General features: G+C 31.3%; 2 protein-coding genes across 11 annotated transcripts; both read left to right on the top strand.

The window, feature by feature from the left end:
• Window positions 1-1,370: 1,370 nt before the first annotated feature.
• LOC134716053 (tetratricopeptide repeat protein 37-like) lies at window positions 1,371-47,663 on the top strand. Of its 4 annotated transcripts, none has more exons than XM_063578760.1 (37): window positions 1,371-1,521; window positions 6,715-6,808; window positions 7,035-7,163; window positions 7,477-7,491; window positions 8,410-8,495; window positions 9,468-9,540; window positions 9,930-10,055; window positions 11,528-11,623; window positions 12,078-12,192; window positions 12,834-12,986; window positions 21,189-21,290; window positions 21,657-21,799; window positions 27,789-27,863; window positions 28,300-28,388; window positions 28,880-29,012; window positions 29,544-29,776; window positions 29,984-30,091; window positions 30,399-30,483; window positions 30,958-30,989; window positions 31,721-31,821; window positions 33,844-33,946; window positions 34,433-34,525; window positions 35,537-35,623; window positions 35,967-36,178; window positions 36,739-36,800; window positions 37,485-37,541; window positions 38,332-38,400; window positions 39,538-39,612; window positions 40,124-40,265; window positions 40,443-40,536; window positions 41,188-41,253; window positions 42,085-42,212; window positions 44,406-44,529; window positions 44,930-45,098; window positions 46,346-46,519; window positions 47,012-47,111; window positions 47,464-47,663. In XM_063578760.1, exons 2-37 carry the CDS (start codon window positions 6,719-6,721, stop codon window positions 47,586-47,588), a joined length of 3,864 nt encoding a protein of 1,287 aa, XP_063434830.1. In that variant the 5' UTR covers window positions 1,371-1,521; window positions 6,715-6,718; the 3' UTR covers window positions 47,589-47,663. The 4 variants fall into 4 exon arrangements, with proteins under 4 accessions (XP_063434830.1, XP_063434831.1, XP_063434829.1 ...); XM_063578761.1 differs by lacking the exon at window positions 7,477-7,491 and adding an exon at window positions 7,664-7,678; XM_063578759.1 differs by lacking the exon at window positions 7,477-7,491 and having other exon boundaries at window positions 7,035-7,178; window positions 47,464-47,662.
• Window positions 47,664-53,594: 5,931 nt separating this feature from the next.
• Window positions 53,595-105,888, top strand: LOC134716054 (advillin-like). 7 transcript variants are annotated; one of them, XM_063578763.1, is made up of 28 exons: window positions 53,595-53,751; window positions 77,890-78,257; window positions 79,261-79,338; window positions 79,701-79,757; window positions 81,001-81,078; window positions 81,588-81,640; window positions 82,121-82,220; window positions 82,403-82,513; window positions 82,898-82,964; window positions 83,323-83,452; window positions 84,332-84,410; window positions 85,844-85,945; window positions 87,291-87,447; window positions 88,764-88,861; window positions 89,265-89,402; window positions 90,005-90,091; window positions 90,591-90,656; window positions 92,597-92,686; window positions 96,166-96,249; window positions 97,081-97,142; window positions 97,613-97,712; window positions 98,297-98,383; window positions 98,869-98,913; window positions 99,411-99,476; window positions 101,095-101,220; window positions 102,300-102,371; window positions 102,967-103,062; window positions 103,915-105,888. In XM_063578763.1, the coding sequence occupies exons 1-28, from the start codon at window positions 53,616-53,618 to the stop codon at window positions 104,077-104,079; spliced, it is 2,898 nt and encodes a 965-aa protein (XP_063434833.1). In that variant the 5' UTR covers window positions 53,595-53,615; the 3' UTR covers window positions 104,080-105,888. The 7 variants fall into 7 exon arrangements, with proteins under 7 accessions (XP_063434833.1, XP_063434836.1, XP_063434837.1 ...); XM_063578766.1 differs by lacking the exon at window positions 53,595-53,751 and adding an exon at window positions 55,663-55,896; XM_063578767.1 differs by lacking the exon at window positions 53,595-53,751 and adding an exon at window positions 58,382-58,505.
• The last annotated feature ends 38,291 nt before the right edge of the window (window positions 105,889-144,179 follow it).

Here is a 144,179-nt window from a genome sequence, read left to right on the forward strand (position 1 = left end):
TTTTGCTAATAAAGTTTCTATCTATTTATTATATACTTCAATATAACAGGCAAACATGCAAGTGAGAAAATTCGTCATATCAGGTCGATATAACTCCTATAAGAACTTATTTGACCGTTTTGACGAGAATGGACATTAGATCGATCTCAACATTCTAATAAAATTGAAAACTAGAGGCTCTTAAGAGCCTGTGTCTCTCACCTTGGTCTATGAGCATATTAAACAAAGGACACAGATGGATTAATTTCAAAATTTTGTTTTGGTGGTGGTGATATGTTTGTAGATCTTACTTTACTGAACGTTCTTGTCTCTTACAATTATCTCTATTTATAATGAACTTGGTCCATTAGTTACAGAGGAAAATATTTTGTTGAAATTTACAAAAAATTACAAAATTTATGATAATTATTAAAAATTGACTATAAAGGGCGATAACTCCTTAAGGGGTCAGCTGACCATTTTGGTCATTTGACTTATTTGTGGATCTTACTTTGCTGAACATTATTGCTGTCTACAGTTTATCTCTATCTATAATAATATTCAATATAATAGCCAAAAAACGGCAAATCTTTCCTTAGAGTTGCCAATTCAGGAGGAGTAACCCAAAAACTGGATGTCCGATTCATCTGAAAATTTCAGGGTAGATAGATCTTGACCTGATAAACAATTTTCCCCCCTTGTCAGATTTACTCTAAATGCTTTAGTTTCGAAGTTGTAAGCCAAATTCTACATTTTACCCCTATGTTCTATTTTAGCCATGGCGACCATCTTGTTTGGTTGGCCGGGTCACGCTTCACGTGACATTTTGTAAACTAGTACCCCAATGATGATTGTGGCCAAGTTTGGTTAAATTTGGCCCTGTAGTTTCAGATGAGAAGATTTTTGTAAGAGTTATCGACGGACGACGACGACGACGGACGACGGACGACAGACGACGGACGCCAAGTGATGAGAACCAAATTAAATTATAAAAAAATATTACCAAATAAACGAACATATTATAGACAATTCTACGTCTTTTACCGCCTTGTTCATCAAAATCCAACCATAAATGCCCTCAAATTTTTTCTTACGCAAAAATGTGTTTTATATGAAGTCCCTATGAATAGATAGCAAAAAAATGAAGGTGACGAATACTTCCAGCCGGTTATTGTTCACTTGGAAAATGATGATTCATTTCTGTATTGGCTTTGTTTTATATATCAAATTCATTTGTTAAAATATACATTTCATCTTTTATCAATAAAAAAAAACTTTGAATTGAAAGTTGAAACATAACACTATATTTTGGTTGGAGGATTATAAAAGTGGAGGTGTGCCTGTACTGGGAGAAAAAATAGATATACAGATACAGACCATCCAACATCGTTACTCTTCCCTATCTGAAATTATCTCTTCTTTCATTTTTTTCAAACCTGTATTTTATCTCTTCGAAGTTAATTAGTCGTACTAAAAGATCAAGCATTGGTATTACTAAGAAATGAAAGACACAGCTGTTCTGGGAGTTCTATAAACGGCTGTGTAAGCTATAAATTTATAAGATCTTTCATTTGATGACGTTCTACAAATTGCATCTTCGCCAGCCAAGGGTTACGATCCACTCCCGCTCTCTTCTGAAGAGAGCGGGAGTGGATCGTAACCCTTGGCTAGCGAAGATGTACAAATTGAAACTGAAAGTAAAAATAAATCATTCTGTCAGAGTGGGATCGAAGTTCGTAAGTTATACACCTTTCTTCAACACAGGAAAGCATATAACCAATATATACAAGAAGGTGTATTTATTTTGATTACCAGCTGAGTGAGGTAGGGACCAATCACTTAAATGTGATATTATGACACAGTGCTTTTATCAACTAAAATGGTTCAATTTGATCAAATTAAGCTAATTATTTAGTAATAAACATTGATAATGAATTATTCACTTGCAAGTGAATAACTCGACCTCATTGAATCCATATTCATGTGAACTCAAATTTAACCCGTAGAAAGTGATAGAATAATGAATGCATTATCCGTGTACAGGTATTTACAGGAAAAGAATGTCAACCTTAAAAGTGAAACAAAGGTAAATAATTTGATTAACTGATTCAATCCACACAAAATCATTCTTTTAAAGGTAAAAACGACCATAAGCATACATTTTTAATCTATAATACAAATTTAACAGACCTATAAAAATCCTAATTGCACGAGTTGTTTAATCTACATGTATTTATAACTGTGTTTATGTTAATATTACTTACAGTGTATATAGTCATAGAAGGTCAACTCAATAGTTAATTAGATGGGGTCTTGGCGAAATTTTACATGAAACAAAGCAACATCTTATTTCGATCATGTCCTGTAAATTGTTTATTTGATGTTTTTGATAGATTGGAAAATGTTTTACATTGTTATAAATAAAATATGAGAATTTGAGTCAAATCGGTGAACATGAATTTGGCAGCTAGTGCCCTTTAAGATTTGTTTAACAAATTTTTCTTTTCTAAAATAATTACACTAAATCCATTGTATGTTGGATGTGTACGGATTGATTGCTTAGTCTTAGAGGCATGATTTTTTTATTAGTTGTTGATGGCTTTGAACTAGCTGCCAGATAACTGCGAGTACTCTCAGATCTGTTCATTGTGTCTTTTTGTGTCGGGATGTATAAGTACCCGGCCACATCTACTTTTATTTTTTGTCTATCTGATGAGTTAAGCCTTTTTCAACTGATTTTTATAGTTCGTTCTTATGTTGTACTGTTATACCACTGTCCCAGGTTAGGGGGAGGGTTGGGATCCCACATACATGTGATGGACTGTGAAACTCAATTCAGGAGATTTGGAAATTTTGGTCAGGAGATTAGGTCTCAGATCAGGAGGTTTTTTATCGACATAAATTTTGTCGTAAATGTAACCATATGATGTAGAAATTGTGTTTTTTCTTCAAATTTCCATCGAATTGCTATATGTTTATAGTATCCTTATTGCCTTTCTATTTGAATAAAATAAAATATTAAGAATCCGTTTCTTGTTCAGTTTTTTTTTTTTTTTTGATAAATGATTGTTCACTGCTTGCAAATAAATCATTATATTTATTTATCTTATCTGTATAGATTTTTATTCTTGTCTCCATTTCCTTATGATTGGTAAATGTATAGAAAAATAAGAAAGAAATAAGCTCTACATGTATATTTGCAGAGACATATATACATCTCTGATATTTGCAACATCATAAATTAATTAAAAAAATAACAAACACTAACAGTAGTACTGCATGGCTTTTAAGCATTATGAAAGTCATATTTGTAGAAAACTTAGAGACTTTAACAGTGTAAAGTGTTTTGCTATTCTAGCTTACACAATAAAAATATTTTACATACTAACAACTGCCATTTTCAATCTCAAGTTTTTTTAGGAATTAAACTAGCTATAACTCTTATTATTTTTTTTATCTTTATTCTCTTTTTTTTTTATCTAGTCAAAATGTGCATTTGAATCAAAAAATCTCAGTTAAACAGATTTACAATATAAACTTCAATTTAATCCTTGAAAGGAGGTCTAGATTGCTAAAACAAATTATAAATTTATATTCTTTTATTTGTCCCAAAACTTTAAAATTCATTTAATCAACATCCTTTTATGATTATTTGATTAAAATAATAATCATTTATAGTTTTTTTACGATTTACATTTTTAAAAGCAAAATAACTGAAAACAGGATAAAACAAAGGGAAGTAACAAAAATGTATTTCAATATTCCCAATACACAACGGCAGTTATAGCCATAGGTAAACATCGTTGATTACCAGTATGTTTGACACCCAAGCTGTCAAGTGAAGCCATATAATTATACAATTTCTTTGTTATACAGGTAAAGTTTAACACAGGTGTCAATTACACCCGTACAGTAGTAAAAAATTATCAAATATGGCGTCTGAAAATTTTCATTCATGAAATATTTCATACACGGGAGTTTTTTCTCCTAAACGGGAGGACGGGAGGAGACCCCTGAAAACGGGAGTTTTGTACTCCCGTCGGGAGGTTCACATGTATGATCCCACTAACATGTTTAACCCCGCCACATTATTTATGTTTGTGCCTGTCTCAAATCAGGAGCCTGTAATTCAGTGGTTTTCGTTTGTTTATGTGTTACATACATTTGTGTATTTGTTTTTCGTTCATTTTTTTACATAAATAAGGCCGTTAGTTTTCTCGCTTGAATTGTTTTACATTGTCTAATCGGGGCCTTTTATAGCTGACTATATGTGGTATGGGCTTTGTTCATTGTTGAAGGCCGTACAGTGACCTATAATTGTTAATGTTTGTGTCATTTTGGTCTTTAGTGGATAGTTGTCTCATTGGCAATCATACCACATCTTCTTTTTTATATAGATAACTAATTCAAGAATTCAAGTTGCAAGCTATATATATTCAAGAGAGCACAGTTTGTATTTTTCTGTATTTTTTTTTCTTTACTTCATGGTGGAAATTGAGAGTTTCCTTTTTCGTACATGCTCTTTGTTGAATGTTATTCAATGTAACTTTAACTATGGCAACAAACTGGAAGATAATTAGGTTGCAATCAACAATCACTGAATGAAATATTATTTGTCAATAATATTATATAGTTTTGTAATACATCAAAAACTGTGCCTACAGGACTTAATATATATGCATGCATTGATTCAATAACATCAAAATTACAAGAAACTCATTTCATATGACTTTAACATCAGACTTTAAATATTGGATTTTTTCCATTAAGCTATATTGTTATTGTCTTTTTTCTCTCTCCAAAAAAAATAATAATTAATAAAAATTTGAAAATGACTTTGTATCTTTCAATGAAAAACTTTAGGCACTTCTCTGCACAAATTTATCATTTTTGTCGAGCCTTCGACTTTTGTCGAAACAACGTGACTAAGCGATCCTACATTCTGTTGTCGTCGGTGTCTTCGTCGTCAGCGGAGTCAACAAATATTCACTCTGTGGTTAAAGTTTTTGAAATTTTAATAACTTTCTTAAACCATACTGGATTACTTCCAAACGTGGACAGAAGCTTGTTTATGGTCATAAGATAGTATCCAGAAGTAAATTTTGTAAAAATAAAATTCCATTTTTTCCATATTTCACTTATAAATGGACTTAGTTTTTCTGCCGGGAAACATTACATTCACTCTGTGGTTAAAGTTTTTGAAATTTTAAGAACTTTCTTAAACCATACTGGATTACTTCCAAATGTGGACAGAAGCTTGTTTATGATCACAAGATAGTAACCAGAAGCAAATTTTGTAAAAATAAAATTCCATTTTTGCCGTATTTTACTTACATGACTTATAAATGGATTTAGTTTTTCTGCATGGAAACATTACATTCACTTTGTGGTTCAAGTTTTTAAAATTTAAATAACTTTCTTCAACTATCCTGGGTTTGTACCAAACTAAGACAGAAGCTTGTTTATGATCAAAAGATAATATACAGAAGTAAATTTTGCAAAAAAATAAATCTATTGTTTTCCGTATTTTACTCTTAAATGGACTTAGATTTTCTGCCAGGAAACAACACATTCACTCTGTGGTTAAATTAAAAAAAAAATTTAATAACTTTCTTATGCTACTTTCAATTTAAACCAAACTTAGACAGAAGCTTGTTTATGATCATAAGCTAGTATTTAGAATGAAATATTGTTAATTTTTTGTACCTGTGTATCTGTATTTTTCTTATAAATGGACTTAGTTTTTCTTCTAGTTAACATTCAGTTAAAGTTTTTCTTCCAGTTAACATTCAGTTAAAGTTTTTCTTCCAGTTAACATTCAGTTAAAGTTTTCAAACATTTATTAGATTCATAAACTATCCTGGATTTTTACTAAACTTGGACAGAAGCTTCTTACAATCAAAAGATATTATCATCAAGAGGATTTTTTTTATTGATTTTTTTCCTCATTTTGTTGAGCCTGTGATTTTCAGCAAAAGTAGGCGAGACACTGTGTTCCTCGGAACCCTTACAAATTTTTTGTGTGTAAATTTCTTTAATTATCAATTTTTTTTTCAATCCATCAGTGTTGTTGTGAAAATATGGCAGGTAATTAATGTTCCCGTTTTGAAGCCGAAGTTTAACGATTGTCACCTGTTCGTCAACAATCGACAAATAATAAACAAAAAAGCATGGAAATTGAGCATGTGTTTAACATGTAAATTCAGATAATAGTTTATTTAAGGACATCCATGCGTATTGTGATCACTGGATTTTACGAGATGGATCACACTGAAGTCACTTTGAATAAGGAAATATGTCGGGGGGGAATTGCTTCTTGGAAGGAAGCAGTTAAAATAAAGTAAACTTCTTCTTAATATGAATAAATTAAAGAATTTTCTTCATAAAAATGTATATATACATAAGTTTTATAAAAATGAAAACTATCCGTTGAGTTATAAAAAATTATATGCATTATTTTTTTTGATTTGAGGTTTCTTATGACTTTAAATAAACATCAATAGAATATACAATTTATGAATAGACACACATGCATGGCCTTCACATTTTTAGAACATGGGTACTCTGTAGTAGTCTGTATATTATTTATGATTTATTTGTGAGTTTTCTCTTTTCACTTATTTCATATTTTGTTACTTAGGGCCTTTTATATAGATACATGTATACCAAACAGTATGGGTTTTGCTGTACAATGACATGTTGATGTTTACATGATGTTTTTTTTTTTAATCTCAGGTAAATGGATACCAAAGAAATAAAGACTGCATTAAAGAATGCTAGAGAATGTATCAGAGAAAAACAATTTAAAGAAGCCCTCAAACATTGCAAGGTAGGACTTATAACTTTTTCATAATAAAAGTAAGGTGAATTTTTCTGTAAAACACGTATACAGGAAAGTCAGGATACATGTATAACCTTTTTTATGCTATTGCAGCGTAAAGCAAACTACAATCAATCAATCAATCAATGTATAGATGACTTTTCACATTACGAAAGTAAGATATTAATTATAAGAATCCTTTAAAGAATCACAAAAACAATATTTATCTTTACAGACAGTTTTGGCACAGGATAAGAATAACTATAATGCCTTGGTGTTCGTTGGTGTGGCTGCTGATGGAATGGAACAGTTTGATCAGTCAGAGAAGGCATACAAACGGGCAACAGAAGCTGCCCCTGATCAGGTCTTAGCTTGGCAGGTAAGTGTTCAAGCATACAAACCGGCAACAGAAGCTGCCCCTGATCAGGTCTTAGCTTGGCAGGTAAGTGTTCAAGCACACAAACAGGCAACAGAAGCTGCCCCTGATCAGGTTTTAGCTTGGCAGGTAAGTGTTCAAGCACACAAACGGGCAACAGAAGCTGCCCCTGATCAGGTTTTAGCTTGGCAGGTAAGTGTTCAAGCATACAAACGGGCAACAGAAGCTGCCCCTGATCAGGTTTAAGCTTGGCAGGTAAGTGTTCAAATACAAACGGGCAACAGAAGCTGCCCCTGATCAGGTTTTAGCTTGGCAGGTAAGTGTTCAAGCACACAAACAGGCAACAGAAGCTGCCCCTGATCAGGTTTTAGCTTGGCAGGTAAGTGTTCAAGCATACAAACGGGCAACAGAAGCTGCCCCTGATCAGGTTTAAGCTTGGCAGGTAAGTGTTCAAATACAAACGGGCAACAGAAGCTGCCCCTGATCAGGTTTTAGCTTGGCAGGTAAGTGTTCAAGCACACAAACAGGCAACAGAAGCTACCCCTGATCAGGTTTAAGCTTAGCAGGTAAGTGTTCAAATACAAACATGCAACGGAAGCTGCCCCTGATCAGGTTTTAGCTTGGCAGGTAAGTGTTCAAATACAAACATGCAACGGAAGCTGCCCCTGATCAGGTTTAAGCTTAGCAGGTAAGTGTTTCAAATACAAACATGCAACGGAAGCTGCCCCTGATCAGGTTTTAGCTTGGCAGGTAAGTGTTCAAGCATACAAACAGGCAACAGAAGCTGCCCCTGATCAGGTTTTAGCTTGGCAGGTAAGTGTTCAAGCACACAAACAGGCAACCGAAGTTGCCCTTGCTTAGGTTTTAGCCTGTCAGGTAAGTTTTAAACAGTACAATCACAAGATACTGTTTAAATTATTTTTATATTTTAACCAGATTTTGTTTTTAATTTTTGATGATAACATATTTAATCAAATGTTGAGAATGCAGGGTCTGTTTTATACTGAAATCCTTTTTGGGGGATTTTTCTACATTTGTTTTTAAAATGAGTTTACTGCTGCTTTATACTTCTACATTAATTTTACATAAGGGAACCAGTATTTAAAAATACTAATATCCAAGTACTATGAAAGTGGTGTTACTAACACATGTACTGGCCATAGGACAACTAATAATAAAAATAAAATTACTTAATTAATATTTATTTTATTTTGAAATTACTTGCTTTTTTTAGGGACTTTGTGGTTTTTATGAGAAACATGGTGGACATGAAGGTGATCTGGTTAATGTTTATCAAAAACTACAAGAGCTTTACAAAGGGTTTGTAGCTTAAATTTTACTTAATTATATACATTTATTATATACCTAGTAAATAAAGATATATTGTATGTGTAATGCATTTAACCTATAATTGATGACGTCATGTCACATAAAACATGTAAGTGTGATGTATAATATAGTGTATATGAAATGGCTTTTTTAATATCAAAAACAAAATCAACCCTCAACCAATATAATCCCTCGAGAGATTGGATATTGAAAAAGCCATATGAATTGATATTCTCTATATATGGCAGAGTCATGTATGTGTACTTATGCATATAATGCACATGTATATGCAACTAAATTAAACACTACATGAGGTTGTGGAATAAAGCAATTTTATAATAGTATATGTATATTTATAATTTTAATTAGATTGTGTGTTGTGGATTAACTCCCCTTTATAGGTATGGACACTATGTAACAAAACAATCAAATACTGGATGACAGCGCCACAACATGTATTCTTGATTTTTCTTTCTTCACATTACCAATTATGAAATCATTCAAGTCAGTTTCTTTTAAAGTACTAAAACATGAACTAGTGTTCTGACATAAATGAAAGATAACTAAGGAATTTTCAAACTCATGTCAAAAACATTTTAAAAATAAGCAGCATAAACCCTACCATAACTTGGGTTGATCTCAGGTGCTTTGGAAGGTTAGATCCTGATCCACATGTGCCACCCGTCATGTAGCCCATTTAAGTGCAAAATCGAAACAAGTCCTATTCAGTTGGTCACATTAAAAGGGTTCTTATTATCTGCAACAAAGGTGTGTTCTTTCAAACTTGAACATTTGATTTTAATTCCTGTGTTTATTTCATATAAAAGTTAGAACAGCATATCATTATTTGATTAAGTTTAAAGTTCAATTCAAAACAATACAACTCTATTATTTTGAATATGATGTATTTTATTCATCCATTGGAGAAGGGTTAGTTTAATATAATTATTGTTTATGTTACAGTGATGACGACAAGAAAAATGATATTTTAAGTAAACTGGCAGATTTGGATGTGAAAATTGGAGCAATCGCTATGGTAAAATTTCCTATATTGTTCTTTAGATTAAAGATAACACGAGAAAAACAATTCAGAGCACATATGTCATGATAAGTGATCAAAAAGCTCAGCCACTTATTATAATAGTCAAATTTTCCAGTATTCTACTCTATTTTAAGTACATAATGTAGAATGGTACTATTTTGCCATAGTTTTGTTATACATTTTTTCTTATTTTAAAATAAGTTTAAATCAGTTAGTTTGAAAGCCAAGCATGCAATTAATTATGAAAATGTCAGGAAATGCACAACTGTTTATCCATAGTTAGAATTGAAAAAGAATAAACAGGAAAATAGATTAAGAAATTGTATATTACATACATGTACAACTGTGTAAATATTCTATGGAAACCAATGTAATATTTTTAGGCTATACCTATTTATGAGAATCTTGTTAAAGAAGAGAAAAATGAAGACAAGAAGGAGAAATATATGTACAAATTAGAAGAAATATTAAGGAATGAGAAATCCTTGTCAGAAGCTTGGAAAAATTTGGTATGTATAATTTGAGGAAATAAAAAATTAAGAATTATTTCAGAGAATTTCAACAGAATGTGTAATTTATTTCCCCAATTTACATGTTTATGAATAAGAAGATGGGGTATTATTGTAAATAAGACAAATTTCCACCAGAAATTAAAAGACTAGGATATCAACTATTGGCATCTGTATGGTCTTCAACAATGAGCAAAACTCATATCATAAAGTCAGTGATAATAGGTCCCAGCATGATAAAATATGAACTTTTGTAAAGAAAAATATAAACCAACTGTAAACAATGACAACCATTGGATTACAGTCTCCTGACTTGGGACAGTTACATAAATATGGCTGGTTTAAAAATGTTGTGAATGCTGCTCAACCCTCCAGTAATATGGAACTTACTAAAGAAGTCCTATAGAAAAGGCTGGATTTATCAGATTGGCACTAAGCACACAAAAACAAACTTGCAAAAAGAAAAAAAACAAGATACCTATGTGTAAATACTAGCACACTTAAAACTAGTTCAAGGCTTTCTCTTTTGAGTGTGTTTTTAGTATTTCCAAAGATTGTACACTACGCCTATAACTATCTTTATTATTTTCAAATTTATATGCAACAGTGGTAAAAATCAGACATTATTCCAGAACAAATACCCATTTTGCCTTTGAATAATTCTATAAATAGAAGAACATGAATATAGTTACGATACTGTTGTAAGATCATTAAAGATTGCATATTTTGGCATTAATATTGATTCACTTATAGGGTCTTTGTATTGGAACTAAACACATTTATTTATAAACCAGTTGTTGGCATGACACAGGTTATGTTCTTCTCATATATTTTATGATGGTATGATACTAAACACCTAACGGGAATTGTGGCTGATATTCATATGATGAAGTCATAATTTTTCAATCAGTTTAATTGAAGTCTAGAGCTGGCATGTCAGTTAACTGCTAGTAGTCTGTTGTTGTTTTATATGTATTATTGTCATTTTGTTTATTTTCTTGGGTTACATTATCCGACCTTTGACTTCTCTTGAACTGAATTATAATGTGCGTATTGTTATGCATTTACTTTTTCTACATAAGCTAGAGGTAATGGGGGAGGGTTGAAATCTCATAAACATGTTTAACTCTGCCACATTTTTGTGCCTGTCCAAAGTCAGGAACCTCTGGCCTTTGTTAGTCTTGTATTATTTTTAATTTTAGTTTCTTGTGTATATTTGGAGTTCAGAATGGCGTTCATTATCACTGAACTAGTATATATATATTTGTTTAGGTGCCAGCTAAAGTATGCCTCCAGATGCGTTAATTTCTCGCTGCATTGATGAGCTGTTTTTGACCTTCTGTTGTCTGTTTTATGGTTGGGTTGTTGTCTCTTTGACACATTCCCCATTTCCATTCTCAATTTTATGAAGAGACCATTTGTGTTGTAATACTACACAAAAGAGATAGTTGATTGTGTTTTGTATTTTGTAGTACATATCTACCTGTGACGGTTTATTTGAGTTAGATCCTGTTCAGTTTACAGACACTACGTTAGTGGTCAAGTTTTATGTCAGATGTCTGCTTCAAGTAAGTATCTCAACACCAGTATTGTTTAAAGGGTTATTTGTACAAAGAAAAATCTGAGGAAGCAATTTTGACCTAAAAAAAACCCAACTCATTTTTCTGTTAAGTTCTTCCCACATTACTTGACTGCAATCCTTTTCAAGATTTTCTGGACCTTTCTGAACATACCCTTTGGCATATAAAAAGAAGATTTTATCATGTTTATAATGATGGTTAGCATATTACAATGGAAAGTTATTGCTATAAATTAGAATAAAAATTAAAATAAGAGAAGCGCAGTCTTTAAGTCCATATCAATTATTGTTAGAGTGTACACCCTCAATATCTGTACTTTGCAAAAGGTCAGACTAACAATTCTTGACCTATGTAATATGGTTAAGAATTATGACTTTTAGGAAGAATATGACTGAACTAATTTAAAAGGTAATTTTACCTCTGGTATTTTATGTCTTTGTAGATGCTGTATGTTGGTAGTAAGCTGGAATTTAAGTGTAAAACTCTGCAGTTAAAATTCTCCAATATTTCTTATCCTACAGAGATACTGGTTGTCATGGCAATGGATAAATATGTTGGTTAGTATAGAAGTATAAATAGATCCAATGTAAAATGATTTTGTAGATAAATTTGAAAATATATGGAACAAATAACCAGGGATTTAATTACGTCATTTGCAAAACATGTCCACAGTGTATTCCTGTTTGGTCTCCTACAAATATGTAAATGGTGTTTAAAGATATGTAAACATATCTTTTTTGATATGGCTATCAAAGATTCTAATATGGTGTTCTTCTTAAGCTTTGGATACAAAGCCATGTTTTAATTACAAAAAAAAAATGGTCTGCATGTGATTCAAAGTACTATTCCTATTAGAATTGAAATAATTATATCATGCCATGTTCTATGCTCATTTTAACATGTGTAGGCATTCTATATCTTAACATTCAATACCTATCTAGCGCTTGGTATTGGTATTAACAAATATAATACCTACTCATGTTAAAATGAGCATAGAGCATTGCATGAAAGAATTATTTCTTAAATAGAGAATAAGTGTGGCGAAGATAGCGCAGAACAAATAAAGAAAAGAAAAATATAGGCAAAATATTTAGAGAATAGAGAATAATGGACAAATAAATAAGAAATAAAAAGAAGGAGGACCCCATACAGACCTTCCTTTATTGGTCTAATGTTAAGAATTTTTTGTGTTTTGCAGGCGATAAGTTTCCAGTATTACATCCCTCCATGGATGATTACATCAGTACCATATCCAAACTTACTCCAGACAGTAGTTACTTGTTAGCAGGTCAAGGTTATGTACAGTTGTGTAACAAGAAATTTATAGAGGCCAGAGATTGTCTTTCTAGAGGTAAAATGTTTACTTGTTAGCTGGCCAAAGTTATGTACAGTTGTGTAACAAGAAATTTATAGAGGCCAGAGATTGTCTTTCTAGAGGTAAAATGTTTACTTGTTAGCAGGTCAAGGTTATGTACAGTTGTGTAACAAGAAATTTATAGAGGCCAGAGATTGTCTTTCTAGAGGTAAAATGTTTACTTGTTAGCTGGCCAAAGTTATGTACAGTTGTGTAACAAGAAATTTATAGAGGCCAGAGATTGTCTTTCTAGAGGTAAAATGTTTACTTGTTAGCTGGTCAAGGTTATGTACAGTTGTGTAACAAGAAATTTATAGAGGCCAGAGATTGTCTTTCTAGAGGTAAAATGTTTGACTGAAATCAAATATACACTAAAAATGAAAAGAAATGGCCATAAGCAAGATTTTCTTTTGTAGAATTTTCTCAAATTTTGTATCTTTTCGGTTCTTATTCATTGGCAGCATTTTGGCATTTTATTTTTCATTTAATATTTAATGTTCACATTTTAATCAAAAAGTGGAATGTTGTACATAAGTTTGACAGAAGTTGATTTATTGTTCTAATAAGATGATTTAATGTATAAACTTACAAAATGAAATCCCTACATTCTACAAAACACTTCATAATCAATGGAGAACACTCACATTCTTGTTTTATCTAATACCATTTAACAAAAAAGGTTGTTATAGTTACAAACAAAATAAGCTTGGGACATATTTACAATTCCTCCAATATTTGATATTCTATTTACCAAAAAATGTACATCCTCCAAATGTATAAAGTAACATTTTTATGCCCCACCTACGATAGTAGAGGGGCATTATGTTTTCTGGTCTGTGCGTCCGTCTGTCTGTCCCGCAGTGTGGTCACGTTTCTCCAACATTTGGTAATTAGACTAAAATAACATTAGGGATTATGGGGTCCTCTTAAGGACTAGATCTTGATATCTACCTGTAATCCACCTGTTCTTAACCAAAATATTGTTAAAAAGGTATATCTTTTTAGCTCACCTGGCCCGAAGGGCCAAGTGAGCTTTTCTCATCACTTGGCGTCCGTCGTCGTCCGTCGTCGTTAACTTTTATAAAAATCTTCTCCTCTGAAACTGCTGGGCCAAATTAATCCAAACTTAGCCATAATCATCATTGGGGTATCTAGTTTAAAAATTGTGTGGCGTGACCCCACCAACCAACCAAGATGGCTGCCACGGCTAAAAATAGAACATAGGGGTAAAATGCAGTTTTTGGCTTATAACTCAAAAACCAAAGCATTTAGAGCAAATCTGACATGGGGTAAAAATGTTCATCAGGTCAAGATCTATCTGTTGTTGGGTTGCTGCCCCTGAATTGGTAATTTTAGGGAAATTTTGCTGTTTTTGGTTATTATCTTGAATATTATTATAGATGGAGATAAACTGTTAACAACAATAATGTTCAGCAAAGTAAGATCTACAAATAAGTCAACATAATCAAAGTGGTCAGTTGACCCCTTTAGGAGTTATTGCCCTTTATAGTCAATTTTTAACCATTTTTTGTAAATCTTAGTAATCTTTTACAAAAATCTTCTTCTCTGAAACTACCAGGCCAAATTTAAACAAACTTAGCCGCAATCATCATTGGGGTATCTTGTTAAAAAAATGTGTGGCGTGACCCGGCCAACCAACCAAGATGGCAGCCATGGCTAAAAATAGAACATAGGGGTAAAATGCAGTTTTTGTCTTTTAACTCAAAAACCAAAGCATTTAGAGCAAATCTAACAGGGAGTAAAATTGTTATCAGGTCAAGATCTATCTGCCATCAAATTTTCAGATGGATCAGACAAACCGCTGTTTGGTTGATGCCCCTGAATTAGTCATTTTAAGGAAATTTCGCCGTTTTTAGCTCACCTGGCCCGAAGGGCCAAGTGAGCTTTTCTCATCACTTGGCGTCCGTCGTCCGTCGTCGTCCGTCGTCGTCCGTCGTCGTTAACTTTTACAAAAATCTTCTCCTCTGAAACTACTGGGCCAAATCAAACCAAACTTGGCCACAATCATCATTGGGGTATCTAGTTTAAAAAATGTGTGGCGTGACCCGGTCAACCAACCAATATGGCCGCCACGGCTAAAAATAGAACATAGGGGTAAAATGCAGTTTTTGGCTTATAACTCAAAAACCAAAGCATTTAGAGCAAATCTGACAGAGGTAAAAATGTTTATCAGGTCAAGATCTATCTGCCCTGAAATTTTCAGATGAATCGGTCAATCGGTTGTTGGGTTGCTGCCCCTGAATTGGTAATTTTGAAGAAATTTTGCTGTTTTTGGTTATTATCTTGAATATTATTATAGTTAGAGATAAACTGTAAACAGCAATAATGTTCAGCAAAGTAAGATCTACAAATAAGTCAACATGACCAAAATGGTCAGTTGACCCGTTTAGGAGTTATTGCCCTTTATAGTCAATTTTTAACCATTTTTCGTTAATTAAAGTAATCTTTTACTAAAATCTTCTCCTCTGAAACTACTTGGCCAAATTAATCCAAACTTGGCCACAATCATCTTTGGGGTATCTAGTTTAAAAAATGTGTGGCTTGACCTGGTCAACCAACCAAGATGGCCGCCACGACTAAAAATAGAACAAAGGGATAAAATGCAGTTTTTGGCTTATAACTCAAAAACCAAAGCATTTTGAGGAAATCTGACATGGGATAAAAATGTTTATCAGGTCAAGATCTATCTGCCCTGAAATTTTCAGATGAATCGGTCAATCGGTTGTTGGGTTGCTGCCCCTGAATTGGTAATTTTGAAGAAATTTTGCTGTTTTTGGTTATTATCTTGAATATTATTATAGTTAGAGATAAACTGTAAACAGCAATAATGTTCAGCAAAGTAAGATCTACAAATAAGTCAACATGACCAAAATGGTCAGTTGACCCCTTTAGGAGTTATTGCCCTTTATAGTCAATTTTTAACCATTTTTCGTTAATTAAAGTAATCTTTTACAAAAATCTTCTCCTCTGAAACTACTTGGCCAAATTAATCCAAACTTGGCCACAATCATCTTTGGGGTATCTAGTTTAAAAAATGTGTGGCTTGACCTGGTCAACCAACCAAGATGGCCGCCACCGCTAAAAATAGAACATAGGGTTAAATGCAGTTTTTGGCTTATAACTCAAAAACCAAAGCATTTTGAGGAAATCCGACAGGGATAAAAATGTTTATCAGGTCAAGAACTATCTGCCCTGAAATTTTCAGATGAATCGGTCAATCGGTTGTTGGGTTGCTGCCCCTGAATTGGTAATTTTAGGGAAATTTTGCTGTTTTTGGTTATTATCTTGAATATTATTATAGATAGAGATAAATTGTAAACAGCAATAATATTCAGCAAAGTAAGATCTACAAATAAGTCAACATGACCAAAATGGTCAGTTGACCCCTTTAGGAGTTATTGCCCTTTATAGTCAATCTTTAACCATTTTTCTTAAATCTAAGTAATCTTTTACAAAATCTCCACTGAAACTACTAGGCCACAATCATCTTTGGGGTATCTAGTTTGAAAAATGTGTCCGATGACCTGGCCATTCAACCAAGATGGCCGCCACGGCTAAAAATAGAACATAGGGGTAAAATGCAGTTTTTTGCTTATAACTATGAAACCAAAGCATCTAGAGCAAATCTGACAAGAAGTTAAATTGTTAATCAAGTCAATATCTATCTGCCCTGAATTTTTCAGATGAATTGGACAACTGGTTGTTGGGTTGCTGCCCTCCAATTGGTAATTTTTAAAGAACTTTTGCCGTTTTTGGTTGTCTTGAATACTATTATAGATAGCGATAAACTGTAAACAGCAATAATGTTCAGCAAAGTAAGATCTACAAATAAGTCAACATGACCTAAATGGTCAATTGACCCCTTAAGGAGTTATTGCCCTTTATAGTCAATTTTTAACAATTTTCATTAATTTGGTAAATTTATGTAAATTTTTACCAAATATAGTTCTCTGTTACTAATGGGCAAAGTTCATGATAGATATAATTGTAAGAAGCAAAATCGTTCAGTAAAGTAAGAACTTCAAACACATCACCATCACCAAAATACAATTTTGTCATGAATCCATTTGTGTCCTTTGTTTAATATGCACATAGACCAAGGTGAGCGACACAGGCTCTTTAGAGCCTCTAGTTTGTTATTATCTTGAATATTATTATAGATAGAGATAAACTGTAAAGAGCAACAATGTACAGCAAAGTAAGACTTAAAAATAAGTCAACATGACCTAATTGGTCAATTGACCCCATAAGGAGTTATTGCCCTTTAAAGTCAATTTTTAACAATTTTCATAAAATTTGTAAATTTTAATTAACATTTTCGACTGAAACTCTTAGGCCAAGTTCAATATAGATAGAATGTTTGTAAGCAGCAAGAATGTTCAGTAAAGTAAGATGTACAAACACATCACCATCACCAAAACACAATTTTGTCATGAATTCAAATGCGTCCTTTGTTTAATATTCACATAGACCAAGGTGAGCGACACAGGCTCTTTGGAGCCTCTAGTTTTAAAGATATATATGTTTTTTAATAGTCTCCCAAAATTGTAAAAGTCGATATAATCTAACGCAATGATAGGTCACTGTACGGCCTTCAATGCTGAGCAAAGTCATACCGCATAGTCAGCTATAAAAGGACCCGAGAAGCTTAAGACAAATGTTTAACAACTCAAACGAGAAAACTAATGGCCTAATTTATGTACAATATAATGAACGAAAAACGAATATATTACACAGCAACGACAACCACTGATGTATCTAGTTTAAAGTTTGTGTTTAATTACCCGGCCAACCATCCAAGATGGCCACCATGGCTAAAAATAGAACATAGGGGTAAAATGCAGTTTTTGGCTTATAACTCAAAAACCAAAGCATTTAGAGCAAATCTGACATGGTGTCAAAGTGTTTATCAGGTCAAGATCTATCTGCCCCGAAATTTTCAGATGAATCAGACAACTCATTGTTGGGTTGCTGCCCATAAATTGGTAATTTTAAGGAAATTTTACTGTTTTTGGTTATTATCTTGAATATTATTATAGATGGAGATAAACTGTAAACAGCAATAATGTTCATCAAAGTAAGATTTACAAATAAGTCAGCATGACCAAAATGGTCAGTTGACCCCTTTAGGAGTTATTGCCCTTTATAGTAAATTTTTAACCATTTTTCGTAAATATCCATGATCTTTTACAAAAATCTTCTCCTCTGAAACTACCGGGCTAAATTAATCAAAATTGGCCACAATCATCATTGATGTATTTAGTTTAAAGTTTGTGTTTAATTACCGGGCCAAACATCCAAGATGGCCGCCATGGCTAAAAATAGAACATAGGGGTAAAATGCAGTTTTTGGCTTATAACTCAAAAACCAAAGCATTTAGAGCAAATCTGACATGGGATCTAAGTGTTTATCAGGTCAAGATCTATCTGCCCTGAAATTTTCAGATGAATCAGACAACCCATTGTTGGGTTGCTGCCCATAAATTGGTAATTTTAAGGAAATTTTACTGTTTTTGGTTATTATCTTGAATATTATTATAGATGGAGATAAACTGTAAACAGCAATAATGTACAGCAATTTAAGACTCAAAAATAAGTCAAATGACCAAAATGGTCAATTGACCCCCTAAGAAGTTATTGTCCTTTACAATCAATTTTTAACAATTTTCATAAAAGGAGTAGGTCCGTCCGGTAAGAGCCCTTTTTGGCCCCAAGATATAGCAGTTTTACAAAATTGTTAAAATGTAAACTTTTAGTTATTTATTGGATAGTAGAATGGTTCTGCTACATAAATATTGGCTGTTTTTGGCCATGCAATGCACATATATTGAGTACTAGCACCATAAAGTCATGCTAAATTACAGAAATCATCAAAATTCAAGCATTTTAGTTAAATTTTAGACGGTTTCTGTATAAAACGAAAGTGGCCGCATTCGTGTTCATCCAAAATATTAAAATGGAAGTTGTATTTGATGATAATACATAACATATATAAAGATTGAGGATGAACACGGATGCGGCCACTTTAATTTTTGACAAAAACCATCTCAAAAGTGACATTTTTTTGCATATTTGGTAGGTTTTTCATATTTTAGCTTGTAACGGATCGTTTTTTATGACTAAATGAGTTAAAATCTTTCACATAAAATAATTGAATCAAATGAAATAGAAACTTAAGTGTTTAAAAAGTGGTCTAAATCTTTCGTCTGATGAAACTGAAATTTGAGGCCAAAATCGGTCCTTACCGTACTCCTTTGAAAATTTTTAACTAACATTTTCCACTGAAACTACACGGACAAGTTCATTATAGATAGAGATAATTGTAAGCAGCAAGAATGTTCAGTAAAGTAAGATGTACAAACACATCACAATCACCTAAACACAATTTTGTCATGAACTGTCTGCTTCCTTTGTTTAATTCACATATACCAAGGTGAGCGACACAGGCTCTTTAGAGCCTCTAGTTTTTATAGTTTTGTCTATTTTTCATAATAATGATTTATTGATTACAATGTTTCGATCTTGAATAAAAATTAACGTTTTGTATTTTGAGAGCTATTAAGAATTTATATATCTAGAGTCATGAAGCTTATATTAAAGTACAAAACGCAGCTTATTATCACAGATACAGTTTATTTAAAATTTTTAGTCAACTTGCATTAATTGTACACTTAGAAAAAACTAGAAGTGCACAATATTCACCAAGCCAGTTCCCACAGTTAAACAATATGTAGATTACGACGCGACGTGATGTACTCAATTTGTATCAGCTCCGTTTTCGTGGAAAAAGTGAACAGATATACGACTGACTCTTTGATCTGCTAATATAAAAAAGAAGATGTGGTATGATTGCCAATGAGACAACTATCCACAAAAGACCAACATGACACAAACATTTAAAAACAACTATAGATCACTGTACGGCCTTCAACAATGAGTTGAAAGCCCATACCGCATAGTCAGCTATAGTAAAGGTCCCGATAATACAATGTAAAACAATTCAAACGAGAAAACTAACGGCCTTATTTATGTAAAAAAATGAACGAAAAACAAATATGTAACACATAAACAAACGACAACCACTGAATTACAGGCTCCTGACTTGGGACAGGTACATACATAAGCACACCATGAAAATTTGCATCAGCTCTTGTGATATACAGACAGAACGACGAAGTAAATATATGGTTCTTCCCACGCCACTTGAAGACAATAGCTTTCGGTGACTTTTTACATAAATAAAACTTGGCTGTTTTGCATTGGTTTAGATTTAAACTTTTTCATGTAACACAGATACAAAAATATATCAAGTAATAGAATATATTACTAAAAATTAGGTACAGTCAGTGAACATTTCGATTTTTCATGTTAATTTTAACATAAAAAAATCTTTTAAAAAAAAAAAAATTTCGAGATTATTTCTTGATATTTTTTTTATGAAATTTTCAGTTTGATTAAGATATATAAGATTCTTTTTTGTTCAACAACCTTTTTAATTCTGTAAATCAAATACGGATGAAAATAATTATGTAACAGTTTCCGGTTATACTTGACCAAACATTTATGGTTTGTTAATGTTTTGATATATTTTTTTTTAACAATATCCCTTTTTACAATATTTTAGTTAAGACCTGATATAGGTGAATTACAGGTAATTATTACGATGCCAGTCCTTATGAGGACCCCCTAATCCCTAATGTTGTTTTAGTCTAATTATCAAATGTTGGAGAAACGTGACTAAACCTGTCCCGCTTCAGGTTAAAGTTTTTGGTCAAGGTAGTTTTTGATGAAGTTGAAGTCCAATCAACTTGAAACTTAGTATACATGTGCCCTATGATATGATCTTTCTAATTTGAATGCCAAATTATAGTTTTGACACCAATTTTACAGTTCACTGAACATAGAAAATGAAAGTGCAAATTTCAGGTTAAAGTTTTTGGTCAAGGTAGTTTTTGATAAAGTAGAAGTCCAATCAACTTGAAACTTAGTGAACATGTTCCCTTTGATAACATCATTCTAATTTTAATGCCAAATTAGAGAATTTAATCCAATTTCACGGTCCACTAAACATAGAAAATGATAGTGCGAGTGGGGCATCCGTGTACTGTGGACACATTCTTGTTTTTCCATATTTACACACATGATTTATGTTTTTGAATTTGTTCATCTTACATTGTAGCCATTGATCAGCTTCCAAAAATTGCCTGTATACAGTATTACCATGGCCTTACTCTAAAACATCTACATGACTTCAGTGGAGCAGAAAAATACAGCAAGATGTGTAAGTATTTTAAAAACAAATTATTTTTCTTCAATAAAATTTTTTTGATTTATTTTAAATATTTAATATGAGTACTTTTCCACTACAAACAATAAAACCAAACTGATGAAAAAATGCAATGCAATTGAAGATAAATTATTTAAACTTCATAATAGTCATAGCATGGTCATTATGAATGCTTTTCAACAAAAACATTCCAAATGATAAAAGAATTGAACTTCCAAATCTTTGAAACAATTTCATTTTAATAAAACACATTTTTCATTGTTCAGTTTTCATTTTGTACATTTTTAGTTGTCATTTTATTCCTTTCCTCTAAAATTTACATAGAATTGTAAGATTTCAACTTAAATGTCTTTATTATAGGCTTGAAGACTCTTGAAAGGAAAGATAGAGTTTTGACAATTCCAGGTTCAATAACTAGTACTGTTATGGTATTACAAGCAGAGATGTTGTATGGGTTAGGGACAGACACTTCATTACAGTCAGCACTGGAAATTATTGAACAGGTCAGCATTAATTACACATAATAGAAAATACTGTATATCTTTTAATAAGATATATGTGGTGAATGTTGATGATCAAACAAAAATGAAGCCATTTAGAGGTAAGCATATAAGTTTAGATGAGAAACTGACTGATAGGTGTTTATACCTGTTTTACCATAAGCAAGAGCAGGCCTTGCGGCCATAAAACTTTCGAGTACTCGTACTCAAAATTCAACCAATCAAAATGCTGGATTTCATGTTTCGAGCACGATTTTTGTGCTCCGAGCACTGAGCAAAGTTTTATGACTTCAACCCCAGGTCTAGTATCTAATGAACTCCATCAATCACTCTGTCTGTCTGCTTGCTAGTCAGTATGTCTGTTCTTTCAACCAGACCTAGATCATTTGAAGAGAACTGGTTTGTGTTCTCCATAACTTGAATAGTTTTTCTCTTGATTTTGAATATGTCTTATTTAGTTTCCAATATTTTGTCATTATATGGTGTAGAGGTTACTTTGTTTTTCATCAAGAGTTTTCCTGCCAAAGTAATACAAACTTTGGGCAGTGATTATCACCCAGTTGTAGTTATGCACCTTTTTTCAGGGGTTAAAATAAGAGGTGTTCCGAGTTCTGCGACCTTCCACTTTTGCAGTCCGACTTTCGTCTTAGTTACTAGCTATGCCCGACTACCCTTCAACTTGAAAGAGAAAAAAACAAAACTTTGCAAACCTTTTTACTAAAATTTCCAAATAAACAATCTCAAAACTTATTTTCATCTTTGTTATTCATGACAGTGCTGTTCATTTTGTTCAACCACTAGCTTTATACTAAACAATCGCCAACAAGTAATGTGTAAATTTGAGTAAAATCATATATTGCATTAACTCGAATAATTATAGCGGCCGCTTATGGTCATTGTCCTTCAGAGGTAGTGATTGATAGGGAGCATAATATAATGACTGGATTATTCGAGTTAATCTGACAGCTGACAAAAACAACTTTGAAAAACAATGGATGCCACTTGACAATTACAATACCAGATAAGATTCCTGAAGCAGATAAGGGTAATTCCAGGTTTTGGTGATCAAATAAATAAAAAATAACAATTCCAGGCAGGTGACAAAATACATCTATGATTATGAAATATAAACACTAGATACTAAGAATTGAAAACCTAAAATATATATGGAAAAGAAAGAAAAAGCAGAACATATTTTATACAGAAACTCAAAATTACTTTTTGACAAATTTTAATGTCCAAATCCAATACAATGTTACATTAAATTTCTTTATCAGTACTAAATGTTGATAATGCATGTAGATGTTTTGAAAGTGCAAACATATTACTGCAATTTCAAGGGGTAATTTTTTTCTCTATTTCGAAAGGCCAGTAAATAGCTGGAAAATTCTTTTTTATTTTCACCTATAGTGCAACTAGATATGATACAATATAAGCAAAGCAACACAAGCTCTAGTTGACTTTTAAAATTGATCTGACAACACACACACCCGCAGTGACACCCTCACCAATACCAAAAAAAAGATTATTGAATTAATAATATACAAGACAATGATTCACGTCTTTCATGAACATCAGTGAAACTGACGATGAAAAGCACATTAATTTTGTTTCTTACTGAGTCATGAAATATTTTAAGTAAAAGTAGAACCTGGAATTGAGGTTGTGGACCTTTCAGTTTGGAGTGTCAAAGGTCATGGACCTTCCAGTACCAAATGTTAATTTGAACCCCTGCTTTTTTGTCAAGCTTGCAACTTTTGTCACAAAAGCGAGACATAGCATTCCTACATTATTTTGTTGTTGTCTACAAATATTCACTCTCAATCTCTGTTGTTTTTGAAATTTTAATAACTTTCTTAAGCTATCCTGGATCCAGGTTTAATCCACCATTTTCTACATTTAAAAATGCCTGTACCAAGTCAGGAATATGACAGTTCTTGTCCATTCGTTTTTGATGCGTTTTGTTATTTGATTTTGCCATGTGATTATGGACTTTCCAAATTGATTTTACTCTGAGTTCAGTATTTTTGTGATTTTACTTTTTCCTACCAAACTTGGACAGAAGCTTGTTTATGATTAAAAGGTGGTATCTAGAAGGACATTTTGTTAAAGTTTTGTTCTTGTTTTTCCTTATTTTACTTATAAATGGACCTAGTTTTTCTTCCAGTTAACTTTAGAAGTCTGTAGTTAAAGTTTTTAAAGCATTTATTAGATTCATAAACTACCCTGGATTTTTACTAAACTTGGACAGAAGCTTCTTACAATAAATAGATAGTATCAAGAGGAATAATTTTATTATTTTTTTCCCTCAGTTTTGTTGAGCCTGCGATTAACAGCAAAAGAAGGCACTACACTGGGTTCCGTGGAACCTTTACAAATTTATACTGTTCTCAAGGGATATATATTTCCAAATTTTTTAAGGATGTCCTTTCCTGAATCTTTTGGGATATTATTTTCTCTATTCACCAGCTTGATGTTTGGCATTTATTGTTGTCAATTGATCACATTTGAAAAGATTAAACTTGTTGACTTTTTATAAGCAAATCTAATATACATTACCATATAAAAAAGAAGATGTGGTATGATTGCCAATGAGACAACTATCCACAAAAGACCAAAATGACACAGACATTAACAACTATAGGTCACCGTACGGCCTTCAACAATGAGCAAAGACCATACCATAAAGTCAGCTATTAAAGGCCAAAATAAGACAATGTAAAACGATTCAAACGAGCAAACTCACAGCCGTATTTAAGTAAAAAAATTAACGAAAAACAAATATGTAACTCATAAACAAACGACAACCACTGAATTACAGGCTCCTGACTTGGGACAGGCACATACATAAATAATGTGGCGGGGTTAAACATGTTAGCAGGATCCCAACCCTCCCCCTAACCTGGGATAGTGGTATAACAGTATAACATAAGATGCCTATATTTTCATTTTTTTTTGTATTGGCAAATTTTGTGATATCATATACATTATAGTTATTAGATGAAATTTTCCTTACTGACTGATAATTTCCTTTCTCAGAACAGTAGAGTGATATGAAAAATTATTGCTAGAAGCTAAAGCAGCATTTGCTGTTGTCAAAGAAAATTTACAATGTGGAGCAGTAATCAGATTATCATTTGTTCATCACACCACCTTAATTTAGCCATACAAGCTTAAGCCAAAATATCAATTTCAACGATAACCTATAAGTACTACAATCTTAGGTCAAAATTGTTTCACAGTCCTGAAATTCTCCTATTATTTTATTTTTAAAAATTTATTTATAACATTGCCAAAACCAGAGACATATAATACAATTATATGTCTCTGCCAAAACTGAATTTGATTTCTGATTTTGATGAAATTTTTAATATTAAACTCATATTATGTCTACATGTTTTTTTGAATACAAATATTGAAATTTACAAATATTGAAATTAGGTGTCATTTTTTCCTATATAACCATATGATTTTTCATGCAGGAAATTCATATTTGTCTTATAACAGTGATTTTCTTAAAAACATTAATCAAAAATATATTTCATAATTATTGTTAAAAACTGCAGACATTTCTGTATTTGATAAAAACAAATCATTCTATTAGGGCTAGAAAAAGCTTCAGTAGAATTTTAATAAAATGTGCTTTTATACAAATACAAATACAAAATATTTATTAGCACAAACTCATCAACAATAAATGGTTAAGGCTCATGGTATATTAATTACATAGTTGATCATACATAATAAGTATTGTAAATAATGACTATATCAATATGTAATTTTATAAACAATGACTATGAATTTAAGACATTGACAATTCTATAGAGTTTGTAAACTTTACAGATTCAGACTGTCTGAAATGAAAGAAAAAAGTAAATTTTAGGATTGTGTATGAATTATTATTTTATAAAAAGATTATATTATTTTCATTTTTTTTAAATTTTGTAGGATCATCGATTATATTTGATACTTTTTTAATAGTTGAGTATTTTTCACAATATAAAAGAAAATGATTTTATATGAAAAAGTACAGAAAATTTGCACAGTTAAAACTTTTATTTCATTTAATTTCATGATGCATGTATTTCCATTAATGAAAAATATTGGCATTGTATATATATATATATATATATAAATGTATGATTTATGAAAATAGGTTGAAAAATGAATGAGAAAAAAATTTCATGATATTTTACATGAAATTTATCTGTTATTTACCTGTACAAGAAATGATTTGGGTTATCTTCCTTGATTTTTGATGTTCATTAAATATTGATAATATTTATATTTAAACTCATATTTGACAAGATAAGTATGTAATAGCAAACATAACAATGGTTTGTTATATAGGGGTCAGCATTTTAAAAGAATAAGATGATTTGAAAGTTTGTTAATTGCAGTTGTTTGGTACTAAATTGACCTACATAAGAGATTTGTTAGGGCTTTTTCAAATAATTTTTTCGTCTTGTTATAATCATGTATTGTAGAGGCAATGGCAATGCATCTGGGGGTTCTGATGTCCAGGCCACAGCTCTGTATTGACATTGTTTCTCGTCATATTTTTTGGTGAAAATTTCACTATAATAACAGCAAATGAAAGTGTAGTATTCACAGCAAAAATAAAGCATTGCCTTCAATATTCAATGGCCATACCTTATGCTTAAAGTAAATAAACAAGGTCATGTTTTACATCTCTGCTTGTCCTAACATAAATTATTTCTCATTCTTTATAAAGATACAACAAAAAGACTAATATGGCAGGAGATACACACCAAACAGTTTTAAGCTAACAACTTTTTTCAAAATACATGTATACCAATTGAATATTAGAGTCCATACATCATGCATCATTATATAATCATCTCAACTGTTCATACTAATATCTACTAAAAGAAAACACAAAGAATTAGGATTTATACAAAGCATAATATGACAATCTAAATGTATTAAAGTTTTCCAACAAGTTTGGTGTATGAATTCTTAATGAAATGAAAAGGGTGTGTAAAACAGTATATAAAGTCTGAAATCCAAACAACTCAGTTCTGCGCAACATAATTAGAAAGAAATCTCAAAACGAAAAGAAGTACAATGAAGTCCAACTCAGTTTTTATACAGCCACAAAATTGTTTTGTGTTGTCATAATGCTATGATGATGTCATCAGTGTCTTTGCGTTGTTGGCATCATCTGCGGCAGTGATCTGCGGTGTTGTGGTCCAAAGACACATTTCATTTCAGAACAATAATTTAAAGTTTAAGCGAATGGATCTCTATGAAATTTTAATAGAAGGTTCAATACCACGAAAGGAAGGTTGGGATTGATTTTGGGGGTTATGATTCTAACATTTAAGGAAAAAGGGGGTCTGAAAGGGACCAAAAACAAGATTTTTAGTAGTTTCCAGACAATAACTTGTGAGTAAGTGTATTAATCTCTCTTAAAATACACCACAAGGTTTCATATCACAAGGGGAGGGCTTGGATTGAGTATGCGGGTATTTGCCCTAAACATGCAGAATTTTTAGAAAAGTTTCAAAAAGAAATCTTCATTTGCACAGTATAGCGCAATAGATCTTTAAGATTTTTCACCACATTAATTTTGACAAAAAGGATAAAAGATGTGAACAATAACAGTTCATCACACTGTTTTGATTTATGAGCAAAACACACACAAAAAAAAGGATATGACTAAAGGTGAAACAATGCAAACAAACAAAAAAAATTGTCATGATTTGAACTTTATCATGGAAGTAAAAAACAAAAATGACAAGCACTAGATTGCCAATTCTTGGTTTGGAATAGACACATAAAGAACAACAAAAGTTATTTCACTAGTTTGTGAGTGCTCAACCCTCCCCATAACCTAGGCAGGTGACATGTGAAACACTCATCAAGCAAATTGTAGTTTCAAAGTAAACTCAGAAAGATCATGATTTATGGAAGATATACCCAATACTTTTAGAATACATTACGACAAGTATTTGATTAACTTTTTCAGATATCAGATGACGTTCCTTTAGATTTATTGAAAGGTCAGATTTACCTGAAGTTGAAAGATTTAGATAACTGTGAGGTATGTTTGTTGTTTGAAATATATTTGCCTCATTTGACAAACCCCCATCTTTGATGGTTTACTTTTGGTTTTCATTTGAAGCATTTTGAATAAGTTGAAAATACTACATTTTAGATTATGTTCAATGACCTATATTATTTTATATAGAATTAGAAATGTTGTTCGTTATAAGACTTGGAATTAGTGTGACTTTAAAATTGAAAATGGAAAATGGGGAATGCGTCAAAGAGACAACAACCCGACCATAGAAAAAAACAACAGCAGAAGGTCTCCAACAGGTCTTCAATGTAGTGAGAAATTCCCGCACCCGGAGATGTCCTTCAGCTGACTTTGCATATTTCATATTTGTTCCTAGAGTTGTACCCCTTTAAGTACACAGTATCATTTTTTAGAACATAAATACTTGTCTTTGAACTATATTCTATTTTTTTTGTAGAAGTGCATCCATGGTGACAGTCCTTATATGATAGCATTGCATGGATGCTTCTTGTACCATAAAAACAACTATGACGAAGCTGTAGTCAAGTTTGTATATAATATTATAGTGGATTAACAAAATTTAAGTTTGACCATTTGTCTATCTGTATGTCCCATAGCTAGTCTCTATTCTCTAACCTAAGTTTACCTCAACCAAATAAAATGAAACTTATACACAATGCTTATAACCAACAAACACTGATCAAGTTAGAATTTGTGTAGTGGTGTGACACCTCTTTCAGAGTTCTTGAGTTATATCCCTCTATGAATTGAAAAAATATGAATTTGCAGTATATTTACAAGCAGATCTGTGTCCCATGGATAAATTCTTCTTTTATTTACACCTTTATTTAATTTTCAGTTTCATTGTCCGGAGAAAAAAGAAGTATGTGTTGTAAATTCCTAATATTGGGAAAGAATTAACTGATGAACTCCGATTAACATCAAAGTAGATTCAAACTATAGAATGTATTCCATACCCATTGTATTTAATTCTTGATAATCATATTTTTTTGTAAAACATAATGAATATTTTATAGATTAAAAACCAGTATTGAAACAGATCCTAGTAACAGCTGGTCAATGTTTTGGTATGCTAAGGCATTATGGGAGAAGTATAAGAGCAGTAAAGAGAAGACAGACATTGAAACTTGTTACATGTCATTGCTTAAGGTAAAGCCATTCTATTGTCTCAATGGTTTTATTACTGAATTAGGTATTTTTAATGTAATATATTTAGGACACATATCTTTAAAATCATCTTGATTGTGTAAATGAAAGAAGTTGGGAAAACCTCCAACATGGTCCCTTTTTCAAGCTAGGAACAAAAGTATGGAATTATTGACTAATATAACCACGAATCATAACTTTTATAATCAATTATATAGGAATAACATCCATTGGTAGGATATTTACAAAGCTACAGAATCAAGTCTATTTATGACGCAGTAAATAGCACAGATTTTCATTTTCTTCAAAAAGGCAAGAAAACAGGTAAATTTGGATGGCTTTTAAACATCCATTGCTCATCAACTTCATTTTTCTACTTACATGTAAAAATGTCAACAAGTCACTTTATGAATTATTAAATGTGTTGTTTTCCATATTTATATAGCATGTAATTTAACTCCTGGTACAAACAATACAGATAATATATTGGTTATTATCAGTTACTAAGAAAGATTTGTTTATCTTATTTTTTAGTCAGCAAAATTGGACCCATACAATTCAGAAACATTTCTATATCTGGGACATTTCTCATTGAATGTCCAACATGATGATACAAGGGCTAGAAAATGTTATCAGAAAGCTTTTGACCTTGACACTAGATGTGATGAAGCAGGTGCTGCCCTCTGTGATTTAATGAATTCAGCAGATCAGGAAGAAGAAGCTTATAAACTCCTGCTCTCTGTGACTTCAAAAGCCAGTGCTGGTTGGTGAGTATGTCAATCTAAGAATTTACTAAGTCTTTGTCAGAGTTGTTTCATTTTATGTTATGACAATTTAACCAGCAGGACACACAAACAATGGAATGAGGATTTCAAGCCAAATCTCACCAGTCTTTGGATTTGACATTGTATTTAATGATATGACTAGGATTTAACTAACTAAGGTATTAAAATATCTAAATTTTTTTCTTTCAGTGGAAAGTGGGCATGGCTAAGGCTAGGATTATACCAGGTGAAGCATGACAGTGCTAACTCAGCTGTAACCAGTTTCCAGGCAGCATTAAGAGGAGATCCTAAAGATAAGTAGGTGTTCTAAAAAATAATCATGATGAATTCATTTCTTCTGAGTCACTTTTATTTTTGAAGATCCTGGTGAATTCATTACTTCTGAGACCCTCTCATTATCAAAGATTCTTGGTGAAAGCATTTCTTCTCAGATCCTCTTGTTTGTAAAGATCCAGGGGAATGCATTACTTCTATAACCCTCTCATTCTTATTGTACACACCTATAGATGACATTGATGATTGTTTCCAGCTTGGTTTTTAGGATTATTTGATATCCTGTATAACTTGTTCATTTAAACTTGATTTATTTCCTTATTATTTTAAGCCATGTATGGGAGTGTTTAGCAGAAGCTTACTATCACAGAGGCAGTTATACAGCAGCTTTGAAAGCTTTCACTAAAGCTTCTGAGGTACATGAACTTTATTATTGTTTATCAACTATTGCTGTAACTTCAATTCAATAGAACAATACAGTTAAATGAACATCAGTAGATTATTACTCTGACTTTTTAAAAGAGAGAAGAAAAAACTACCAAATTGATCTAAACAACAAAAACAACATTATACAAAACACAACACAGAACAATTAAGACTGAGAAACAAACCAACCAAAAATTAGTAAAAATGATGCACTATTTTCAATAACCTGATACAGAGCAAAAGACAGTTAGGATTACACTTTGTCAAAATTATCACCCAATTATAGTATGATTATATTTTGTTTTTGAGCAACATCAGCACAAATTTTATTTTGATCTCTTGTGTTTAGCCAAATACAATAGACTGTAATTTATTTGTGACCTCAAACACATGTACCCAATTGAAATAAGAAAATGTCTTTGTTTCCGAAGAAACTCATACATACTAATGTAATTTACTTTCAGCTTGATCCAGATTCCATTTATTGCCTATACCAGTGAGTATGATATTTATTCCTCTCAACTTAAAAATTGTTAATAATGTCTCATTATAAAATTATGGTGTATCACACAAATCATTTTAAGTATATTCATGTTGTTATATCAGTCAACCAAATTATAGACAGAATATTCAAGTTACAGTACTAATAAATGAAAATATAGACATTGGTAAACTTATTATATTCACATGAAAAAAACCTTGTAAAATGATCCAAATTATGGATACATCATGCCAGTTAGGAATCCTTTAGATAGTACAAAAATAAGGAGGTATGGTGTGATTCCCAAATGAGATATCTATTCACCACAGTTCAAATGAAGTGGATGTAAGTAATATTAGGCATTCACACACCTTCAACAATGAGAAAACCCACACCTTATAGTTAACTGTAGAAGGCTTGACATGAATAAAAATGAAACAAATCAATTTAGACAACTAACAGCCTAGTTAATAACAAAACAGTTTAAAAAAAAAAATATGACAAACATGAACTAATAACAACTACTGACCTACAGGATCCTAAAATGGTCCAGGAACATAAACAATGTGTGCAAATCTATTAATTAAAAAAAATAAGAATTCTAAAACTTGTTTTGATGAAATATATGAAAATGTTCTTGCTTCATATTAGCATCCTGTCGATTTCTAATGATATTTGATTGTTTTTTTTTATTTCCATTGATAATTTCATCAAAGAACATGTTTTGACCTTTGAAACTGCTTTAGTATTGCAGCAATTAAACAGACGTTAGGGATGTTTACAGAAGCTATAGATGAATTCAAACTGATCCTCAGTAGAGATCCTGAATATGTTCCTGCTCTCAAAGGTATGATAACCATACATATGAATCGATAATAACTGTTTATTTCTGAAATTGATTGTTCAGCTACCAGCTCACATAAGAAAGCTAATAGATACACTCGACAGCAATTTTCTAACACTGAGACAATTATAGTGCACTGTTACGATTCAAATATGATGTAATGGTATAGAAAAATCTTGTAGCTGAGTAACTCATGACATCAACTGGCTACCTTTGAGAAAAATGTTGAAAAGATTTTTCCTATTCCTGCCTTTGCCATATTTGGATCGTCGTAATTCCAGTAAAGATTATCAGTTTAACACCAGTGAGCTAGACATGTGAATGAGGTCTTATCTAAATTATAATCTAAAATGAGGCAGAAGTGTTACTGTTTGTCAAGTTTTAAATTGCCTAATCTGATGTTCAGTGGTTGTCATGTTGAACATAGATGACAACCACTGAACATCAGATTAGGCAATTTAGAACTTGACAAACAGTAACACTTCTGCCTCATTTATATATATAGATTTGGTAACCATGGTCACCAGTGGTTCAAATTTAACCGGCAGTTCAGTTTTAACTACAGACTTAATAGATATAGGAAGATGTGGAATGAGTGCCAATGAAACAGCTCTCCGTCAAAGTAACAAGTTATAAAAGTGGTTCATAAGTGTTTCTCGTTTTTCGTTTTATATAGAGTAGACTGTTGGTTCTCCTGTTTGAATGGTTTTACACTAGTAATTTTTGGAGCCCTTTATAGCTTGCTGTTCGATGTGAGCCAATGCTCTGTGTTGAAGGCCGTACTTTGACCTATAATGGGTTACTTTTATAATTTGTTACTTTGACGGAGAGTTGTTTCATTGGCACTCATACCACATCTTCCTATATCTATTAAGTCTGTAGTTAATAGTGAACTGCCGGTTAAATTTGAACCAATGGTGACCATGGTTACCATATCTATATAGATAGGGTGCAAACATTAATCCACTATTCTGCCTCTGATAAAGGTTTGTTATGGACCAAAACTAGTCAGGCTATGAAACATCAACAGGCGCTGTTAATTATGTGTATTGGCATATCTTCTTTATTTTTAGGCTTTCACATTTTTTCTCTGCTGATACACATGATTAATATGGCTTCTACTAACAAAAGCTATATTTGGAGCTAATGTGTTTAGAGACCTCTTATGTCAGTACACCTTTTCTGTATTGCCTACTAAATATAATTAGTTTAACAATCCACCAACAAGTGATTATAGGACAAAGTATGGTAAGGCCTGTTTTTGGCCACCTTTTTTCTCATTTTTCAAATTCTGTTTTTGAAATCTACTTATTATGTTAAAATATTCCCTAAAGCTTAAGTTTGTAAGGATGAACTTCAAAACCACTAATTTTAGCAACTGGGTGAGGTGAGGGGGTAAACTTTCTGTTATTATTCAAATATTGAAAATTATTATTCACTTACCAGTTGTTTTGTACAACAAATTGTTAGTTTTTAAATGACTGCGCCAAGGTGACCCATGAATTTTTTTATTCCAATGTCATTAGTACTGTTTTTGCTGTCTAAATTGACATAATTTTCTCTGGGTCACGTAGGCACAACCTTTTAAATTTAAGAACCAATGACCAAAGTTCCTTCTTTTGTCATTTTTGGTGCACTTTAACTCCCCTCACCTCAGCCATTTTCTGAAATTCATGGTTTTGAAGTTCAGCCAAACAAACTTCAAACATAAGGGAATATTTTAACGTGATAATAAGATTTCCAAACCAGAATTTGAAAAATGAGAAAATAGGGGGACCAAAATGGGCCTTATTGTACCTTGTCCTTTCTGACTTTAAACTACAATATCAATGTGACAAGGTTAAAAGTAAAATCACAAAAATACTGAACTCTAAAGAAAATACAAAACGGAAAGTCCCTAATCAAATAGCCAAAAGTAAACGTGTTCCCTTATTTTAGTTGCAGATATTAGTTTACAGTAGTAGGGCTATTTGATTAATAATACCACATGTATGAATAATATGATGCATACATATTATGTTTCAGGAATTGGAGAGACATATCTACTTTTAGCTAACCATCACCTTGAACTGTTTTTTAACGGGAAAGCCAGGGATGATTGTCAGGAGGCCTTGATTTATCTTACAAGGTATGTACGAAAATAGATATCTTGTTTGAACTGTTGTCATTTGTCATTTTGGGACCTTTTATATTTGCAATATAAGGAGCCTTTGCTCATTGTTGCAGGCCATGCTGTGAAGTACAGTTATTACATTCTACATTATTAGGTATCTGGGCGAGAGTTTTCATGTTGGCAATCATACCACTTATTATTTTTATAGTACAGGTGTTTTAATTTGTGTTTTTTTTTTTAATTTTGATTTTATAGAAAAAAACATTTCCAACCAATAGCTATATATAGACAAGAGAAGTAATCAACAAATCGTATTGATCCAACATCAAGTCCAACCTTTCTCAGCATAAATTGTTTTTCCATTTTCAAACAGCATTGTGATTAATTTTTTATCTGGTAAATAAAAGTTTTGGTTGAGTCAATCTTTGAATATTTTTAAGAATCTTTTAATAAAAACATTTTTTTAAACATAACTATGCATTTCTTGTATTTTAATAATAGAGCAGCAACACATAGACCAGACTTGTCCTGTCTATGGAAGTTTATGGGAGATGCTTGTACAATAACACATCAAATGGCCAAAGAGACTTTCAGGTAAATTATACTGTTGGTAATTATATAATTCTGTCTGTTGTTTATTTTCTTAAATTTTTAAACTTTTGTTCTCAAATAATAATATGTAATTATGCCCCATGGAACAAAGTTGCAGAGAATATAATGTTTTGGATCAGTTTGTCTGTCAGTCAATTTGTCATGTCTTCATGTCACTTTGCTATTGCTCCTTATTTTTTTATGCCCCACCTATGAAAGTAAAGGGTATTATGTTTTCTGGTATGTGCGTTCCTCCATACCTCCGTGTGTCCGTCCCTCTGTCTGTCCATCTGTCCCGCTTCAGGACAAAGTTTTTGGTCAAGGTAATTTTTTATGAAGTTGAAGTCCAATCAACTTGAAACTTAGTACACATGTTCCCTATGGTATGAGCTTTCCAATTTTAATGCCAAATTGTCCATTGAACATGGGGAATGATAATGCGAGTGGGGCATCCATGTACTTTGGACAAATTCGTGTTATCATCTTAAAATTTGTATAAAGGTTTCAACTTATTAGAACCATTGATGAGTTTGAAATTCATAAAAATTTATAACAAAAGACTATTTTTGCGGGAAAAGGACTTATAAGAATATCCCATATTAATTATGCTTAGGGCATGTGAGCTTCCTTAATAAAAGTTTTCTCATTTGGATTTTCAAGTGTTTGTCTAAAATAAATGACAAACTGCACAAAACTTTGAATTGCATTAAATCAAAGTTAAAGTTCACTACCAAAAAAAAAACTAACAAAATATGATTGAACAAATGAAAAATGGTGTGTTGGACAAGTTTTGAATTATTGCCAGTTCAATAAAAAATTTATAAACATATGTGTTGTCAGTTACAAACAATAATGAAATAGCCACCTGATTCTTAATTTATTACATTATCATCTTTTAATGAAATGGAATATTTTTTTAGGGAAATCATTTTGCCTGTTAGTGAAATACAAAAAAATGTGTCCCTTTTAAAAATATTATTAACTGTTCATTGTTTATTTCATCATTGCTTATAGCATGGAAGTACCAAAGAAGCTTCTTGAGAAAAGTGATCAGGAATCAACAGTGTTATCTATGATACAAACACTGGAGCTAGGGGCAAGGTAATATCTCTTAGTTTTGATAAGGGGTTTGGTATGTATTTCTAACGGATATATATTTGGTAAATGTCAATGTGCCATTGAATTAACAACACCAGGTAATGTTTTGATTTAACCATACAATAGTGAGATATAAAATAAATAAGAAAAAAGTTTATATACTGCATAACTTTGGTTTTAAGGAAATATGTGGGTAAAGCCACTGTGATATCTAAGATTAGAATTATGATTTTAATCTGAAATTATATTTTAAAACATTGAAAAACACTATAAGTTCAAAATACCTCAAAGAAAAGTGGTATTCTTATAAATGTTGCACTTTAAGATATGTATTCAATTTTTTTAGATGCTATGGTAGAGCTTTAAAAATTCTGCCTGAATGTGCCTCTCTTTGGCATGACCTTGGATTTAACCTTTTCCATCAATCACAGAATTGCTCCTCTGAGTCTATGACAACAGTAGCAGGAAAGTCTGTCAATTCTTTGAAGAAAGCCTTGTCCTTAGATAGTGTCAATCATCTACACTGGAATGCTCTAGGAGTTGTAGCTTCCTCCAAAGGTTTGAGCTTATGATTACTTAGATTCAGGGTTATATATGAGTTATCAATTATCATGGATAATGTGAGATAAATGAACCACAAATTTAAATGTTCAACAAAGAACATTTTTTTTATATTCTTGTATGAGATAACTTTGAAAACAATGAAAATTAAACATCCATAGAAATACAATTTTTACTCAATCCACCAAAATTGATATCCATGAAAATAAATGAATGCAAAATAATAGAAAGTTGCATTTAATATGATGATGAATTTTTTCAAACAAGATCTCAATGGAATGGAAAAATTCGGATATTGTGGAAAGGTGTCTCACTGGCAATCTGAATATAAAGTTCAGAGTAATACTGAAATTGAAGCTACAGGTTTCAGAAATGACACATGGGGATTGATTAATCTGATCATATCATTTGTTTAACACCTTATGTGATTTGAAATATGTATAATAAATTTATTTCTGATCTTAAGTTACAGTTATTAAAATACTTTAAACTGAACTAAATTTAGATTAAATCTGTATATGTTATAAAGTTCAAGTTTTACCAATATTCTTCTCCAGGAGTTAACAACCCTACCCTAGCACAGCATTGTTTTATCCAGTCTATCAAAGCAGAGGCTAGTGTAAGTACTATTTATATTGTGTAGAGTTATAATTAAGAAAATTAAAAACTTTAACCAGCACAAATCCTTGGAATACGGTAATGAAAAAAAATCATTTTATGCTAAATTCTTCATTCTGCAACACTTTTTCAATCACTCTGGTATCAGCCATAAACTTAACTTCAGTTTTTTTGTATGTAAACTAATCCATTTTTAACAGATGCCTCACTGAATTTGATTTTGAGTTTCTCAAAACTATCTATGTTGATTTAATTTATTCATGAAGATTTTTTTTTATCTCTGTTTAGGATATGTAAATGTCTTTACAATGTGATATTGACACCAAAAGACAGTATCAGAAATCCATATGAATTGAAAAAAAAAACCAACTTTTTTTTAATATGATTTAAATAAGATGTTGTATGAGTGCCAATGACAACTCTCCATAAAAATCACAATGTATAAAAATCTATCAATCATAGGTCAAAGTAACCCGTTTTCATATCATCTAATTATCTGGTATTCTGTTTATTTTAGTTAGTAAAAACAATATTTTTCATCTAACACTTATGTCAAATTATAATAAATTTATCTATTTAAGTGGCATTTTAAATATAGATACACCTAAAAACTGATACAAATTTAAAAACAAAGAAAAAACAAAGTAAAATTGTTCAAAATATAAAGTATAATTATATTTTTCAGAACCACATAGCATGGACTAACCTGGCAACATTGTACCTTACCAATGAAAATATACATGTGAGTGTTAAAACTTATGTGCATCTAAATTCTTATAAATCCATGTATTCCTTTTGGACTTTTAGTATATTAAAATTAGTCAAAAGCTACTTACAGAAACAACATTTTGCTCACAACTACTAAGTCAGAGAACTGAGGTTTAGATCTTTTTCTGGCGTCAACGGCAGTGTTGGCAAGTGGCTTAAAGAATGATTTGTGTTTGTGATTTAGATGGTTATTAACTAGTATTTAGTATACCGTAAACAAGAACGGAAGTGGCACAGCTCAATTTCCCTAGAGATAATATTACCATTCTTTTACTTAGTTTCAGTCATGGTCTTTTGACCTTGAAACTTTGGCATCATTAATATTTTCGAAAATTTTGATTATTTCAATTAAGGGAACTTTTTACGGTAAGTCGGTGATTATTAATATGCAGTGTATCTTTTTCATGGAGGTTATTTGGCTCTCTAGTCTTGGTCCTTTGACTTAGAAATTTTGAATACTGAAAAAACAGAAATTATTGTGAGTTTTGAAGAATGAACAAAAATGTGAGTTTTATTATTGTGATTTTAGGAAAAGCTACATACAGATATATGTACAAGATTTCATAATAGGAGTTTTGCTTGTTGCAATACTCAAGTTGCATTATTAAGATAAATAAAAAAAAATCTGAACTTTTGTGATCAGACATGTAAGAATAAAACAATTCAATCAATTAAGTGAATGGTCTGATTCCTTTTGTGATTCTGTTTTCCATTTCTCTATCTGATACATTATATCAACACTATAAAATTGTTTTATTTTCCAGTTAGCACATGAAGCTTTCAAGATGGCACAACGTCTAGAACCAACTTATGTTGCAGCATGGATTGGACAGGTATTAAAGTTATATGAATATACAAAGATGTGATGTGATTGCCAATGTGACAAGTATCCATCAAATGACATATAAGTTTACAACTATAGTTCACTGTATTGCCTTCACTGTATTACCCATTTGATTAAAGGGGCACTAGCTGTCAAATTCATGGTCACCGATTTGACTCAAATTCTCATATTTGATTAATAACAATGTAAAACGTTTATCCAAACTACCAAAAGTCTAATATAAACAGTATACAGAGCATGGTAAAGATAATATGTAGGTTCGTTTCGTGTGTATGTTAGTCCAGACGCCATCTAATTAACTATTGATTTGACCTGAGATGACCATATAAGCGATGTAAACATAAATAACAATATGAATAGATTAAACCAACACGTGCAATTGGATTTTAATAGGTCTGTTTGATTTTATCTTATAGATTAAAAATTTATTTGTCTCATTGTTTTTAACGGTATAAAAACGATTTTATGTAGATCGAATCAGTAATCAAATGATTTACCGTAGTTTCACTTTCATTGTTGACATTCTTTTTCTTTAAATAACCTGTACACGTATAATGCATGCGTTGTCAATCTCTAGCGAGGGGTTAAATTGAAGTTCATATGAATACGGATTTATTGAGGTCGGCTAATTCACTTGCAAGTGAAACAGTAATTATCAATGTTTCATCGCTTAATTTGACAAAATTAAACCATTTTGGCTGCTAAAAGCGAATTATTATTTCACTATTTCCCTTTCATTATTGATTGCCCCAAAAAAATCTAACTTAAGATTTTTTACATATCTCGTAGCTAGTGCCCCTTTAACAGAATGTAACAATCATGTGTATCTTTAATAACAAAAAAATAATGTTTTATTATGGAAAGCATTCACACTATTGTGTAACTCATGGGTTTTATAGCTTGAATGCAATAGATAATAATTGTAATAAGATTAAAACTGCATATTTTTTTTCAAAATCAATTTGTTTTCTTATGCCACAAAAAAACCACAGACATATTAAGATTGTTGAAAATGTATTCGTTTTTAATTGAAATCTATAAAATAAATGCTTACTTTGAGTGCAGTAGGTTGTAGATTTTTTTCAGACCATACGTCATAGATCATGCAATGTGTTGTATTTTTCAGGCCTTGATTGCTGAGACTGTTGGGGATGAAGATGCTATGGATTTGTTTAGACATACAACAGAACTAGCTACCCATGTAGGTTACTTTAAATCTTTACTTAATTATATTACTGAAGAGTGACAGGGTGATAAATGGGGAAAGTACCCAAACAAACAAGAAACAAATAAACAATTTAATAGGATTATTCCATATATAACCATCACAAAAATTAAACAAAATCTAATTGCACCCTTTACAGAAGTGTCATTGAAATATATGAATTTTCGAATGACAAATTCAAAATTTAAGATGCCTTACCAACTCCTCTCTGTTATTTTGTCTGTGACGCTGATGGCTCAGCTCAGTAAGTTGGTAAGATACACTGTAAGAAAATATATTAAACTGTTTTTGTGCTTAGTCTTTGCTAGCTGACGTCATACTGCTTTATTTCAATGATTTCCCCGCCTTTGAAAATGTGTTCATTTAAAAGAAGATAACCATTTTCAACTAGTAAAAGTGGCATGTTCACAAAAATAATTGGTTAACAATGCTTTGTTACTGTCATTGATTCTCTTGACTTTAGTTGTTAATGAATTTCTGACCACAGGTAGAAGGTGCCAGCGGTTATGGTAGTTTGGTGTGTGCCATGTTACAGGATGAATCTAAACATAATACAGATCTATATCAGTACTCCATTAAACAAATGGCTGCTGTCCCTGCTGCATCTACTGGTCTGGGCAAATATTTAGGTAAACTTTCTATTATTTATACCAATGTTCTCCTTTCATGCCTCATAGAGTATATAGATAAAACACAACATAACAGGACTAAATCTGTGTTGATATATTTGTTCAATTTGTTATTAAACTGCATTTTATCTTCATAGAAGCTAAAATGAAAATTAATTTTATTTTCTTTGGTTTTAGATCGTATTAAGACAAATGCTACAGCTTACAACATGTATGGTTTGTTACTGGAACAGCAAGGATTGTTCAGATCAGCTGTTCAGGCCTTTAAAAGGTGTGTGTATTAACATTTTCTATGAATGTATGTGTACTGTTTTATTTATTATAAATCTTGATGTAACTTCCTTAAGAGAAAACCCACAAATTAAGGATAACTAGTTTCTTTTGATAGCCATACATCATAGATTTTTTATATAATCTGTGACTTTCAACTGTGAAATATTAAATGGTATTAGTCAGATGCAAATCCAGGATTTAGATAAAATAAAAAGGTTGGGAGCCAAACTAGGCAATGTTAGGAGTTTGACATGTTAAAAGTCTATGTTGTTACCATATATGATAATGGTTGGCCTGCTACTTTTCTTTTTAAAATTACAGTGAGGCCCTCTAAATGAGCAAATGTCAACATTTCAATGCAAGTTCTAAAATGCTACAGATATGCATTCAAGTACACAGCAACAAATTACGGACTATTGTTTGCAAGGAAATTCCACAATCTTTCAAATGCTATTTAATTTGCTTAAAAATGCCAATTTAGATTACAAAGAAATATAAAGTTAACCCTCTTTGCAGAATGTACATTATATATTTATGACTGACTTTTGATCAGACAACAATAAATTAACTGTGGTAACATGAGCTTATGTTACTTATCCATACCACTTCACAGTAAATTAACATAAAACATGTTAGATTATACTTTCAGTGCAATAGATTTAGGTAGCTGTAGAGAACCTGCTAAAATTAGAATGAACTTAGCTAGAGTTTTATGGTGAGTAAAAATTCAAGTAAACCATTTAATAAATCAGATAGAATCATATTCAAAACAGTGTGGTCCTGGCCATTGATTGACGACCTTAATTATCCCTTTGACTGGGACAGATTAGGTGAACGTTTGTCGGTAACAATCACTGCTCATTATGTACTTGTTAAAGACACTGAATCAGTGGGGTCACCAAAGGTTCTCAACACCTAAATAAAGCAATTCGAAAAACGAATCCGGAATAATACGATGTGTTGATTTTTATCAATAATATAAATCAAAACATAAAGGTTATTCCTGAATAATTTTTCGAATTATTTTATTATTAAAGGCGTTAAGAACCTTTGGTGAACCCACAGTTTAAATTCTATAATAAGTAAGAAGTGAGCAATGGTCAATGGGATAATTTAGGTTGTCAATCAATGGCTAGGACCACACTGTTTTGAATATGATTCTATAAGAATACATTTTGATTTTATTTACCTTAGATCAATTGCATTAATCAGTTGTGATTTATACAAATAAACTGCTACCCTGAGGTACCTGAACCTGAAGCATAAAAAAAAATAGTGGATTTGACTTCTCCTCCCTAGCAATCTATGATAATGTTGGTCTATGTTAGATGCATAATTAGGCAGGCAATTATGATCAGAATGGAAATGTTTAATATGATTCCCTCTGAATTAAAAAGAACCATTGCACCTACTCTCAATCACACAAACATTTCTTTAATAAGTTATTAACTTTTTATATTGAGTTATTTTAGAAAATTGATTGTACATGCAAATGGTGAGTTTGAATTCAAGATGTATGTATAAAATTTTATAATTGTGTTTACAGTCAGTTGCAGCAATATGACGAAGCTATGGTGCAGTATGATGTAATTGACATGCCAACAACCTTTAATGACCTTTGTAGTCTTGGTTACGCCTGCTACAAATCTGGAAAATACAAAGAAAGCTATCAAGGTAATTATACAACAGTTAGACTCATTGCAAAAAGATGAATTTGAACAAGTTAAAGAGGAGGGGTTGGAGGGGTCCTGATCCCGAAATCCTGGGTTTGAAAACATGAAAACCTGGGGTCCCAAATTAAAAAAAAATAAATCCTAACCTCCCAAAAATAAGAAATCATGGATCCCAAGAGGGTCAATCCCCAAATCTTGAACTTTAAAACATCAGATCCTGAGTTCCGAAAAAGGTCCTGCCCCCCCTAGTTAAAGTTATGAAGTTGTATTTTAAGTTTTAAATACATGTTGAAGGTCTGTATAGAAGGAATTTGTTTTATATTATTTTTAGTATTTTAAAAGTAACATATTGGTAAAATATCATACACTATCAATTTTATGAAGACTTTCTTTGAGGTATGGGAACTAAAAAAAAAATGGATCTCACTCACAGTTTACCAGAGCAACTTTCTTCGAAATGAAAGAAACTAATAACAGATCAAATAAAAAAAAATGCTTCAAATATTTAAATCTTACTAGCAAAAAAAAGTGCTCAAGTTTATGTTTATTGAAAATATGATTCTAATTATTGTTGTTTTTTTATGCCCCACCTACTATAGTAGAGGGGCATTATGTTTTCTGGTCTGTGCCTCCGTTCGTCCGTCCGTCTGTGCGTCTGTTCGTCTGTGTGTCCGTTCGCTTCAGGTTAAAGTTTTTGGTCAAGGTAGTTTTTGAAGAAGTTGAATTCCAATCAACTTGAAACTTAGTCCATCCAATCAACTTGAAACTTAGTCCATCCAATCAACTTGAAACTTAGTCCATCCAATCAACTTGAAACTTAGTCCATCCAATCAACTTGAAACTTAGTCCATCCAATCAACTTGAAACTTAGTCCATCCAATCAACTTGAAACTTAGTCCATCCAATCAACTTGAAACTTAGTCCATCCAATCAACTTGAAACTTAGTCCATCCAATCATCTTGAAACTTAGTACACATGTTCCCCATGATAAGATCTTTCTAATTTTAATGCCAAATTATAGTTTTGACCCCAATTTCATGGTCCACTGAACATAGAAAATGATAGTGGGAAGTTCAGGTTAAAGTTTTTGGTCAAGGTAGTTTTTGATGAAGTTAAAGTTACATCATCTTGAAACTTAGTACACATGTTCCCTATGATATGATCTTTCTAATTTTAATTCCAGATTATAATTTTGACCCCAATTTCACGGTCTACTGAACATAGAAAATGATAGTGTGAGTGGGGCATCTGTGTACTGTGGACACATTCTTGTTATAAAATCATTAAAAAAGAAAAGTGTGATAGTTTTTAGGTCCCCCTGATTATCTTGGAAAAACAGAATTTTATAGGCAAGATGGGATTTTCCTGAATGTATGCATATAGATATAAAAAAAAAAAAAAAATATTCCAAGCCATTTGCTGTCCATATTTTTGTAAATTTGTGTATTTGTAATTTTGGCATTTTCCTTAAAAATCCAAATCTTTTTTAGAATGTTGCATGCAATTGTCTATATATTGAGGGCATACAATACAGTTTTGATCCCGTATTTATAGTTTGATGATAATTTCAATATAGGCTATTTTTTGCCTGATGTGTAATAAAAAATGTGTAATAAAAAATATAACTTCATGTGCTACTTTTTGAGTTAAATGAGGTTGAAATTTGTATATTTGCTCAAGATTCGGATTTGTGGCCGTATTTTCCCTTTCAAAAGAATGACATAACTTTTTTGTTTTAAAAGATAAACACCAATTGTTTTTTTGTTAAATAATTTGTATTTCTGTATTTTATGAATATAATAAAAATGTATGCATTTTTTATTCAGAAATAACTCATATTTATCAAATGGTCATGAATTCAGAAAAAAAAACATAATTTTTTGCTTTAGATTTCTCAAAATTAAAAAAAATTGCATTTTTGTAAAATTTGGGTCACATAATCTCTCTGCAAAATGAAACAAAGTTTCGTTTAAAAAAATAGAGGTCCATGTACTCTTTTTTTCAAATTAAATCAGTTTGAATGATAAAAATCAGTTGAAAAATGCATTTTTCCTGATATGTCACAATTTGACATCCCAAAAATTACATTTTATGTTAGCAATGTCATTACATCCCCTGAAAGTGTATGGTATGCCCTTAACACAATGCCTTTAAAGATACTTTATTATCACTCAATCCTATCTTTATATAAAGCTTACCAAGAAGCATCTGAGCTAGCTACAGGGGACAAGGAAAAGTCACATGTCTTAACAGCTCTAGGAATGGTGGCTTATAAGTTTGGAGACCTTGATGGAGCAAAAGCAGTTCTACTACAAAGGTATTTTGGACACCTAAAATTTAAAGGTTTTGATCAAATAGTTTTGACTGTTCCTGAATATCTTGATAAAATAAGAAGTGTGCAAATTGACCATGAAAGACCATTTTGAACTTTTAAGCGTTATTTTATTTTATAAACTCAAGGTAGTACACAAACTGAATGTTGGAGACAAGTTACTCTTAGATGAGCACATGTAATAAAGCATTTTAAGGTGGTAAATTAAAATCTGTGTAGTTTATTCATCATAACCGTAGTTTTTTAATTTTAACACAAACTGTTCTTTAAAACAATAATACAGTATACTATATCATGTATACTTTCAAAAGATTCTTTATAAACTAAAAGCATACAATTGAATTATTGGATACTTAATGTGTCCAAATTTTGTCTTTTATTTCAGTTCCCAGTTAACACCAGCCTCAGTGAATGGTTTGAAGTCTCTCTGTGCCCTTGGTATAACCTTATCTGATAGTACATTAACAATGGCTGTCCTACAGGAACTCTTCAGTCATGGGGATACAGATGTGGATGTGTCACATCTAATGACAATATCACATTGTTTGTTAGAGGTAAAATTAAGATTAACACGAATCATAGAATATATTAAAAGGAAAAACAGTGATTTATCTTGAAGATTTAGCAAAATAATGGATGCAACTTTAAATGTAGTACTTTTATGCATATTCTTATAATAATACTCATACAATGTTCAATGGCAGAGGTCACTGAATCAGAAGTGACATTACATAATGTACTACATTAAAAGATATTATATATTATTCATTGGAAACTATTTTCAGAACTCATCAAGATATAATTAAAGTTGCGGTACCATTGGCAATAACCAAGCTGTTCTCCAAATAGAAAATAGAAATAGATATTTACTTAATAAACTGGATTGAGAACTGATTTATAAACAGTGCTTTTGCTAATTGAATTATTTATCATTATAAAGTAGATAATATGAGACAGGCATAACCTGTGAATGGGGACGAAGTCTGTATTTATTATTTTTTTTAATTCAATCATGTTGATAAAAGAAACCGAAATATTGTACGTAACGTTCCCGATTTTTGTTCTGTTGTTAGGGAATTGGCTGTGACGTTCTTTAAGTTATGACGTCATATTCGATGTAAACAAAAGAAACATTTTCATCAGGTATCGTTTTTTTCATATCAAACAATTATTAAAATTGAATTTGTATTGAGATCCAATCTGATATTTTACTAGACTGATAAATATATTTTTTTTTCAAAGTCTCATGCAAACAAGACAGATATCTGCGCAAATGCGTGGAAAACCTGAACAGGAAGTAGATCTGAAAAAAAAAGTTAACGATTTTGAGTTCATTAGTAGAATGAAAAATTTTGTCCCCATAATATTAATTTTTATTGCTATTTAGTGCTTTTTTCTTTGATTTTTTTTTGTGATAATTTTTCATATCATGCTACTCACTTAAAATGGAAAGTTATTGCTAGAAACTAAGGAGGCAATTGGCGTTGCTAATGAAATTTACATGACATTGACTATGTCATCATATGTAAAACAGTGATAAACAGATTATCATTGGTCATCTCAACTCAATTGCTTTTCCCCGCTTTCGCTGTACTGGCTCAAACTAGAAAATCAATCTCTTGAGATGATCAACGATAATCTATAAGTAATGGATGTGCATGTCCTCAATTACAAAGGTGATATATGAGACAATATCTTTGATAATAAAGTTTTAAACAGTTGTTTAAGTTGACATGGTTGTGCAACTAGAACAAAAAGTCTACCTACATTCTGGCTTATATTTTTACATTTTAATTTTTAGAACAACCATAAAGGAGCTAAAACATATATTCAGCAATGTATTCACAAGAACCCTATTCAGTCATCACTATGGAAACTTTTGTCAAGGTTACTGTTCAGAAATTTCCCAGAATCCTCGGCATCTGCTGCAGCAAGCTGTGCAGAGTGTGCATACAGACTAAATCCAATAATGCAGGTAAGTATTAAGAAGTGCTGCTGAAATTAAAACTATTCTTTTCAAGCCAACTAAGCTTTTCCTATAGATAAAATCAATTGAGGTATTGCCATTGGCAGACGATAAAATTGTTTGAAATGCACAATCTTAGTTTGAAAACGTTAGATTTATTGTAGGTAAGTAGATACTACTGGTCACTTTCAAATTTTTAAAGTTGTTGCTAGATTCTTATGCACTGTTATTTCTGAGTGGAGAAAAGTTTATAAATTATATAAAATGCATGTTACCAAGACTAGTAAATGATGACATTTGTTGGTAAAAGACAGGAAAATATGTATTTCAGATAGACAGTAACATTGACTGAAAAAAGCATAACAATGAAGAAGATAATTTATTTAATTCAGTCTTTATGTGATGGATAAGCATAATATTCTTCATTAAAAAATGAAGAATACCCTAATTAGATATCCTCTATACTGTATGAAATTATCAAAATCAGCATTTATATTACAGAATATACAGAATATGGTGACTGCTAACTTGTTGAGGTCAACAACTACCAATAACTCTAAGTTACTGAAATCAGCTGTGAAAGCTTTACACATTAACCCAGGTAGATACATTAAAAAAATATGGTATTGTATCTTTAGTAAAAAAAATATCAGGCCTCTGCAGGGCTAAGTAGTTCTACTTAATCATCAAACACTGAAGTATTTTTTTGAGATGAAACAGTAAGAAACTGTCATTATGTTATGGACTCAACCTATTAGTTCTAGAACAGCCCTAAAAAAAATTCTTGTCAGTTATCATTTTTTTTTTATAAAGGATTTAAGTCCCTGTAAAAAAAATATGTATATCAGACATTGTTTTGTATGAGGTTGTTTACACGATTGTATCCCTTGTTCTGGAATCATGCCTGCTACTTTTCTTCAATTTATTATTTTAATCTTCTTTTTTTTTTTTAGACATACAAGAAAACTGGAGAAATCTGGTCAAGTCATTAGACAGACAGTGTGAGAAGGAGAATGCACAATGTTGGACAGAGATAAGAGATTCTTACACCCAATGGATGTCTCAGACAGAAGAATAATTTATTGAACAAATAAAATGTCTTTGAAAGAAATGGGTTTAGAAATATTTAACATGCGGTATTATAATTTATTTGGAAACAGGATGTTCATGGAAACAAACACAAAAAAACTTTTTTGACAACTATTCATACAGTTTCCATGAGATAGAGTATATTCACCATGAAGAAATTTCATTCACAGTGTCAAATTCAAAAGCTGACAACACAAGTGAAATGTGAGTCTTGATCAAACTTGATAAAAGTTTGATTGATAATAATTTTCAAGATTTTTATTGACTTTGTTAAGACAATATCTGTCTGCTATGCATATTTAACCTAAAAAATTCTTCAAAGGTATAAATAAGATAAATTGCATCTTAAATACCACATCAGAGGAAGAGAAAAAAAGCCTACAACATTGTCTTTCTTTACAGTAAATAGGAAAAGCATGAAAAGATGATAACTTTAAAGGGTTATGGGTTTTAAAATAGAGCTAAAAAAATGCAAGAAATCAATCAAGTGAAAACAGAATGAATTGTAAAAAATTCACTAAGGTACCATGATTTTAATTACTGTAATGTTTCTCATTGATAATTTTTTATTTTTTTTATTTTATTAACTGGATTTTCAAAGAAAGAAATCAGTTATTGATTTGGGGATATATGACAGGCAGTCAGTAGCCAAATATTTCTGTGCATTGCTTTATCAATGAGATTAAATATTTAATCATGAACTGTTGAACCATAGCTTTTAAATGTTTTAAATATGTTGTTACTGACAACAAAATGGAGGTCAAGTTCAATAATGACGATTTTGACTTTAAAGTCATAAGAAACCTCAAATAAAAAAAAATAATGCATATGGTTTATCAATTGATAGTTTTCATTATAAAACTTATGTACATTTACTTTTTTCTGAAGAAAATTCTGAAATTTATTCATATTTAGAAGAAGTTTACTTTATTTTAATTGCTTCCTGGAAAGGAAGCAATTCCCCTGACATATTTTCTATATGCAAAGTGACCTCAATGTGACCCATCTCTTAAAAATCTGGTGATCGCAATACACATGGATGTCCTTAATATAAACTATTATCTGAATTTACATGTTAAACAAGTGCTCAATTTCCATGCTTTTTTGTTGACTTTTTATACGACCGCAAAATTTGAAAATTTTTCGTCGTATATTGCTATGACGTTGGCGTTCTCGTTGTCTGAATACTTTTACTTTTAGTTTTCGCACTCTAACTTTAGTAAAAGTAAATAGAAATCTATGAAATTTTAACACAAGGTTTCTGACCACAAAAGGAAAGGTTGGTATTGATTTTGGGAGTTTTGATTTCAACATTTTAGGAATTAGGGGCCAAATAAGCATTTTCTTGTTTTTCCCACAGTAACTTTAGTTTAAGTAAATAGAAATCTATGAAATTTTGACACAAGGTTTATGACCACAAAAGGAAGGTTGGGATTGATTTTGGGAGTTTTGGTTCTAACAGTTTAAGAATTAGGGGCCAAAAAGGGGTGCAAATAAGCATTTTTTTTTGGTTTTCACACCATAACTTTAGTATAAGTAAATAGAAATCTATAAAATTTAAACACAAGGTTTATGACCACAAAAGAAAGGTTGGTATTGATTTTGGGAGTTTTGGTCCTAACAGTTAAGGAATAAGGGACCCAAAGGGTCCAAAATTAAACTTTTTTGTTTGATTTCATCAAATATTGAGTAATTGGGGTTCTTTGATATGCTGAATCTAACTGTGTATGTAGATTTTTAATTTTTGTCCCGTTTTCAAATTGGTCTACATTAAGGTCCAAAGGGTCCAAAATTAGTTTGATTTTGACAAATATTGAATCCTTGGGTTTCTTTGATATGCTGAATCTAAAAATGTACTTAGATTTTTGATTATTGGCCCAGTTTTCAAGTTGGTCCAAATTGGGGTCCAAAATCAAACTTTGTTTGATTTCATCAAAAATTGAATAAATGGGGTTCTTTGATATGCCAAATCTAACTGTGTATGTAGATTCTTAATTTTTGGTCCTGTTTTCTAATTGGTCTACATTAAAGTCCAAAGGGTCCAAAATTAAGCTTAGTTTGATTTTAACAAAAAATGAATTCTTGGGGTTCTTTGATATGTTGAATCCAAACATGTACTTAGATTTTTGATTATGGGCCCAGTTTTCAAGTTGGTCCAAATCAGGATCTAAAATTATTATATTAAGTATTGTGCAATAGCAAGAAATTTTCAATTGCACAGTACTCAGCAACAACAAGAAATCTTCAATTGCACAGTATTGTGCAATAGTAAGAAATCTTCAATTGCACAGTATTGTGCAATAGCAAGTATTTTCAATTGCACAGTATTGTGCAATAGCAAGAGTTATCTAATTGCACAATATTGTGCAATAGCAAGAATTTCAATTGGAGTTATCTTTCTTTGTCCAGAGTAGGAAGTTGAATCAACTTAAATCATTGTTTTATACAATATACAATGTATAGTCACTTTTACTACCAACTGATAAATTAAAACAATCTTTACCATTCAGTGATAACAAGCACTTTTTTACATTTTAATATTTTATGATGTATTTAAATGAGTAATTATTGTTGCAAACTCCATTAGAAATTTGAATTGAGATCAGTTTTGGAATAAAGAATATGGGGATGTGAAGAAAAAAAATTGGGGGGGGGGGGGGGGTGGGGGGGTCAATTTTTCTCATTTGAAATTTCATAAATATAAAGAAAATTTCTTCAAACATATTTTTGAGAGGATTAATATTCAACAGCATAGTGAAATGCTCAAAGGCAAAACAAAAATTTAAGTTCATTAGACCACATTCATTCTGTGTCAGAAACCTATGCTGTGTCAATTATTTAATCACAAGCCAAATTTATAGCTGAATCCAGCTTGAATGTTGTGTCCATACTTGCCCCAACCGTTCAGGGTTCAACCTCTGCGGTCGTATAAAGCTGCGCCCTGCGGAGCATCTGGTTGTCGATTGTTGACAAACAGGTGACAATCGTTAAACTTCGGCTTCAAAAGACGAACTTTAATTACCTGCCATATTTTCACAACAACACTGACAGATTGAGAAAAAAAAATTGACGATTATACGAAATTTACAATAAAAAAATGATAAGTCGTGCACAGAAGACTAAGTTTATAATGTTTGTATGCATTTGTTCAAGAATAGGAAGAACATTATTTTTTACCGGTCACTTGTTTCTTATGACTTTATCTGTTCAGGATTTATGGTTCTCGAAAGATTGAAAAGGGTGTTTCAAGTGATGCCTGTGCATTTACTCATAAACAGTTAAACCAAAGCTTTTCAAATTTAGATATGTTGTTACTGATGACAAAATCAAGGTCAAGGTTAATAATAGTGATTTTTACTTTTCCTGTTAGGAATCATGTTTCTTGAAAGATGAAAAAATGGCATTTCCAGTCATGTCGTTGCATTTACTCATGAACCATTCAACCAAAGCTTATCAAATTTTAAAATGTTGTTACTGATGACAAAATGGAGGTCAAATAGGATAATAAAGATTTTCAGGAGTTACGGTTCTTGAAATATGGGAAAATGACGTGTCTGTGCATTTACTCATGAACCCTTCAACCAATGCTTATCAAATTTAAATATGTTGTTACTGATGACGAAATGGAGGTCGAGTTTGATATTGACGATTTTCACTTATACCGATCAGGGGTTATGGTTCTTGAAAGATTAAAAATTTGAGTTATGGTTTTTGAAAGATTAAAAATTTGAGTAATGGTTCTTGAAAGTTTCAAAATTTGAGTTATGGTTCTTGAAATATTACAAATTTGAGTTGTTGTTCTTGAAAGATTATCATAATTCAAACTCAGAGCTGTTTTAAGCTTAAATGTTTTGCCTATACTTGCTTAACCGTTCAGGGTTGGACATCTGCAGGAAAATCCGGTTTGCTGTCTCTCTGACATGCAGCCTCTTGTTTTGGTTATCCTTATTACTAGAACTTGACCACAGATGAACTTGTTCTATCTAATATACTATTTTTACCATACCGACCATGCGAGGGCTGAAAACCCAGGCAAAGTCGTTAAACACTTCCATATATATAATTTTATTATTCATTTTCATCTTGTCGGACTTAATTGCCTTATATGGTAAAATTAAAATAGATAAATAGAAACTTTAAAAGCAAAAATAATAAGCAGGGCAAGATCTACAAATCATGAAGTCAATCGTGATAATGCTAACACAGTTACTATAGGTGTAGGACCACCATACATGAGGAGGGGGGCAGTACTTTTTTGTGTTAACCTGTTATGGCCCTTTTAAATGTGTTTTTTAAACTGTTATCTGAGATCAATTTAAACTGTTTACTGTTTTCAATCCACTTTGTTGACTGTTTTTGCCAAAATCGAGGTGTTGTTAACCTTTTAACAGTCCCCTATTGCCCCCCTCCCCCATACATGCATTACCTTTCTTCATGCCAATTTTCAACAAACCTTTGAAGTCTTAGAAGAAAAATCTGACCTTAGAAACACAGATTCTACCAAAGTAACCCCCTGTTTTCTTAAAATCTTAAATTAGTATACTATGTAGCACATTAATCCTGAATGATTAATGCAAACTCATAGACAAGTAATTTTGAGCTCAAAATGGTCTAAATATATTTATTTTTCACCAAAAAGGTTTTTTTTTCAAATTTGTTAGTTAGTTCAAGTAAACAATGACATCAAAAGCACTATTTAAAGGAATTTTTCTAACTTTTTTTGTGTTTGGAGCAAAAAGTTAAAAAGAACTAAACCCGACAAAACGATTGGCAATACAATATCATCAAAAGGAGGTTTTTGTAATAAATTTTATTTTCGTTTTCAATGTTGGATAGTGTCCTTTGTTGAATATGCACATAGACCTAGGTGAACGACACAGTCTCTGTAGAGCCTCTACTTTTTATTTTGACCTTATTTAGCATCAAGTTAACTCTGCTAACTAAAATAACAGTACATTACAAAATGACAAAACAAGCATCTACAAAATGTTTAGTATTACCAGGAACATATATACTGATATACTAATCCCAATTATTACCAGAGATGAATGAATGCACGAGTTAATTTGAAAAAAAACCTAAAGCATGTGCATACTATGGCAATCAATGAAATATTGACATACTCATAAACTGCAGAAAACAACACATTATGGCGAGTGCAAGGGTTGGAGCCCCCTTTTTTATGATCTATGTTTTAAATATAGGGTTGGAAACCTCGCCCTCTTTATCCTGGTTTTAAAAAGGCTGAATCAGCCCCTGAATTTAAAGTAATAATTTTGCGTCTCATTATCGATGCTGCCTTAAGATTTTTTAGTTTTATTGACAGCTTTTATTATATGTTTTTCCGAGCTTCTCGGTTACGCAAAGTCAGATTATTTTTTTTTTCAAATGCCTTTATTGATAAGCATTCTAAATGAAAACTGAAATCCACCTAGTTCTTTTCTTTTCATAAACGAGTAATGTTAAAAGTTTCTTCTAATATGCGTGGCTGCACTATCCCTATGGATTGTATATTCAACTTCAAAGGACAGAATTTACTGCTATTTTGGCGCTTTGTTCGCTAGCCTTCTGTCGACAACCCCGGACAGTTAAAAAAATTGTTTAGAATTGGGTAAAGCAAATGGTGAACACAGAATGTTAACCTTACAAGGCCTGCTTGGGTTTACTGGAGGATGTCTCTGGTTCCTTAGCCTTGTTCCATGTTAAGTGTCCTGTTACCTAGTCAGTACTTGCCGTAAATTGCCAGACAGGTTCTTTACCAGTGACCACGTTCATGGCTGCTAAATAAAGCATTCAATTCATCAGGGAATTCCATAATGATTTGTCGAAGGAGTGAGTTGTGTTGTGAGCTGTGATCAGTATAGTTAACTATAATAATAATATCCAAGGGTTGTAAATAAACAACCTTTTTTTTTGTTTAAAGTTTTACCTGCTACAGAGCTGGACAGGCGTAACATACCATGCGCACACGACTTGATAATGACGTAATTGAAAATCTTTTGACGTCATTTTCAAAATGGCGTCACCTTTCTTGCAGTATTTGATAGAGACGGAAAGGTTCTCTTTACAAAGTCCATATAACCAGAACAGAAACTGCAAGGGGAAAACTATCGGGTTTAACATACAAAACGATGGTTCCAAAGATGAGAACTGTGAGTGTTTACTTTTATCTTAACCCTAAAATCGCGAGAAGGGTTTAACATCACCAGTGCCAACATGTATAGGTCCATGGTTTCAGGGGAGATAATTATTATCTTTATTGAAAAGCACTTTACGCCCATATGGACCAATGGCTTAAAACATTATACATAATATAGTTTACATAAAACAATGAAAATAAAATCGCGATAATGAATTTTCAAGTCCCTTTTTCATTGGTTTGTATATGGCGACGTCGTAAAATTGAAATTTTTCATAATTACGCATAAGTACCAAAAGAATCGGATATAACAGAAATCCTTTGTAGTAATTAAACCGAAGACAAAGTTTTGAATTTTGTCAGAATTTAGTTAACTGGGTCTGCATGTATAGCGGAGATACAGTCTGTTTAGCGGGACATTTCTTAGAACGTTGGAAAGTGATTTTACCGCAAAATATTATGCGACAATATGTTATCGTTACGATCGATTAAAACTTTATCGATTCAGTTAACCAGCTATCGTGCTATCGATTAAGAGGACCAATTCCACCAACTTGTTTTTTCGGTTTTAATACTTACAATCGTTTCGTCCGTATTCAATGGACTCTATATATATATTAATTTTCTGTTCGAACGAGAATTTGTTTAAATGAATGATGATCATATGAGGTAAAGTTTTATTGTAATTGTGATCAATCGAAAATATCATTACGATCTATTCAGACTTATTTTCTTTATTTGGGTTGGTCGAGTTGACACATATAAATGCACAGTTTAATGCAGAAAAAAAGTCATTATACCATATAGCAAAGAACAAATATTAAACTAACAGCTTAGTGCAATATGCAAAATACAACGTAATGATTCAATTAACATGAAGTAACAATATGTGATTTGCAACCGTGATCTGTCGTTACGAGTTAGGCTCCAGATTTTAAACTGAGTTTATATTTAAAGATCAATCGAATGTTTTGTTACAATCGATGCTTTTTAAATATTATTTTTATGAATTTGATTGAGTCTATTGAGTACACATTCGGTTAAAATCAGATGTTGTATCAACTGATTGTCGAATTCTGTCACAGTGTACCTTCATAATTGATTGATTGTCGTTTGCTAAGTGTCCAGCGACAAATATTTCATGCATGTTTAGGACGAATACCTGAAGGCAAATAGCAAATAAATAGTTGATTATCTGTTAAGTGCTCGGCAATTTAGGAGTAAGAATCGAAACTAGTCGGCTTGAGTCAGGATAATGTATCATGGTAGGGTGAACTGACATGTCAGATATGCATGATAATTTTATAAATGCCACTGGGCGTTAAAATTGCACCCTGTTGCAGTATATTTGACCTTCCAAAAAAATGACTTAGCTTCTCGTCTATGTATACCTTTATTTAAGATCCCCTCCCCCCCCGGTACATTGTCATCACCAGTGACAAGCATTAGTAGACTTACATCTATAGACTTCATTCATATGAATCACTTTTTTTAATTGCATGATTAATCATTATAGGGATATTAAAAGAGACATAAAAAAACGAACCAATTAATTCGTTCAATATGGTTAAATGATATTCGACTTTGCATTCTAATCATTTTGTTCAATTCAAAGGACTTCATCAAAGTGACATTAATTTGGAACTTTACTAAAATACATGACGTATCACTCAGTCATACCTTTAAATCCAAGCAAAACTATAAAACCTGAAGTATTCATATACCGACCTCTATCGTATAAGTACTGATAATACTAACTTGTAAGGGGGTAGAAAGTGCCAACATCGGCCCCTCAATGTAATCTCTGATCATTTAAATACTACTTTATTTTCCGATTTATTTTTGTTCTTTCCAATCATTAACAATCATTAAACTAACCTGAAATCCGACCTATTGCAATTTATAACGCCGTATACGACCCGGCTGTATAGCATGAAGGAATAGATTTCACAATTTGTTTTGTTTCTTTTTTAGTTCAGTGATCACGTGCAGATACCCAATATGGTCATATTTCCTTTTGTTTATTAATAATTAACGTGTGAACGTTTTGTCTACTTTTACTTAATATGTTAATACTTGACAAGGAATAGGTGTTTAGTGTCTTCGGATTAACAGAACGCAAACATGATGAAATTCTTAAATTATTTGTTAAATGAAGGTAAGTAGACAATTAAAAAAAACTATCTTATTCGCATCCTCTTATGCCATTTTATTTATAAAGCACCCCTTTTCCAAACTGTATCGCCAACAGATTTCAATTTAAATCAGAATTCAGTATTGCCGTAGATAATATACACGGAAGAAGAAGTGATAACTTGTTGACGCTTAGTTCTTACATGGAAATAATAAAATTAGTCTTTTTCTATGGTGTGTGTAGACCTTTAGTCCTTGGTTCTTAAACGTTGACCCTTCGACATACCTTTTTCGCCATTACCGTTACTGATGAAGTATACTAATAGAACAAATTCCTATGTAATTTTTGTCTCGTTTTCGTCTAGAGACACATGTATAATTAATATGCTGCTGCTGCTGCTGCGGTGGCCTAAATTGTTTGTTCAAAGCTTTATAATTCAGAAGGCATAACTATAAGACATAGATGCTTCATACCTATATGCAGATACCTTATGTTACGTCTTTGTATGTCCAATGTCCTTGACCTCATTTTCAGGGTTCAGCGACTGCTTGAAAAAAAATCTCACTTATCATGGGTTATAGGATAACCATATTTGGTATATTAGATCATTGCAACGTAGACTTGCATGTCCGTCAGACAGGTTTCAGCTGACGTCGACTTTATTTCATGGATTAGTTACGCGATCAAGGTTAAAGTTACGTGTGATGGGATTAAGTCAGTCTTCCAGGTATCATCTTACCTTGACCCCATTTTTATGGTTCATTGGTTAATGTTAAGTTTATGTGTTTTGGGCTGTTTTTCAAGTAATATGAGCAACAGGTCAACTATATTTAGTGAATGGATTGATTGTAAGGTGTACATGTATGTCTAACAGTTATCATCTGACCTTGATCTCATTTGCAGGGTCCATTGGTAAATGTTACGTTTTTATGTTTTATTCTGTTTTTCAAGTGCTAGAGGTCAACTATGTTTGGTGTATCATCGGCGAATGACTGTAATGGGTACATGTCGGTTTATCAAATTTCACTAGTCTGACCTTGACCTCAATTTCATGGATCATTAGTCAATATTAATGTTTGTTTAGTTTTGTTTGGTCTATTTTCAAATTAGTAGACTTTATTGTGTATATAAATATTGTAAGGTGTATATGTGACTTGTCTGTCTGACAGCATTTATCTGACCCGAGTTTCTGTGATATTTTTAGTTAAACCTTTACATAAAAACTCTAAACATAAAATCAATAGTCAGTAAAGTAGGCGAGACATTTTAGCGTGTGCACTCTTGTTTTATCTAAATATTTTTGTATCTTTGATAATTTTTTCAACCATCAAGTTCTTTTTCTAAATGGAAGTGACTGAACATTTAAAAACCCAAACTGATGCGAATAGAAGCAGGCAGTTTATACTATTACCCAACGACAGTAATTCAAGAATTGATACGTCAATTCAAATAACGATACTCGCAGCCATTTTTTTCTCACAAATTTTATAACCTTCTGTTTGTTCCTGTATAGTCTTTTTTCTTTAGTTGATTGTATTTGATTGTTCAAACATGGCGTTGTCAGTTTGTTTTCGAATTCGACTATTTTGTATGTATCTGCCGTCTTTCATTTACATTTGAAGACAATTAGGCAGCGTAGAATGACAACAGACAATGTTCACTTACCCCAATGAGTTAAATTGTTTATACTAGTACAACAAGATCATCATTATAATATATGATGTCTTTGCTTACAACTAGTCTTACTGAAATAACTTTAATTGAGTTTGCTCTAGACTTAAAGGTTGGAAAGCCAAACCTATAAAATGTTGCAGAGATGTAATAAAATCGAAAAGCTAGATAGAACACGTACATTCAAAGCACTTGCAACTAGGTAGTCAGAGCCCTCGTAAACAGCATTAATTATAACCCAGTGTTAGCAAACCAAATTATTCTAAACACATCAGCAATTTAAAAGAATTTCCTCATACGTGTTACATCATAATAAATAACATAAAGCAGCTTACAAGATTAGACAAGTTTAAAAGTAAATATAGACCCAATAATGTCTTGAATGGGGTAAACAATTGCATTCTTCAGTTTTTTTCTCTCTCTCATTTACATATTAAACAGCTGTTCAGCAAATTATTTCAAACGAATAAAATCACACAAAGTCATACATTATAACAAAGTCTTTGTGGTGTCGTTGCCACCGGTGAAACCAAAGCTCCCTATATCAATATGTATCCCGCATTTCAAATACCTTTTTCAAGGTTGAGCAACGAAATAATGAACCTTTTGTTTTTTCGTGCCCATCACCAAATAGTTGCCGCCAACACGAATATGTATCCTGCACTTTATATATCCAGATATATATAGCTAGTTGATTAAACATTTTCCATCTACTTGCCAAGTAATTTTAAAACTCATTATAAAAATGCTTTAAAAGGCCCTATAGATAAATCATACTTTTGACTAAGTTATTAAAATTTTGAGATCAAATATCTATATCATATCTGACTCCGGTCTGTTGGCGAAGGTTGACTTCATATCATTGTTATTGAGTATCTATCTATTTAACACATAGAGCGTTATACATAGCCTTCAGAACGCACCGTTTGGAGATAACATCGCCAACGTTTAATCCACAATGGGTAAGGTTTTGTTTATATATTAATCTTTCAAGCAATGATTGGTCTTTAAAAATGTTATTTATATAAAAGATAATAAAACAAAACTTTCACTAGTTCTATTTGTAGAAATATTTTTGTTTGATTGTTATAAAAAAGTCTTAATTGATTTGTTTGTATAAGTACATATGTATTTGTATTTTGATGAAGTTAAAGGTATTATAATAGTTGAAATATATTTCCCTTCAAAAAAGACAAACGAAAATTAAATAAACAGAATGATAATTTTAAAAAAAGTTTTAAACATTATAGATCGGAAATACGAATGTCGTGTGGATTCGGTTATATTTTCCCCAGTTCCGAATATTGTTTAATCCGAAGTATTCATTAAGATTCTTCCATCATTAAACAGGTATATGAGCGTTAATATATTGGAAATGTGACTTCTTAAGGGACATGGAACACTGGACAAAAAAAATCACTTGCAATATTAATCTGTTGCCATAATTAATAATTTCAAAAGTTGACTCTTGCAGAGAGAGACAAAGAAAGTCCAAGGATATTCATACTATATTTGTTAATCTTTTTGGAACTAACTTATAATTTCTTGAAATTGCTCTCTTTTGTGCGACATCGGCGCGTGCAGGGATGTGTTTTAGTAATGTTATATATATTTTTTTACTTTTAGTTCCTTCTACTCATACATGTACAAACACACTCAATCCATCTTTATCGTTATCTTTTAATGAATAAGAACACTATAAAGCCCATATATATTTATAATTGTATCCGCTCTGGGGTGGATAAAGAAGTATGCATTACAAGTGACATTTAATATAAACGGTTTCTGGTGGTACCAAGTGTTATTAACTTCTTGTTTACAGAAAATGAACAAAAACACGTTTTATTATTGTTATTTGCATAATTTGATCTATTGATAAATTTTGTATGACAACGAGCACAAACAAGTTCGAATGTTTTAAATGAGTTTCCTTAAGTTTCACATTTTACATATCTAATGTCATTAAATTAAAAAAAAAAATCAATTTATTTACAATTAATGAGTCCGTAAATTTACTTCGATTCAGCATCTACTTTTAAAGGGAATAAAAATGTAATAAAAACGAAGTAATCCGAACTACCGAGGTGTGAAGTCATTTCATTTGCTCGAATGAAAAAACACGCAGAGTACCAAATGAACTGGAAATAAGACGTTTCAAATGCTATTCAAATTCTTTGATCAGAAAAATTGAAAAAGATTATTCAATCCGAGATTTTACTGCAATTTAAATTGACAAAACCATTTAATAAGATTTCTAAATCCATATCATCTACCCTTATATAATATCTAATAAGTTTAGCACTAGTGTGCCCACATAGATAAACCCCCTTTTAACTTTATAAGTACGTCTGTTGTTAGACCTATACATATATTTAATAAAGAAAGTAACCTTACATCTGTAAAGGATCAGTAAGTGACATTAGAATTATTGAAATGAAAAGCCCACGTACGTGTTGTTGTGGCTGTTCTGTTGTTCTTATTGTTATGTTCCTTAGATACAAAGATTTATCATGTATCCATTTAAAATGATAATCAGTATATTTTCACTGAAGACTTTGAGACGACAATGATATGCATTATAACATTAGAACTATACATCCTTAGGAATACATTATAGCTATTTGAAATCGTTGTCACAACATGGTATACTTATGTTAGCAATATTTAAATTGTAAAGCTCTTGATCATTAGCCTTGGATTGAAAACAACATCCTACTCAAACCTGGATTTTTTTCGATAAGATTTAATAGGTTATTTTATTCTTAAATGGTATGCAACACACAATTTAGAAATGTCTTAGGTACAACGCCTTATTACAATCAAGATATCTAGTTATATTGATCTTTTGATGAGATTTTGATATGCTAGAACTTGATACAAACATTGCTGACACGATAAAGCTGTTAACAATTTTTATTAAGGGTTCATCTAAATGCTTAATTTTACCAGTATTTGTAAGAATCATGCAATTTATGTAATAATCAACACATCATCAGAAAAAAACCACCGAGGTAATCATGCTATTTTATACTTACCATCATCCTGAGTTAAAAATTATCAGTCTTTCTTTTGTATGTGTCTGGTAATATCAAATAACTTGGTTAGAAAATTGGTTAGAATGATAGCAAGTTACTGTGTTATCTCCCCTTATTCGTTAATTCCTAGTGCATTTCAACCAAATTGTATCTTCTATTACCAGAACAGAAAACGGAAATGAATATTATTTTTGTGCATAACTATATATCATGAACTGAAATCATTGTCAAATTGGGTGGTTTTTTTGGTCATGTTTTCACCACTGCCTGATTCTTAGGCAGACTGGCACTTTAAAAAGCTCATAATGTCCTACATCAATATAGAAACAAAAGGAATGCACATGTTAACCTATTGTTATTCTAAACTTGATGCTGTTTGGTGCAAATTTGATCATGTGTTTTTACCATCTGTCTGAAGTCGTCTCTTATATTTATTTCCAACACTTGATGTTAAGAACATCAATATCTGATATTGGTTTTTGATACATGATAAATGTCGATTGGTGATTGATTTCTTACTTTCTAAACGAAGATTGTTGTTTTTATAGTAAAATAATTTGACCATCATGTACAATTTTGATGTCAATTAGAAATATTGTACTTATTGTATTATTCCATGCCAATTACGTCAAAATATTGGGACCAAAAGTGAGGTGGGTAACGAGATGTTGCTGTTCTTATTTGAACATTAAGATATTTGCAAATAACGAGACTATCTATCATTAATTTAGCATGAAAAGCATTAACCTTAAGGTAATGTGTTGCATATTTTATGTAGGATGGTATATTTTCTACGTGTGGTATTAATTGCAATTCAATAAAGTTGGATGTTTTTTCTGCAAGATGGCCATTGGCAAAAGCTACTGGTTTACCTGAATTTTTGACTTTAGAATCATATTCAAGACAGTGTGGTCCTGGCCATTGATTGACGACCTAAATTATCCCATTGACTGGGACAGATTAGGTTAACGTTTGTCTGTAACGACCATTGCTCACTTCTTACTTATTATAGAATTTAAACTGTGGTTTCTTAACGCCTTTAATAATAAAATAATTCGATTTTTTTTTAGGTATAACCTTTATGTTTTACACATCGTATAGACTTACACATCGTATTATTCCGGATTCGTTTTTCGAATTGCTTTATTTAGGTGTTGAGAACCTTTGGTGACCCCACAGATTCAGTGTCTTTAACAAGTACATTGTGAGCAGTGATTGTTACCGACAAACGTCCACCTAATCTGTCCCAGTCAATGGGATAATTTAGGTCGTCAATCAATGGCCAGGACCACACTGTTTTGAATATGGTTCTATGTATTTTGGGTAGAAGAAAGAAACGTTGTTTTTTCTTCGGGTTTTATGTTTTTGAATATGTCTTCGTCTATTAGACCCTGTTCTTAAATGATCTCAAGTCTCATGACCGTTGGGGCCAATTTACGTGTTAGGTCCAATATGTTTTAAAACTTTTAGCTATATATAAAAAATAATCTTAATCGAAATTGAGATTAGGAGTGTCAAATCAACATAGTGTTTCCAAATCTATATATCGTTTCAAGACTGGTTTATATATATAGCATACACTGTTGCAAGTTTAGTGGCAATGCAATCCTGTATTTGTCATGGTACGTAGAACGGTATGCCAAATATGCTTTTTTGAAATAAATGTGCATGCTAAACAGTAACGTTTGAAACCGACTTAAGCAAATCAGGATGTTGTTAACCTACACAAACGAATGTTAAAATACACATTAAATTATATGCGAACATAATCCACAACCATACAACACACTATAATTACCCCCACCAGTTTTATCTAAATCATAAGACTTCAAAACAGGATCCAAGTTTGAAAAAAGATAATTGAAAGAAAAAAATATATACTTTTGACTTATGTTAGTTATAAAGTTGATGTAAATTTTTTCCGTGTTTTTTCCGAAATGGAAATACCTTGTTTAACATTTTAAGATTTGACAGATGAGACCCATACAAATATAGATTATAAAGTATTCCACTTGACCCACGCGGGATAGTACAAATGTCACGAGACTTTAAAAGCAAAGTTTAATATTAAAGCAAGTAATCACTAAAAGCTTTCTTATATTGTAAGGATTCACCGTAAATATAATTTCATAAGACCTGCTGTTGCTAAGTGTTTAAGATATATAAATACACCATAAGTATTTATGATAATAAAACACTTTTATATAATACATGAATTCAATCACAAATATATTTTTCTAAATCACTTGTCACTAAATGCAGGTATATATCTGAATTAAAGTTTATTTTAGGTGTGTTATCTGCAATTTGATATCCCAATTGAAAAGATTGCATTCTCTTACTCTCCATTTAATCTTTAGAAATTAAACTTTAACTAAACATTGCCGTTGAAAACTTATTATAAGGAACCAACGACCCGCCACTATATGTTTGAAAGGCTATGCCTAAGTATCGCCTTAATGACATTAACCCACATTACACGAGTTGACACTTGGTACTACGATGTGTATACATTTCATGTGCCACTCGGTACTGTTGGAGTTTCACACGACATATATTAGCACTTGGTACTACGAAGTATATACACCATGTGATGGAACTTGGTACTATGAGGTGTTTACGTCAGTGAGATGAGAGAGCAACCCAGAACAAATGTAAATCAAATGCTCATTTCTCTTTAACAAAACATAATTTCAAACTGTTCATTCAATTTGTTATTTCGTATTGATAGTACCATCAAAGCAATTTCTGTGTTAAATTTATAAAATTTGGGCTTGATTATAAGAAAATTAAAATCTTAAAGACCAATTAACGTGCCCCATAAACCTACTCCTTAAAAGTCAATTCTCAATATTATCTTTCCTTTTTAAAAGCGTACTGGTGTCATCAAATTGATGTCTTGTCTCTGTCTTTCAAGACGGTCTAGTTAACACTAGGATCCCACATTAGGATACTGCAAATGAGAATCCTTTTATATTATGACGAATGTGATTCAATTTAAACGAAATGTTTTGAATCGTTTTAATTTCACTATAATGAAATCACGAGCCAGTGTGGTGGATATGTTTTGTCATCTTTTTAATTTTTATGTTTATGTTTTTGTTGATAGTTTCTGTTATTGTCGGGAAAGCAATTAAAACACCCATGGTTCACCTGTCTTCATTATTTATTCATGTCTAGTTGCTCTTAGAGAACCTTAATAAAACAAAAGCAGTCAATACGAAATCGTTCAGACTAGTTGCCATCATTTTGAAACCTACCAATACATGATAACTGCTATTAAATGATCCACTGTTTGAGTGAGTACTATTTTTTTTTAAATGTCAAATAGTTATAAATAAATCATGTATTTAATGTATATAAAAACAGAGTTGTTCGGAAAAACAACATGCTTTACACTGACATATACAAGTTATTTGTTTTGGTGCATGGACAACACAGTTTTGTAGAGTATATAACTTAGTCATTTTTGTCGAGCCTTCGACTTTAGTCGAAAAAGCGAGACTAAGCGATCCTACTTTCCGTCGTCGTCGGTGGCGTCCACAAATATTCACTCTGTGGTTAAAGTTTTTGAAATTTTAATAACTTTCTTAAACTATACTGGATTTCTACCAAACTTAGACAGAAGCTTGTTTATGATCATACGATAGTATCCAGAAGTAAATTTGGTAAAAAAAATAAATCCATTTTTTCCAGATTTTACTTTTAAATGGACTTAGTTTTTCTGTAGGGAAACATAACATTCACTCTGTGGTTAAAGTTTTTAAAATTTTAATAACTTTCTTAAACTATCCTGGGTTTGTACCAAACTTGGACAGAAGCTTATTTATGATCATAAGATGGTATCCAGAAGTAAATTTTGTAAAAAGATAACTCCATTTTTTCTGTATTTTACTTTTAAATGGACTTAGATTTTCTTCAAGTTACATACAGTCTGCAGTTAAAGTTTTCAAAACATTTATTAGATTCACTAACTATCACAAACTTGGACAGGAGTTTCTTACAATCATAAGATAGTATCAAGAGTAAATATTTTTTTTTTAGTTTTACCTCATTTTTGTTGCGCCTGTGATTTACAGCAAAAGTAGGCGAGACACTGGGTTCCGCGGAACCCTTACATTTTTTTATTCCATTCGAGAGTATCACCAGCCCAGTAGTCAGCACTTTTTTGTGCTGACATGAATTATTATTCATATGGATATGTTTATAAATTACCTGTTAACAAAATTTTGAATTTTTGAAATACTAAGGCTTTTCTACCTCAGGCATCTATTACCTTAGCTGTATTTGGCAAAACAGTAGCATCTCTTGACTTATGTTTTCCCAAATGTCATTGTGATGTGTTACATTGAGCCTAGAGGGTTTTGGTATCTTCAAATGTATACCAATATTTCTCTTTAAACCATCCAGATTATTCCAGGTGTTGAATGGGCTTGCACCTACTTATTGTCTAGCGCAATTCGTATTAACATTAGTTTTATTGTATTCATATGTTATAATCTTATTTGTCGACTTTCCAGTCTTAAAAGGTAACTTCGTCTGGTATGACAAAAACCCAATTTAAACGTCCATTCAATGTCTCTCCGATTAAAACTAGTCCGATATTTAATCTTTCACAGTTGTAATTACACGGCTGTTTTACCAATATCTATGTTGAATTTTAACTACCATCAATATTTTGTTTACCTTCTCCTTGATCACTACACAAAGTATTGACATTCTTTTTCTGTTTTTAAATTCACGACTGTCAATTTGTACGTTGATTGCGAATTTCCGAGACAGTTTCGGAGACGACCGGTAGCCATATTCTTTTATCAGTATTTACAATAATAATACTCTTGGAGAAGATAATCTTAAGTAGAACTGATTGAGGTTATACTTCATAGTGTCTGGAGCTATCAGTGGTGAATGACCAGGAATTCAAGTTCGTGTATAGAATAACTCATTACCGGAAAAAATACATGACTCGTTCGGTAAATAGTTACTAGGATAACATTTAACACCAGGACAATATATTACTATGATGTACAATATTGCATTGAAATGAAAACATGCCAAAACATAGAACTGCAATTGAAAGCACAGTGTGAAATTAATCATATTAATTGAGAATAACTGGATATAATTGGAAATTAAATCATGAAATATTCTGTGTTAGCCAGTCCAACACCATCAAATCAAGGTAAGAAACATAAAATCTACATTAAATGTTCATATTGAACTTATGAGAAAATAGTTTTAAAATTGGAAATATAAATGGGCATGCAAAACGAAAGTTAGCATAATATTAATGTTAGTAGAAAATTCCTCACTTTCTATTTATTTAAACAATAAATTCTCGTTGTAGAGGTTACAAACGGAACATGTAGAAAGTGTATTTTCGCTTAATGTATATCTCTAAACAGCAGCAAGTAAAAGCATTCAAAAGTGAAATCAAGTGATATACAATGGAAGTGACATAATTTTTCTCTCTTACATCTCGAGGGAATCGTCCTCTTTCAGATTAACCTGTTTATCTTTTAATAGTCTTATTTTATTTCAACCAGTTTGGTTTGTAACTGTTGTATCCGTTGGTATTTCTCGTCCTTAACTGATTGATTTCATCTGTTTATCTTTGAGCACAATTTTTCGATATAGTCTTATGTGGATCCGTATATTTATTCGTCGTTTCTCGTGTTATATAAATGGGGTTCTCTGTCTCCTCGATGTATGAGTTTTGAATATCCCTATGGTATCTTCCGCCTCTTTTATGGTCTAATATTCCCTTATCATTGCATCTTTTCTCTTTTTTGGTCCAGTTTATTATTGTATCTGTTATGTTTCTTTTAGTTCTAAATCATTGTATTTTCTTTGTACAATCATTCTGGCCTTCAAACACTTTCTATTTGAGTCTGTTTTATCTTCAAACAAGGTTTTGTTTACTGTAAACCAACTTATTTTCGCGAGCGATTTATTTTCGCGACTTTCGCGCGTATAAAAATAACGCGAATATAAATCGTCGCAAATATGTCAATCTTTGATCTTTCCTTAATAAATTCATCAAGTAAATCAGACAATCGTGAAATTAAATAGCCGCGAAGTGGTCAAGAAAGGGTAAAACGCGAAATAATGTATCCGCGAAAATAAGTTGGTTTTCAGTATTTGATACCATCTGAGTGTGTTTAATTTATTTTCCCTTTTGTATTACACCAACTATGTATCCGTGTGACATTCTTCTGTACATCTCTAAATCTATGATTGTATTTGGTTGCTTTTGTCGCCCTTTCTGCTTGTTTTTAATTTTGTCTCATTTCATTTTCTGTCGGACTTTAAACCCTGGTGATATCGATTATGCATTATCTTCTAGCAAACTTCTATTCTTCTTATTGCTTTTAAGTTATGACTTTGTCATTTGCTCATGATCTTCCATTTTTCTGCAAAACGTTTGTCATGATGACTGTGTCTGCTGTCCTTCTAAAATTTTCTATTTTTATGTTCTTTTTTTTTAAAATTTTGTCATTGTAACCCTTTTTATTGTGTCCTCTGTCCTCTGTCCTCTGTCCTCTGAACCTTTCTTGTTGTTCATTCTTGCTGTGTGTTCTTGTTGTGTCTCTGTACTTGTAACCCTTTTTTATTGTATCATTTGTCCGTGTTCTTTTCCCTGTTTATGTTTTCTGTCCTTGTTACCCTTTCTGGTGTCGTTTGTCCATTCAACCCTGTCTGGTTGTGTTTTTTGTCTGTTCTGATTATATATTTTTTGCATTGTACGATTATGATTGTTCGTTTAATACCAAATTCATATTTTGTTTTGAACTTAAAAGTAAAAAGCTTTCACTTCATATGACAGTTGTTTTTCAGTCGTTTCGTTGGTTGATATAATCGAGTGTTCGGTTTTTGTCAGGTTTTGTGTATTTTTAAATCATCTTTGAGTTCGGCATGATTTAACAATGAATTGAATAAAAAAAGCAACCACTATGGGATCCAGACTGGTGTTATTTATATTGAATATATTATGAACATTGATAAAAGGTTATTATACCGGTATCAATATCTACGTTTTGCCACCAAATAAAACGATCTTATTTAAACACTGACCACTTTGACCAAATTAAACTATATTAAATCTCAGCTGAACAAATGGATTTCAAATCTGTAATCTAAACAGATTAATACTTCGTGTTACATATTTAAATGTATTCAGATATAGGAAGATGTGGTGTGAGTGCCAATGAGACAACTCTCCATTCGTCTGTTATGTAAGATCTTAATTGAAATCTTCATTATCGAATTATTAAATCGTTGACAGACTTCTTTAAAATAATGCTAATTTTGTCTTAAATCCAATACAGTTTACAATTATCTCCTCATGGTCATCCTAACACATATTAAATTCAATTTAAATCTGTTCGATCTGTAGATTATAATAGTTTAAACTATATGTGAAAAATAAGTTTAAATGTGTGTAATTCAATAGTTCATTAAGTAATTAGTCAGATTTGTTTACAGATTAAATGATTAATATAATAACAAATCATAAACATGACAGCTTATATGATTTGCATGGACAATAAGTTAATACACAATTACTCACCATATACACATACTTTCACAATGGACAAATACATCTATAGTCCCAATTTGATAGACATAGATTACCTTAGCCCTATTTGGCACAATTTTTTGGAATTATGAATCCTCAATGCTCTTCATCTTTGTACTGGTTTGGCTTTATATCTATTCTGATATGAGCGTCACTGATGAGTCTTATGTAGACGAAACGCGCATCGGGCGTACTTAATTATAATCCTGGTACCTTTGGTAACTATTGACCCTGGCAATTATGCTAGATGATGATATACTTAATTCATTGAAGTTTAATCCACCATTTTCTACATTTGAAAATGCCTGTACCAAATCAGGAATATGACAGTTTTTGTCCATTCGTTTTTGATACGTTTTGTTATTTGATTTTGCCATGTGATTATGGACTTTCCGAATTGATTTTCCTCTAAGTTCAGCATTTTTGTGATTTTACTTTGTATAAGTGTAAAAGACTAATACACAGACAAAAAATACACTTATTTTGTATAAGGAACAGAAGAGAAAAGAGTTTTGTGTGTGTTTTTATTTTTTTTTATTAAAACTGCATTATTGATAACATGCTTTAAAAAACTTTACTTTTTTAAAAATTTATTGGGTATATAAAGTTGTTTTGATGATATCGATTTCCTTAAAACATAGATTAAGTGAAATTTGAGTTTGTTGATTTAAGAATTGTGATATATTACAGTAACCTCGACGTAATACAATTTTGATATTTTTATTCTCTTTGGATTTCTTTTAGCTCTTCAAAGAATTGCATTTTTCTGTCATATCAAAACTATGTGTACTCGTAATTTAACTTGATCTCACGGATTACATACAGACGTTTCTCGTCATTCTGTTGCTATTTAAACAAACATTTCACTCTTTAGACAAAATAAACTGTATTTCAATTGCAGGTAACACAATATTTTCAAATCTTTTATGAAATCGAAAATCGATCAGAATAAAAAAAAGAATGATTTTTATTGTTAAACCTATCAAAAGAAGTTATTTTTAAACAATTCCTAAGTAAAAATATTGAAATATCTGTTTTATAAGTTCTAATGACTGAAACTTATTTATAACCTCAATATAACTTTTGTTAGATATGAAAGACAGCTCTATATAAATTTTCTCTCTGTCAATAACAAATACACAATTATTTGCATTATTTAATAGATTAACAAAGAGTATTGAGATAAAGACTTTCGAGTGTTTGCATGTTGTATTTAAATGGTTAAAGTACTATAATGACAACACTCCCTATAACGGGCTATCACAACGACATATACAATAGGATCTGTGTTTCCGATATCAGTAAAACCATTGTTTATTGTATCGTATATCTGTTGTTCCGTTTTCCAATGTAATTCAATGTATTTTGCAATCATGTAAAGCCGATTTTGATCAGTGATTATCCATTATATATGCAGTACAGCTAATCAGTACATACTCAAATTCAGGTGACAGATATTCGTTTTGAAAGCTGTGAAATGAAACACATGATAATACGGCTATCTGATGCAATTTGATAAGAGAAGCCGTTATATTGTGAAGACAAGCAATTTCTAATATTTTTCGATTCATTCGAATTTTAGAAAGTAACGTTGATTTCATACAAAGTACATACTGGAAAGGATTCTTATCCCAGGTATAGATTACCGAAGCCGTATTTGGCCAAACTGTTTTGGAATTTTTAGGTCCGCAATGCTCTTCAACTTTGTACTTGTGTGGCTTTCTTACTATTTCGATCTGAGCGTCACTGATGAGTCTCATGTAGACGAAACGCGCGTCTTGCATATTAAATTATAAGCCTGGTACCTTTGATAAGATCACCCCTAGTTTTTGGTGGGGTTCGTGTTGTTTATTCTTTAGTTTTCTATGTTGTGTCATGTGTACTATTGTTTTTCTGTCTTTTTCATTTTTAGCCATGGCGTTGTCAGTTTGTTTTAGATTTATGAGTTTGACTGTCCTTTTGGTATCTTTCGTCCCTCTTTTGATTACTAATTAGACATTGCTTTTTAATCATAGAGTTACTAATCATACATTCATACAGATTGTCATGACTTAAACACAAGTTATCTGTATTTGGTAAAAAAAAAATGATGTTTTGTTATATTTGTCAGATACAATACAACAGTACACACAGTAAATCCCATGAAACGTTTTAACTTATATCATTTTACTTTCAGAAATTTTAACATAAAAAAGTCTTGTTAAATACTAATGACTCAGTTCATTTGTACAGATGAGAACGTTTGAAGTGATACTTTGAAATTATTTACACACTTAAAAAGTGTAGTTGATGCTTCCCAAAATCTGAAAGGAACTGTGATCTATGTACTACTTTTTCATATCATTGGTGAAAGATATACTATGGTTTTATATTGTAAGTTGCGTAATCTTCAAAAAGCAATTTTCTACCGATAATGACGCGCACTGCTTCCTTATTTATAAAAAAGTTTTCCCTCTGAGTACCTTAATGGCAAGTAAAGTAATACATTGAAAGTAAGAATGTATAAAGGTAGCGAACCTATACGGGGAAACAAAGGAAGATCTTTGTATAAAAGGAGTTTTTAAGATAAAATAAGCTAAGTGATTTGTGCCTTGTATAATAAAATAAATTGAGGTTAAGCTTGTGTATATCTAAGTTTAACCCGCCTGCAGCATACCGGATTTGTTCCTATTGAAATACAATCGGAACGTGTTTTAAAAAGAAATAAAGTTTACTCAATATACAACAAAAGTTAGCTAATATAGTTGAACATATTTTCTTTAGTGTACTAAACAACCAAACTTTCTTTGGTCTTTATGGCTTTTAAATGAATTAAATTTTCCTTACGTTGAAATCGTTTACATGTTCTGTAAAGTTGTGTCACAATCCATGCATTATTGTATGTATTATCAGGTATTTAAAATTTAAGTTAGGATCATTGTGTTTATTTAAATTTCTTGACAAGTATAAACACTGTGATTTCGTATGAATTATCTCACAATAGATAATGATACATGTGAAAATTCTTCATATCCAGAGTTACTTAAACTATTTAAGTTTTATAGGTTTTTAATTTTCAAAGCCCCATGTAAAAGATATTACGTATCTAACACATGGATTTGTTGTCAGAACACACTGCATTATTTTTTTAAATAGTTCGGAGACTAGGACATTAATCACAATTATAGTGTACTACAAAGAAAAGTCAACATAAGATCATACTGAGACATCTCAGGCCATGGCATTAGATATAAGTATTTTATTATTTCAAGGGTTTAAGGGTGAAAAAGTAAGAAAAAACAGGTTTCCGAACAATTTCTAGAAGTAAATTGATCGATTTGAATTAAAGTCTTGTGAAAGTTGACTTTTTACAATCAACATTTGATCATTTGACAATATATATCTCAACAATGGTGAAGGGAAATTGAAACAATATCTATATTAATCTCCCAGTTTAGCTGCTGCATCACTATACATATTTCACCAAGACGTACTAGTCTGTTATTTAATTTTTTGCTGATTCATATCATTTCAGTAAGATTCGAGATCGTTTTCTCTTACTCTTGCCAATTTTAGTGATTTTCTCGATTATTTGTTTGTGCGATTTGGGTTTAGTTCATAATACGCATCGTGTTTCAAAATGATTGTTGCTTTTGAACTTTTTGCATGTGACAGTATGGGTTTGACAAATTAAGATTAAGCTATTAAAGTACAGTGTATTTGATTACACCAGACTCGTGTATGAGATTTTTACGAAACACTTAATAAATTTCAAGTGTTATCCTCAGCTTAGTATGTAACGAAATGTACTTTTAAAGTTTAATCGAAGTTTGCTCGAATACAATTCAAATGATTAAAAGAATATTATAAAATCAAGTTGATAGAACAATTCCAATATGTTAATTTTAACGGTAACTTTAGGATCTTTTCGCAACTCATAATTTCCTAAGACGAGGATTCTTATTTTATGGAACAGAGGGCAAATCTCAGACCATCCCTTATTTTCATTATTCTTGTTGCACGAAAACAGCAAAGTTCCTGTAGACCCATTTAAAAATAAAGAATTAAAAAAAACCAGGTATAGATGTGTTTGCTATTGATAAATGATTCAGGCCAATCCTTAAAACAATGTGTAACTAAGTTTATGTGTTAGTTGTCAGTACGTAAAATCCCATTTCGAAAATGAATATAAATACTTGATGGTCTTTGATTGATTAAATAAATATCTTTAAGATTTGTGTACTTCGAATAGTTAACAGAAATCTGCCAGTGTAAGAGTATTAGATAAATATTGAGAGGAGTTTATTTTGCTAACAGTCTATCCAAATATTATTTTGGAGTCAAGATGTTTGCTTATTTACACGTCCAATGTATACTAGCAGTATACAATTTACTTGAGAATAAGTATTAAATGTTCCAAATTATTTCGAACAAAGACTATTTGTGTAGCCAAACCTTTCTCAGATGAAAGTGGGATCATTGGTCTTAAACAATTTTCATCCTCACTATTAAAGCATGATCAAGTCATTATGTTTCTCTTGAAGTAAACCGTCACTCAGTATGAAACAACTGAGATTTTTAGAAATAGAACTAAAAGATGGCAGTATGCAAAATGTCACAGGTATGTTTCTACTTTTTGTTATTTGTATAGATATGGTAAAGGGGAATTTTTCCAACCATTAGGACAACATTTTGGTAAAATCTGCAGCTTGTTAGTCTTGGAAGTCGCATTCACTTGTAAATGAAAACTCTGAAGTGAACCTAACCTAAATTGAAACAAGAAAATGTCAATATCACAGTAGATACTTAGGCCTTCGAAATATTATGATGATGAATGTTTGTTCAGTCCTTTTTTGTGCGGAGATTTGAGGTTGTCTGGTTAAAAAATGAATGTTTAACGTACAGCTTGAGTACGTGTGCTCGTTCCTAGTTTTTGGCTGGGTCTTTGTGTTTCTGTCTGTAGTTTTCTGTGAAGTGTGTTGTAAACCCTTGCTTGTTTGTCTTTTTACTTATTGTGCATTGTGTTAACTGGTTTTTTTGTTTCTATTGGTAATGTTTTCATTTACATCTTTGAACGTCTAGTGGCAGCCTGACATATTACATTTATAACATGTGACCAAGATCAAATGTTTAAATTGAAATAAAGAATACCCTAGTAAGTATAAAAGTGGGTGATAATCTATGTCAAATGACAGATACAACATTCACATGATAGAATGTAATAATAAAAAATACTCATCACATCTTGGTTCGGCACAACTTTTTGAAACTTTTGTTTTTGAGATGCTGATCTTTTATGAGTGTTTAGAACAACTGTTCGATGCTAATCATGGTGAAAGTTTTCACTCGGGTTATCACAAGTGTGATTGTGCTGAGAGCTGTTATCACTATCCCATTGATACAGTTATTTTCTCAAAAGACAAAACGTCTAATGAACTAAATAAATAGACTGGTATCTTTTTTTTACGTGTTCGTTAACACTTCGATGTTGACATGAACACCAATTATATGGTCATTTTTATAAATTTACTGTTTAAAAAAGTACGAATAATTCAAAATAATAAGGATTTTCTCATCCCAGGCATAGATAACCTTACCCGTATTAGGCAAATCATTTTTGTTTTTTGAATCATTAGTGATCTTCTACTTTGTACTTGTTTGGCTTTCTTTACTATTTTGATCTGCGCGTCACTGATGAGTCTTATGTAGACGAAACGCGCGTATGATGTATCAAATTATAAGCCTGGTACCTTTGATAACTATGAGGATGTCGGAATGTCCTATTGTTATGTTTATTTGAGAATTTCTTTGTCTATAATGTCCTTGCAATTATTTGTACTGTAGTCCTGTCATGTAGTGTTATCATTTTAGTGTTCTATTTAACATTGCCATAAAAGCGCGAGGTTTGGCTATCGGCAAAACCGGGCTCAACCCACCATTTTTTCTTAAAATGTCCTGTACCAAGTAAGGAAAGCGGCGATTGTTATCTTATAGCGTTTCAGTGTGTATTGCATTATTGCGTTATTGTTTTGTTACACGTCAGTGTTTCTGTAATTTTTGTTGTTTTCATCTTAAAGTTGTAGTGTTTACCTCAGTTCGTGTTTTAGTTTGTAACCCGGATTTGTTTCCTATCAATCGATTTGTGACTTTCGAACATACTACTGTTGCCTTTATATAACAAATGCATTTTGTAGAGAGAGTGTCAAACTCTCTTTGCTTTGAGAAGAAAGTATTTCCTCATAGAGGTGACCCTTGGATCAACTCCGTCTTTGAGGGGTTCGTAATTGGTTTGTTCCAAATTTATTTTCCTATCCCCCATGTAAAATATCAAATGTTCGTGAGTTATACAGAATTGTGCACGACTTTGTATTGATGCGTTCTGTAGGATATTTTTTGGTTAAAATTTTATATCCTTTACTTGAACTTAGTCCTTTTATTTTGAAATTTACTTATTTTTGGAATTGGTCTTTAAATTTCAATTCATAGTTTCATAATATAGGCAGAAGATAGCCGGAAATACGTCAAAACTTAAATGAAAGACAAACAATGGACATCCTTGACGTTATCACTTAATGGCTTTATACTTTGCTACTTGTACGCATTCTATATGGATTACTCATGTCATGTTTAATAGTATCTACAGAATAAGAAACATTGATTTATCAATCAGCATACATAACAAAAATTGATTTTCTTTTTGATTTGATACAAATCTCTAATGAAACATGTCCACAGGTAATCAGATTGAGCTCGTTGGTTCACTGTTTTTAATTAACTATATATTGAATATACGCAGATTTTATTTTTTTATGTTTACGGATAGATTTACATATTTATGGGTAAGATCCTAAAGTTACATAGTAATATACAAATATTGGTCTGTATAATTGATAGACTTGTAAAACTTTGTAAGTATATGTAAATTTGTCATTCTTGTTTTGAAGCACAATAGGTCGAATTTTTCAACGGTAAGAATTCATATGATTAACTGATAGTCTATATTCATAGATATAAATGGTTTAAATTTAATTGAATTTAGTTTTGAAATAATATTCAAGCCATATGTGTATGTAAAAGTGAAAAACAACAAAATACAAACTAGTTTGAGTAATTTCAAAGCCGAATAATGGATAATCTGGCCTCATAACTTGTCCTTTAGACTTACTTTATTTGAGTTCTCACCGCAAGTGTCTGAATTTCAAATGTTTAAACATTACATGAATTCCTATTTAAATCAATATCATAAAACACTTTAAATCTAACTTATTTTTTATGGCTGTTCAACGTTTTTTTCCCCTCAAGTGCCCCTTGTGATAAAAAACGAACACCAATAAATCCACTGTTAACTTTCATTTTGGTTATAAATAATAAAAAACTATCATAATTTCGTGTCCTGTTATTATATACAATGTCATTCCGCAACGAACAATTATACGGACATTACTGAGCTGTTTTATTTTGTGAGTCTACAATTATAATTTACAGATCATTTTAAGTGTGGTTCCACCCGCTCATTTCATAGAAATTACAGGCACTTGAACCTTTGATAAGTCGTAGCTAGCCCCTTTTATTAGCTACTATTCGTGTGTTTCTCCTACATGTTCTCCCATATATTTGTATTGTAGTCTTATCATGTAATGTCATTATAATGTTATATTTAACATTGCCATAAAAGCGGGAGGTTTGGCATGCCACAAAACCAGGTTCAACCCATCATTATTTTGATATAAATCTCCTGTACTTGTCAGGAAAATGGCAATTGTTATATTATAGTTCGTTACTCTGTGTGTTACATTTAAATGTTGTGTTTCTGTTGTTTCGTAGTTCTCCTCTTATATTTGATGTGTTTCCCTCAGTTTAAGTTTGTAAATTGTTTTCTTTAAATCGATTTATGAACTTCGAACAGCTTTTAAAAAAAACTTACTTTAAAGAAAAAAGTATTGTCTCCTTGTATTAAGTGAGTGCGAATTCGTCTTTTTCATCCCTATAATTACCAGTACATACAGCTATTTTATTTACTTCACTTGTAATATAGCTTAGTAATACTAGTATGAGTTATGTAAGGTACTAATTGGAATTTATAATACTTAAGGATGTACACTTCTGAGGAGCCAAAAATTTCTAGAATTAAACTTTTTTTCTTAACCTGATTTTTGGGTTTATAAGACTGTAACAAAATAATTGGTGAAGAAAAAATCATATGGTGGTGCACTTCTTTTTTTGCTACGGCCCTTTGAAAATGCCCAATTTTGATGATTTTCCAAATTTTCGTCGATTTTTACCTATTTTTGGGCTATTATCATGAAAAAAATCACAGTTCCACAATTAAACTTTTTCTCATACTTTCTATAAAGATGAATTGGACCAATCTGAATAGATTTTACTTACAAAAACTATAGGTAGGTGTTAATATAAGAAAGTTTAATCATATTTTGACGCTTTTTTGTGTAAAATTTACCATGCTGTCAATTTTGTATTTTTGTGATTTTTCTCAGTTTTAAGAACAAAATGCATATTATTTCAACTTTTTTGTTATCAATGAATGAAAAAAGACATATCTAAGAAATTTGAATAGACCAAAATGATATGGGATGTACATGATTCTTGTAAAATCATTTTTTGTATCCCTCACCCATTTTCTCAAAATTTAGGCTAAAAATACTGACTTGATTGGTCGTAAAATTTGAAAACTGGATTACGCAAAAACCATTCATTGTAAATACACAATTTTTTCAAAGATTTATGTTTGCTTATAATATTTTTAAAATTCATTGATATTTTCCACTTCTATCACATGTTTTGGAAATAATTCAAGAACGAGATTTCAACGAGACTGAACGAGACTGAAAAGTCAGAAGAATACATCCTTAAAAGTACTATAAACGCAATGGTATTAGTGAAGGAAGTCGGCGATCTTTGTAAATAGAATATGATATAACAATATCATTATTATTATTATTGATTTAGCCATTGGAAGAACATTTATGGTCTGCAATATCTAAATCGAACATTTCCGCCGTTTGAGATATTAATGTACTGTTTATAATACTTGTCACATTTGGGTCGTTGAACACCGATGAACAAGGTCATAAACTATTATCAATTAAGTTATATTAACATATAAACGAGATACCAGATATTTATGTCACAAATAACATATTGATATAGTACTGATATGACTGGTTATTAAATGTTTTAATACGGTTAATTACTGTAGTATGAAACATTCTATTGATTGTATCATGATCAATTAATATTTGGCAATTGTTTTGTTAACAATATTTGTTTGTCCTTCTAGTGATTTTTCTGACCCTATTAAAACAAATCGCATTGATATTCGAAACATTTTAGTTCATCCTACTTTCTGTTAATAAAACTTTGAATTTTCAAAAAAACTAAGGATTTCTTATCCCAGGCATAGATTACCATAGCCGTATTTGGCACAACTTTTTGGAATTTTGGATCCTCAATGCTCTTCAACTTTGTACTTGTTTGGCTCTATAAATATTTTGATTTAAGCGTCACTTATGAGTCTTATGTAGACGAAACGCGCGTCTGGCGTACTTAATTATAATCCTGGTACCTTTGAAAATTATTTTTGAAAAAAGAAATATATATTTTTGTATGCTATAAATGATATAAAATTAATTACCCAACCGGTTTAAGTTTTTAACTTGAAAAAATTGACCAAAATCATATTTATATTAATAGAAAAAAGGAATATTTTAAGTGTTGCCATTTACCTTCTTTTAGCTAATCAGCCACCTACCATTAAAACACCAACACCAGTTCCAGATCGACCAAGTAGTCGTCCGAAAAGTGGCAGACTATCATCTTCTCTGAGACATCATGAAATAGACGAAAAGCGAACAGTTGCAAGAAGTCCGACGTTTGTTAGTGAGCGTACATATACAGCATTTGCTAGAGGAAAAAGGCCTTCAACATCTAGAACACTAACCAGTGTCCAATCCAGTAATTACAAGGATGGTAAAATAAGTCAAAATGGTGTTAGGACTAGTTTCAAGATGGATAAAAACATCACTGGGGCATTGCCTGCTATGGAACCTGCATTCGTAGAAGTGACAAAAGAAATAGCTGGACAATACGTGTGGAGGCTTGAGGTAATATACATATTTAGGAATAAGTCAACTGATTTCCATAGTTCCCTGGAGTTCCGATTCATCAAAGTTCGTCAGTACTGTGAACGAAGTCTCATGTACAAGTAGAAAAAACCCAAAGTTAATACACTAGTGAAAGTTTTACAAACCTATAAATATTTGATTCTACCATGAATTGAATTACATGTATTAAGTTTATATTAAAACATAATACTTTATAATCAACTACCTACACGCCGGTGAAGTAAGCCCTTCCATGAACACAACAGTAGGTGAAGTTATACCTTTGTTAAAAAGAACATCAAATTATCGAATTACCAGTCCTGATAGGGAAAAAATGGTTCTGTAATCATAATGCATAATATTAAATAGCTCATAAATTACAGTTGCAATATAGACCAACCCATGAATACATTGTAAAAACATATATTATAACATTGAAACTTAATATGAGTAGATAATATAAATAATCAAATCTATATAATGTAATCATGTAGAAAAAATGTATTTGAAAAGGTTTTATGTATTATTTTTTTTGCAATTCACGTCCTTCTGAGTACTGCATTTTATTGCAGTATTTTGAAATCAAGAACAATTGCTTCTTCCATTTATACTGAACAAAATACCGACTTTTAAGTATTTCTCTGAAGTTTTTATGATGTTTTTCATAATCGATTTTCATAATAGACTCATAAAATTGAGACCATCATTAAAAAGATATCATTGCATTTTTACCATTGTTAACTAATAGTAAAGCTAGGATTGTATGATATTATTATAATTGAAACACCTGCCTGCATTTATTACGATATGCATATAGAGATGCATAAAATGTTTTATCAACTATCGGGATGTGTAAGAATTTTTGTTTTTGAAAAGGTACTATTCAAATATAACAAAACTAAACAGGAGTATGCATCACAAAGAAACTCTTTTTATTGTTTGAACAGACTCGGAGAGTGTTTTCATGGTTTTTTTTTCTGTATACAAAATATTTTTTTTCCAGGGACGTTCACGAGTTGTTGATCTAGAAGAACAACACCATGGGTTTTTCCATGAAGGATCAGTTTATATTGTATTAAAGGTAAGAAGGGATTAATTCCAATTGAGCTTATTAAACAGTTTTGAAAAGCATTTACATGTTACTTTAGAACACAATTTAATAAAGAATTTACGAATTTAACACGATTTTGAGTCCGTAGAAGCAGACATAAAACATATATAAGTTGTCGTAAAAATAAGAAAGATATCACTTGATTTCTAAAATCAGCAATAATATTGAATCATTCACCATCTTTTAAAACATATCTTGTACAAAAAAAACCGCTGTAGATTACATTTTTATATTTATACTTTTCTTATTGAAAAAAAAACTAACTGTACCTATCAATTAAAGTTTAAAGCAACCAATAAAAGATAAAAGCAAATTTTATTTTATATTTACAGGTGGACAGCAATGAAACTGTTCATTTACACTACTGGTTTGGCAAACATAGCACTGAGGTAACTTTGAAATTAACAGCCTCATGTATAAATTAAACATTTAATATATCGGTTACACTGGTCTTTCATTACTGACTATATTTTATAAGATTTCCTCAAAGTTCAGTGCTATACGATAGACTTAATCAAGTTGCTCACATCCACGCTGGTCTGATGGACAGTTTTCTCATTAGCAAACATGAGTTTGAGCTTATGATTTTTCCATTTGATTAGCGATTTTCCGTTTTGAATTTTCCTCTGAGTTTGCTATTTTTAATATTTTACCTTTTTCCATGCAACCTCCACAGCTATAATTCGTTTTTGGGAGAGACAGTGTTATAAAACGGGTGCTTCGTGACAAGTTCAGGAAAACACTAATCTTGATCGGAAAACAAAAGAAAATAAAAGTAGTTTGGTACTGTTGCAGAATTACCACATTGTTTTAGATTTAAAGGTGTATACACTGAACCATCTATCCCGCAAACTGTATACAAGTATAAGACATTTTCGAGTCAGAAACAGAGTTTTTACGACAAGAACCTCTATGCAAAGTGTATATAATTCTTATAATTCTCACAATTTCAATTCTCCTGGATATCAATTCACGGGGATGGCGCATGCATTTATGACAGTGAAATCGACACATTGTTTACATTGGTTGCGAAAGTAATTTCATCAAAATGTTTTATCGATGTGTAAACCAAGAAAAAAATATATGATAATCATATTAACGATTTTGTAAAAATGGATACTTTACAAGATTTTTTTATCAATATGAATGTAGTGTTTCTGTTATTATAAATTCACTCTTGATACAGAGACTTCCATTGGATGCACACGAAATACTAGTGAAATAGACCATATACGTCGATAGGACAAGCATGCATCTGCTGCATCGTATATATTAGCCATCGAACAATGATAAGTAATAAAAAAGTTAATGTCCAAACCCTTTACACGAAGAAACAAGTAGTACGGATAAACACAACAATATATAATGGGTAAAACGCAAAAAAGTATTTCATGTAACTGATGTATAGATTGACTTTAGACGTTCATTTGATTTTCCTTTTGGTGTCTCCTGCTTCCTGTTTAGTCTTGAATAAAAAATGAAACGTTTATTATTTGATAGCAGTTCTAATCTATATTCTTTATGTTGTATTTGTGATTTTGGTCACATACAATGTCATGATATATCAATTTTTTTAGATTCTAGAAAAAACAATAAATATTATTATCAGTCTACATTAAACACATATTTCAGAATGACAGAAAACTCATTGAGGAAAAAGCTCATGAATTAGACAGAATTGTTCACCACGCACATGTATTCACGAGGGAGGTAAGATACAAATATTTCTTTAAAAATTTAAAAAAAAAGTTAAAATTTCCCATATAAATACGCTTCAAGAAGCTTGGATATATAAAACTATTTTTAATTATCGAAAAATGCTTTTATTAAGACGTTCAATCATAAGAAACAATTCTATACGAAATAACAAGAGACTTATCATGCTTTCATGTAATGAATAAAAACTACACACGTTTCAAGTTGAATATCACCGATTGTTCTGAAACGACAAAACGTAACAGTAACATTTGAAATATAAAAAAAACCCACATTAAGTGTATAATATTTACCTTGTTTTCCAAATCGACGTAACGGCATAAAAGAAGTAATTTAATCAAAATTTCGATCTTATACCAAATGGTATGGCCATTTTCTACTATTACTATCTTCATATTTCATTTGCTTTTAACTTAAAGTAATTATAAAGCACAAAAAGTTAACTAAATACTGACATCATAAATTCTTACAACTGACATACAATTTGTATATTTATTTTGTAGACGCAGCATCATGAATCCATCTGTTTTTTGAGGAATTTCAATGACGGTATCATGTATGTATACATATTTAGAGATGTTATCTCACTTACATCTCTTCTTCTATGATAAAATATGCAGATTAGCAATCGATCTATGCTATACTTCCTTTCTTCTTACTTTTGACTGGCAGCAGTAAAAGAGGAATGAAAGATACCAGAGGGATGGTTAAACTCATTGATTGAAAATAAACTGACAACACCATGGCAAAAAAAATGACAGACAAATAATAGAACAGAAGACATAACATAGAAAATTTAAGACTAAGCCACACGAACCCAATCACAACCTGAAGGTGATCTCAGATGCTCCGAAAGGGTAAGCAGATTCTGCTCCACATGTGGCACCCGTCGTGTAAATGATCTTTATTATTTTTTTCTATACGCCCTTCATATTTGTTTAAGAAATATCGTTTCTCGGATATTTTGATTAACATATATGTAATAATATTATTAGATAACAATGTTTATAACAAATCATTACATTATTCTTTCCAGATACATTGAAGGACGACCTAAAACTGCACTGTCGCGTGCCACAGTCTACGCAAAAAGAATGTACCTAATAGACGGACGCAAATTCGTTCGAGCAACTTGTGTAAGTTATATAATAAACATATTATGACCTATAAACAAATTGGGAGATCAAAACAGTTTCATGGATTTTAATGTTTCCTTTGATTTTCTCTTTTTTTTTTAAACATTTAATGTTTTTGTTAATGTTTGTTTTTAATTGGTCACTTTTTCACTTATTATTACCGAAAGACTTTTATGATCCAGGTTGAACCTTCTGCTGATCTTTTGGACAATAATTTAGCATGCATTCTGGATGGTTTCCCTCGGATATATGTGTGGATTGGTCAGAATTGTCCGTACACAACACGATTGAAGGTATTGTAAACAGAAATATACACTATGTAATAATGTTATTCTTCTGTTTATTGGTGGATATTCAACACCTCTGAAAGATATTCTGAAACTAATAGAATAATCTATACATTAAAAAAAAACATAAATGGTGATGATAATTATAAATCTTCAGGAGTTCAGTTCTTATTACTAATATTAGGGCATTATGATAACCTATTTGTGAATGAGAACAATATAAGGCTGAGCAAAATATGGCATAATAAAATTGAGATAAGAGTTTTATTCTATACAGTAATTACTAACACATACTGCATTTACTTAAGAAATTATGTTTCACAGATTAGTACACATTTATAGCTATTATTTCCTATCGTAAATAATAAAAATGTTTTTGTTTTTTAAAAGGCTATTCAAGTTGCAAAGAAGATTCGTAACCAACAGAGAAAAGAAGTTTCACATATAGTGATTATCGGTAAGTTAATGGAACAAGAATATTTATTGTTTTCGTTTATTGTGATCTTGCTAACTACCTTTAAAAAATGTATATCTCGTCATTATTGTAACCAATAGATAGCTCATCAAAATGAAAAAAATGATAGACCAATCAGATTTTGATTTTTATGGTACAAAATATTTTTCCAAAAAAAAAACCTTTTACAGCATGGTATAAATTGCTAGAAGTTTTCTTAAACAATGGTAAAAACAATTTGGTGTACTGAAACGTAAAATCGCAAAAATACTGAACTCCGAGGAAATTCAAAAAGGAAAGATACTCTTTATTTCTGTTTATTATCTTGATTCTTCATGTATTTGACATTTATATTTCGAAGATGAAAAAGATGTTTCTATGAACACAGCATTTATAAAGAAACTACACAATGGCGAAAATCTACCACCAAAAGAGGAAACAATTAACAACTTCAATGCAAAGATCGACGTCGAAAATATAGTGCTACATAGGTACGTAACTTATATAATGTTTTATTTTCACATTGATAAAATAGCTTGCAGTGAAATAAAATGTGATCCATTGAATACTATAGTGTATAACTTTTAGTTTAAACAATGTAAAATGTACAATGGAATAAGCTTAATTGGATGTTAACAAAGTTTGTCCTATTGTTAGTACAGGATGGTTGTGGAGAAATTACTTAGATACATTTAACTCTTTTTTTGATGATTATGTCCTTGGGTATAAGGATTTACTTATATTTATTCACATTTCAAAGTTTAACTCATATGTATTATAAATGTGTCTATGTTTACGTAAAAAATGTACTATTCACATTAAGATTCAGACTAATATCTGTTTCTCGATATAGCAGTACTTTTGTGGAAACCTTTGATCGTGTTTTTACTAAAGTTTTTAAATGAAAAGATGACAGTGGTTCTCTTTGTATTTCACATTAAAGTGTTATCTTGAAATCGTATTTAACTTCTAAAATTGCATTATTCACACATTTACCTGTAAAGAAAGATTTTTAATATTGTTAATCTTCACATTGTTTTGCTCTTTTAATGCATTGTTTTCAAACTGATCCTTGTCAATATTTGAATTTTACACCATGGTTTCATGGCATTGTTCTTTTGATCGTTTATTTCTGGAACTTTATTTGATGATTTTAATTGAAAGCGAAGTTTTTATCTCTTTTTTATGCGTTACGTATATATTCTAATTTTATGTAAAGGCTTTATTTTAAAATATTACCTTTTCTTTATTTGATGTATATAATATGATTATCATTGTATCATTCGTGTATTAAGAGTAGGACAAATTGTCTAAGCGCGATAACTTACATTTTCATCATCGGGCATATCAATTTATACTTTATTCTTTAGAGTTGCTGGTGAGAGAGTCATGTATGATATGCCAGAAGCTTCTAAAAGACCTCTTAATCAACGCTATCTCGTGAAAAGAGTATGTGCTTTCTAATATACATTTGATAGAAAACTATTTAAAACTGAAATGATTTATGTAGGGAAACAACGTGTTTCTTATTAACCTTTATATTTAGAAGTTTCACTTGATACAACAAATTGTAAAGCTTAAATGGTACGAAATTTGATTGAATAAAAACCCAAATGGTCTTACAGAATAGTTAAAACCAACTAGGGTTTATTATGTTCAAAGAAAGTAAAATAACAAAATTTTCAAACTCCAAGGAAAATTAAAAACGGAAGGTCCCTTAAAAATGGAAAGATCAAAAGCCCAAAAACATCAAACGAATCTAAAGGAAAACAACTGTCATTGCAGACAATTTCCTTGGAACAGGCATTTCTTGTGTAGAAAACAGTGTATCAAAAGCTAGCAAAACCCGTATGACAGTCGCTTTAAATTCCATTATATTGTGTTTTAGCAAACTTTACAGACATATTAGGTAAAATGACAAAACTTTGGGTGCAGCTGTCAACATTGTGCTATAGTTTTAATCACTATAAAAAACATTGTCAACAAAGAAAAAACAAATGACAGATATACACTCTATAGAAAAACACTAAAGCAAAAATTAAAGACAAAAATAAACAAAGGACCATCGCATAATAACACAATGGCGGGATGTATCAATACCAATCCATTCCAAAAAGATATAACCAAAACAATAAAAGTTAAAAATCTACAAAGACAAAAGCAAAGAATACTATTATCTATAACACGTAATTAAGATTATAAAATCTTAAGATAATTTCAACCATATGTTTTGTACAAACATGTAATAGCTAACTGAAAACTAATAGACAAATACTATAAATATATTCAGTTCAGTACCAGTTAGTCATATTCTTATGTTTATTGGCTACATATTTAATACCATTGGCACCACAGTAGTTAAATTGTTTGCAATGATAACAGTTTTTCTATTTAGCATGACTCAATGTTAATATGAAATTGGTTTTAACTGTATTAGGAATAAAATCAGATCTTTTAACTGCGCAATCCTCATGCTTTTAACCCATAGAAAATGCCGAAACTATGTTCATTACTCTAATATAATACCAATCTTATATTTTTTTTTAAACCTGACACTTCAAGAATGTGATGATTTATAACTATTTTGATACGTAAAGTAAGAATTAAACATATGATTCCCCAGCAATAACTATTTTCCAATTATGTGTCCCTTGGTATGATTAAGGCCAAATGTTTTGATATTATCATACATCGATTGTATTCCAAATGAATCGATTTGTATATTTACTCATCTATTCAAATCGTAATTGAAAAAAAGTTTCGAATTTTGAAATAAATTTGAACATAAATTTTACAAACATAATTTGACAGTGAAAAATGCATTGTAAAGCAATCAAGCTGAATGTATTAATAATGATTTGACATGTTGTTTTGTCATAAAGGACAGCTATCTCCTGGATACGGGACCAGAAAGTCCCCTGTATGTATGGGTTGGATCACAAGCCAATGAAAATGCTGCCATGAATGGTATAAAGAGAGGAAAGGTAAACATATTTACTATACAGTGAATTACACAGGACGACATATATCATATGAAACATATTAAATTAATGAAATTATGAATATTTCATATTTAATAAATTGTAAATTAACATACTGCCGATTTATTTTAAATAATCATGCTTTTTTTGGACAATTAATGACTAATGGAACTAATCAAATGTGTGATCCATGTTTCTTTCTTGTCACTTCAGAAGATGTTAGTTTTTATCTGTTAAAGTAAACACAAAAAAAAATAAGAAATTTTACACTTTTATTTGTTTATGCCCCACCTACGATAGTAGTGGGGCATTATGTTTTTCGGTTTGTATGTACGTTTTTTCGTCCGTCCATCTGTCCTTCCCGCTTTAGGTTAGAGCTCTTTTTGGCAAGATTGTTTTAAATGAATTTCAAGTCCAATTTACTTGAAAGGTAGTATAGTATGATACTATCTTTCTAATTGTATGCTAAATTATAGTTTTGATAGAGTTTAGGTATATCAAATTATAAGCCTGGTACCTTTGATAACTATTTACACCACTTGGTCGATGGTGTTGGACGTTTCGTCCTCGAGGATTTCGCCAGCCCAGTAGTTAGCACTTTGTTGTTGACATGAATATCAATTATATGGTAATTTTTAAAAATTTACTGTTTGCAAAAGTATTGACTATTCGAAATACCAAGGACTTTCTTATCCCATGCAAAGATTACCCTTGTCGTATTTGGCACAATTTTGGGGAATTTTAGGTCCTCAGTGCTCTTCAACTTTTTAATTATTTTTTGGCTTTTTAACTATTTTTATCTAAGAGTCACTAAGGAGTCTTATGTAGCTAAACGCGCGTCTGGCGTATCAGTTTATAAGCCTGGTACCTTTGATAACTATTTGACACCAACTTCGCGGTTCACAGAACAAAGCAAATGATAGTGCGAGTTCAGCATCCGTATACTAATAACTATGGATCTATTCTTGTTTCATTTTGATATATTCTTGCACTCCATTTTCTATTACCTGAGTAGTTTGATTGTACTAAAGAAGCTAAGTTTTTTCTGTTAATAAAAGCAAAGCAAAGAGAATATATCAAACTTGTTTCGTTTAAATGCTAATTGGATCTTTCTTATTTTGGTCGTTCTTTTTAGTGTATTTCAGCTGTCGCATTTTAACATGTCTCTTTTTGGATGAATTTGTATTGCTGTGATGAAAAAAACAACATTAAACCAGTTTGTGTTTGAAAATATTTGGATTCAATTATCCCCCCAAATCTTTAGGACATATAGTAAAATATTCACATTTATTTTTGGAATATTTACAAAGTTTCTAAATATGAAATGAATTTTCTTTTCATATTTCAGTCATTTAATGAACATAAAGCTTACCCATCACATCAAGCTATATGCAGGATAATGGAAGATCACGAGCCTATAACATTTAGAAAAATATTTAACGACTGGCGGGACAAAGATACAAAACATAGACAGCTAACAAAGAAATATAGTATTGGAAATATAGGTAAGTGCAAGGATTAAGCTCAATCAGGAAGAAACTAATAATACTAAGATAATTAAGGAACGATACATAAAATCACCAGTAATATAAGTTTGATACCAACATTTTCTATGTCAAATACTTCAAAAATTCAAATGAACGGTCTTCAATTCAAGACTTTAAATTTCATTCATAACTTTAGCTTTCTCCAATGTGAGTGTCGTGATTTGCGAAGTTTTAATGGATCTGTTATGATTGTTTGATATTCCCATTTAAAGGTTACGGTTTTCTTTGAGATTTTTGTCGTATCATTTCCTTACAATAGTTGACTCTTTCTTTAATGCAATTAATTTTGTGTAGTTTATGTAACAATTTCTTATAACTTTTTAGCCCGGAATTAGGTTACTTTATCTGTTTGAGTCCTCAATGCACTTCATCTTCGTTCTTTATTTTGCTTTTTTAAACACTTTAATCCGAGCGGCACTGATAAGTCTTTTTTTTTTAGACAAACACGCGTCTGGTGTTCACATTTTTAGGTTTCTAAATGTTGTACATTGGTCGTTGCTTTGCTTATACATAGAGCCTCCAGTTGGCTGTTCGGGATGTTTAATTTTGATGCAAATTCCGGTCGAAATACTGACGTTAAATCCGATACACCGTGTAGGATGAATGACATACATGTACTCATTCCAGTAAAAGAACTATTACACCAAATAAGCGGGGGGCCAGTAACGTCCATCTTTTACATCATACCTTATGTTTTAATAATTAATTTGTTAAAATGGATATGCATGAATGGTTGCAGCTTTACTTAGATTTCATGTTACACTGTAATAAGTATTTTAATTTGAAACTGAAATCTGCTCTTCTTTGAAAATGTTGTAATTTTGAACATTAAGGTTGGTCTTAATTTCCGTCTCTGCCGTAATAAAATAATACTTTTCAATTGAGTTCTTTCCAAACTGTGTTTGCCTACACCAGACACACCCACACAAAATGGAAGCAAAGGGGAATTTTAAAGAATAGCAAAAAACATGCAATGTAAACCTGCGATTTGACATTGTCCAGTTTCGACAATTCAATAAAAATTTAACAGAAAAAAAAGAAAAAAAACCTTTCTTGAGTGAAGAAATGGTCTTTCTCACTTAAATTAGTTTCAAATGTTTGAATTGAAACTTGATCTTTGTTTTATAATATCACATTCTCTTTCTTCTGAATGTCTTAACAAAATTTAATTAACAAAAATGAATTAATCTAGGTTTAAAAGGAAGCAATATTATGTATAATTCATTTTTCAATAACGATATCATGAATCTAAATATAGAGGATACATTTTACAGAAAGAGCATTGTTTTCGACAAAAGACAACAGAACTGTAGCCAAACTTGACGAATTGTGGTCAGAAGATTTGATGTCAGACATAGTACCCAATAACGAGGTAGGTATTAAGGATAAATCAGATTATAAACTTTTCTCACCAATGTAGCAAAGTGGACTTTTACATAGCAAAAATATAAATGAAAGTATCCGATACTTTATGACGTAACAGTTTGGCAATACCCAAACTTTTTGCGAAATGCGTTATATACGAAAAAATAAGAAAAATAATCACTGTGTTCAAATCCACAACTGTTTCAGAGTATATCTCTAATTACACAAATATTAACTTATATTTTTTATAATTGTATCTCTTACTCATGAACAAAACTTACGCCTCTCTTTTACAGTTTTCTGATATGTTTTATGTTTTAATATGCATATTTGTTGACGATTATTTTCTTTTCTTTAAAGTTTTCATGCAATGTATGTACAGTGTTGTCACATGGATATTATATTTACAGATTTGGCGAGTGGGTCCAAACCAATTGTATGGAATACCTTGGAATGAACATGGCATATTTAACAATGGAAGTTGCTATATTGTATTAAACCATGTCAAGGGAAATTCCAAGTCTTTATATGTTATGTACTATTGGTTGGTAAGTAAATACTGTCTTAGTTTTATTTAATACTTCGGAAATACGGCTATTTAACCAGAATGACTTTGAAGTGTCTCACATAACATAAGGAAATGCTGAATAATAAAGGCCACAGTAGTATACCGCTGTTCGAGGTTCATAAATCGATTGAGAAAAAACACAAATCCGGGTTACTAAAACTGAGGGGAACGCATCAAATATAAGAGGAGAAATACGACACAACAGAAACACAGCATTATAATGTAGCACACACAGAAACGAACTTTAATATAACAATGGCCATTTTCCTAACTGTGTATAGGAAATTGGATATATATTTCTACATCGTGACAGTTTTTGAAAAGATTTCATGACCTGATTTTGCTAAACGATATTTTGTTTTGTTTAATACATAGCAGCAATATGAATAGTTTAATTAATAACTACATGTGTGCAAGGATTTGCAAATTAGAATAAATAGAAGGAGCTTTCTTATTATTTTTATAAGCTAATCGAAATGAGCGACGGATTAACACAACATTCATCTTTATTTCTGTCGTTTGTCGTTTATATATGTTTTTTTTAATATAGCTTTTATATCTCATATTTCAATTTTCTTTAAGGGTTCAAAGTCTTCCATAGAATTGCAAGAAAAAACTATGAAACAGGTTTTATCAAAGGATTCAGATTTACAACATCAATGTATCATAGTACGTTATTTATAATCAATTTATACTTTTAAGTTTAAATTGTCATTTTCATAAACCTAGGTATAACATTTCTTAAAGAAAATCATAATGACGAGTTGCATTCTCACATATGAAAATATCCAATACAACATTTAATACTATTAAATATATATAAAAAGAATATTTAAAACTTTGAAAGATGTGACATTATAAAATGAGACGTTTTCATATTTAAAGTCACAATTAGAATATGCAAAAATCAAAATAGTGATAAGCATTCTAGCTTTAGATAAAATCACATGTCCAATTTCTAAATATATTCAGCAGGGACTATCAGTGAGCTGACATCTCTTATCAAATTTATAAACTGACAAAAACTAACATATGCGACCAAAATGAAAACCATAATTTTCAAATTCAATAACTTTTAGGATTTCTAATCTTTGTCATATTCTTTCGATCGTAATCGATCTCAATAAGGATTGTAACACAAACTAAATATATCAATTTCCTATTCAAGGTTCGAGTGTTAGATGGAAAAGAGCCAACCCATTTTATGAATGTTCTTCAAAACAGTATCATTATTGTAAGTTTACTAGTTAGTTTCGGTTTATTTAAGAAAACACTCCAAAAAGTATGATCTTCGCAGATTTAAATTTAAGTAAAATTTCTAATATTTTTTCAGTACATAGCTTATCAGATATGACGGTAGTTGACGTATGTTCTAATCTCGTTACTCAATTAATATACAAATTAAGATAAATGAAACCGAGAGGTATCGTATTAACTCTAACACAGCGATATGAGTTGATGATACTGTAAACTTTGAAACTTTCCGTGTGTTATGTCTCCAGCTAGATACGTTTTAAATGGAAAAGATAATATTGTCAATTATCCCTTTTTCGAACGGTGCTAGGTAAAGAACATACATCCCGTGAGCCCTTATCGTTTTACTGGTAAAACAAGTTTATTTTCTTTGAAAAAGATACTCGAATTTCATTATTTACATCATATAGTTATCAAAAGTACCAGGATTATAATTTTATACGCCAGACGCGCGTTTCGTCTACATAAGACTCATCAGTGACGCTCAGATCAAAATAGTTAAAAAGCCAAATAAATACAAAGTTGAAGAGCATTGACAATGATTGAGGACCCAAAATTCCAAAAAAGTTGTGCCAAATACGGCTAAGGTAATCTACTCCTGGGGTAAGAAAATCCTTAGTTTTTCGAAAAATTCAAAGTTTTGTAAACAAGAAATTTATAAAAATGACCATATAATTGATATTCATGTCAACACCGAAGTGCTGACTACTGGGCTGGTGATACCCTCGGGGACGAAACGTCCACCAGCAGTGGCATCGACCCAGTGGTGTAAATAGTTATCAAAAGTACCAGGATTATAATTTTATACGCCAGACGCGCGTATCTGTGGCGTTCTGAGTTCCTCAAGAAGAATGAATCGAATCCATCATCATTTTTTAAGAACACGTGAGCCATATAGATTATATCATCTTATTAAGTTATTAAAGTTTGACGATCCATGTTGAACACATCTTTCCAAAAGAACTGAAATAGAAGATACATTTAACTCTGCCTCATATTGACTTAGTAATTGGCTTAGTAATTGACACTGACGTTCAGCTGAAAACAAAACTTAATACCAAAAGAGATTATTTCAGTTACCCAATTGTAAGCTTTCAATTTCATAGAACATCTATGAGCGTTTCTCATCATGTTTTCCTTAAATGATGGATGATTTTTTTCAAAGATATTGAACCAATGATTCCTAATAGTCATACCATTGTAAGGGTAACAGTCGGAGGTATTCTTTGGTTAACTGTTTAAAAATATATGTGTCGGATACAACTGCGGATATATAAAAATATATGTAGAAGTGGCCACAATCCTGTCAACTTTTTCTCAATTGTGACATCACTGACTTAGGCTTATCACCGAATACTTACCATGACAATACGGCAGATGTCACATACGGAGGAGTATCTACTTTCCTTTTAAACGGATCCCCATGATTCATGCTGTGTTGCTCAGTCTTTAGGTTTCCATGTAGTCTTTCGTTATCGTTGTATGTCTTTTGATTTTTGGGGAGATATTTTTGCATGGTGGTGTGGGATTTGCTTCGACCAATTATTATATGATTATTATTGCCCCTTTAGTATTCTTATTATCTTAGTTCTAAGTAAAGAGAATAATAATCATTATTCAAATCTTCTTTTGTACATTCCGGTATTATTAATGATCATGTGGTTAATTACGATTTGGGTTCCTTTTTGACAATTTCGGAAAAATATGATGCTCCAAGACATTTCCTTTAAAATATTATCAGATCAGTAGTTTGTGAACTATCGACAAAGAAAATATGGCTGTAAAAGCGCAACGGACGTTCATAATTTATAAAGTGTTGTTTTCAGTTTTTGTAATTGTTTTCACCATTTCAATAATGATTGATCATTATTATATAATTGATAGATACTTGTATTAAATATACTTTATATATTTTTACAGCACGACTGTGATTTAAAAGATTCTAGTCAGTTTTCTACGCAGATGTTTCGTGTTAGAGAGATTGTAAATGGAAATATGCGAGTTCTACAGGTATGGTTTACTAATTTGTAGAACAAATGACATTCAGTGGTTTCTGATTTACATATATCATTGTATAAATGGTTAGTTCGATTTAAATTATTATATAATTCTTATCATAATTATACAATTGTATAATTAAACTTTTTGGTTTACAGTTTGATTCAAAAGAAACACAGACAATGTTAGATAATACAATTAATGATCTAATTACTACTACAATTTGATATTAATTCCCAGTCCAACTAGAACACGATCGTACCATGCTCACCGCGATCTAACATAAATTCAGATAGTGGTAAGAGCGGCATGAAAATGTAAAATTTCGTTGCTTTTACGATTCTACTACGTCCTCATTTCGCTTCTACAACGATCCCGCTACGATTACACCACGTTCTCACCACGCTTATTCTGCGACCTCACTACGCTTATCAAGATCCATCTTCGCTCTTCATGTTCTCACTACGACCATACCACGAGTTATCCAATTGCAACATGATCTCACCACGCTTATTCTGTGACCTCACTACGCTCATCAAGCTATTTCTACGCTTATCACGTTCTCACTACGACCATATCACGAGTTAACCGATTGCAACACGATCTTACAACGCTTCTACTGCGATTATAGCACGTTCTTACCACGATTATAATACGTTCATACCTCAATCTTACTACGTTCTCACCGATAACGTCAAGATCGTGTTCCATATCAATACAATTCTATTCCTTCTATTTCTGATTAATAATTAGATTTCTCGGAAACAATACAGTCATGCCACCAAAATCTACTAGAACACGTGGGCGTGGTGGTAGGGGTTCATGTAGAGACAGAGTGAGCTCTGATAGTAACGAATCCTGATGCAGCAGAGATGTCGGACCGACCAATCCGACCTAAATTACAACCTATTCTTGGTCCATAATGCTGAAATGAAGATATTTTAGTGAACGATAGCAGAGATGTCATAGATTTGTCATAAGATATAGAGATGTGGTATGAGTGCCAATGAGACAACTCTCCATCCAAGTAACAATTTATGAAAGTAAACCATTATAGGTAAAGGTACGGCCTTCAACACGGAGCCTTGGCTCACACCGAACAGTAAGATATAAAGGGCCCCAAAAATTACTAGTGTGAAACCATTCAAACGGGAAAACCAACGGTCTTATCTATATAAAAACGAGAAGCATGGTTGAGCCGTTAGACAAAATCGACAAGAAGTCTGAATCATGCAGACAAACAAAACCTGGAGAGATTTAATATATTTTATGTGAAAATGACAAGGAGAATGATGGTCGTAACATGAACGTAGTCAGGTCGTAAGAAGACCGTGACGAGGACGGCATGGGCGGGCTAGAATCGTACTATGGTCTTGAACAGCGTGGTGTAAACGTGGTATAGTTGTAGTGGAAGCGTAGTTGGGTCGCGGTGAAAACGTGGTGGTCGTAGTGAGGTCGTAATAACATCGCTGCGAGATCGTAGCGCAGTCTCTACAAATAGAATCACGCTCTCGCTACATTGGTACATCGACCTTTGCGATATTTCCACGACCTAAGTGCGCTTCCAATATGCTTCTACTACCACAGGATTTCGGCACGAATGCACCACGATTGTTTTGAACATGTTCAAAGTTGGCCACGTTCATCCAATCTTAAAGACCTCATAACAACCATGATACCACCTTACTGCGATCTACACGATCGTACTACCATCATCAAAATTTGCATTTTTTTCACAGATCGTAATGCAATCGTGGCTTAGTTGGATTGCGGTATAAATCACTATTATTATTTTCACTATTATTAATAAATGTTAGATTATAGTTATCAAAGGTACCAGGATTATAATTTAGTAGGCCAGACGCGCGTTTCGTTTACATAAGACTCATCAGTGACGCTCCTATCAAAATATTTATAAAATCAAACAAGCACAAAGTTGAAAAGCATTGAGAATTCAAAATTCCAAAAAGTTTTGCCAAATACGGCTAAGGTAATCTATGCCTGGGATAAGAAAATCATTAGTTTTTCGAAAAATCCAAAGATTTGTAAACTGGAAATTTATAAAAATGACCACACTATTGATATTGATGTCAACACCGGAGTGTTAACTACTGGGCTGGTGATACCCTCGGGGACGAAACGTCCACCAGCAGTGGCATCGACCCAGTGGTGTAAATAGTTGTTTCGTCTACATAAGACTCATCAGTGACCGCTCATCAAAAGATTTATAAAGTCAAACAAGTACAAAGTTGAAGAGGATTGAGGATCCAAAATTCTAAAAAGTTTTGCCAAATACGGCTAATCTATGCCTGGGATAAGAAAATCCTTAGTTTTTCGAAAAATATCAAAGATTTATAAACTGGAAATTTATAAAAATGACCACATTATTGATATTCATGTCAATCAATTTGATGAAAATCTAATCTTGAAATTCATCCAAACTCTTTCTTAATTTTTGGAACTTGTTTTTAAATTCAAATGTGACGTCACTTCGTACTTTGTGCGTTTTGCTGGTTTTGGCTTACACGGCTGTGTAATGTATTATTTTTGCAATGTATCCGTTCTTATTCTGTAGTTAGTCACCACTTCATGTTTATCTATTATATAGTCATTTTTGCAACAGTATGAATTATTCTTAATTATAAGGATGTTTTTGTCCCAAACGGATAACCCTGTCCGTATTGATAACAAATGTTTGAAACTTTTGGACATCGGTTATCTTCAACTTTTATCATCTGAGCGTCGCTGGTTAGTTTTGTGTGGACTGGTGTCTGGCGTATTGATTTTTTAACCTGGTACCTTTTGTTGGCTATTATTCATTTGGTTCTCTGTCCTATATTTTCTCCAATTTATTTGTATTGTTGTCATCTTAATGTTATAGTTAACATTGCCATTAAAGCGGGTGGTTTGGCATGCCACAGAACCAGGTTCAACACACCATTTTTATTTCTAAAAATGCCCTATATCAATTCAATACCAAGGAAATGGCCATTGTTTTATTATAGTTCGTTTCTGCGTGTGATACATTTTAATGTTCTGTTTCTATTGTGCCGTAGTTCTCTATTATTTGATACGTTTCTCTCAGTTTTAGTTTGTAACCCAGATCTGTTTTTTCCTACATCGATTTATGAATGTCGAACAGCGGTATACTACTGTTGCCTTTAATTATAAACACCACTGTTTTGAAATGGCGTCTTTCTTCAACTACAAGGGATACCTTTATAGATAATAGACCCCTTGTAATTCTTTATTTGCATGCATATATAATCTCAATTGCTTAACAACAGATCATCAAAATTTTGCAATCGTCTGGCTTAAAATGGTACTGAAACATTTTGTCTTATATTTTTAGAGCTAAATAGTCATATGTGTATTTATTAGATTTGATCCTTTTTTGTTTACTGTATATACAATTGAATTTCTCTGTACCGATGCCATGCTTTGACTACATGAGATTAAAGATATCCGTCTAACTTTTGTTTCTCTTACAGGTTGTGCCAAATAGAAGTTCTTTGAATTCATCAGCATCGTTTTTAATTATGTCAAAAGAAGAATGCTTCTTGTGGTATGGAAAGGTAATAATTCAGATTTTTTATATGCATTAGATAGTCCTTTGAGTATCAATAATTTTCGAAGATGTTTGATAAAATACTTATTTGTCGTACTCAAATGTATGTGTATAACAATTTATGCAATATGAAAATTATATATCATGAGAGAAAACTAGTTGCCTTTTAAATATTTTTGTAATTTTATTTGTTTTCACTCATTCGAAGACACTATATATATGATACATTATATCCAGTAACAAGTTTTTGTTCTTTTCATCTGACCCTTTAAATTTAATATAGAATGTGAGGACCTTAAGGTGCATAAAAAGAGTCGAAAAAAATGAAAACGGCATGAAAAAGAGGAAAGACCGAAAGAGGAACAACAGTATACATAATAAAATTGAGAATGGAAATGGGGAATGTGTCAAAGAGACAACAACCCGACCAAATAAAAAACAGCAGCAGAAGGTCACCAACAGGTCTTCAATGTAGCGAGAAATTCCCACACCCGGAGGCGTCCTTCAGCTGGCCCCTAAACAAATATATACTAGTTCAGTGATAAATAACGCAACATAACAAACTATACGAATTAGAGGTAAACGTAGTTTACTGATGTTCAAATCTCATAAATATGTTACCAAGATACAAATCAAGTTAAAAAAATAATTAAAGAAACTCACGAACAACAGAGGGAGTTAGATGGGGCATTACAATACAAAAATGTTTCGTATCCACAAATGTTTGCAGTTACTAGAAGGAGCTCAGTATGCTTTTTTTTTTACCAAAACAGTTGCAGTTCATTACTTTGGGGTGATATTTGTATTCGAATTTTAATGTATGCTCTAATATTTGTAGAAATCAGGAGGTCCTGAACGAGAATATACTAAAAGTATGCTAGAATTTTTAAATCCTTCAAAGTAAGTTACATTGTTAGATTAAAATAAATTCTTTGCCACTTAAAAAAGTCGAGTTTTATACCTTTATGTTCGTTTCATCTTATTAACGTTTCAAACACCTTTTTTTTCTTTTTTCTTCAACAACAAAATTGAGAATGGGAATGGGGAATGTGTCTAAGAGAGAACAACCCGACCAAACAGCAGAAAAAATCCGAGGGCCACACACGGATTATAAATACAGCGATGAAATCCTGCACCCAGGGGTGTGCTTTAGCAAATTTATATATATTTTATGGAAAAAAATAGAAAACTCCCCAAGCACAGTATATGTTTCTTTTTTTGACGTTTTGGCCCTCTGCTTTATTTTTTTATGTATCGTTGACAGTCTGTTTATTGATTTCTAATATCCGTCAATAACAAAAACAGTTCGATTAGATGTGAGAGTTATTATGTATATTTGTCATTTTGAGCCATCATTGTCTGTTTTGTAGAATGTTTGATTTTGAAGTTGTTTTGGAGGGAAGAGAAAATAATCGTCTTCAAGAACTTCTTGGTGCTAATTGTGAATATCCCTTAGATTTTCCCAAACCAGTAAGTGTATTGTAAGGGATAAAAAAAAAATATTGTAATGCCTCACTTAGTTTGTTTATTTCAAGAAGAAGGAAATCAATGTGCAAATAATACATTAATTAAAAGTTAAAACACAACATATAGTTGAGATATATTCTTTTTTTGTGACAACAATTACAATTCTGTTAACAAATTAGATATGAAACTACAAATGTCTATTTAAAGATGTAATTATCATTTGTTACATGCCATGTGTTTAACTAAATGACGAAGGTAAACATTTTATAGACATGTTTCAGCTGTCTCGTTTCATTTCAATACAAACTATTTAAACATGTATTATCGATGAATAAGAAATAAATTTATATTTTATTTTTTGTTCCATGTATCCATATTGAGTCCTTTTCAAGTGCCTGCACATTTTGATTGCAGAGTACAAAATATTTTAAAATACTTTGCTAATGAATTGTAAAATTTCTGCTATTTAGTGAATTAAATCGGTTTCTGATATCCTACTAGCATGCGATTTACATCTTCCTTTAATACATCATTTTTGAATAAACTTCCCTGTAACCGAAATAAAAAAAAATTATCTTTTATTACAGATATTAGAACGGCGACAACCAAATCTTGTTCTTTGTCATCATACAAATTCAATTTCATTTGAGGATATTGTTAATTTTCAAAAAGAGGTGCGTACTTATTTTCTGTTTTAAACGAAGAGGTAATCAAAAGTACACGTAACAATATAACCATAACACAAGAAAAACGAAACAGAGAATGGCAAACTATATATCCAACGTATGGGAATGAAATGATTCATAGTTCCAACACAAATTTGACATATGGCAGCTGCTTTCACGTCGGGAAATTGAAAAATATTTAAATTTACAAGATACATGTCCTTTTGAAAGTCTTCAAACGGAGAAACAAATTCATAATCGTTTTTTTTAAATGCCAAGAGAGAAAATAAAATAAAAAATCTCTCAAGGATTGACATCACCTTCACAGAAACAAATTTAAACATAATCTCAAGCTTAAGTGTAGATCCTTTAATTGCCCAAGAAATAAAAAAAACTTTCTCCAAATTTTTCCTGGAAGTTATTTGCTATTTAGAAATATTTTCCATTGTGGAAAAACAGACGTTTGTAGTTTAACAAAATATATTTTTTTTTAGGATCTAACATCAGAAGACATTTACTTTCTTGATTCCTTTGACCAGGTAAATAATTTCAAGTGCTGTGTAACATTTTAAAAGGAAGTTCATGACCAATATGACTTTACACTAAGCATAATTATGCACAAAATAGAGAATACAATACACTATGTGTGTACCATGACATTAGAAAACATAATTTTCTGATTTATTATGACGAGTGTGAATTCCTCACCGATACCGAGTATGCAAACGACTGCCTCCATTTCAGTAAGTTACAAATTTGAATATATTTATTTAAATCTTCCATACACCTTGTGAAAGTATTTTAATTGGGACATTTTTTTTCAAACTATTTGAATAAGTGAAAGATTTTGTAAAACTTACATATTAATTTCGGTTTTTATATGCTAAGAGGTAATCAAAAATCGTAGATCGTACAAGGACAGCCAACATCATTAAAAAAAAACGAACTGACAAATTATAGTGTAAAGATATTTAAATAAAACTATTTTGTTCATAAGAACATATTAATAAGGTTTCCTTCTCCTTTCACTTTTCAGATATTTATTTGGATCGGACAGAATATCGATGAAGACGTTCGACAACAACTTTTGCATTTACCTCAGGTAATTTTAAACACTTGTGGTCACGTGCAATTATAACAATCAATGGCTGACATGATTTGATTCTATCTTTTGGATCTTCGATACAAGTCAGAAATATTGTTCAACCAGTGAAATTAAAAAAAAACCCCATTTGTTCTTGATGGAATTGGTTTGTGGTTGGGCTGATTAACTCACAGACTGAATATAAGGAAAAGGAAATTATGTGTATGTTAAATTTGTGAGATACCAAGTACCTTTAGAAAAAATGTACTTAATATTCTAATTTTTAGTCCAAATATTTGTTAATTTTCTTTCAATTTTAACATTTTTTGGAATCACGGTGTTGCATTCGTGTGTTTTGACCTACTTGACTTTAAAATTTACTTCGTCCCATGGGGATCATAGAGTGACTGCAGTGTTTTGCGTATGTATATATCTCAGAAAAATGACAAAGTGTTTACATATGTTACGAAAGTGATATCGAAAGCATGGTCTATCGTTTAAATCCCGAAACAAATTAGCTTCATTAGTTGTAACGTTCTGTCAGATATTTGATTACGGCAGCAGTATTTTTTTTTTTTATCAATGTTCAAAAGAAAATTCAGTGGATTAATTTACGAAAATATGTTGAATAAGTTGAATATAATAAAAAGAATACATCGTTAAACAAAATAACGCACTTCCTTCAGCCCTACAAGACCGTGTTGATAAATATTCCGTATCAACTTCACAAATGATAATTCTATTTGTCTTTATGAATATTACTTTAACTGTTTAGTGTGTGTTTGGTGATATCCATTTGACGTGGCTCTGTTCCTATACATCCCGTCATTGTGTTATTGTTCTATGATATTTTTTGTATTCTTGTCTTTCAATATTTGCTAATGTGCTTTGTCTATATCCCTTTTGTGTTTCTTTGTTACATATTTGTTTGTTTTTATAGTTTTTTTTATAGTGTTTAAGGTTATAACACAATGTTGACTGCTTTACCCTTATTTTTGACATTTTCACCTATTATATCTGTTAGTTTTGTTCAAAAATCGCTGTCAATATAATTGATTCAATACGACTGCAATAAAAGTAAGAAGTTTAGTAAGCTAAAAACAGGTTAAGTTCACGATTTTCTACATAGGAGATGCCTGTACGTAGTCCGGAATATGACAGTTGTTGTCCATTCGTTTGATGTGTTTTAGATTTTGATTTTTCATTTGATTAGGGACTTTCCGTTTTGAGTCCAGTATTTTAGTGATTTTATATTTCATTACGTTAAAAAGTGATGGATTATCCTTTCAACCATTTGAACACTTGTGTGAAATATTTGATTTTAAGCACTTATATTTGACATGAACATTCACAAAAAATTGATTTATCAAGGACTTAAATATTTTAATAATTCTAATTTTGCGTATTGATATGACAAGCGTTGTCCGTGACCTTTTTGATCAATCAGCACTCTTATTTATATGTTTTAGAGTTTTAATACCGAATACAGCTTTCCTTTAAAAATTTCCAAAATTGGTAATTCGCAAAATGTAAATAAAATTATTATTTCAAATAACATTTAAATATTTTGAACACAATACATTTGTGATGTAAGTCTATAAGAAATATATGTATATAACACTTATATTTATTACAGAAATACACAGAAGAGGATACTGCAGGTCGTTGCATTGCTGATATCAGTTTATGGATTATATCACAGAATCATGAACCAGAAACATTTATAAAACATTTCAGGGATTGGTGCAATACTTCTTATGGTGTAAGTCAAATATATAGTAGATAAAGGCAACAGAAGTATACCGCTGTTCGAAACTCATAAATCGATATAGTAAGATAGTTCGTTACATTACAAGTGCAGATGCTAGATTTAGATTTAGATGAAAGATATAGATAAATACCAAGATAACATTCAAAACTCACAAGTCAAGTTAAAATGACAACAGTGTGGAAAAATGCTTTAGACATTATTTTAAAAACTACCAAGAAAACGCGAACACACTTGGGTTTATCTCACGACAGCTATTACCTACTATGGTGAAACTGACCTTTTAAGGACAATTAAATCTGTGTTTAAATATGAAGATAACAAATGACAATTAAAGAACTTTGTCCAAGATTGAAAATAAAGAGAAACCTATAAAACAATTCATAAATGACATTATCAAAAGTAAGGAGACGACGGTGTTATTGTGGAAAGGAAAACAGACTTATAAAAATATCTAACACAAAAAATGGAAACATAGGAAAAAAGTCCAATAAAAAGTTTGGATTTAATCACGTGCTTCGACTGAGCATTAGTGGGACGGTGTTACCATACTTTGGTTTGAACAAAAACATTTGAAAATTGAATACATCTTTGTTGAAAATTTATATCTAAGACCGCTTTTAGGATTAAATGTCTGAAAAATACTGGTTCCACATAGATTTGATCGGCCTTTGGGTTTGACTGCATTTACATATTTCGAAATTGTTTTTACGTAACTACTAGTAATTGAGACACGATTTGTGTTATTGCGGACAGTTTGGTCTTTTGATGCTTCTTTTTGATCTGTGATATATCCCAGTTTAAACTCGAACCAAGTCAAATGAAATACAAGAATAAAAATACACATGCTTATTGATTATGTATTGTTTTCAAAAGAACAAAATGATGCTCTTATTTTAATTTCCGGGCACTGAACAAAAGTAGGTTATCGTTTTTAACATTAATTTCTTATGTAGCCGTAAAATAAAGGAAATTGAAAGAAATTGTAATTCTAAAAATGTATTTTAAGATCATGACATAGTTAACGAGTTAGATGTAATATAAAATCATATTCTGATGATTTATTGTTACAGGGTCATGACGTCTATACTTTAACACGAAAGAGAATACGACAAGAGAATGCTATCATTGACATTGATCAAGAGGTGAGAAGCATAACATACATTGTGCATTTGGTTTATTTCTGGGGTCATGTAAGCTTTGTTTACATATGTGTGGTCTTAGTTCGTTAAGGTCATTTTGTTTATTTAAAGGGTCATGTCAGCGTAAACCCTCTCTCTGTTATACTAGTTAGTCTGGGCTTTTTTAATCCAACAGATTATACAACACGAAGTATCCAAAAGAACTAAGGCTGCCATGTATATTTTGATTGATTTTCAACCGGTATAGGTTTATATTTGCAATCATTAATGAAAAATATGACTAGGGACCGTCTACAACTTTACATTTATTTATCATGTTTATACCATATACCAATGAACAAATTCAATAGTTACATATTAGACTTTGATAAAGTGCTAGTCAGCAATATCTTATTTGAAAAAAGGAACTATCTTGCACTAACAGTTTTTTGACACAAGAAACAAATATGTTGATACTATTTCAAACTATTTAGTGTCGCTTTTTACATCAAATTATATGTATGGAATATTGTATTGTGTAACTATCTAGAAAATAAGCATTATATCAATTTGTCATGTTTACATTAAACATATAATTTACTGTACATATATTTGTTAGCTGGTTGACAGAAGCTATATGAAATATTCCAAGTACGCATACAGAGAACTGATAAAGAAAGAACCAACGGAAGAAGTGAATAGGAGTCATAAAGAGGTAAAATGTCGTGGTCCTATGCATAATTTCGGTTCAGTTTACATTTGAAATGAATTATCTTTCATGTCTTATTCTAAATCATTATATAAATGTCGAAAGTAAGAGGGTTTTGTAGAAATCTTTTAAAAAGAGACGAAAACATTTGATGTAACAAAAAATTAGAACAAGCTAATGTCTGATGTCTGATCTTAGGTTAGATCCGTTGTCACTTTGCATTTGTCCATTCAAATCATTATATTACATTTCTTTTGTATTTTTTTATAAAACATAGAGTATACATTCGTATGATATTTCGTTTGATGCGTTCACTTTTTATTAAAATTAAGTTTGCCTTGATGTATTTTTGAGAATTTGATTTTGGTTGTAATATCATATCAGTACATGCATTAACATTATGTCACATATATAGATAAGACTAGCCCAAATATTTTAAATTCATACTATTTTGAATTTTTATCAATTTTACAACGATTGTCTTGCCTTTTGACTCTCATGATATTTTGGACCGATCAGCAATGAAGAGACACTAAGTGTCGAAATGTGCATTTGGTGCATTAACATGGGTACAGTTAATACAAGTTGTGCGCAATGACATTATAATTCTATTTAAATAAAAATAAGCGATACATATCTACAATTAACGATTCAAAGCTGAATGTACCATTTATAGTTATGTGACACAGTTATCACCTGAGGAAAATCAGCAGAAAATATTTGTCGCATTCTAAGAAAAAACTCGAAAAGTTTGTAAAATAAGATATATATAATAAAAGAAATATAGGTTTTTAAAATTGGTGTCCGGTTGTTCAAAATTAAACAATCAATAACTGAGCAATGCTTCTTCTTTTATAGTTTCATTTAACCGAAAGACATTTTAAAGAAGTGATGAAAATGGGACGTCCCGAATTTTATCGTCTTCCATTATGGAAACAAGAACAATGCATAAAATCTGCAAGACTTGGACACTATGAAACGTCTGACAATCCGTTACATATACGTTGTCTATCACCAGAGTAGGATCATCCGTTTTGTACGTTGTCTATCGCCAGAGTTAGACACTGGAAACAAATATCATGCATTCTTAATTCCTCAAGATTGAAAGCATACATTATATATACTTATTGGAGCATTCAAAAGGATAACAAACCCATCAGACGTGAGATAGACGTCGGACACACCAACCATATAGAGTGTTTTATGGATGCTAGTGCTTTCGTTCTTACAAACTTGTCTCTTATACAGGCAATTAAGATACAGTAAACATAGACAGCAAATTGTTAAAAGCGTCTTGAAATCGTGTATGCAACAGACAATTGTTGTAGATTAAATACAGAGGCGTCGGTAAAAAAATGAGGTTTTGCCCCTTGTAGAATTTTAAAACTACCAATATATTCTATAGTTCGCATCTCCATGTAAAATTCATTAATTTGATTACTATTCAGCAAAAATGTTCTGATTATAGTCATATAAATCATAAAATCCCGCTTATATAGTGTTTTAGAATTATAAATTCAACAACTCAATGATTTAAGCTACACATTTTTACAAGCTTTTCATTGTAGTTCTAATGTTTTTATTTTCAAGTGCCAATCAAAGTGTAGTTTATGATACATTTTTTAAAATAAAATTATATTAATTATCAATAATACTTTTGTGAATATGTTTAATGTCAAAGACGGTGTTATTTACACTATGATTGACACTTTACATAACTTTATGTATTAATGACTTTTCCTTATAGGTATGCACTGTGTCTTTGTACAAACAAACCTCTTGGTGACTAATGATATAAAAGCGTCATGTTTTTTACTTATATGGCACGCTGACCTTTCCTTTTACGATTTTTTCGAGTGTAATGAAGACCTTGATAATAAAAACAATCAAGTGTAATAATCTAACACGTGAGTCTATAACTAGCAACATATTTTTTTTACATCTGGAGATTTTAAAATTGAGAATGGAAAGGGGAAACAACACAACCAAAGAGGATAAAACAGCCGAAGGCCAATTGGTCTTCTATTCAATTTTGTTTCATTGTTGGAGAAATCTGTTCAAAATTGGATTCAATAAAATGAGTTAAATCATTCTCCAAAATTTCTATTGAATTTATCAATTTTCGCCAGGTAAAACATCTATACATTCGTTAATTGGTTGATGATCAGTTGCTTAATCAACAGCACTTTGATTGATATGTATGCAAACTTCCATTTGTAATTTTCGTTGTGCGTATCTGGTGAAGAAAAATGGTTACCGTTTTATCAAAGTTTTAAAACTGATCTACCGATGGGAAAATTGAATAAATCATTGAAATATTTACAATGGTACAATTTATACATAGTTAAATAAATAAAGTCCTTGACAACCTCTTGGTTATGTTATTTTAACAGATCTAAGTTTATGTAACCTGAACAACAGTTAAATGTGATCAGTTTAAAACTCGACAACAGTTAAACAAAAACTTATTTTGCTCTTATTATGATATTATATTTTCCTGTAAAGAAATCACTAGTTTCGAAAATCAATCCGCAGGATTTTGATACAGGTTAAATTGACCTCATTTTATCTAACAAATCAAGCAATTTAAAATACTCTTCTTTCAAAACTAATAGAGCTGTTATATACTTGTATAAGATTTATAAATCAACAGGTATTTCTTCTATTATGTAATGCAAACGAACAGTGAATGTATTGATTTCAAAATATTTGGTAGCAGATTTGAATTGTCTATTGTAGAAATATTACTTGAACATGCTATATACATATTTGATTTACAACTGTTATGTTCACTTTTATAATTAGCTATCTAATAAATTTATATGTAACGTTGTTGTAGTTTTATCGAATTTGATAGAAATGGAAGTAAAATGAAAAAAAAATTCGTTGTTGTTTCAACTGATATTTTTATTGTTTTCCTGTTTTTTTCAAGTGACCTTTTTATGTATTATGTAGAAAATTGTCTTGGCGTTAGATTATTACTGTTTTTTTGTACCTCTGATATATTGAACCAAGTATTTATTGAGATGATCTTGTTTTATGCTTTGTCAAATGGCTGTTTAGACACAAAATAACGTCAGCTTTGAATCATTTGGTTTATTTTCAATATACGCTTTGGAAATTACCTTTGCAGTTAATTGCTTACGTTGAGGGAAAATTACATACGGCTTTCGTCTGTGCAAATTGCTTTTTCTTCCGTCTATTGTAATCTCAGTTTTGTTGATTGAAGTCAATTGTAGTTTTATAATGAGTATACATTAAGTTACTTTCTTGGTAATTAACACTCAGCGATAGCTTTCGACGTCTCATTAACAATTTCTACAGACACGAAAAGTATAAAATTTATCAAATTTTAATCTTTAAATTCTGAGAGTATTTATGGTCAAACGATAATTGCACATAAAACTACTTTACCATTTCGTAACTGTGATTCATAAACCAATATGTTAGATTTGAAATAATTGGTTAAAATTCGTTAATGTCAACAACAGCAAACTAAAAAACCATAAAAATCAGGTTGAGAAGTGACAATAGTTGGGTTATTTCTGGCCTTATTTGCTATTGCATTTATTTGTACTATTGTCAATTTAACGTTTTATTCAACATTGCCATAAAAGCCTGCAGTTTGGCTAGCCACGAAACCAGGTTCAACCCACCATTTTTGTTCTTAAATATGCTGTGCCAAGTCAGGAAAATGGCAATTTTTATCTTATAGTTCGTTTCTGTGTGTGTTGCATTGTCGTTTTGGTTTTTTTTGTTGCACTTCAGTGTTACTGTTGTTTCGTTGTTTTCCTCCTATTGTTGATGTATTTTCTCTCAATCGATTTCTGACTTTCGAACAGCGGTATAATACTGTTGCCTTTATTTATAGGGATGTTCATGCAAGATAAACATTTAATAAATAATTCTTGCAAATCCACGGTGTAATGATCTGGTTGTAAATAAATTGAAAGTACATAATCTTAAATGGTCACAAAATTAAATAAAAAAGAATAAAAATCCAATTTGAAAAGTTCGTAATCAAATGGTAAATTCAAAAGCTCAAACACAATGGACAACAACTGTCATATTCCTGACTTGGTACATACATTTTATTGTGTAGAAAATGGTGTTTTAACCTGGTTTTATAGCTAGCTGAACCTTTCACTTGTATGACAGTCTCATTAAATTCCATTATATTGACAACAAAGTGTGAACAAAACAAATAGACAATTGTACATATTATATGTATGTAACATAATAGGTATATTTCTCTAAATGGAATAAAAGTTTATGTGGGCGAATGTCAAAGATACAGATGCTACATTTTTTTTCCCGCTGAAGAGCCAGACGACTGAACATAAGTTTAAGCCGATTAAAGATAATATTATATACACTATATGAAGTAAATCATGTTACCTGATTTTGTCAAATTAACAATGTTTACAGTTGGGAACGTATTTGAATTGTATTGTGAACAACATCAATTAAAGTACTAAAAATGAATATCGATGCATCGTTTCTCAAAAAGATTGCATCCTCTCAACTCACAGAATGAGATTTATCATTCTCTTGTTTATACATTATTATTTCCCTACAGAATATATATGAAAGTAGTGCTAAAAAAATGTGTTTTAATTTGTAAGACTGGACATGCTAATAAAGTGATGTTGGGATAAAGCAAAACCGAATGTTGTGTCATCGCATGTTTATAATAAGTCCCTCGTCATTTTTGGTTTGTCGGGTACAGAGTCACCTCAATAAAGTGGGAGGCTCTGTTGACAGGTTTTGTAAAACGTTGGGGAGGGTAATATCCTGGTTAAGATATTCATTATAAATACTTGACCGATAGTTACTAGGATCTAGAAAATTGTTTGCGAATACTCGCTTGAAGTCAACTTGTAGAATTAGACAAAAGTCCTAAGCAGTAGTTAACAATTTATTGATTCAAAATGGAATACATGTGCTTTTGCAAATTTAAAAAAATGAGCGAATGTTGTCGGTACGAATGACTGACTCTCACTCAAGAATGGACTCCAGAAAACATAAATAAAACAAGAATTTGCAAGGTTACAACTTCATAATAGAAACGAGATTATAGCATGACAATGCAATAATACAATTAGCCCTTAAAGGATTAACAAAAGAATATATATAATAAGAATCTGTCGATTTAGCTTAAGGTTTAATAGCGGTAATTGTAAATATTCTTTACAAAAGAATACTTAAGAATTATGTAAAACTGTGGCTTTATCTATTATTCACAAAAACATTTATCTTGAAAAAAATGTCCGACTTTGTAAAAATATCCTGACACTTAATTGTTACTTATAGCACAAAAAGCTTTATGAATAAAAATGGTTACATCATTCTAAAATTACTTTGACGGACAAATATTGCAAATAAAACGATTTAGATAAAACGATATTAAGTATAACACCACAATGACAATTTATGACCGAACAGTGTGTATTTGAAAGTCAAACGATATCAAATTTAAAAAAACTAATCCTTTTAAAAGTTACAAATAAAGGCAACAGTAGTATACCGCTGTTCAAAATTAATAAATCGATAGAGAAAAAACAAATCCGGGGTACAAACTAAAACTAAGGGAAACGTATCATATATAAGAGAACTACGACACAACAGACACAACATCGAAACGTAACATACACAGAAACGAACTATAATGTAACAAGGGCCAATATCCTGACTTGGTACAGGGCACTTTATGAAAAATGGTGGGTTGAACCTGGTTTTGTGCAGATGCACAAGTAACACAACTTATTCCTATCACAATACCTCTTATTTCGATAACAAATATCTTTCATTTTCGATTGTCGGTTTGTTAAGAACCGATTGAAATTGAAAACGATTGGGTCACTCCCTGCATGTCATTCCATAAGAAAATGCGAGTATACAATTCGAATATTAATAACAGATACTTTTGAAGACTTAATGATTGTGTTGTACATATACTATAGAAATATTCTCCTTTTTTTCAAATAGCATCTATCACTACAAAAACAAATCTAAGCAATGCACCTTGGAAAATATTATCAACCCAATAATCAAATGAAAAGACTGGTACAATATTGTAAAGGACAACAACAGTAGAAATGTTGGTCATTTTTTAAAAAGTACTGACCATTTCATAGCAACTCCTGCAGCATAGGTTATCGTATATACACAAAACTCAGCACAGGTTAGATCATAAATATGCATATGTGTTGTACATGCGAAGGATGTCCCGATCCATTGAGTTTTCTTCTAAATTATGCCCCTTCAATTCAAGCACCAAATCTGTCAAAGCAAATTTTATATGTTTCTATACGACTGTCATACAAGTGAGATGTTTAGCTAGGTGTAATCGACAATTTTCTACATAATAAAATGCCTGTACCAACTCAAAAATATTAGTTGTTTTCCATTCGGTTAGAGTGTTTTCGCTTTTGATTTTTACATTTTTTAAGAACATTCCGTTTAGAATTTCCATTAGAGTTCGTTATCTTACTTTTTGATTGTATCTAAGTGAACACTTGGAATACTGTAAGATCTTGATATGTAGGTGTGCATGTGGGGATGATAAAGTGGTTCATCGGGTTTTCTTAATTACTTGCTTCTTTGATACAAGAAAAGTCCTGATCAGCAACTGTCTTATCGTCACTTCCTTCTTCATGTTTTATCCTTTCTACATAGATGGCGAACTGTTAGAGCTAAACATTCCGTTGGGTATGTTCGTAGGATACTCCAGTTTGGTTTTTTTTCAAGTGAAATGCTCCCATTGAGCTTTAAAAAAGTGTGTGCTCTGTCCATCTCATACCTTGTCTTCGCATCTCCTCAAATATGGTTCAATAAATTAGCAATTGAGACAATCCAAATAAAACACAAGAAAAAGGTATACATTTATATCATCATCTTCCCAGTATTCCAATCGTGTACTAGCATAGTCAAAGGTCAATCAAGGGTGTTACGGTATTACTCAAGTATAGCGGATAGTTTTAGTTTGAACAGAAATATGAAGACCATGTTTTTCAGGAGTTCCCTTTTTCTAACTGTAATCATATATGTTCTCTGTCTATTTTTACTTGTAATGTATCATACACCGATGTATCTTTTTGACTATTTTTTTATTCAAGATATCTCAAAAACTTATTTTTCCCCAATGTTCAGATGTAGTTTCACGTGCTCTTCTTTGAGAGAGTGTGCATTTGCGTTTTGGATACCTACGGTTAGAAGCTTTTCTCCATTATTAACACAGTAAAATAAATGAAAATGGAAATAGACCTGCTTGCAAGACATATCTTCACTATCACCAGGACATGTATAAGAGCCATTGAAAATTACCTTCTTTTCAATTTTATTATCAAATATATATATATACATACTTAACCAATATTAAGTTGTATGTACATAAAAGTGTGTCACATAGAAGACTGACGTAATAAACTACACGAAACGACATTAAAATGTAGAATGATTAGTTATAAGTTATGAAATTAGTGTTATGAAAGAAATGTTGATTTTAAATTAAAAATAAGCTCAACTCAGAGCTAAACGAACCTGTCCTTTACACAGCCGTGATAATAGTATTAATGTTATTCCTTATAAATATCATTGTTTGAAGAAGCCATCATGTTGAATCAGACATTTTAGTTTCCAATTCTCTGATAAATTGAAAACGCAATCACACTGATTAAAAACAATGTTATAAATATTGCTGTCACGAGAAATCTTTTGAGACTGTCGTCTGCAACCATTGTTTCAATTTCTATCGACATCCGTCTTAATTTACTAATGTCTCCATTTGGAATGGTATGATTCTGAATAATATCTCGAAATTCCATCATTTCATTGTCTTCACTTATTGGCTTTGGTGCACTGTTTGGTAGTTTGATGCCACTGCTTCCAAAAACTGACGACCGACGACGTGCTACGTCGTGTTTCATGAATGAAAGGTCACTTGCCACAACACTCGAACGCCGTCTGGAACCATCATACTGTTGTACTTCGGCAATATCACTTAAGACCACACTGGAGCGTCGTCTTAGCAAAATACCATTCCTCATTGTAATATCCAAGAGTTTGTAATATATGTAATTAACAACAATGCATACAAAATTGTCTACAGCACTAAATCACACATTGTATTAGACTTTTCTTTACGTATTCTTATGAACAGCGGCTTATAATTAGTTTTCAATAGAATCACTAAATACACATTGTTGATCCGTCACAATCTTCTTCACATTATCAGTAAGTCTGTTTATCATCAGGAAATGTCGTCACTTACCGAAGAAAGTACTGCCAATAATTGTCAATTCTTGTCTTTTGTTTTATATTCAAATATGGTTAACTAATTACGACTTGGATGTCGATTTCATTGTATTAATCTCGTTACGTGTTTATATGCTCATGTTTAGGGCTATAAAATTGCGCGCAGGTAAAAAGCAATACCTGACAAACTGTCGATCACTTCAATATTATTACTTAATTATTGTTATACATACCGACACCCCTGAGTGACAATGTTACAACGATTGTTCATTTCATCTTTCCGCTTCATTGCATTTGTCAATATTATCATAAAGAATAAACATAATAATGGAAATTTGTAACAAACATAATGATTTTATGATTGTATAAATAACACAAAAAAACAAAAAAAAATCGTGTTTTAAATATTTATAAAAACAATCATGCTAGTGTTTACATGGACGATGGATATAAGAATTGTTGACACAATGTACAATATATATATGGAATACTTCAGAAGACTTGAGTGGTAAAGTTTTATGTTCAACTGTTATAACTTGGATTCATTACCGTATAATATGTAATATATGAGATTAAATCTGTTTAAAACTTTAAAGACATTAAATACACACAAAAACTATACGCGTTTAAAATACTTTCTTTGTTATCAATTAAATAATAATATGTGTTCTTGTCTGGATTAACCTAAATTCTTATGACAACAAGCTAACGAGTTTCAATTTGTGATATACATTTTCTTTATATTACTGAATAGATAAGAAAAAGTAAAATAACAAAATTACAAAATTACAAAATCCGAGGAAAATTTAAATTCATTTAAATGAATGTCCGTTTAATTGAAATGGCCCATCTTTTTCAGTTCCAATAGTTCGTGTGAATAATGCCAAAAGGCCCGGAATGTAAAAGAAAGCTTTATGAATAAGATGATAAAAACAAAAGATGTATGTTATTATGACACATGAACTTGCCACCAGAATGATATCTCCTTCGTTTAAAGAGTATTTATTAATGAAAAATTACAATGTTAAATTTGTATTGTAGTCCTGTCATGTAATATATTTAACATTGCCATAAAAATCGGGAGGTTTGAGTAGCCACAAAACCAGGTTCAACCACCCTTTTTTGTTAAAAACGTCCTGTACAACGTCAGGAATATGGCCATTGTTTTATTATCGTTCGTTTCTGTGTGTGTTGTATTTTACTGTTTCTGTTGTGTCGTTGGTCTCCTTTATATTTGAGGTGTTACCATCAGTTTTAGTTTGTGGTCCGGATTTGTTTTTTTTCCCACTCGATTCAAGAATTTTAAACAGCGGTATACTACTGTTGCCTTTATCTACATGAAGTTCAAATATGAGATTCGGAAACAAAGTTAAAAAAAAAACTTATATAAATATGTCTCTTTGGATTAAGCCTACTTATAGATATTTTCGCACCCAAACTGTTTAATTTAAGGCGAACTAAGATAATAAGATGCTGTGTTAAAATCACACCATCGTTTATAGACATACAGCAACCAATGATAACAACTGTAGTACAGGTTCAAGATTTGTAAAAATCAGTTGGAAAGGGTTTATCAATCGAGAAGACGAACAGTTCTTTTCCTTTACTGGAAACAAGAACATTGTTAACACACCGAATCGGTTATCACGTGATAGCATGATAGTCCCGAGTGCTATAATTCGTGATTCGGTGAAGACTGGGTCAATAACTTAAAAATTGGTATGTGCTTCTTCACTGCTCTAGGTGAGCGTCATTGAGGAGTGATATATAGAAACCGCTTGGTTTTGAGTCAGAAAAAAAGTGTCCGGATAGGGTGACATGCCGCTCTGCAAACTGATAACTTGTCAACTATAGTACTTTATCTTTCTGGTGTTTTCTTATGTTGCTCTCTACAAAACATGTGATGTTTTCCAACTTTAAAAACATATTTTTAATTATCCAATTTTAATCAGAAAGTAGAATGGCCTCTATGTTATTTACGGCATATTTTTATTCATTAAGAAAGTTTTTTAAAACAAAAATGGGAGTCAATATAGAAATTCAATTATTTACAGTCGATCATGAGTTATAGTTCTTTGTACACTCGAAGAACTTAAACATGTCGCTGATATTTATTATTCCCGAGGCCAGTCAAATCATATTCATTTTTTATAATTAGATGTTTGAATTCTAAGCTCAATGCTTATAAATTTTAAGTATGTTCACCTTAATCGCATCTAAACAATACATATTTGATATTGGAAGTCTGAATCAAAGTTATATTAAGATAAACATCACTGTAAAAACAGTCTTGTGTTACTCGTTGTTTTGGCACATTTCATATGTGGTATCCTGAGAGACATTCGTTCATCCCCAGATAAATCGTATCCAGAGTTAGAAGTGTTTTGCAAAATACAAAACAGAGTGAGATTTAAATATATATGTTTAAATCTCACTCTTTTTTGTATTTGGCAATATCATCATTTGAATATACATGTAATAGGATTTAACATGATAAACAGTCCAGTGAATGGGTAGTGGATGCGACTGAATATAATGGAGATCTTAATACTTTGAGATGTTTTATGTGATATTGTCCGTCTTTATACATTTCTACTGTTATTATTGTCATTTAATCATAATGGTAAATTTACTTTCATTTACGATGACAACAAAATTCAATTACATTAAAATGAGAAAACGGGTTAAATTAAAATCGTCCCTAGTGAGGTCGCTGGTCAACCAACATGTTATATCAAAACTCAACATAGATCAACAGTTCAAACTAAAAGACATATTTTTTTTTACAAAACAGAATTACCAAAATATAAAAATATTTTTTGGCGTTACCGGTAATTTCTGTCTTTATTCATTTTGTCTATTGTTATTGTTTATGTATCTTGTACAATTCTAGGTGTCTAGCCCTTTCCAACCTTACAAATTGTTCTTTTGCTTTGTTGTTACACAATTGTACCGGGTTAGGCGGGAGGATTGAGAAATATCAAACATGTTATACCCTCACTTTCTTTTTGTACATGTCATAAAAAAATGAACAATGCTTATAAGCATATATATTTTGATTTTTTGAATATATATTTTGAGATTTTTTAATATAAATTTTGAGTTTTTTAATATTTATTTTGATTTTTTGAATATATATTTTCAGTTTTGAATGTATATTTTGATTTTTTGAATATAATCATATTTCGTTTATATGAACATATTTTCGTTCAGTTTACGAACAAATAGATCTATTTAACTTTATCAACATATGTTTTATTTTTTGTGAATATTGCAACGTTTGACACGCCATACATTGGTGCAAACAATGCTATATTTTATTTGGGCTTAAATGAAAAACAGTTTGTGGGGCAAATGAAAGATTCATTTGGCGCAAATCCAAACACAAATTTCAATTTTCTTTCATGTTTCTATTTGTATTTGAATTGAATAATTATTTTTTTTTTTATTTTTTTTTTATCTCTTACAGATTTTTTACGGACGTGTGAGTAGAAACAAACGCTATTTTTTGCTGAAATTTAAGGTTCTTGTGTCATTTATTAAATGCAGTTGTAGTTAGAGAATTAAAAACTAAGTGCACAACTTTAACCATAATAAAGTGTTTATTCTTGAGGATTTTTTGAAACAAATATAGGCGTGGTGTCTTAAGAAAATCTAGTGTTTTATAGTACAATTATCCATTGAATCATCTGCACTTTCGATTTTATTATTGCGTGCAAAATTTAGATTTTACGTGTTACATCAACAACAGGTTTGCGGTGATCTAGGGTCGAGTTTATATGCATCTATGCGTTTAAAATGCAATTAAAACCATGTCACCGATTTTAAATTGAAAATTCGATCGGAATTCTATCATTATTATAGTTATATAGACTAAGTAACGAGTTTTAAAAATATGACCACCTATGTGATAGTCTTTTAAAATTTCGTCCTTTTTAAAATGTTTTAGAACATTGAATCACGGTCATCATAATTGGGAAATTTCAAAAACATTATATTACTAGTTTTTATACACTGAAACACAATCTACATTGCGAATAGTACAATCGGAAACAGAAAGCACCATCAGTGGTAAAAGCACTGCAGACGTATAATAAACAATACTAGAATTCATTCAGTGCGCACACATCGAGTTGCCTGCAACACAATACACATTGCACACTCGTACACGGCAAATTCTTGGAATAACCTAATGACATCATTTGGTACATATGGAGCCAAACCTTAAAAAATCTAAATGATAAAACATTCGAGAGCAATAGATTTATATAACAACGTTTCTCGACTAGTCACATAGTTGAACAGTCCGCAGATGTTTTTAGAAATTTTGCAAGTCTATATATGCATCTTTAATACAGTACAACATGTATCTTGACTATCCAATAGATATAATGTATCGTAACTCCAAAACGAAATACACACATATAAATTGCAAATTGCATCAATTCATTGGTATCTTTATCCTCTCTTTTGCAATCCATTCATGCAACAAAGCAACTTTTTAATTCAATATTGTAGATCAAATATTTGCAAATGAAATTTAATTTTACACAGAATAACCAAAAAACAGTACACTGTTATAATATTTGTATATAAACACGAGAATCCATCACCACTACTGTTTATTCAGGACGTTGTAAAAGGAGTAAGAGACAGCAGAAAGAGTCACAACAAAAACAAACATTGTCAAAACAATTAATTTGGTTAAATGATCACCAGTTATTGCAGTGTCGAATTTCATGGTCTTTTCTTTTGTTTCCTGTTCCGGTTCATCATATTCCTCTTCCATAATAACATCACCAACCTGAACAGACTGTCGTCTATGTACCGGAAGGAAAGGTAACGAGTATCGTCTGCCATATCCATTTTTAGAACCGAATTTTGAATTGTCTGATCCAATATTTGCAGCCAATGAATACCGTCGTCGATTAGGTGATTTTGAATCTCTTGTTGCGCCATTGTTAGCATTAGACGAAGAAGGGTGCCAAGAATGTCTTCTTTGGAGAAGAAAGCTACGCATTATGCATTATATATGATAAACAGCAATTTGTCGCAATATCCACTAGAAACAACTTTGTGAATGTCAAAGATTAATTAAGCATCGCCAGTATTACAGTTTCGATGATAATGAATATAATACTTCCATGTTTAGATCAAGAAAAGTTGAAAGTAGTCCAAATTACTATGCAGTCACAGGCTTTACATTCTTTCCCGTGGAGAGTTTGACATTAAACATCCCATCTTGCAACTATTTGGCTTATTTGTTTATGTTAAAATCAAAGTATCAAATGAATAGAACAAACAAAGGCGAGAAATTTTGTCTTATACGGTGATTATAAACAAATAACTTCTACAATAAAACGCAAATTCATTGCTTTATTAGGATCTATGTTCAACTTTAAAAGGAAAAGTGATCAAGAGAGAGTAATAAAGGAATGATTATAACATACACATTGATTTATCGTTATCGTATTACTGTCCAACTTAAGTACATTATTTCTTAAATTATGGTCAGTTGCAAATTTGTGTTTTATTTGTTTGTCAGGTGTGTTATATAAAACACATACAGGTGTGAAACAACACAGTTTTCCTGCCTTGTCTTATATATTTTTCCATGCAAGTAGCTAAAACAGAGACAAAGCTCTAAATGTTCGACCAGTTCTAAAAGAAAAAGGAAAATAGGAATTTGTCAACCTGGCACATACAGTCAATATCAAAGAGGGACGAAAGATACCAAAGGGACAGTCAAACTCGTAAATCTAAAACAAACTTACAACGCCATGGCTAAAAATGAAAAAGACAAACAGAAAAACAATAGTACACATGACACAACATAGAAAACTAAAGAATAAACAACACGAACCCCACCAAAAACTAGGGGTGATCTCAGGTGCTCCGGAAGGGTAAGCAGATCCTGCTCCACATGTGGCACCCGTCGTGTCAAAATGATACTTCAAATAGAAGACCACACACTAAGCATAACTTGACGTCCTTTTCTCGTGACATCTGTGCAAATGCAGCAATACACATGGACTCCTCTTTTCAACTTCGACCATATCACAAATTTAAAATCTCATTAGCATCTATAATATATTTAAAAGTAAAATCACGAAAGTACTGAACTCACAGAAAAATCAATTCGGAGAGTCCATCATCACATGGCAAAACCAAATTGCTGTAATTAATTATTTTGTTGGTAAGTTTATCAGATACAAGCAGACTAGAAGCTTTCTTTTTGCAAAAAATGTGCCAGTCACAAAGTGCTTTAAATAGTATATATACGACAGTACGTTAAACTCAAGAATGTTTTCCTCGTTGGCTGTCTAATAGCACTGGTGGTAAGCGGGTGGTCGTAACTAAAAGTTACTACCATCCGGAGACGGGAGACAACTCTAGGGATAAGTTTTTCTTTTCCGATTTTCGTGCACTAAAAGGTTCATTTGAACAAAATCGCTTGTCTTGTACATACTATTCGGCAGTCCGGTGATACTAAAACAATATTTGATGCATTAAAACATTCCAATTTTCGTAAAATAGTCATTCAAAAATTCAAGCATGATGGTCGTAACTTTAAATGTGTGATGGTCGTAACTTCAACTATAGTATTTTGGATGATGGTCGTAACCGACACAAGATGGTCGTAACTTTGAAAGATGACCGTAACTCGAGTATTTAGACAAACTTTTATTAATGTATTTTAATTGTAAAGGTAATAGACTCAGATGATATATAAGATTTGCTACAAACAATATTATTTGTTACTCTGGTAATGATATGCAGAAATTAAGCTAGGGAATTATTAAACATATACATTTCTGATGGATTTCAAACGCTCATCATTTAGGAGCAACAGTGAAAACTAATCAACTCGCATTAAGCCAAAAAGTATCTTAGGGTTGAGAATTAATATATTTATTAATTATTAAATGCACGTGTATTCCCTTATATTTGTTTTTAGTGTTTCTTATTTACGATTTTTTTTTATCTGCAATCATGTCGTTAAGTATACGATATTGAACTCAACCCAGGATTTTATTACGTGTTGTCGTTATTTTATTATCGATTACATAACGATTATATATTGCTGTATAGCATTGATATTAGTTCTAAGTATTGGTACGGAATGAAAACTGAATCCATGGTGTCGCAATGAACATTGTATTAACCTCGAAATTAGGAATATTGTTGATATATATTTTACACTGCTACATGCACTGAATTTAAGAGTAAAATAAAATACTAGTTTGTAGCCAGGCTTAAGCTTTTAGCCAGGATAATATTACAAGGACTTAGGTCAAACTAAATGTACTGCGGCAACTATTACACACAAATACCGGTATGCAGGTTGAAAATCATTTGTAAGTTATATGTTTTCATTGTATGAATGGCTACAAGCTACTCATGGACTTCGTCATTGGACATTACTGTGCACCTGGTTATCAGCTTGATTTCACCAAACAACAATATGACGTCTAAGTATCCAGGCTAAACAAATAAAGCGCATGTTCTTTAACTCAGGTACGGACCTGCGAATTCGCGGGTATGCTTTAGTCTCGATAACGACCTTCATAACCTATCAATATTTTAAGCTTATTTTGACTCCTTATTAATGCTCTTTCGACTTAATGTATCATTCTTAAATTGAAGATTTTAAAAAAAATCAACTAGTAGGTACATCCTCAAAAAGTTTATGTTTTCAATAGATGCGAATTCCAAACGAAAAAAAAAAATAAAAAAATCAGGATACTGTTATATCATGTGATGTCCAATTTGTTAAAAATGCCTTTTCTTAAACTCATTTATTTTGTAATTAAAACAATTATTTGATAAATTTCGTGCTTTTTATTCCTAACTAAGAATTATCATAACCAGAGCTATGTTTCTTGTTTTAAAATGAATTCTCCACTTTTGAGAAATTTACATTGAAAATGAATTTAACCGCTTACATTAATTCAACTATTTGCCTCTTTGTTAATTTCATACATTATATTTTCAGAATATATGACTGTTCATTTCATTTTGTATTGTTTCGTTCGATTCGTTCCAATTTTTTTCTTTACATGTATCCCTCTCTCCATTTAGTTTTTATTATTTGGTGAAAACAACTTCATAAATATATAATATGATATATGATATATTCATATAACAAAAGACACGTTTAGAACTCTTGACTGGTTCGGTTCAAGACATTTGAAAAATTTGGAATTTTAAATCGAACTTTAATCAAAAATTCCCCAAAACTAATATTTGAAAACTTTTATAATTTCTTATGGATAAAAGTTTTCACGCAAATCTAAAACACCTTTATTGATTAGAAACCGATTAGAATCCGAGGTACAATGGTCTTATATTTTTAAAAGAATTAAATAAATATGTATTTGTAAATTAAAACCATCAGTGCTAAAAAGATAGAGAAATAGTCTGGAAACTCGCACGTACAGACACATACAAATATTAGACAAAAGTGAGTTCAATCTATAAAAAAACACATTTCAACTAAAATCCTTATAAAAAGAAATATTGCTGAATTATTATATGGCCGATTTTTATGAATTAAAGACCATAAGTGTTTATGTTCAATTTGTCAAATAAATTCAGGTATATTTTTGTTTTCAAGTGTCCCTCCGGGAGCAAGATTTATCTTAAAGGTTGCTATGTATCCTATTCAAAATAAAATTGAAAAAGTTTGCATTTGTTTTCATCTCATTACAGATCAGAAAATAAAAACGATCCTGACTTTATTGCCTTATACATGATAAATGTTGAAACATTTCTTCAGCTTATGATATTTATTTGATAAAAGTCGATTGAGTAGGTTCTCTGCTCTTGATAAGAAAATGTCAAAGTTAGTATATGGCGTCACATATGTCAATTAAACATGTTACGTCTTGCGACGCAATACCATGCGTAACGTCATGTATGTAAAAAATGAAAAAAAATCTTCAGAAATACATCATATAAAATACTAGTATGCATATAATAAAAGACACGCTTGAAACTCTTGACTTGCCTTATTCGGTCTTATTTATAACAGAGTTACGACCATCACATATTTACGTTACGACCATCCTCAATATTTTTGTTTTTTTAGTTACGACCATCATGCTTGAATTTTTGAATGACTATTTTACGAAAATTGGAATATTTTAATGCATCAAATTTGGTTTTAATATCACCGGACTGCCGAATAGTATGTACGAGACAAGCGGTTTGGTTCAAATGAACCTTTTAGTGCAGGAAAATCGGAAAAGAAAAACTTATCCCTAGAGTTGTCTCCCATCTCCGGATGGTCGTAACTTACGACCGACCATCCGCTTACCACCAGTGAATAGGGGAAAACGTTTATTTTTTGTAGAGAATTTTCCTGACTACTATCGAAATATTAAAACGAGTTACTTCTCTTCCAATAAAGAAAATGAATCGGTTTTCCGTTTAAATCATTCGAAAAAACAGGAAATATCATACCAAGGACTTTGATAGCATAATCAATATTTCGTCGAACTGTTTTGAATTTTCTGGCCTTTAATTTTTTGTGCGCAACTGACGAGTCTTGTGCAGACAAAACCTGTCTGGCGTATTTAAACCTAAAGTCAGACATATTTGATGACCTTTTGCGTCAATCGAAATGAATCAATTTCACTGTACTGTTATAACAGGTCGAAACGTTTAAACCATCGATCTATGAAATAACATTAGTGACTAGACAATATGACTGTGTCTTACCAAAGACTTAAAGACTGACATTTCCGCTGATACTCTGAGCACGCAGCATCTAGGAATAAGAGCAAACAAGTTTTTATTGTAAGAGCCTGAATAATATATATCAGCAGAATTACATAGTTTCCTGAAGATTGTTATATTTAAAGTACAGCACAGTGAAAATTCCAATTAGCTCATTAAAATCAATTTGGATGTGACTTCAATATTATTTTTAAAAGTAAATCGATGCATAAAATGTTTCTTATTCATGTTTTTGTGTTCGTCGTAAGTCCTTTATTTACAAAATGCACGTACAATTTGCCTTATGAATTGAATGTAAAGTGTTAATTTGGCATAACAAGATGGCATATTAACAAATTGTAAGTTCCAGAATGATAGGGCCAAACAGATAGAAAATGGGCAACAAAAACACTTTGTTTGGCCTAATTTTATTCTCTAACATGCATAGTTTATTTAATATTTACATTCTCTTTTTTACTCGTTTTGATAACAGATTTCGATCTATTTTGAAACAGTTTTTGCATTCGCAAATATAAAATGCACTCTGAAACTAATTAATATATAAATAATTTATTAGAGTTTTTTCTCTCCTTTAATATGTTTCTTTCATGCGCTTGATACTTCCCACTCACAGTTACGAATGTCTTGTCAAAAGCAGAATGTTGCTATTAACGTTATATATAAATCGTTACAAATGTTGAAACACAAGGTTATACAAAGATGTGAACAAACTGAGCTAACACAGATCTTATATGACACACAGTGTGAGGATGAATTTATTCAACACTCGACTAGTATGACACGATATCGGATAATCCAAAGTTGAGGACAAACTGAGCCAATGCATGGCTTATATGCATGACATGATCACACTGAGTTTAGGACGTCAAACTTAGTCAATAAATAGCCTGTTTGGAAGTTACGCTGAGTTGGGGGCTTTTTTTCAGCAGATGAAAAGTTTTCTGAAAATATTTTCTTCCTTCAAATATATGTGTTTCAACACATTTTCTGTTTATATATACGTATCTAAATAAAATAATTTTTGGTTGAACTAGTATTTATTTTTAATTTAACTTGTTTGATCTAAATATACTTTTCTTACACATTGTACAATGTATTTTATTTAAACGACACGTGAGAACAATGAAAATGGAATGTTACATGAATATACGTCAGCAAAATTGTAACACAACACGAAAGAAAACGCCGCAAAACCATCGTAAGGAATCGCTTCAAAAAGTAGGCAAATATTTTTATGTTATGCAATAGAGTATAACAAAGAAGATGAGGTATGATTGCCAATGAAACAACTATCCACAAAAGACCAAAATGACCAGACATTAACAACTATAGGTCACCGTACAGCCTTCAACAATGAGCAAAGCCCATAAACACATAAACCATATGATGCTAACCCTACTAAGTTCTCTTTTTCAGTTGTATTATCTCAATTTTTTTCTGGAAAATATGAAATAATATAATGATGAACGACATATGCATTATACTGTATCATACCATATAGATGTAATACACTGTATTTATAGGAATAAAAGTGCTAATAATAAGAAACTGAATCAAAATTTAAAACACCAAAAAACAACGCCTCGCCAAACTATAACATAACTTAATTAAAAAAAAGTGGTACAATATTTTAGAAAAAGTCAATATAGTTTTTAATCATTTCCGTAATACAATAGATTTATAAACTCAATGATGTCACGGTTTGTTATTTTTATCGTATATAATGCTATCTCATTGTCCTATTCCCAAAATCTCACTTTATTCCAACTTCACAATTTTATTTGTTAGTTGTTAATGTAATCTATATTAAAATCTACAAATTATTAGCTGTCATTTCCTTCCAAACTAGATATTTTCTCCAACAAAAGACAAAATGGAATACATTCTGATGATTAAAGGCATAGCTTTCTTCTACAGTGACATAATAGAACTCTGAAACTTCAATTAAATCTTTCGAAGGAAGTGCTTTGGAATATTGTCTGGTCGGACAAAACCATTTTAACTACTCTAAATGCATTACTTCATGAAAATACAATTTTCGAAACATAAAAAAGTCAAGATTACTAAATCTCGCGAGAATAATTCTAATATCCATAACAAAAGCGGACTTAAAATGAAGGGAGATAGAGGTGATTAATTTGTAGGCCCATGTATCATGGTTTTTGATAGGGTAGTCATCTACTGCAATGTCTATCTGAAATTACTTTTCCTTGTTTGGTCTGTATTATTGACGATCTGTCAGAGTGATGAAATATTATGTTGACTTCTGTTTGACAACGGAATACTATCCCATAATCCATTTCTAATTTGATAAGTTCCACATCAGTAAAGTCTGACCTTGTTCCATATTTTCTAGAGAAAATAATTTACGCAGGCCAATCCGTATGCACATTTTAAGGATTTATATTTTATGATATTATTCTAGATATATAACGATAAGGAGACGTGGTATGATTGCCAATGAGACAACTATCCACCATGCAAAGTTCAAATGACTGAGTGGATGAAAGCCATTATTGGCAACTATACCTTCAGCAATGAGAAAAAGGTAAAAGACCCAGACTTGAAAGTTAAGAAATAATTCAACTGAGAAAACTAACGTCTATTATCAATCTGCATATGACAGTATCAAAATCAGATTTCAGCTTTGCTTGAAATGCATGTAGCTATAACATTACAACGTTCCTGGGATTGTTTATAGAAGATGTGGTATGAGTGCCAATGAGACAACTCTCCATCCAAGTCACAATTTGTAACAGTGAACCATTATAGGTCATGGATATGTATAGCTCTGTCTTTTGTACATGTAATATGAACATGGATAAGGAATGCAAAGAACGAACTATGTGTACTACATTTTATCCTTAATAATTATTAAAAATAATAACAAACCAACATAAAGCATGTATCTGTAAGAGCACCGATATATTTTGTTATGATAGCATAAGAACGTATCTCAAGAGAGTAATCATTAAGTAAAAGTACGTCTCTCCTTAATAAAATTAGAATGTTTATAAAAAAAACGCCACTTCCATTTCTTTATTGGAGAATATTTCTCATTCTGTTTTCCATCTTCCGTGTAGTGTTTTATTTTTACATAAAACGTAGATTTACATTTAACGACATCTTTAATTGGATTTAACAAATTTACTGGAGAAGAATTTGAAGACATGCTTTTATTTCCTATTTTTGCAATCAAACTGTCAATACAGGTTTTAACGTTGAAGCTATGTGTTTGTTATTGCAGTAAATTTTGACATTCCGTTAATGGGAATTTACAACTTGCACTGTATATAAAGTCCGATTAAAATCAAAATGAAGTGAATTGTAAAAAGCAGTCAAATCATTAGGAATGCTAGAATGCATAACACAAAACAATTTAACGATCAAGCGGAGAGACATTTCCTGGAATCCGTAGAGATTTGTGGGTAACGGAAGGTACGGGCGTTAGAATATCAATACGATTTGGAAAAAAGAAGGAAAATCTTCAACGTTGCGTAAACTCTGATAAAAATTTGATTTCGTCATTGTTTTGAATCATGATTAAGTTGTGAATTATTAACGTTATTACGTAATCGATGCAGAGTACCATGACTCACCAATTCTCTCAACCTATTCACCTGCCGGAATCCTTTTTATAAAGCACCTAATGCACGCCATGACTCACTTACACTTTTTATCAAGTTTAATGAGAATCATTTGGAATTAGCATGTATAAATTGACGGATTATATTTTTTAAAAAGTCATGATTCCTTTTGACATTATCGATGAATTTCATTTCCCAATGAAAACAGAACATGGAATTGATACATATTCTTGACAATAAATTTAAATATTACATGCTTTTTTGTATCAAAGTTCTGTCCCTATTTTCCTGTGAGTCATCAAACTACTTCTTGTGGACATTTTTGTATTGCGTTGTCTTATATTTATGACTATTAACAGGCCTATTTAATGCCAACGATAATTACTTCCTTCTAGAATCATGATACTTCTTTAACCTCCCTATGATATGTGTCTTACATTTCTTTTAAATTCAACATGTTCAATAGTGTTAAGGAATGAAGCAAGATGCAGACTTAAAAAATGCTTAAATGTTAAAGATTGTCTTAATTAAATATTCACTCGTGTTTGTATAACTACCCATGATTGGACCTTTGGTTGAAATGAAAAAAGCAGAGAAGCAGAATTACTGGAAATTTTGAATGTTAGTACATCTAAATGTAATGTGCATAAAGATGCGAGCATTCCTAAATTTAAGTAAAGTTAGCAAAGTTTTCATTCACGGTCAATATAAAAAAGAAGATGTGGTATGATTGCCAATGAGACAGCTATCCACAAAAGGCCAAAATGACACAAACATTAACAACTATAGTTCACCGTACGGCCTTCAACAATGAACAAAGCTCATACCGCATAGTCAGCTATAAAAGGCGCCGAAAAGACAATGTAAAACAATTCAAACATATTTCTGATTTTCAACTTTGAAATTACAGTAGACACATTACTGACGATATTACTAGATTGTTCAATACTTTATCTATTTCAGTTGGATTTTTTTTAGTGAAATATGAACATGCTTCTTCAAATTCCAGAATAACATTTACAGTTACTAAAGTTACGGATTATTGAACTTCTTCGTGTTTTTTTTTTTATATTAACCAATTCTGTTTGGTCTATAGAGCACTTTGTACTTTTAAAAATAAAATATCAACACAGGAAACATATGGAAACAGATATAAACAATTCAGTTCTCGATTACATTTTGCCGTTTTCAAAAGATTTTTATATATCCTATTCATTTTTTTAAAACTGGGAAACATATTCCTGTTAGATTCAGTTAAAATATTATTTCAAATGGTACTTCTAGTCACAAATTATATTACTTCTCCTAAAAGATGGATTTGACTAGTCTTAATTAATTGATGTTAAAGATCGTGTCACTCATCTTTCATGAGACATCAGATAAAACGTCCCAATTTTGACCGGACATAGCTGCAAAGTTCTACACTCCGTATTGTCAAACGAGCTCCATATTTTATCACATGTCATTCTGTCAGAAGAAGAGATTGAGGAAAAAAAGGTATTAAAAAGAGGCGGTATGATTACCTTTGGTACACATTTCTACCAGAGACCATCGAAATCCCGTAGAAGTCTGCAAATCACTGTACGGCTGTTAAAAAGAGCACCAACATGTACGTCATAGCAAGCAACATAAGGTTACAATAAGTCTATGTATTTTCTTAGATCATACTAAAATGCTTTGCGTCATTTCTAATGTAACAGAAAATTTAACAGTTCATTTGATAATCATAATTTTCTTTTTTTTTATTGAATTAGTCATCATATATTGAAATAATTTGAGCATATGTAATCAAACTGATTTCCTCCATTTTGTTATCTACTTAACTCACACACTTCAGGAGGTATGTATTTTAGTATAACTAGGTCAAAAGAAAAAGGCAGATCATTCAGCAAAGTCAGAAACAAAGTAGGTCCTACAACTGATCCTTTATGAACACTGATGCCACGTGAATGTTTGAAGAATTATTTGAAATAGTTTTGACATACATATCTGAAGTAAAGTACAAACAAAATAAATGTAGACTTCAAGCGAACATAGAATGTTTATCAATATAATTTTTAAAGCTAACGTTTATATATAAGTAAAGCTATTTTTTCTGTACTTTTATAGCTACACACTTAGACAGTATTTAATGAATTTAATATAAAACAATTTTCTACCATTATTTTACCGAATTTGACTTTAATTTCACATGAAATGCTCTTGAAATGAAACTCAATTAATTTCAGATCTAATATAAATCAATTTACTGACATTACAGTATCGCATGTTTATCACAAAGGTCCTTTTACTGCTATTTCATTAAATAATCTGGCATAACGTTGTTTTCTCTTTTTGGTTAAATACATCGACACATGGAGGCATGAAGAACATTTCTACACGTGAACGAAGTGTTATTCTATTTCTTTCAAATTTATATGTAGCATTGCACATCTAAGTAGGAAAGTATCCTAAGCCTTATTCATCCACAGATAATTTTAAAAGTCTATATTTATCTTTCAAAATGAGTGGGACCAAAGTTTATATATGCTAGTAATACTAATTGGGTAAAAACATCTTTTTACTTTCGTTTTCATGCTAATAAATTGTATTGATGTTATATTTACGCTTTGCCTTTTTGACCCTCGTGATTAATATTTTCATTTATTCCATCTGAAAGCAGATATAACAGTTTTGGTATGGATCATTTGTAGCCAACAACTCTGGGCTAATGGTATCAGACACGCATTTTATCGAAACACAATCCAATCAATCTGTAGGTTTCCACTTGAATTGAAAAAAATCCAGTCTTTGTGGCGATATATCTGGAAACATTGTAAAAATAATTCTATTTGCCTTAATATGGATGTAATTATAAATAGTTCAAAAAGTATTATAACCTGTGGTAGACGATGTTTTATATTTTGTTTAGTAAAGCAAAGTAAAGTACATGTAAATCAAAAAGGTAATTCACAAGGTAATGCCTATCCCAAGTATAAAGGAATGTGACAGTTGTTGTCCGTTTGATGTGCACATGTTTGAGCTTTTGATTTTGCAATTTGAATTTTCATCGGAGTTCCGTATTTTTAAAGGCAGTGCTTTAAGGCCTGACTTTCAAGTCATGAGATTCATCTTTCCTTACGCAAATCTTTGCTGGGGGTCATTTTGCAAGAAATAGATCCGGAAATGTTTAAATTTCTCCTCTACTTTTTGTGGTATGAAATGGTTTTTGTTCCCTTCATTTACATTGGGAAATAAAGAAACGATCAGTGTGTATTGTTCGTTTTAAAAATCTGTTTATTAATGTGTCTTTTGCATTATAAGCAGTCAATCTGATTACAAACTATCATTATTTGAATTCCGTGTGAAAAGAGGTCCGTTCAATTTCGAGTACTATTTGCGATCTAAAGCTATTTTAAAATCATTTCACTCGTTGATATAACATGGTATTAGAATTAAAAGTCGACTGACCGTGAATTATATTGCATAATATACAATTTAAAGTATTTCTGTACGTGAAGCCGTATGACGTTATATAGTTATTTCGGTCTCAGTTATGTAAAGTATAAATTATCGTTCCTGAATAGGGTTCCACTAATTAAAGACAAGTAGCGTCAAAAAATTATAAGAAGCGACAATAAAATTAATATAGTGATAAGAAGCGACAATACAATTGATTTAGTGAGAAGAAGCGTCAAGAAGACTATATAGCGACTATACATAAATAAAAAAATGTCATTGCAACAACTTATTCCCAATAGATATTAAAAAAAACAAGCATTATTTTTTATTGTAGGGGTATTTAATCATTTTTTATATTACTGTACATTGATAGATAAAAATATGTTTTTTATTAAGAAGAAAGGGATTGTCTATTTTTTATTAGATATAAAAAAAATGTTTTATGCACACGCCCATCAAAACAAAAAGTTTCCAATTTCCTTTTTTAAAGAATTTATTGAATCAAAACCATGCAATATCATTTCCTTTCTAACAGTGAAATTCTTCTTTTTCATAGGGACATATTTGATAGGTGTAGCTTCACCCCATCACATCAAATGAGAATAGCCTCGTGAGAGAATTACGATTCGCTTGTGCCTTGTTAGTTATTGACGCTTCGTCACTAAATTAATCTTCTTGTCGCTCTTTGTCTCTAAAATTCTTCTTGTCTCTTATAAGTGAGACCAGTCAGTTCCGTCCTTAACTTCCGTTTTTGCACTACAAAACAACCACATACAATTAACGATGCTTAGTCCTTGTTGGTGTGTACCTGACTGTCATTTAAGAGGAGGACATGCATTTCTAAATGACTTAATAAGAAGGAAAAGGTAGATCAACGCCATGGCTCAAACGTAGATTGTCACGTGCGATGCAATCGTAGAGCCCATACCAATCAGCTGTTGTTTGCAAGGCACATTTTACTGAAAACGACTACGTTCAGGAAACTATTCATGGTAAAACTTTCTTTTCTTTAAGAAATATATACTGTTATTTTTATAATCGCCACGCAAGTAAACCAAAGTATGTTTGCAACCCAAATTATCGATTTAGAATAAAAAGGGGGTGAATTCAAGACGTCATAATTTTTGGGATAACGATTCAATATCATCTGTTTGACATTTTTTGGTTAATACTACAATTGTATGGGTTTTCTACAAGAGATATATTATACTGATAATCATTTTAGCAGTAACTATGTTAATTTAGGTTGTAATGACAATAATTCATGAGCTATGCCTCGGGCTTTCTTGAAAAATATCAATGACAACGTAAACAGGAACAAAACATTGACATGAATGATACTCTCCACCTATATTATAGTTATTTAGGTATGTGTGTTGCACACGTCTTTCAAAAGTTTCAAAAAAGCTAATGTTATAAAACTTTTTCAGGGCACAAACCCACTTTAAAGAGACTTGTCTACTGCCATTCTCATCCTATTTTCATGCACCATTTGTAAGCAAGAGACTGAATGGTTTGCAAAATTAAAAATCAGGACGATGTCCCGTTAAACCAAAAGAATCAAACTGGATGAATATTGTAGGAGAAATCTAGAGGAAAGTTTTGATTTGTGAAATTGGTTTTCCTGAACAGACATTCATCATGCTGGAAAGATTTATAACTGTCCACCACTAACCGACGAGCTAATGTTGAGCTTCACAGATGGAATTACTCAAACACCATCAATGCCTATGTTTTCAGCACAGATTTCACAAATCATGACACAGCTGTGCATTTTTTTTATAAAATTGAGAATGGAAATGGGGAATGTGTCAAAGAGACAACAACCCGACCAAATAAAAAACAACAGCAGAAGGTCACCTGTTTATACCTGTTAAGAGTCGAAAACTAAATTTTATTTTTATATAAATAAACATATTGTGTCATTTAAGAGCTTGTATTTTGCCAAAGGATGCATGAATGAAAGTAGTGAAATTCATTTTGCTTTGATATATAGATTTGAATTACAATTGTTCATGTTATTGTAATGCATATAAAAATAAGGAGACGTGGAACAATGTCAATATATGATATTCTGTGAGTTTATCAAACTAAAGGGAATAAGAAATGGGTATAAGCAGTTACAGGTACTACTGTACAATCTCCAACAATGACAAAAACTCATACTGTAAAGAGAATTTCATATTTACAAGTTAGTTTTGTTTTTGCATTGAATAATTTTCTTCTATTGTCTTAAAAGCAAATATGGGAAGTGGTTAAAATGTTAATGAGACAGCTATTATGGCCACCAGATGTCATTGTTACCTTGATTAAAAACTCCCTTTTAGCTCACCTGACCTGACTCATCACTTGGTTTCGTTGTCCATAAACTTTTACAAAAAATCTTCTCTGAAACTACTATTCCAAATTTAACCAAACTTAGCCAAAATCATCATTGCGGTATCTAATTTAAAAAATGTGTGGTTTGACCCGGTCAACCAACCGAGATGGCCACCATGGCTAAAAATAGAACATACGTGTAAAATGTAGATTTTGGCTTGTAACTCTGAAACCAAAGCATTTAGAGCAAATCTGACATGGATTGAAATTGTCTCTAACGTGAAGATCTATCTGCCCAGGAATTTTCAGACTAATATGACAGCCCGTTGATGGATTGCTGCCCCCAAATTAGTCATTTGAAGGAAATTTTGCAGAGTTTGGTTATTATCTTAAATATTATTATAGATAGAGATAAACTGTAAACACCAATAATGTTCTGCAAAGTAAGATCTACAAAAAAGTCAACATGACCAAAATTGTAAGTTGACCCCTTAAAGAGTTATTGCCCTTTATAGTCAATTTTTAACCATTTTCATAAATTTTTATATTTTATTTTTTTGTTAATTTTTTAAAAATGCTTTCAATTGTAAATACTGGGCCATGTTTATTATAGATAGAGATAATTGTAGCACCAAGAATGTTCAGTAAAGAAAGATCTTCAAACACATCCCCATCACCAAAAACACAATTTTGTAATTTTATTTGTGTCCATTGTTTAATATGCACATAGACTGTCCAAGGTGAGCGACACAGGCTCTTGAGAGTCTCTAGGTCATTAATACCGGTAGATTACTTTATCATGTTTATACTGAAAAATAATTTTGCTTGGAGGGAGAATTTAAAAAAAGTTCTGTCTTCAAAAGAGTTGATATGTTACTATGTACATTTACCATTATGTTACTTGATGTTTTAGCAATACACACAGTACGGAGACTAGTCAATCTTTGTGAATTATTTTTCATAGGATAGGAGTAATTGAATATGTGTTTATAATCAATAATTAAAAATAGTTTTATTTACATTAAAAAAGAAAAGTTCTTATGTCTTAAAAATGCATTTCATGGCAAGGTACAGAAAATATACTGTAAACAGTAGACTATAGATATAGATGAACTAGGTACAAGAGAACTCTAAATCTTAAATACTACAAACCACCTCTGTTCTATAGAAGATAATGATATGACTGGACTAGAAATACACACAACCTGTAATTAACTGCCTTTACAGCGTTTTCGCGCTTTGATTAACAAATAGGTCCTCAATTAAACAATGGAACATTTTTAGAAACCATATTCAAATTCTTGAGCTCTTTAGAGCTCATGCAGTAACTTATCTTTTCACGAGAAACTGGATGGACAAACAATGGCGTACCATATACTCCCTTACCTGCACAAAAACCATTAGTTACAGAATAATGATATATATATATATATATATTTGCAGATCATAATTATGTCAAACTGATCATTGGAAGATTATTGAGTCACATGAGAAGCACTGAAAGCTTGCAGAGATTATATACCCAAATGGAATAAACTCGCACTTAAAAACAAATTAGACGCCATTTGTGGAGCAGGATCTCCTTACCCTTCTGGGACACCTGCGATTAACCTCGTTACTTTGTGGAACTCGTATTGTCACTGAATTTTTCTGAGCAGTGTTACGTAGGCTGTATTTGTCTTTTCTTGGAAGTTTATTCTTTTTCGACATAGCATTGTCTGTTTTTCATCAACTTATGATTTGTAATTGTCCCTTTGGTATCAACTGCCTCTTTAAAACATCTATAATTATATATGCATTAAAAGAATATAAATTAATTAGTTTGAATTGTGAATAAAACATTACTTCTAATAAAATTAAACGTCTATTCAGTTAGTAAAGACGTTAAACTCAATATAGAACAATAAATCGAGTACGTGGTCGATACAATGTTCGTTTATGACATGTTTCCCATATTGTACCGGAGAAAATCTGATTTCTTAAATCCATAACTTCACTTTATGCAACAGCTTGTCAAAACCTGTCAAGTCAATTTTGCATCCGTGAATATTCTGCTGTTCGCTAATTTGATAAGTTGATCTAGTAATTGGTGTAACGTCATCTTCTATCAAACATAAAAGATGACATTTTAATTTGTATTGTCATATCCAATCAGATTAGTTTTCTTCATAAATAACATTATCTTGTCATTGTAACGTTTTCATTAACTCACTTTTATAGGATTGATTTATGAGAGGATGTTAATTTGTTGATGTTGTCCTGTTACCAGCAAATAATCCAGCTAATGTTGTCTCTGAGTGTATGTTATGAAGCATCACGAAGGTGGCGAAATTTATTTTTATGATTAATTTTATCTTTTAGGTTCTAGTAAAACAAAACCACACTAGATTTCAAGGTATTTAAGGAGTTTTAACGCCATAACGTTTTTCAAATTTCAAAATAGTAAAAAAATAAAAATAAATAAAGATGTCGGATTGTTTGTAGCCTCTGTTTAGTCATAAGCAACTTAGTGTTCGTGTTGCTTTTTCTTTAGTTTTATATGTTGTTTCATGTGTACTATTGTTTGTCTGTTTGTCCTTTTCATTTTTAGCCATGGCGTTGTCAGTTTGTTTTCGTTTTATGGGTTTGACTGTCCCTCTGGAATCATTCGTCCTTCTTTTACATAAAGACTTGCTGTTTTAAATGAGATTGCCATATATGGTATGGTGTACACACTTTCCTATTGCAGTATCCCGTATGTTGACATAAAAGATATCAGATATCACTGTGTTGCAGCATTACAATTTCAGTAACGTTAACTCAACAGCTATCGCAATGTTTAAAATGCAAACCATATTGAATTTCAAATACGTGTGAAATATTATAACGCGTAATATTAATGTGCACATATTTTTCCTGTAACAGAAGTTTATCTTTGTTCAAAAGCGTTCTGTATGTACAGTCTGTCTGTATGACTGTCCCTTCTGTCTATATAGCTGCTCCTTCTGTCTGTATGTCCCGTCTGTTTACCATACCAAGTCTGTCTGTATGACTGTCCCTTCTGTCTATATATCTGCTCCTTCTGTCTGTATATTAGTATGTTTGTATATCATCAAATTGATCTCCTAAGAAAAGCCCTTTTAGTTCTCAGTATTACAGTATTTGCATATGACAACACGTTCATAGTATTTCAAAGATATCCTTGCATATATTTTACAAGGTTAAGAGTTAGGGTAAGGATTCATACTTTAACCTTATAATAAGTCTTGTTCCTATATTAATATCGTCAATTCTAATTACTTTCGTGTGAGGAATACTTCTGACTAAAACATAAAAAAAAGTGTGCCCACAACAAACCACTAAATAGAAATTGTTCGTGGCATTACATTTTTACCATTGAGTTATACAGTCATCTTTATCACACAAAATTCTATGTTTGGCCAAATGAACCATTACATAAAAGAATTTGATAAACAAACAAAAAACCAAGACATCATTGAGATAAAATCGAATGCTTGAAACTCGAGCATTTAAGAAAAAATATTTCAGTTCTGTTGTTTATTATATATAGCTAAACGAACTTATATCAGTCTCATGTATTGTGAATCAAGTCATTTATTATTGACATTCATAATAATATATATTAATTTGAAATATACACATTGTACAAATGAAAGCCCGAAACTTAATTATAAGCTGTTCCTAAAGCTGTCAAAAGGAGCTATTATTACTTAATGTTTTGAGAAATAGCTATGTACCAAACAAATGCATTGTCGATTCCTTACCCGTCTGTATATTTATAATCTATTTAAAAGTTATGCCCAGCACGATTTTATATCTACATCCGGAAATGACATGCTTTGAAACGATAAATACCATATCTTAAGTCAGTAGCATTCAATCAGTATATATTTGTATCCTAATTGTTGTTTTTCAACGAAAAAAAAGTTGTAAAAACTGGTATTTTATAATAAATAATTACCGTTCAGTTAAACTAAAAGATAAATACGCATGCCAATATTTCTTTCCAATTTAGAACAGCAGACTACCCACGTGACACCATAACAACGTACATTCGGACCATTCTAGACGTTTCATTTATTAAAACAAATAATTGTACAACCATTTTCTCATGATTATGGATGTTTTGTGATAGCGTTAAAGCACCAAAAGACAAGAGTTAATAATGATTTATTTGACAGACCAAACAAAAGATCCTACCATCTTGCAAGACGATAACTTGACGAATGAGCATAGACATAGGAAAGGATTATTGAGCACTTTGTAAACCAGTAGTCAGTGGTGACTGGAAACCAGTCAGTATAGATGGCAGACGATCACAAACATCTAATATTGATCTCTCTTCCTTAATGTGTGGGTAACTTTAGTTTGCCTGTCAAATTTAATTGCAGCTTGCTTCTATGATCGCTAAGAAATCAAATTAGACACTGTCTTTATTTAGATTGGAAGTATTTTGTAACAAATGATTTCTTGTTTTGTAAACGAATATTGACTATCTCAATTGGTAATTTATCAGAGGAATGAAAAGAAAGACTTTATTCACGCGAAGATTTTACCCTGTATTTAACGAACGTTAATGGCCGTTCAAATACTGACAAACAAAAACTTTTAAAATTAACATTTATATATTGGCAATCAATTTAGTAGCCTGGGGATTTTTATTACAAATTTAATTTACTCTTTAAAAGATTTCTGCAAATTATATTTTCAATTTAGTTGACATATTAGCCAAGAAGTAAAACATACAGACGACAAAGATTGTAATTCAAAAGTAACCCGCGAGTAGACTGTAAAAAACATTTAACAAGGAAAGAAGTATTTACCGGAATGATTGAATATTCTGCTGAGATAAAACCATTCTTAAGCCAAAAAAATATAAATTGTCTGCCTTGAATTCCTATGTAAAGAAATGCGCGTTTACTGTAAATAATCATGCACTGTCTGATTTTGTCACATGTTTATGCTGTATTTATTTTCTAGATTTGTAGTGCATGTTACTAGTGCAAATATAAACATAATTACGCTAGTTCATCCATCTTGAGACAAAGAAGAAGAGTTGAGGATACAGGAAATTGTATATGGAGAGCTCAAAGTGCTTCTAGAAGTTATATATTCGAATAAAGACTACCATTATATCCTTATATACGTACTTTTGAGAACGAGCGTACTAAAGCTAAGTAAAGCATCAATAAAACGAAGTACATAAAACAGTTTTAATTCAAGCATACCTATGATCTTTGGGTTTTCTTTTCCCACAAAGATCGACGTGTTATGCACACACAAATCTGCAATATAGTTTTTAATCCCACTAGGTGTCATCCGCTGTGTAACTAGATCTTCAATAATCGCAGGGTATAGAGACTGCTATAGGTTGGTTCCATCCGTAAAATATCCAGTATGCATGTATTGTAAAGAATTTCAATAACGGCTGGGTACCAAACTTATAAGTTATCAAAGGTCACAGGATTATAATTTAGTACGCCAGACGCGCGTTTCGTCTGCATAAGACTCAACAGTGACGCTCATATCAAAATATTTATCAAGGCAAATAAGTAGGAAGTTGAAGAGCATATAGCCCTGTAACTAGATCTGCAGTAAACACATAAGATGTAGTGTTGCTATTGGTAGTGGAAATCTAGATGGTATTATCTACCCTGTTACTAGAACTTCAGTAACCACAATATGAGTGCTGCTGCTGCTGCTATTGTTGGCAGAGAAAGTCAAGGAGGTATCATCTAACCTCTAATTAGATGTTTTGTAATCACAGGATGGGTGCTGCTGCTGCTGGTAGCGGAAGTCCAGGAGGTTTCTTCCGCCCTGTAACTAGAGGTTCAGTAATCACAGGAAGGGTGCTACTGCTGTAGGTAGTGGAAGTGTAGGACGTATTAACTGCCTTGTAACTAAATCTCAAGTAACGACAGTATTTGTGCTGGCCAGGAGATAACATCCGCTATATGAGTCCATGCGATTCAATCCACCATATTACCAGTGTTCTTGTGACCACAGAATGTGTGCTGCTACTGTCAGAGAAGTCTAGATCCACCAGCCTACCAGTTTTCTTGTAACCACAGGTTCGATACCGCTGCTGTTGTGATATAATTCCAGACGTTATAACCCGTCATAAGGCCAGGTCTTTACTGGCCAGTTTTATAGCAACATTAATGTTGGTTCCGCTACTTTTGGGGTTTAAGTCTAAGCGGCAGCATCCGCCTTGTAATTAATTCTATAGTTATCATAAGGTTAGCGCGCCGCTGCAGTTGGAGTGGAAGTCTAGATGGAACAGAACGGTGGAGATAATTTATATTGCAATATTATGTGTCGTGTATTCCCGTCTATGACGAAATACTAGTATAAGTGTTTTTTGTCAAAACAAATTTGCTCGGATTTATTTCCCCTGTGAATTATTAGTAAGTGAGGGGACAAGACATCATTTGGTTTATGAATACCTTATGCCATGTTCATGCAGATCTTTAAGTAAATTAACAGATATATTGGTTCTCAGTCAAACGATGTAAATTTGAAAAGGAATATTACCATCTAAATTGTCATTGCATTTAATTATTGTTCTGTTGTGTATCAAAACTAAATTGGTTTAAGCTCTTATGTCTCAAGGACTCAATGGAAATTGACGATTTACCATCCAACTGGAAAACAATTTCCATATACATGACTTGACATAATTTGTAACAAGATTGCGGGGTTTTCATTTTAAACTGACAAGTTATGCATCATCAAAACGTAAGAGAAATTATATTATAAACCAATAAAGAGAAGAGTTATGTCATCTAGAAATTAAGTCGATCCCAGTGACACTATTTTTGAAGTATGTCAATTTTTTTTAATCTTACGCAAAGTGCAAACATTTCAAACACGAATCATGAAAAAAAAAACCATATCATTTCATTATTATGTGCCTATCGAAAAGCCATGGGGTAACATATCACAAACGGTACAAATTTTACTGCTGGTGGACCATTCGTCCCCGAGGGTATCATCAATCCAGTAATCAGCACTTCGGTGTTGACCTAATTATCAATTTTATGGTAATTTTTATAAATTTACTGTTAACAAAAGTGTGAATTATTCAAAATTTCTATCCAAGGCATGGATAACATTAGCCGTATTTGGCACAATTTTTTGAATTTTAGGTCATTAGTGCGGAATCTAAATGCGCCATATTAACCTTTACATGATTTGTCCGTTTTTTAAGTTACATGTACTATAACTAAACTGGCTAATACTAGTAAGTAATATATCAGTTTGCACCAAAAAGACGTCCAAGATTCAAAGAAAGTTGAGTTTATCTTTAACTTACAAGAAAACAAATTAACTAGGGCATTTATCATGAAAAATGGATAAATAAGACGAAAATGTATTGTGATGTCTTGGTCTGCTGTTCATTACCAATGAGTACTGTATCATTGTTTTGATTTGTAAATCAAACCACATACTGAAACAAATCACAAATTTGGAAAACTGGCGTTGCTAAAAGGCAGCGAAGTAAGATTCGATCATTAAGTAATGTTCCGTTTGCACAAATAAAACTGGCACAGAACTAAATCAATATTTAATATTTATTTGTTACTATTTTTTAATATTTTAATTTACTAGTATTTAAATTAGATTGGAGAAATATCGTGTCACACAAGATTCGTTGGCGGAATCTATATATCTTATTAGTAATATATTTAGTTGAGACATTGTACGTAGGCAAACATTTTTTTAATGACCTGCAAAAAGATGACACTGCGTTCTTTCTATGTGACGTCATATTCAACTAGAAAGTCAAAGATAAACATGTTCACGGAGAGAAAACTTTCTATACATAGTTGCGTAACAAATAATGTTTCATAAGAAGGAAGTAAATATCTAAATATTACTAGACAGTGTCAGAAATCCGTTCAGTATCTTTTTATATCCTTTTTGGCTTTCATGTTATGCAATATACCAGGAATGTTATATTTTTGTAAATCTCATTATGGCCATTTCTATGACTTCATTTCTAATACGATGTTTTATTATATGAGAAAATTAACAAACGATAGAATAGAGATTGTTATTAATTTTGTAGACGCAATATCATACTCAATATTGAGGAATGTTTTATTTTTGAGAAATATGTAGGTGTTTAATAAATATTATGTTCCAAATTTATACAAAATATGGTGATCTTTTAACCACAAAAGGATTTATCTTAGAAAAATATATAAATGATGTTACTTGCTAGATACAATATATCCAAGTATCAACCATTAGATATCTATATCTAAATCAAATTTATGTTTGACCCAACTACAATCCCTGTGTACCACATTATAATCCTTGTCCAATCACAGAAATTAAGATGGGTCCCATCAAAACATTTCAGAACATATAGATACCATTGGACTTTAAACATATCAAAGTGCCCATGGACCGTGTCAAAACGGTTTAACCATTGTTGATAACATCATAATCATTCCAAAAAACAGTGACCACTTTAATACGATGATTCAACTACATAAAGGCATCATACTGAAAAAAGAAGTTACATCAAAAACATACTGGGAAAAAATGTCTCGCATGTGTTGAAAGATTTTATAAGAATATTTTGTTTTTTGTTCATAGATTAACGAGTTTTAAACAGCGGTATACTACTGTTGCCTTTATCTATAAGAAACAGTTAAACATGTAGAGCTATTGTAAATTAAAAATCATTAACGACGGAAACTGCCTTTTAAATAGATAAAAGAAATGCAATTTCCCGTAAAAAAAAAAGCCAAACTTTAGTTGATATGATTTATTTTACTCTTCTTCCTTATTTCAGAATGTACAGTATTTATTACCGATGACAAGAAAACAAAAAACAAAGGAGATAAACTATGTAATTTACAGTCACATTATATGAATAGTTGACATAATTTATCAATTTTGCTTGTTGCAACACACAATTTACAAGTTGTTATACACCGTACCATGGCAATGTAACGTATCTCATGGAATTGAATGGATCAAAATAGTCATACTCGTTTTTCCTTTGGGAACAGAAAGGGTGGAAAGTATTAAGCAGGTCATAAGACATAAATGATATATGTCTGCTGCGTGTTTTATTCCATTCAATTCTGTGACAAAAAGTTGATGGAATTGTTCGAAATGTCACAAACTCAAGGTTTCATACTTCTCGAGTCATAATCTATACACAGAGCAGTTTCAAATGTCAACATGTCCCTTTTGGCAGAATTACAAACAACCAAATGTTCATCCTGTTTTTCGTTTACCTTTAAATGGTTGATTAATATTTTCCAATTAGTATTTCAAATTGGATGGTTTTCATCCGAAATATTGTAATGGCAAATCCCAAAGATTCTACTTTTAGTAAATACATATACAATTAAATAAATAAATCAGTGGGTAATTATGGTATAAATTTAAGAAAAAATTGTTTACACATTTATGCTCGTTGTATTCATCTTAAAAATAAGTTGCTTATTCAAATGTAAAAGACCCTTAGTTTTCACTTTTTCATCGATGTTTTATTAATCAGCGTACAGGCTTTATACTTTTCTTCATTGAATTTAGCACAGCAACTGTAAGCAGTGGAATTTCACTCGTAAAAATGCGAAGATTAAAATTGTGTACGCCAGACGCATATTGCGTCTATAATTAGTTATCAAAAGTACCAGGATTATAATTTTATACGCCAGACGCGCGTTTCGTCTACATAAGACTCATCAGTGACGCTCAGATCAAAATAGTTAAAAACCAAACAAATACAAAGTTGAAGAGCATTGAGGACCCAAAATTCCAAAAAGTTGTGCCAAATACGGCTAAGGTAATCTACTCCTGGGGTAAGAAAATCCTTAGTTTTTCGAATAATTCAAAGTTTTGTAAACAGAAAATTTATAAAAATGACCATATAATTGATATTCATGTCAACACCGAAGTGCTGACTACTGGGCTGGTGATACCTCATCAGTGACGCTGGAATCAAAGTTAAAATCTTCCTATTAATGTACGATGTTGAATATCTTTTCCTTGCCTTATTACTTGAAATCCTTCTAACCGCTGATTCATAAGTTGGCTTGGTGTTGTTTTTGCCGTCTTACTTCTCTGGTGGTGTTAATCTTATATTGAATTACTTCTCTGGTGGTGTTAATCTTGTATTGAATTACTTCTCAATTATTTAATTATTTCTAACAGTCATGGTCTTGTCTATATTTTGTCATAAAATGTGTTTAAACTCGATAATGGTTAAAGGTTTAAGAATTTATAAAAGACTAAGTACCTGTTATACCGTGAGTTTATGAATTCAAAATGTATTAACTGATAAAAAAAAATATATAGACATCCACCAATCAGATATATTTTCTGGCCTACTATGACATATAATCCAATTAATGTCAGTCGAGGACTGTACATATTTGAAATGAAACTGTTACCCATCGAGAGCACTTGATTGATTTCTGACAAGATGGGCCCTATATGTGGAGCAAGACAGGATTAACACCATGAGACATGCAATTTGAGTAACATGTGAACCACATTTACACGATGTGTTACCAATATTAACTGATTCTGACATTTTCAGCGTTTGGATCTAGAAAACATTAGTTAAACCCACCACAGGATTATATGTCTATCAGAAAACACGGTTATGTAAATATTATATAGATTGTTATATATGAACATGTTCGATTGGGGTTTCTGCTTAATCTAACACTTATTAATGAAAAACTACTTCTTTAAACAGTTACGTAACAAAATATATTTTATAAGACTAAAAGTACATATCTTTATACTACCGTGCATTAACTACTTGTGTCCTCTTTGTCATACATGTTATGTAATATACAAGAAATGTTATATTTTTGTCTTTACTTTTATAATGATCTCTAACATTTTTATTACTGTTACGATGTTTTATTATATGAGCGAAATTACAAACTATAGAATTGAGATTTACATTAATTCAGTAGACGAAATGTCATACTCAAAATTGAGGAATGTCTTCTTTTTGAGAATCATGTAGGTGTTAAATAAAGGAAATGTTGCAAATTTACCTCGGGCAGAGATCACCTTATCTGTATTTGGCAAAACTTTTAGGAAATTTGGTCCTCTATGCTCTTCAACTTCGTACTTTATTTGGCCTTTTTAACTTTTTTGGATTCGGGCGTTAAAACACTTATCGTGTTAACATGGATAACTTATGTAACTTGCCAGATACAATATTTGTAAGCATTTTGAGACCCACATTAAGTTCCTGTTTGGACCTTAAATCACCCAAGGCAATATTTTTTTTTGTGTGGACCCTATTTTTATTTACATTGACCTTTTCAATATTATAGGTTAACTATAGTGAAAAATGTGAAGACATGTTATTGTACGAATGGCACGAAAACAAATACAAAAGTTATCAACTCTTTATTTAAAGAAGCCATACTATACTATAATTCTAATATGACGTCCTGATTACGCTTTGTTAACAAAGCCGTGTTCTAATGAGCACAAAAAATAAATTTGACATTTGCGCATGGACTTTTTATATTAGCGTCATTTCCATCGTTATCTTTTTAAATATTTACAATTAAGCAGCTAAAATAAACTTTTATTATATATTTTTTATCAAACAACATATATTTACCCTGCTCGTAGTTTTTAAACTTATCAAATATGAAATGTAATATACAGACTTTTTGGGGAGGAAACGGGAACAGTCAAACATTCTTACGGTATTTTTCGTACGCGTCGACCTATAAATATATTGTATTTGTCATGTTAGAATCGCAATAATTCCTTCATGTCATGCTCTATACTTATTTTAACATGGGTAGGCATTAAATTTGACCGCATTTTTCACCTCGCTAACGCTCAGTGTAAAATATCGACAAATATAATGTCTACCCATGTTAAAATGAGCATAGATCATCACATGAAGGAATAATTACTTAAAAAATCACGATGACCTATAGTTGTTTTAAATGTCTGTGTCATTTTGGTTTCTTGTGGACAGTTTTCTTAATGGCAATCATACCACATCTAATTTTTTATACTTATATAAAACATGTAATAACTAACATAATGTATCGATTTCTTTTGTTGCAACACATACTTTACATGTAATTGTATCATGGAATGTTAAGTATCTTATAGAATTGAATGGATCAAACTTGTCATACTCGTATTTTCCCTTGGTAAAAGCTTGTCATGGATTAAACAGGACATAATGATATATGTCTGCTGCGTATTTTATTCCATTTCATTCTGAAAAAAGAGTTAAGCGAGCTGCTTAAAATGTCACAAACTCAAGGTTTCATACTTCGCTCCAGAGAATACATTAAGAGTCGTTTTTAAATGTCATTGAATCCCTTCTGAAAGAATTATAAACGTACTTTTATTCTTTTATTTTATTAACTTATAAATGGTTTGAATTCCAAGCATCTACGCATTTCAAATTGACCTGGTTGATGCTTTTGTTTTTCTCACTTTTAGATTTATACCTCGCATTTGATATCTGCAGTAATCTCAGTACTAAAATTTATGACAAACGAGATGGTTTGCATTTTAAAATTAGCCCCCCCCCCCCCTTTTGGAGTAGAAATTCACCACATTCATCTGCATATGATATATACATTTCCAAACTCTTTCGGTATTGTAGACTTTGTAAAACGTCACCAGTGTATACGAAGATAGTTGATGAACTAGGGTTTAGTTCCTTTTCTGAGTTCATCAGTATACTAGTATATCAAGAATTATTGGTCAATATTCGGTATCAACTTCATAAATAATCCATGATTGTCTTAAATTGTAGTAAACATGTAATGCCTGCTTTGCTGGGTGTACATTCGGTCCGATATTAGACGTGTTTTAGCATTAGTACATCCAACATTCATGTATTTAGACAATAACAATCAAAACCAAGAAGTAAACAAAACGAAAGGACATTTACATCAACAGTTATAAATAATAATTAAGAAACAACACGAACTCCACTAAAACCGAGATTGAAATCAGGTGCTCCGGAAGGGTAAGCATTTCCTGCACCGTATACGGCACCCGTGGTGTTATTTCTTTGTTCTGCTCGGTAATGATGGAAGGTTCTTATGACTGAGGAAGAAAATCAGATATGATTTCTGACACACTTTTGTCATAATGGCCAATCAGCTCATGATGGCGACTGTAAAATTTCTTGAGTGATGACCTTAATTTGATTGGTTTTTAAGTTATGATGTGCCATTTGTAATTCTGGTTGGATGTTGTTTTATGTCTTATCGTTTGTGGTTTTAATTCCATTTTTATTTTCTATCTATGTATATAAAAGTAAAGATATTAAAATCACCTAGTCTTTTTTGTGATTTTTAGTTTCAAAGTCACAGGACTTATTAGTTTTACAGTTTGATTTAGCAGAAAACCGACGTGGTTATAAAATACAAATAATAACACCATAACTAAATTTATCATACCGGTCAATCGTTTTTTATTGTTGTTATAAGATCAATTGAATTTACGAATTGTTCATTATTTGATCCATCTAAACACTTAACATTAGATCTAAAATTAATTTGAAAACTCATGATATCATTTGATTTTTATTTAGAAACATAAATTCCCATTTTTTTTCTTCTTCAAAAATACTAACATTTTCACCCAAGATTATCACTTCCTATACTTCAAAAATCATCATAGTTTAATGTTTTTTTATTATTGTTATAAGATCTATTGACTTGATTAAAAATTGTGTACGTAGCTATTTTCGTTTTTTAGTCACTACAAATTTCCAGTTTTCGTCGATTTTTCATCAAA

This window comes from Mytilus trossulus, chromosome 4 (genome assembly GCF_036588685.1).
Source record: "Mytilus trossulus isolate FHL-02 chromosome 4, PNRI_Mtr1.1.1.hap1, whole genome shotgun sequence".
Classification (NCBI taxonomy): domain Eukaryota; kingdom Metazoa; phylum Mollusca; class Bivalvia; order Mytilida; family Mytilidae; genus Mytilus; species Mytilus trossulus.

Excerpts from the sequence above, each read along its gene's own strand:
- LOC134716053 (XM_063578760.1), top strand. The coding sequence starts at position 6,719 with ATGGATACCAAAGAAATAAAGACTGCATTAAAGAATGCTAGAGAATGT. Across the intron at positions 21,800-27,788 it reads CACTGGAAATTATTGAACAG|ATATCAGATGACGTTCCTTT; the intron begins GTCAGCATTAAT and ends TAACTTTTTCAG. Across the intron at positions 46,520-47,011 it reads GACTAAATCCAATAATGCAG|AATATACAGAATATGGTGAC; the intron begins GTAAGTATTAAG and ends TTTATATTACAG.
- LOC134716054 (XM_063578763.1), top strand. The coding sequence starts at position 53,616 with ATGGCGTCACCTTTCTTGCAGTATTTGATAGAGACGGAAAGGTTCTCT. Across the intron at positions 99,477-101,094 it reads AACTTTTGCATTTACCTCAG|AAATACACAGAAGAGGATAC; the intron begins GTAATTTTAAAC and ends TATTTATTACAG. Across the intron at positions 102,372-102,966 it reads TCATTGACATTGATCAAGAG|CTGGTTGACAGAAGCTATAT; the intron begins GTGAGAAGCATA and ends TATATTTGTTAG.